Source organism: Ranitomeya variabilis, chromosome 2 (assembly GCF_051348905.1).
Source record: "Ranitomeya variabilis isolate aRanVar5 chromosome 2, aRanVar5.hap1, whole genome shotgun sequence".
NCBI lineage: Eukaryota > Metazoa > Chordata > Amphibia > Anura > Dendrobatidae > Ranitomeya > Ranitomeya variabilis.
The window spans coordinates 19068404-19212582 of NC_135233.1; the positions used below are offsets into that span (position 1 = coordinate 19068404).

Genomic DNA, 144179 nt, shown 5'->3' on the forward strand with positions numbered 1-144179 from the left:
AGATGCCCCAAATTTTTGCATGGTGGAGTCAGTAGGTGTCACGGAGGCACGAGTTGGGGCGATAGTTGTATATTCAATAGCTCATTGGCAGAAATGAGTAAACTGAGTTGTAAAAAATCGAATTTATTATAAATTCCCTGAAAGAATTGGATTCTCGGTGATTTGAATTTTCTGGCGAAATCCCTACCTAAATATGATAATCAGAAAACACAAATCCTTTCTCATTGGTAAAGGGTACGATAACTCGAAGAAGAGCTCCTGCATCGCTGGTGTCTAGTCTGGTCCATTGTCCGTTCAGTTTCTGCCTGATCTATTTCTATATTTGTTGCCTGTGTAAGACTTTGGTCTATTCCGGTCCCCTTCCTCCTGCCTTGCTACTTTGCCTTCAGGGACTTGACCTATTCCATCTCCTGACTTCTCTCCAGCCTTACCTACTGGATCCATGCCTGGAACTAATACCTCTTCTATACTGACCCATGGCTCATCCTGACCACACATCAGTCCTGTACCTTGTTATCTCTGCAATCTCCTCCTCCTGCTGGTAACTACTTTTAGCATTGAACCTCACTTTATCCAAAGCCAAACTGTCTGCAGCCAAAAAATTCCAACACAGAAGCCACATGCTCCATAATATACGGTAAGGGGCTGAGCCCTACTTGTAATTGCAGCTGACAGGAAAAGGGAGTAAGCAGAGATAAATAAATCTTTTGACATTTTAATTCGCCTGCTAAAGTCAATTTTTAACCAAAAATTTGATTCACCACAAATCGAAAGTCTGGCAAAGCTCCAATTGTCCTAAAGAGACGTGTGTAACACTCTGAAGTCTCCTAGGACTGAATCTATCCCATTTTGAGTTCTTTTATGCAATTGCAGAAATGGTGACTAGAGTTGAGCGAATATGTTCGGTTTCAGTCGCCGAATCTGAATTTGCCATATTCGTGCCATATTGTTACCCTATTTGTGCCGAATGTACGTTTATCGTTCGGTTCCGAACATATTTGGTAATTTCCACATTGTAGGGATTTCACTGACTCAGGTGCGACGGCTGACACGTAGGAGGCAGGTTCCAACAAAAGTTCAAAGGTTTATTACCTCATAAACCACATGGCAAAAATAACAGCAAACAAAATAGCCTTTAGTTCAGGAAAAGAAAAACAGCGTGTCCAGTCCTTCAGGCTCAGTCCTATAGCCTTAACACACTCAGGAGGGTTTCACCTCCACACATATCCCCCCTGTGTTAAGCATTAGCCTGTCTTATATAAAGCTAACCACACCCAGTAACCCATCACATGATTAGCCATGTGGTCTGACATCACCACAGGTCCTGAACACACATATATATACATGGTTATATACAACAAAGAAATAGTCCGGGCTACATTACAGCAACAAGGCACTTATGTGGCACATACCTCCCATCGACTACACACCCTTTAGCCATGCTACATACCTCCCCCCTCTGCCTAAAGCCGTGGGGCTTGGCACTTTTCCCCACTAAACAAGGGATTCTTGATAGGGCATCCGCATTACCGTGCAGCTTTCCGGCCCTATGTTCCACATGGAAACTGAAGTCCTGCAGGGCTAAGAACCAACGGGTGACCCTAGCATTTCTACCCTTTGTTTCCCTCATCCATCTTAGTGGGGCATGGTCAGATATCAGTCTGAATTTACGACCCAGCAGATAGTACCGTAACGTGTCCACCGCCCACTTTATGGCCAAACACTCTTTTTCCACGACTGAGTAGTTCTTCTCAGATGAGGACAGCTTTCTACTCAGATAGAGCACAGGATGCTCCTCCCCATGTAGCTCTTGGGAAAGAACTGCTCCTACCCCAACATCTGAGGCATCTGTCTGAAGAATAAATTCTTTATTAAAGTCTGGAGCCATCAGAACGGGCTGCTTACATAGAGCCCCTTTCAACTCTTGGAAGGCTGAATCTGTCTCTTCGGACCATTTAACCATCAACGATTTTGTCCCCTTTAACAGATCAGTCAGAGGCGCAGCCACTGTGGCGAAGTTCGGGATGAACCTTCTGTAATATCCCACGATTCCCAGAAAGGCTTTAACTTGCTTCTTGGAGAGTGGTTTCGGCCATGTTTGGATTGCCTCCACTTTCCTGATTTGGGGCTTTATTTCTCCACGACCCACTATATAGCCTAGGTATTTAGCTTCTTCCTTACCCAAGGCACACTTCTTCGGGTTTATTGTAAACCCCGCCTCTCTTAGAGCATCAAACACCACTTGGACTTTCTCCAGATGACTCTCCCAGTCCGGGCTAAAGATGACGATATCATCTAGGTACGCAGCAGCGTAGGGCCTATGGGGTGCAAGGACTCTATCCATAGCCCTCTGGAAGGTCGCCGGAGCTCCCTGTAGGCCAAACGGCATCCGGACATACTGGAAGCATCCATCAGGTGTCGAAAAGGCCGTCTTCTCCTTGGCTTCCTGTGCCATGGGGATCTGCCAATACCCCTTTGTCAAGTCCAAGGTGGATATATATCTGGCGTGCCCAAGCCTTTCGATGAGCTCATCATCGCGGGGCATGGGATAAGCGTCAAACTTGGAGACCTCATTCAACTTCCGATAGTCGTTGCAAAACCTCCATTCTCCATCAGGTTTTGGGACCAGGACAATTGGGCTCGACCAACCGCTCTTGGATTCCTCGATGACTCCAAGCTTCAACATACGCTCCACTTCCTTGGAGATAACTTCTCGACGAGCCTCAGGAATACGATAGGGCTTCACGTTCACCCGCACATGTGGCTCTGTTAGGACCTCGTGCTCTTTGACCTTCGTGTGTCCTGGCAACTCTGAAAACAGGTCCCTGTTTTTCTGGAGTAACTCCCGGCACTGCTGTTTCTGGGACTTCGATAGCGTCTCCGCTATAGTAACCGCTCCAACCTCACCTTCTGGGTTGCTTAACAATGATGGAGATACTGTCGGCTCTCTATCTTGCCACGGCTTGATAAGGTTGACATGGTATACTTGGAATGGTTTCCGTCTTCCTGGTTGGTGAATTTTATAATTTACTTCACCAAGTTTCTCGACAACCTCATATGGCCCTTGCCATTTGGCCAAGAACTTGCTCTCCACCGTCGGAGCTAACACAAGAACTCGGTCTCCCGGATTGAACTGCCTCACTCTTGCAGATCGGTTGTAGACTCTGGCCTGAGCTTCTTGTGCCTGGAGTAGGTGTTCTTTTACAATAGGCATCACCTTTGCAATCCTCTGGTGCATCAGGGCCACATGCTCAATGACGCTTCTGTGGGGCGTGACTTCGGCTTCCCAGGTTTCCTTGGCTATATCCAGGAGTCCTCGCGGATGTCGGCCATATAGAAGCTCAAACGGTGAGAATCCTGTGGAGGCCTGTGGAACTTCACGAATGGAAAACATCAGGTAGGGTAAGAGACAATCCCAGTCTCTACCATCTTTCTCTATAGCTTTTCTCAGCATGCTCTTCAGTGTCTTGTTAAATCTCTCAACAAGGCCATCTGACTGGGGATGGTACACCGAGGTCCTCAACTGGGAGATTTTCAGGGCTTTGCACAACTCCCTCATCACTTTGCTCATGAAAGGTGTCCCCTGGTCAGGCAGGATCTCCTTCGGCAGACCTGTCCGGGAAAAGACATGGACCAACTCGCGGGCTATACTCTTCGAGGAGGAATTTCTCAGAGGAATTGCCTCAGGATAGCGTGTGGCATAGTCCAGGATGACTAATATATACTGATGGCCCCGGGCTGATTTAACTAAGGGACCGACCAAGTCCATGGCAATTCTCTCGAACGGCACCTCAATAATGGGCAGGGGCACAAGGGGGTTCCGGAAATGAGGAGTGGGAGCAGTTAGCTGACATGTAGGGCAGGACCTGCAGTAGTTCACTATTTCTCGGTGACACCCAGGCCAATAGAACCTCTGCACAACCCGTTCCTGGGTTTTTTCCACCCCTAGGTGTCCACCCAAGATGTGTGAATGGGCCATGTCCAACACCTTCCGTCTATATGGACCCAGCACTAACAACTGTTCTACCAACTCCTCCCTTATTTTCGTGACCCGGTACAACAACTCCCCCCTCATCAGAAAATGGGGAAATCTTGTGTCTGCCCCTGGCTCCTGTACCACCCCGTCAATAACTGTGACATTATTAAAGGCTTCCCTCAGAGTGGGGTCCCTATGTTGGGCAGTCCCAAAATTTTCACCGGTGACCTCTAACTCCAGAATGTCAGATGCAGGGGATACTTCCTCCTCATCCCCAACCAGCACACAAAAAGGAAACCTGTCTGTCTCTGGGTGTGATGACACCCTTCCAGGGTTCACTGGTTCCCTACACTTGCTAGGGAGCTCAGAACCTTTTCCCCACAAATCCCAAAACAGACAGAAATCCCGGCCAATAATTATAGGGTGCAACAAGTCCTGCACGACGCGGACTATGTGGGACTCAGTGCCACATGCCGTTTCAATGTCCACCCTGGCCAAAGGGTAGTCCTTGGCATCACCATGTATGCACCACACGCCGACCTTCTTTCCCGGGAGCAGGTGGAGAGGGAAAGTGGCCCTCACCAGGGTCACTAAGCTCCCTGAGTCTAACAGCGCCGTTGCTACTCGACCGTTCACCCTTACGGGACACGCTTGAGGTCCCTCATTGGGCGGAGAGTTCACACTGCAGGCTGGATACGCATAGTATGAACAACGGCGTCCCATGCTGCAGTCCATCTGCTCAGTGGTCTGGGAACAACGGGCAGCTATATGTCCTGGCCCATGGCACCTCCAGCAAATAATATCACCCGTAGGGACCTTGGGCACCACCTCCCCCACCCTTTGTGACCTTGGACGCGCCACCCCTTTTTGGGACTCAGCAGCTTTCTGGGACCCCCAGTACGGCACGGGCTGCCTCCCAAAGGAGCCTTCCATCCCTTGGTATCTCTCGACCAGTCCGATCAGTTCGTCGGCATTCTGGGGATCACCCTGGGCAACCCAAGTCTGTATGGACCTCGGGAGGGAATGCACAAACCGATCCATCATCACTCGTTCCACCATCTGTGCAGGTGTACATGACTCTGGCTGCAGCCATTTCTGGACCAGGTGCAACAGATCAAACATTTGAGAGCGAGGCGGTTTTTCCCGGTGATAGGCCCAGCTGTGAACTCGCTGTGCTCCGACAGTCAGTGTCACCCCCAAACGTGCGAGAATCTCGACTTTCAATTTGTGATACTCTTTGGCATCCTGCAAGGTCAAATCATAGTACGCCTTCTGGGGCTCTCCCGTCAGGTATGGCACCAGTACCTCTGCCCACTGCTCTGGCGGGAGTTTTTCCCTCTCAGCGACCCTCTCAAATACCGTCAGGAAGGCCTCAACATCATCCCCGTGTGTCATTTTCTGTAATGCGCGTCTTACCGTCTTCCGGACGTGGGTGTCATCAGCCAGACCTGGGGTTGGGGCACTCGTCTTGCCCTGGATGGCGGTTGCCAGAAGCTGCATCTGCTCCCGTTGCTCCTGCTGGCTCTGTTGCATCTGCTGCCGTTGCTCCTGCTGGCTCTGCCGTTGCTCCTGCTGGCTCTGTTGTATCTGCTGCTGGCTCTGTTGTATCTGCTGCATCAACAGCCTGTTGGTCTCTTGCTGCCGTTGCTCCTGCTGTGACTGCAACTGGACCAAGTGTTTCAGCAGGTCCTCCATTTTCCCCGGCTGGCTTACAACAGACTTGACCCAGGACATTCAACATAGACTTTTGTCTCCGCTGGGAACGCTGCCCGCATTCTCCACCAATTGTAGGGATTTCACTCACTCAGGTGCGACGGCTGAAACGTAGGAGGCAGGTTCCAACAAAAGTTCAAAGGTTTATTACCTCATAAACCACATGGCAAAAATAACAGCAAACAAAATAGCCTTTAGTTCAGGAAAAGAAAAACAGCGCGTCCAGTCCTTCAGGCTCAGTCCTATAGCCTTAACACACTCAGGAGGATTTCACCTCCACACATATCCCCCCTGTGTTAAGCATTAGCCTGTCTTATATAAAGCTAACCACACCCAGTAACCCATCACATGATTAGCCATGTGGTCTGACATCACCACAGGTCCTGAACACACATATATACATGGTTATATACAACAAAGAAATAGTCCGGGCTACATTACAGCAACAAGGCACTTATGTAGCACATACCTCCCATCGACTACACACCCTTTAGCCATGCTACAACACCCATTGATTCTAATGACGTTCGGCTCTGTTCAACGAAAATTGCAAAAACAATATTTGCCGCCATTCGAATTCAGAACCAAATCCGAACAAATTCGCTCAGCTCCAGTGGTGACCAACAGCTGATTTAACCACAGACTTTTTATGATTTTTTAAATGGCAATTTATCCAAAAATTATCCCTTTTTGTGAGCAGATGGATTCCATGATAGTATCAATGCACAGGTGATGTACAGGAAAGATATATTTTTTTGACAAGTGATGGTCCAAAAATTATCCCTTTTTGTGAGCAGATGAATTCCATGATGATATTAATGCACAGGTGATGTACAAGAAAGACATCTTTTTTTTGGCAAGTGATGGTCCAAAAATTATCCCTGTTTGGGAAGAAGCACCAAGCAATAGCATTTTAATATGCATTAGTGCAGTGTGTATATATGTGTGTATATACTGTATGTCAGATTAGATTAATATATTAACAATTGTGCATAAACTAAAAACAGTAGTTTGTAACACGCACACTTTGTCTGGCAGACATTAAATTAGATGAATAGATTTTTCTTTTAGCAATATTGGCATGCGTCTGCATGAAGAATGAAAAAAGCAGTGTAATTGAACTGCAGCAGCAGCCCCATAATCACTGTGATCAATCACTACTGCTGGTCTTCCTTTCTGTCTCTCTCTTTTCCTATACTAGTCTTCCCTGCATCAATCTTCTTTGCTTCTGCTGTTGTACAATGTTCCCTATCTGTGTAATTTCTACCAGTAGATGGCTCTAGTATTACAGTGTATTAAACGATTGCTGTTTCCTTTCCACAGCGCTCCGCAAGGTCAACCTGGGAATTACAAGTGAAATTGCTATTTGGGCAAAACATTACTTGAAAAGATATGATGATTAAAAAGCAAGAATTGGCTAAATGCTAAATACTAATCATTTCTGTCCTTCCATGTGTTACTCTGTTCTGGTTTATCATGCTTGAAAAATGTGAAATATGGAGAGAAATATTTTAGCTGGGCTCACACATTGAGATTGTTGAGAATACTAAAATTACTTCCAGAGAGCACTCCTAGGGTCATAAGAAATAAGCAGTTAGTGTTTCCAGGACATGACATCCACAAACAGAATAATCCACAAAAAAAGAAGAGACAGCATTTGATACAAAATTTCTGTAATTGCTGCTCTGGGGGAGTTAAGGTCTTGGAAAGCCCATTGTCACCTTAACATAATAAAAAGAGGTGTTTTATAGCCCAATCCCCATTGTGGTCTTCACTAGGCCATTTTCAGCACCTGGTAAAGATGGCACCTGTAGTTTATATCCCAGTCACCGGTGTGGTCTTCACTAGGCCATCTTCCGCACCTGGTAAGGATGGCACCTGTATTTTATATCCCAGTCACCGGTGTGGTCTTCACTAGGCCATCTTCAGCACCTGGTAAGGATGGCACCTGTATTTTATAGCCCAGTCACCGGTGTGGTCTTCACTAGGCCATCTTCAGCACCTGGTAAGGATGGCACCTGTATTTTATAGCCCAGTCACCGGTGTGGTCTTCACTAGGCCATATTCAGCACCTGGTAAAGATGGCACCTGTATTTTATAGCCCAGGCACCGGTGTGGTCTTCACTAGGCCATCTTCAGCACCTGGTAAAGATGGCACCTGTATTTTATAGCCCAGTCACCGGTGTGGTCTTCACTAGGCCATATTCAGCACCTGGTAAAGATGGCACCTGTATTTTATAGCCCAGTCACTGGTGTGGTCTTCACTAGGCCATCTTCAGCACCTGGTAAGGATGGCACCTGTATTTTATAGCCCAGTCACCGGTGTGGTCTTCACTAGGCCATATTCAGCACCTGGTAAAGATGGCACCTGTGTTTTATAGCCCAATCCCCATTGTGGTCTTCACTGGGCCATCTTCAGTACCTGGTAAAGATGGCAACTGTGTTTTTAGCCCAGCCACCAGTGTGGTCTTCACTGGGCCATCTTTAGCACCTGCTAAATACAGCATCTGTGTTTTTAACCCCAGTCCCCATTGTGGTCTTCACTGGGCCATCTTCAGCACCTCGTAAAGACGACACCTGTGTTTTTTAGCCCAGCCACCTGTGTGGTCTTCACTGGGCCATCTTTAGCACCTGGCAAAAAAGCGGCATCTGTGTTTTTAAGCCCAGTCCCCATTGTGGTCTTCACTGGGCCATCTTTAGCACCTGGTAAATATGACATCTGTGTTTTTGAGCCTTGTCACTGGTGTTGTTGCAGCGCCCCAGAGTCCTGGTCGTTGCAGTAACGTCTCTCTGCCGCTAAGGGGAGTGATGTTGCGTCTGATTGCACTAAAGGAGTTCACCTGATCAGGTAACACTCACACTACACTTCACACTCCGGCCACCAGGGGGAGTGGTTCTATTTAGTAGGCCACTCCTCACACTCTGGTAAAACTGGGGGTTGGACAGGAAGACAGAGAGAAGTAACTGGGAAGTGCGAGAGAGAGGACCTGTCAGGGATGGGATCCTGGCAGACTCCTAAGAGAACAACGCAACAAGTGAGCAAAGGGAATTCAGTAAGGAGACAATAGGACCAGAAGGAGTCGTGCTGAAAGATCGAGGCAACATCCTTCTGAGGCGCAAACAGTCGGTGGACGGAACGCTGAGAAAGTAAGAGACTTTAAGCAATACTTCAAACCACGGCAGGACAGCCAATTATAGGTTGGCTGTCTCACTTAAACACCTAAGCAGACAACGGAGGCAGCTGTGGGAGAGGGGCGACTCTAGAGTCCCGGAAGAACTCCAGGCCTACCCCGTCATACGGGTGCGTCCCAGCCATATCATCTGGGGGACGGAGAGAATGAACATCAGAGACAGACAGAATAAGTTGTGAGGACTATCCCGGGGTGCTCAGCAGGGAAGGACTACAACACATAGGCGCTAGCAGGTAGACGCTGATTCTCACCTGTCAAGGGGAACTCCTAATGTGCCTTTGGACCGGCCGGTTTCAGACAGCCCGGTTAACAGTGTTCTGGATTAGCTAACTCGAAGCCTTCAGTAAAGAGGTAAAGAGACTGCAACCTGGTGTCCTCGTTATTGCTGCAACCTGCACCGCACCACCACAACATCATCACCATTCCCTCACACCTATCATTGTACGCCCCTCAGCAGGGTCACGGACCGGGTCTAGCCACCGTGACAACCCCAGAACAGAGACTCAGAGGCCCGGTACCGGGTACCCCTCGGCCCTGCGACAGTGGGGGCGCTGCAATTTTGGCGTCACGAACAGGATCTACTTAAGCCTGAAGAATCAGGTCATGTGTGCCTTGGAACTGTGCTTTATTGTACTTGGACTGTGACTTATTGCAAAGACTGTGCACTGCCATTTGCCGCCAAAAACCGCCGCCATTACAGCGCTGAGGAGAGCGCAGGAGAAGAAGAGGGGCGTGGAAGTGGGCGGAACCAGTCAAAAAAGAAGCGCGGAACGAGAAAGCGCGGTAAAGTGCCAGCCCCAGAAGAGGAACCCCGACCTCCAGCAGGTTAGTGGGAGGAAGGGACAGCCATGTCCGAGTCGGGAGGAGCGGAGGCGGCGGTCGCAGCCGTGGACACGGGGGCAGCTCCGGTCCCCGCAGCGGACGTAGCCGCGGCCCTAGTACCACCACCAAGTGCCGCAGAACCTGCTGCCCCCATCAGCCAGTCAGACACTGCCGCTACCACAAAGGCCATAATGCCCTTCTCTATGCCGTACCTGCCCGGAGCGGCCTGGCTCCCACGATACTCTGGGGAGTCGCATACGTTCACTGACTTTAAAGAAGGGATCTGCAGCCTGCTTGAGTTCTATCCCCTGACAGAGCCTCAGAAGGTTCATATGATAATCGGCCAACTCTTTGGGGCGGCTTTGAGAGAAGTGAAGTCCTGGCCCGCCGCGGATAAGGAAACTGCACAGCAGGTTTTTGCAAAGCTTAAAGCCACCTTCGATACCCGTACTGCTACAGAAATTAAATTGACTTTCTATGGATGCAAACAGAGACCGCAGGATAGCTTACGGGACTATGCCCTTAATCTCCAGGAGGCGCTGCGGGCCATTAAGCAGAGTGACCCCGACAGCATGCAGGATGAGGATAAACTCCTGAAGGAGCGGTTCATTGAGGGGCTCCTGTGCAGTCACCAACGGGGCCAATTGCACATCCTGGCCATGCAAAATCCAGACTTGACTTTTGCGCAATTTAAGGATAAAGCTATCCAGGCATTGCAGGAGCGGCAGCCCAGCCATGCAGCGCCTCCCAGGCGTCCCGCTCTCACATACCACCAGGAGGTGGCGTCGGATGTCCCATTCGCCGCCGAGGCCGATGCCCAGAGCCTAGAGGACGACTCCCCTGCAGGACTCCGCCTCCAGATGCAGGAGCTGACCAAGAGCGTTGCTGCCCTGGCCCGGACGGTCCAGTCCCTACAGGAGGCCCCCAAGGAGAAGATCCAGCTGGCCTCCAGACCAGAAGATGTCCCCTGGATGCGACAGAGGAGGACTCCACCGACCAGAGGCCGGGACAGCGATCGCTTCCATCAGGACGGACGACCCATCTGCCGCCGCTGTCACCAGGTGGGCCACCTTGCAAGGTACTGTCCTTTAAACGAGCAACCCCTGGGGCAAAGGGCCAACCCCCAGGAGTAGGACGACCAGGCCCGCAGCATTGGAGAGCCAAATACGTTGGAGGGCGACCAGTTCTTCCTGTTGTGGTCGACGGTATCCCCCTGAACGCTCTGCTGGACACCGGTTCTCAGGTGACAACTATGCCTTACGTGCTTTATAAACGGTATTGGGAGGACACCGATATTACTCGTGGCCCCGATGACGATTTCACCATCATAGCCAGTAATGGTCAGCCGTTGCCACAAGTGGGATATAAAGAGGCCACCATCAAAGTGGGGCGGGTGGAATTGAAAGCCCAGGGGATTGTAATTGTTGATATTGACCGTCGAGAATGTAATCCCATGATGACTATCGGTACTAATGTTATAGAAAATTGTCTTGCAGAAGTTATTGTTCTGTTGCAACAGGTAGCAGAAACCGCTGGCCACAGTGAACAACGCGCCCTGCAAAAAGAAATCAGAGCTCTGATGCAAAGACAGCAGGTAGAGCTGACTGGTGGTGAGATTGGTCATGTCACTGTGATTGATTCAAACCCCATCGCGATACCCCCCAGGAGTGAGATGTTAATATGGTGTCGGGCAGCCATAGGCCTCAGGGGAAAGGACTACCAGGCCCTGGTAGAACCCATCTATTCAGACAATAGACCCACGCTCCTAACAGCCAGGGGGGTGATCGACGTCCGCCAGGGGAGGGTGCCAGTACTGTTGTGAATTTGGATTCTGGGCTCCCCCGGTGGCTACTGGTGGAATTGAACTTGTGACATCATCTTCCCTGTTCACCTGTTCTGATTAGATCTGGGTGTCGCTATATAACCTGGCTTCTCTGTTAGATGCTTGCCGGTCAACAATGTTATCAGAAGCCTCTCTGTGCTTGTTCCTGCTCCCAGACATCTACTAGATAAGTTGGACATTCGTCCATGTTTTGTTTTGTATTTTGGTTCCAGTTCACAGCTGCAGTTTCGTTTCTGTGTCTGGAAAGCTCTTGTTGATCAGGAATTGCCACTCTGGTATTATGAGTTAATGCCAGAGTCCTAAAGTAATTTCTGGATGTGTTTTGTTAGGGTTTTCTACTGACCATGAAAGTATGCTTTCTGTCTTCTGCTATCTAGAAAGCGGACCTCAAATTTGCTAAAACTATTTTCCTGCTGCGTTTGTTATTTCTTCTAAAATCACCGCCAATATATGTGGGGGGCCTCTGTCTCCTTTTTTTTGGGCATTTCTCTAGAGGTGAGTCAGGTCTTATATTTCCCTCTGCTAGCATTATTTAGTTCTCCGGCCGGCGCTGGGCATATAGGGATAAAAAGTAGGACATGCTACCTGGCTACTTCTAGATGATGCGGTAGGTTTAGTTCATGGTCAGTATAGTTACATCTTCCAAGAGCTTGTTCCTATAGAGGCTTATGCTAGTTCTCTGGCCATGGAGATCATGACAGTTTGACCGGCCCACTAAAGGGTTAAAATCCTTGGCTGAGAAAGGAGAGAAATAAGAAGTCTGCTGAGAGTTTTTTTTTTTTTTTTTTTTTTTTTCTCTGTGCTCTTAATTGGATCACTTGCCAGTCTGTCTATGCTGCAGTCTTTCTTTTTTTTCTCTCTCCTTATAATCTTTGAATGGCTTTGTGTTCACCTGTTAATAATGGATCTTCAGAGTGTAACTGCAGGTTTGAATAATCTCACCACGAAAGTACAAAATTTGCAAGATTTTATTATTCATGCTCCGGTATCTGAGCCGAGAATTCCTTTGCCGGAATTCTTCTCAGGGAATAGATCTAGCTTTCAGAATTTTAGAAATAATTGTAAGCTATTTTTGTCCCTGAAATCTCGTTCTGCTGGAGACCCTGCACAGCAGGTTGGGATTGTGATTTCCTTGCTCCGGGGCGACCCTCAAGACTGGGCTTTTGCATTGGCACCAGGGGATCCTGCGTTGCGCAATGTGGATGCGTTTTTTTTGGCCTTGGGCTTGCTGTATGAGGAACCTCATTTGGAACTTCAGGCAGAAAAAACTTTGATGTCCCTATCGCAGGGGCAAGATGAAGCTGAAATTTACTGCCAAAGATTCCGTAAATGGTCTGTGCTTACTCAGTGGAATGAGTGTGCCTTGGCGGCTACTTTCAGAGAGGGTCTCTCTGATGCCATTAAGGATGTTATGGTGGGGTTCCCTGTGCCTGCGGGTCTGAATGAGTCCATGACAATGGCCATTCAGATCGATAGGCGTCTGCGGGAGCGCAAACCAGTGCACCATCTGGCGGTGTCCACTGAGAAGACGCCAGAAAGCATGCAGTGTGATAGAATTCTGTCCAGAAGCGAGCGGCAGAATTTTAGACGGAAAAATGGGTTGTGTTTCTATTGTGGGGATTCTACTCATGTTATATCAGCATGCTCTAAGCGTACTAAAAAGCTTGATAAATCCGTTTCCATTGGCACTTTACAGTCTAAATTTATTTTGTCTGTGACCCTGATTTGCTCTTTGTCATCTATTACTACTGACGCCTATATCGACTCTGGCGCCGCTTTGAGTCTTATGGATTGGTCCTTTGCCAATCGTTGTGGGTATGATTTAGAGCCTTTGGAAACTCTTATTCCTCTGAAGGGGATTGACTCCACCCCATTGGCTAATAATAAACCACAATACTGGACACAAGTGACTATGTGTATTAATCCGGATCACCAGGAGACTATTCGTTTTCTGGTGCTGTATAATCTACATGATGATTTGGTGCTGGGATTGCCATGGCTGCAGTCTCACAACCCAGTCCTTGACTGGAGAGCTATGTCTGTGTTGAGCTGGGGATGTAAGGGGGCTCATGGGGATGTACCTTTGGTGTCCATTTCATCATCTATTCCCTCTGAAATCCCTGAGTTCCTGTCTGATTATCGTGACGTCTTTGAAGAACCCAAGCTGGGTTCACTACCTCCGCACCGTGAGTGCGATTGTGCTATAGATTTAATTCCGGGTAGTAAATACCCAAAGGGTCGTTTATTTAATCTGTCTGTGCCTGAACATACTGCTATGCGAGAATATATAAAGGAGTCCTTGGAAAAGGGACATATTCGTCCATCGTCATCTCCCTTAGGAGCCGGTTTTTTCTTTGTGTCAAAAAAAGACGGCTCTTTGAGACCATGTATTGATTATCGGCTTTTGAATAAAATCACGGTTAAATATCAATACCCATTGCCGTTGCTGACTGATTTGTTTGCTCGCATAAAGGGGGCCAAGTGGTTCTCTAAGATTGATCTCCGTGGGGCGTATAATTTGGTGCGGATCAGGCAGGGGGATGAGTGGAAAACCGCATTTAATACGCCCGAGGGCCACTTTGAGTATTTGGTGATGCCTTTTGGTCTTTCTAATGCCCCTTCAGTCTTTCAGTCCTTTATGCATGATATTTTCCGCGATTTTTTGGATAAATTTATGATAGTGTATCTGGATGATATTCTGATTTTTTCGGATGACTGGGACTCTCATGTCCGGCAAGTTAAGAGGGTTTTTCAGGTTTTGCGGTCTAATTCTCTGTGTGTCAAGGGTTCTAAGTGCGTTTTTGGGGTTCAGAGAATTTCCTTTTTGGGATATATTTTTTCTCCCTCTTCCATTGAGATGGATCCTGTCAAGGTTCAAGCTATTTGTGATTGGACGCAGCCCTCTTCTCTTAAAAGTCTTCAGAAATTTTTGGGCTTTGCCAACTTTTATCGTCGATTTATTTCTGGTTTTTCGGATGTCGTTAAGCCATTGACCGATTTGACTAGACAGGGTGCTGATGTTGCTAATTGGTCCCCTGATGCTGTGGAGGCCTTTCAGGAGCTTAAGCGCTGTTTTTCTTCTGCCCCTGTGTTGCGTCAGCCTGATGTGACTCTTCCTTTTCAGGTTGAGGTCGACGCTTCTGAGATCGGAGCTGGGGCAGTGTTGTCGCAGAAAAGTTCTGACTGCGCCGTGATGAGGCCTTGTGCCTTCTTTTCCCGTAAATTTTCGCCCGCTGAGCGGAATTATGATGTTGGGAATCGGGAGCTTTTGGCCATGAAGTGGGCGTTTGAGGAGTGGCGCCATTGGCTCGAGGGGGCCAGACATCAGGTGGTGGTATTGACTGACCACAAAAATTTGATTTATCTTGAGACCGCCAGGCGCCTGAATCCTAGACAGGCGCGCTGGTCATTATTTTTTTCTCGGTTTAATTTTGTGGTATCGTACCTACCAGGTTCTAAGAATGTTAAGGCGGATGCCCTTTCTAGGAGTTTTGAGCCTGATTCACCTGGCAACTCTGACCCCACAGGTATTCTTAAGGAGGGAGTTATCTTGTCAGCCGTTTCTCCAGACCTGCGGCGGGCCTTGCAGGAGTTTCAGGCGGATAGACCGGATCGTTGTCCGCCTGATAGGCTGTTTGTTCCTGATGATTGGACCAGTAAAGTCATCTCTGAGGTGCATTCTTCTGCGTTGGCAGGTCATCCTGGAATTTTTGGTACCAGGGATTTGGTGGCAAGATCCTTCTGGTGGCCTTCCCTGTCACGAGATGTGCGAGGCTTTGTGCAGTCTTGTGACGTTTGTGCTCGGGCCAAGCCTTGTTGTTCTCGGGCTAGTGGATTATTGTTGCCCTTGCCTATTCCTAAGAGGCCTTGGACACACATCTCGATGGATTTTATTTCAGATCTGCCTGTTTCTCAGAAGATGTCTGTCATCTGGGTGGTGTGTGACCGTTTTTCTAAGATGGTTCATTTGGTTCCCCTGCCCAAATTGCCTTCTTCTTCCGAGTTGGTGCCTCTGTTTTTTCAAAATGTTGTTCGTTTGCATGGTATTCCTGAGAATATCGTTTCTGACAGAGGAACCCAATTTGTGTCTAGATTTTGGCGGGCATTTTGTGCTAGGATGGGCATAGATTTGTCTTTTTCGTCTGCTTTTCACCCTCAGACTAATGGCCAGACCGAGCGGACTAATCAGACCCTGGAGACATATCTGAGGTGTTTTGTGTCTGCTGACCAGGATGATTGGGTTGCTTTTTTGCCATTGGCGGAGTTCGCCCTCAATAATCGGGCCAGCTCTGCCACCTTGGTTTCCCCGTTTTTCTGTAATTCGGGGTTCCATCCTCGATTTTCCTCCGGTCAGATGGAATCCTCGGATTGTCCTGGAGTGGATGCGGTGGTGGAGAGATTGCATCATATCTGGGGGCAGGTGATGGACAATTTAAAGTTGTCCCAGGAGAAGACTCAGCTTTTTGCCAACCGTCACCGTCGTGTTGGTCCTCGGCTTTGTGTTGGAGATTTGGTGTGGTTGTCTTCTCGTTTTGTCCCTATGAGGGTCTCATCTCCTAAGTTTAAGCCTCGGTTCATCGGTCCGTATAAAATATTGGAGATTCTTAACCCTGTTTCCTTCCGTTTGGACCTCCCTGCATCCTTTTCTATTCATAACGTTTTTCATCGGTCGTTATTGCGCAGGTATGAGGCACCGGTTGTGCCTTCCGTTGAGCCTCCTGCTCCGGTGTTGGTTGAGGGTGAGTTGGAGTACGTTGTGGAAAAAATCCTAGACTCCCGTGTTTCCAGACGGAGACTCCAGTATCTGGTCAAGTGGAAGGGATATGGCCAGGAGGATAATTCTTGGGTCACTGCATCTGATGTTCATGCCTCTGATCTGGTTCGTGCCTTTCATAGGGCCCATCCTGATCGCCCTGGTGGTTCTGGTGAGGGTTCGGTGCCCCCTCCTTGAGGGGGGGGTACTGTTGTGAATTTGGATTCTGGGCTCCCCCGGTGGCTACTGGTGGAATTGAACTTGTGACATCATCTTCCCTGTTCACCTGTTCTGATTAGATCTGGGTGTCGCTATATAACCTGGCTTCTCTGTTAGATGCTTGCCGGTCAACAATGTTATCAGAAGCCTCTCTGTGCTTGTTCCTGCTCCCAGACATCTACTAGATAAGTTGGACATTCGTCCATGTTTTGTTTTGTATTTTGGTTCCAGTTCACAGCTGCAGTTTCGTTTCTGTGTCTGGAAAGCTCTTGTTGATCAGGAATTGCCACTCTGGTATTATGAGTTAATGCCAGAGTCCTAAAGTAATTTCTGGATGTGTTTTGTTAGGGTTTTCTACTGACCATGAAAGTATGCTTTCTGTCTTCTGCTATCTAGAAAGCGGACCTCAAATTTGCTAAAACTATTTTCCTGCTGCGTTTGTTATTTCTTCTAAAATCACCGCCAATATATGTGGGGGGCCTCTGTCTCCTTTTTTTTGGGCATTTCTCTAGAGGTGAGTCAGGTCTTATATTTCCCTCTGCTAGCATTATTTAGTTCTCCGGCCGGCGCTGGGCATATAGGGATAAAAAGTAGGACATGCTACCTGGCTACTTCTAGATGATGCGGTAGGTTTAGTTCATGGTCAGTATAGTTACATCTTCCAAGAGCTTGTTCCTATAGAGGCTTATGCTAGTTCTCTGGCCATGGAGATCATGACACAGTACGTGTCCTTAATTGCGGGGAGGAAGAGGTCCATCTCACCAAGTATGCCACGCTCGCCAAACTGTTCACCGTCAATAATAGTGTGATACAGACACCTGGACCCTTGGCCCCATCTAATCTGGCGGGGGACAACGGTTCTGCAGGGCCCTCGAAAGATTGGTGTCGGGAATTGCATGTGGGTACTGACTCCACCCCATCCCATCAGAAACAGGGGGCCTAAAGGGTGGTTCACGAGTACGAGCGGGTATTTAGCAAACGCCCCTTAGATTTTGGACAGGTGAAAGGGATCCAACACCATATCCCCACGGGAGATCACCGGCCCATAAAAGAGAGATACCGCCCTGTACCCCCAGCTTATTACCAGTGTGCTAAGGACATGTTGCGAGAAATGAAGGAGGCTGGGGTAGTGAGAGACAGTTGTAGCCCCTGGGCAGCTCCGTTAGTCCTTGTTAAAAAGAAAGATGGCACAATGAGGATGTGCGTTGATTACAGGCAGTTGAATCGCATTACACATAAGGACGCATACCCACTGCCCAGGATAGAGGAGTCTCTGGCTGCCCTACAGTCTGCTAACTATTTCTCTACCTTAGATCTCACCAGTGGGTATTGGCAGGTTCCCGTGGCAGAGGCGGACAAAGAGAAGACGGCCTTCACGACACCGATGGGCCTCTGCGAGTTCAACTACATGCCCTTCGGATTGTGCAATGCCCTGGGGACGTTCCAGAGAATGATGGAGTGCTGTCTGGGGCACAAGAACTTTGAGACCGTACTGCTGTATTTGGATGATGTCATTGTCTTCTCTAAGACCTACGAAGACCATCTGAAACACCTGGCTGAGGTGTTTGAAGCCCTGTCCAACTTTGGCTTAAAGGTGAAACCGTCCAAATGTCATCTGCTGAAACCCAAAGTGCAGTACCTGGGCCATGTGGTGAGTGCTGAAGGAGTGGCCCCAGACCCCGACAAGGTCACGGTGATCCAGGACTGGCCGAAGCCCAGCAACCTCCGCGAAGTCCGGCAGTTCCTCGGGCTGGTAGGCTACTACCGGAGGTTCATTAAGGACTTCACCAAGAAGGCAGCGCCCTTGCAAGACCTGTTGGTGGGCCAATCAAAGAAGACCAAGGGGAAGAACACCCCATTTGATTGGAACGAGGGGCTGGAAGGATCCTTCACTTGCTTGAAGTCGGCACTGACGGGAGAAGAGGTACTGGCCTACCCTGAATACGACCAACCGTTTGTGCTGTACACGGATGCCAGCAATGTAGGCTTGGGAGCCGTGCTGTCCCAGGTCCAGAAGGGCAAGGAGAGGGTAATCGCTTACGCCAGCAGGAAACTTCGTCCCACAGAAAGGAACCCTGACAACTACAGCTCCTTTAAGCTGGAATTCCTTGCCATCGTCTGGGCAGTGACAGAGAGGTTCAAACACTACCTGGCCTCAGCGAAATTCACCGTCTTCACGGATAACAATCTGCTAACGCATCTGGATACCGCCAAACTCGGGGCCTTGGAACAGCGGTGGATGGCCCGGCTGTCCAACTACGACTTCACCATCAAGTACCGGACAGGACGCAAGAATGCAAATGCCGATGCCTTGTCTCGAATGCCCAATTTGCCAGAAACAGGGGAAGACCCGGAGGCACTTGAAGAGGTGAAGCTGCCTGCATTCCATCGCCCCAAAGCCACTCAGAACTCCCATCATGTGAGGAACAGGCACAAGAACCAACCGGATGCCACGCTGAATCCCCTGCCCCATCACGGATGGGCGGAAACTCAGGATGGTGACCCCGCGGTCCGTCGGGTGAAAGAGTTCTTGACGCAGGCAGGGTTGCATCCCGGCCTGGATGATCTACTGGAGACCCAACAGCTGTGGAAGGGGAGAAGCAAACTGTTTATCCATGACGGCAAGCTGTGCCGGAGGAGCATCGACCCACGTACTGATGAATTGGTGTGGCAGATAGTGGTGCCAAGGCGAGATGCGCCCATCGTTCTGGGAGCCTACCACGATGGAGCTGGACACTTCGGATGGAGGAAGCTAGAGAGGCTACTCCGAGGGAGGTTCTATTGGATTGGCATGAAGAGAGCCATTGAGAAGTGGTGTCGAGAGTGCGGTCCATGTAGCCTACGCAGGAGGGACCGTGGCAGCGAGCGGGCTCCCTTGCAGCCTATCATCACCAGGCGGCCGCTCGAACTGGTCGCGCTGGATCATGTGAAGCTGACACCTAGCCGGTCAGGCTATATTTATGCTCTTACTATTGTAGATCACTACTCCAGATTTTTGGTGGTTGTGCCTGTCAAGGATCTAACGGCCAGGACTGCCGCCAAGGCCTTCCAGCAGTACTTTTGTAGGCCCCATGGCTACCCGGAGAAGGTACTGACCGATCAGGGACCAGCATTCGAAGCAGAAGTGTTCCAAGAGTTCTGCCAACTGTACAGGTGTAAGAAGATCAGAACCACACCGTACCATCCTCAAACCAATGGGATGTGCGAAAAGATGAACCAAGTGGTGATCGACTTATTGAAGACCTTGCCCGTAGAGGAACGGAACCTGTGGCCGACAAAGTTGCCTGACTTGGTGGATATATACAATCACATCCCAGCAAATTCTACCAGCTGCACTCCAGCGTACCTGATGCGAGGAAGTTCTAGCCAGTTACCCGTTGATCTGGACATGGGGGTCCTAGTCCCCGAAGATACCTCGTCGGATGCAGATTGGGATGCAGAAAGGCAGCGAAGGAAGGTACCGCAAAGTACAGGAGTGCGTGGAAAGAAGTCTCGGCCAGGCTCGGCAGAAACAAGAAAGGGACTACAACCAGCACGCTCCTGCGATTCCCCTGTCACCTGGTGAGCAAGTACTCAAACGAAAGAGGAGACTACACAAGCTCGATGACCAATGGGAAGCGGAACCATATACCATCCTGCCATCCGATTTCGACAACACGAAGGTCTGTCTCATCAGCAAGGACAGAGGGGAGATCTCGACGGTGATATCCAGGGACCACCTTAAAGCCTGCCCTGATAAGCTGAGAGCGAAGGAAATGGATCCAGGAACCTCCCCACCTGTAGAAAAGGAGAAGATGATCCACACTGTCCTTGGTGACTTTCCCCAGTCCTGGACTCAGATAAATCAGGCCATCGTGGTACCTGTTCTTACGTTTCCCCAGCCGGACCCACCAGAAGCAATGGTGGCACCAGATCATCTGGTCCCGCAGCATCAACAAGCCCTACCTGAAGATGCTGTGCCGACCGTTGAAATGGCAAATCCTCCCTCTGCTATCGGCGAGCCTGCCGTACCCACTGTTGGAAGCAGCAGCCCTGAGAGCTCTAGCCTGCCAGTGCTACCCAGACTCACTAGAAGTGTAGCTAGAAGGCAGTGCACTACACCAGCAGTAGCAAGCATAGTGGGCCCTGTTAGGCCAGTAGCAACCCCTGCGCTGCGAAGGTCTACGCGCAGCACTCAGAATCAAACTCCCCTCCGCTACAAAACTTGGAGGTATTAATGAGGGCTGCTATTTAGTTGAAAAATGTTTGTGTGCATATCTTTTGTTACAGGTTTTAAAATGGACAATAGAGTAATGGACAGTGAATTGCTCTAAAAACTTCTAAAAGGGGACCCCTTTGTTTACCCGGGGTCCCCGCAGTTTCAACCACTGAACTGAGAGTCATAAACTGTGCATGACCTAACCTTTGCAACGTTCAAGAGTCCTCACCTCCCATAAAGGGAAGCACTATTATGTTTAATTGTTTATGATGTTTCAAAATTTTGTGTGTTTTCTGTTAACATGTATTGTTGTTCTTATTTTCCCAGTCCGGGAGTACTGGATTTAACCGGGGGGGAGTGCAGCGCCCCAGAGTCCTGGTCGTTGCAGTAACGTCGCTCTGCCGCTAAGGGGAGTGATGTTGCATCTGATTGCACTAAAGGAGTTCACCTGATCAGGTAACACTCACACTACACTTCACACTCCGGCCACCAGGGGGAGTGGTTCTATTTAGTAGGCCACTCCTCACACTCTGGTAAAACTGGGGGGTTGGACAACAAGACAGAGAGAAGTAACTGGGAAGTGCGAGAGAGAGAACCTGTCAGGGATGGGATCCTGGCAGACTCCTAAGAGAACAACGCAACAAGTGAGCAAAGGGAATACAGTAAGGAGACAATAGTACCAGAAGGAGTCGTGCTGAAAGATCGAGGCAACATCCTTCTGAGGCGCAAACAGTCGGTGGCCGGAACGCCGAGAAAGTAAGAGACTTTAACCCCTTCCCGACCTTTGACGCCACGTAGGCGTCATGAAAACCCGTGCCAATCCGACCCATGACGCCTATGTGGCGTCATGGAAAGATCGCATCCCTGCAGATCGGGTGAAAGGGTTAACTCCATTTTCACCCGATCTGCAGAGACAGGGGGAGTGGTACTTCAGCCCAGGGGGGGGTGGCTTCACCCCCCCGTGGCTACGATCGCTCTGATTGGCTGTTGAAAGTGAAACAGCCAATCAGAGCGATTTGTAATATTTCACCTATGAAAATGGTGAAATATTACAATCCAGCCATGGCCGATGCTGCAATAGCATCTGCCATGGCTGGAGACCCCGATCTGCCCCCCACCCCACCGATCGCCCACTCAGTCGTCCTTTCTGCCCCGATCTCCTGTCCGCTCCCCTCCTCCCTCCTGTCTGCTCCCCCGGTCCTCTTGTCCGCTCCCCCGGTCCTCCGACCCCCCCCCCCCATGTTCTGATCCCACCCCCCCATACTTACCTAGCTTCGATGTCCCTCCCGGTGTCCGGCCGTCTTCTCCATGGGCGCCGCCATCTTGGAAAATGGAGGGCGCATGCACAGTGCGCCCGCCGAATCTGCCAGCCGGCAGATTCATTACAAGTACATTTTGATCGCTGTGGTAGGTTCTATCGCAGCGATCAAAATAAAAAAATAATAAACACCCCCCCTTTATCACCCCCATAGGTAGGGACAATAATAAAATAAAGAAAATATTTTTTTTTCTTTTTCCACTAGGGTTAGGGTTAGAACTAGGGTTAGAACTAGGGGTAGGGTTAGGGTTAGGGGTAGGGTTAGGGTTACGGGTAGGGTTAGGGTTAGGGGTAGGGTTATGGCATGTGCACACAGTGCGGATTTGGATCAGGATCGGCCACGGATCCGCAGCGGATCCGCAGCGGATCGGCCGCGGATCCGCAGCGGATCGGTCGCGGATCCGCAGCGGATCGGCCGCGGATCCGCAGCGGATCGGCCGCGGATCCGCAGCGGATCGGCCGCGGATCCGCAGCGGATTGGCCGCGGATCCGCAGCGGATCGGCCGCTGCGAATTCGAAGCAGTTTTCCATCAGGTTTACAGTACCATGTACACCTATGGAAAACCAAATCCGCTGTGCCCATGGTGCGGAAAATTCCGTGCAGAAACGCTGCGTTGTATTTTCCGCAGCATGTCAATTCTTTGTGCGGATTCCGCAGCGTTTTACACCTGTTCCTCAATAGGAATCCGCAGGTGAAATCCGCACAAAAAAACACTGGAAATCTGCTGTAAATCCGCAGGTAAAACGCAGTGCCTTTTACCTGCAGATTTTTCAAAAATCGTGCGGAAAAATCTCACACGAATCCGCAACGTGGGCACATAGCCTTAGGGTTAGGGTTGGAATTAGAGTTAGGGTTGGAATTAGGGCTAGGGTTTGAAATAGGGTTAAGATTAGGCTTGTGGTTAGGGTTACGGATAGGGTTAGGGGTGTGTTGGGGTTACAGTTGTGGTTAGGGTTGGGATTAGGGTTACGGTTGGGATTAGGGTTAGGATTAGGGTTAGGGTTGGAATTAGGGTTACGGGTGTGTTGCGGTTAGGGTTGTGGTTAGGGGTGTGTTGGGGTTAGGGTTGTGATTAGGGTTATGGCTACAGTTGGGATTAGGATTAGGGGTGTGTTGGGGTTAGTGTTGAAGTTAGAATTGAGGGGTTTCCACTGTTTAGGCACATCAGGGGTCTCCAAACGCAACATGGCGCCACCATTGATTCCAGCCAATCTTGCGTTCAAAAAGTCAAATGGTGCTCCCACCCTTCCAAGCCCCGACGTGCGCCCAAACAGTGGTTTACCCCCACATTTGGGGTACCAGCGTACTCAGGACAAACTGGGCAACAACTGTTGGAGTCCAATTTCTCCTGTTACCCTTGCAAAAATAAAAAATTACTTGCTAAAACATAATTTTTGAGGAAAGAACAATTATTTTTTATTTTCACGGCTCTGCGTTATAAACTTCTGTGAAGCAATTGGGGGTTGAAAGTGCTCACCACACATCTAGATAAGTTCCTTCGGCGGTCTAGTTTCCAAAATGGGGTCACTTGTGGGGTGTTTCTACTGTTTAGGCACATCAGGGGCTCTGCAAATGCAATGTGACGCCCGCAGACCATTCCATCAAAGTCTGCATTTCAAATGTCACTACTTCCCTTCCGAGCCCTGACGTGTGCCCAAACAGTGGTTTACCCCCACATATGGGGTATCAGCGTACTCACAACAAACTGGGCAACAAATATTGGGGTCCAAATTCTCCTGTTACCCTTGTGAAAATAAAAAATTGCTTGCTAAAACATCTTTTTTGAGGAAAGAAAAATGATTTTTTATTTTCACGGCTCTGCGTTGTAAACTTCTGTGAAGCACTTGGGGGTTGAACGTGCTCACCACACATCTAGATAAGTTCCTTAGGGGGTCTAGTTTCCAAAATGGAGTCACTTGTGGGGAGTTCCTACTGTTTAGGCACATCAGGGCCTCTGCAAACGCAACCTGATGCCCGCAGAGCATTCCATCAAAGTCTGCATTTCAAAACGTCACTACTTCCCTTCCGAACCCCGACGTGTGCCAAAACAGTGGTTTACCCCCACATATGGGGTATCAGCGTACTCAGGAGAAACTGGACAACAACTTTTGGGGTCCAATTTCTCCTGTTACCCTTGGGAAAATAAAAAATTGTGGGCTAAAAAATCATTTTTGAGAAAAGAAAAATTATTTTTTATTTTCATGGCTCTGCGTTATAAACTTCTGTGAAGCACTTGGGGGTTCAAAGTGCTCACCACACATCTAGATTAGTTCCTTGGGAGGTCTAGTTTCCAAAATGGGGTCACTTGTGCGGGAGCTCCAATGTTTAGGCACACAGGGGCTCTCCAAACGCGACATGGTGTCCGCTAACGATTGGAGCTAATTTTCCATTCAAAAAGTCAAATGGCACGCCTCCCCTTCCGAGCCTTGCCGTGCACCCAAACAGTGGTTTACCCCCACATATGAGGTATCGGCATACTCAGGAGAAATTGCCCAACAAATTTTAGGATCCATTTTATCCTGTTGCCCATGTGAAAATGAAAGAATTGAGGCTAAAAGAAATTTTGTGTGAAAAAAAAGTACTTTTTCATTTTTGCGGATCAATTTGTGAAGCACCTGGGGGTTTAAAGTGCTCAGTATGCCTCTAGATGAGTTCCTTGGGGGGTCTAGTTTCCAAAATGGGGTCACTTGTGGAGGAGCTCCAATGTTTAGGCACACAGGGGCTTTCCAAACGCGACATGGTGTCCGCTAACGATGGAGATAATTTTCCATTCAAAAATTCAAATGGCGCTCCTTCCCTTCCGAGCCCTGCCGTGTGCCCAAACAGTGGTTTACCCCCACATGTGAGGTATTGGTGTACTCAGGAGAAATTGCCCAACAAAATTTAGGATCCATTTTATCCTGTTGCCCATGTGAAAATGAAAAAATTGAGGCTAAAATAATTTTTTTGTGAAAAAAAAGTACTTTTTCATTTTTACGGATCAATTTGTGAAGCACCTGGGGGTTTAAAGTGCTCACTATGCTTCTAGATAAGTTCCTTGGGAGGTCTAGTTTCCAAAATGGTGTCACTTGTGGGGGAGCTCCAATGTTTAGGCACACGGGGGCTCTCCAAACGCGACATGGTGTCCGCTAAAGATTGGAGCCAATTTTTCATTCAAAAAGTCAAATGGCGCTCCTTCCCTTCCGAGCCCTGCCGTGCGCCCAAACAGTGGTTTACCCCCACATATGAGGTATCAGCGTACTCAGGACAAATTGGACAACAACGTCCGTGGTCCAGTTTCTCCTTTTACCCTTGGGAAAATAAAAAAATTGTTGCTAAAAGATCATTTTTGTGACTAAAAAGTTATATGTTCATTTTTTACTTCCATGTTGCTTCTGCTGCTGTGAAACACCTGAAGGGTTAATAAACTTCTTGAATGTGGTTTTGAGCACCTTGAGGGGTGCAGTTTTTAGAATGGTGTCACTTTGGGGTATTTTCAGCCATATAGAACCCTCAAAATGACTTCAAATGTGAGATGGTCCCTAAAAAAAATGGTTTTGTAAATTTTGTTGTAAAAATGAGAAATCACTGGTCAAATTTTAACCCTTATAACTTCCTAGCAAAAAAAAAAATTGTTTCCAAAATTGTGCTGATGTAAAGTAGACATGTGGGAAACGTTATTTATTAACTATTGTGTGTCACATAACTCTCTGGTTTAACAGAATAAAAATTCAAAATGTGAAAATTGCGAAATTTTCAAAATTTTCGCCAAATTTCCGTTTTTTTCACAAATAAACTCAAAAATTATCGACCTAAATTTACCACTAACATGAAGCCCAATATGTCACGAAAAAACATTCTCAGAATCGCTAGGATCCGTTGAAGCGTTCCTGAGTTATTACCTCATAAAAGGACACTGGTCAGAATTGCAAAAAACGGCCAGGTCATTAAGGCCAAAATAGGCTGGGTCATGAAGAGGTTAAGCAATACTTCAAACCACGGCAGGACAGCCAATTATAGGTTGGCTGTCTCACTTAAACACCTAAGCAGACAACGGAGGCAGCTGTGGGAGAGGGGCGACACTAGGGTCCCGGAAGAACTCCAGGCCTACCCCGTCATACGGGTGCGTCCCAGCCATATCATCTGGGGGACGGAGAGAATGAACATCAGAGACAGACAGAATAAGTTGTGAGGACTATCCCGGGGTGCTCAGCAGGGAAGGACTACAACACATAGGCGCTAGCAGGTAGACGCTGATTCTCACCTGTCAAGGGGAACTCCTAATGTGCCTTTGGACCGGCCGGTCTCAGTCAGCCCGGTTAACAGTGTTCTGGATTGGCTAACTCGAAGCCTTCAGTAAAGAGGTAAAGAGACTGCAACCTGGTGTCCTCGTTATTGCTGCAACCTGCACCGCACCACCACAACATCATCACCATTCCCTCACACCTATCATTGGGCGCCCCTCGGCAGGGTCACGGCCCGGGTCTAGCCACCGTGACAACCCCAGAACAGAGACTCAGAGGCCCGGTACCGGGTACCCCTCGGCCCTGCGACAGTGGGGGCGCTACATTGTCTTCACTGGGCCATCTTCAGCACCTGGTAAAGACGGCACTTCTGTTTTTTAGCCCAGCCACCAGTGTGGTATTTACTGGGCCATATTCAGTGCTTTCCAGCACTTGGCATATTTGTTGACTAGGCTGTGACATCACAACACACTGCATGCGACATCATAGTGTCATGGCCTAGTCAGTGCAGGAGATGAACAAGATGCTGGATGCCAGTAGAAGCTAAAAATGCAGTGTGCTGGACCACACTGAAGATGGCCCAATGCATTAATTGAACCAAAGAAAATGATAGGACCAGAGCTGCTCAGTGCAAGTGACAACCGGGTGAGTTTTACGTTTATTTCTCACTGTACATCTATTACACTCGAGTTTGAAGAGACCCCAGAACATAATTGTACACATACTGGACATCTGAGTCACATCAAATACATTTGATGCCAATCAAAATTCCTGGCCAGATTCAATTTTTGGTCAGATTTCCTCTTGATTTATTGTGACAATTTCAAGGTCTTACATTGAGATAGCTGAAAGTACAGATGGACATTATGAAGAGGTCCTCTTCTAGATGACAGAGCGGGGGGCTATTTCCAGTGGACGGAGCAGCCAACAGGGAGCCAGACCTGCTGTGATCAAGTGATCAATGAAGCCTATTAATACTGTATATCATCCAGACTTTATTGTAAACCCAAATCTACATTATCGTTTGTTCTACCTTTAAACTTTTCTTCTCGCTTTATGTTGTAATTATGGAATAAAGCGTAGCGGCATTAACCGCTGATCTCCGCAGTAAAATTTACATTAATTATATAATATCTGCAATTACAGTTTAATTGCTTTTAATTATATAAATTGACTGCCGGGATTATTCCACCGCATATGACGTTGGAGACGAGCAAGGATAATACAGGATAGGGAATACCAACTTATACCATATACTATTCTTAAAAAGTAAAATCCTCTTTTTGCGCCGCCTGAGTAAAGAGAGAGAGGGAGAATGGCGCGAGAACAAGAGAGGATTTTCGACAATGTTACATGAGACATGTTCAGGAGCTTTACATCACTTTGACATGCAGTGGCTCTTTGTTAATCTCACTATCTGCTTCAAACACCTGAGCTCTCAAGAGAAAACCCATTCACTTCACCAGAATAGATTTTAAAGGAAGTAAGATCTTTTTTTTTTTTTTCATTTTCGGCTACTGTACCCAAAGCAACCATTCTAATCTACGGCCTCGTCCTTTGTGGGGAAACCAATGAGTCAAAGTGTGACGGATACTTTGTAGACTTGTCAGCTCATCTGCTCATACCTGGAGCCTAGATAAATACTGAATTTGCTGGGCTGCCTCAAACTGCTCAACGTTTCAGAGGAAATTTGCAATTCGGTTTGTCTTTTTTCAACAGACGCGTCTTTCCCCTGGATCCATGTAGAGTTTTATCCTCTCACGGCCTTTGATTCATGCCTGACTGCCATGTCTATCTCCGAAAAAGGCTGCTCCTCTCTATATGCCAAATTTACATAATCCTTTGCTGCTGTAATCTAGCAGAGAATAGTTACATCTGAACTCGGTGTAGGAAGCAGAACTACAAACGTAGCGTTCTCCGGCTTCAATGCCCGTCCTGCCTGACGACTCCTGGCTGGAGCGTTACAGAAAGTCTCCTCCGCTGCCTCAAGGAAAGTATAAGCAACTAGGAGTCCGATGGACGATGGTGACAAAAGACAGGAACAGTCATCCTTAGGGCCATCAAATATCACAAATGTAATAAGGCTCGTCCAATACTTCCAGCTTTTAAATCAAAGCGTTCTAGATCAGCAGTGGTTCTAGATCACTTCCAAGTGGGCAGTGAATTATTGACCGCTGTTCCTCAGGGAATTGAAGGGACATTCCCAACATTAAAGGCTATCTCTTCAGGAGCGGACACAGTCAGGAGAGGTCCCTACGTGGAAGAACAATAGTTGGCCCCTTTGCAGTACAACAGCTCATAATAATGCAGAATTCCTACTGCTTTAGAAGTAGTATTGACCCCCTTACCTTATGGACCTTCAGGTTGCACCAGTAGTAGGTCTGCACCTTTCACCTATCCAAAAGATATTAGATCAGTGAGAGTCTAACCTTTGGGACCACACAGATACTGAGTACAGGGTCCTGAAATGGCCCATGGGAATGCCGCAAAAAGCTGAGTGCTGCACTTGGCTATCTCCAGAAGTCCTACATAGCATGAATGTTATGGCAGCAATATGGCATTTCAGTGCCCTGTTTTTGGAATATATGGGAGTCCCAAAGATCTATCTGCTGGATAGCTGACAACAGTTATCGTTGGCTTTTATCCCAGGTCATATTGCAAGGCTCGTTAAAGGGTCGTTTGTGAATCATCATAGAATCCTAGAATGGTAGAGTTGCAAGGGACTTCCTGGGTCATCGTGTCCAACCTCCTTCTCAATGCAGGAGTCACTAAACCATCCCAGACAGATGTCTGTCCAGCATCTGTTTAAACACTTCTATTGAAAGAGAACTCACCACCTCTCGTGGCCGCCTGTTCCACTCATTGATCACCCTCACTGTCTAAAAGTTTTTTTCTAATATCTAATCCTGTATCTTCTCCTTTTCAGTTTCATCCCATTGCTTCTCGTGTTTCCATGTTCAAATGAGAATAATGATCCCTCTACAATGTTACAGCCCTTGAGATATTTGTAGATGGTTATTAAGTCTTCTCTAAGTCTTCTCTTTTGCAAGCTAAACATTCTCAGATCCTCTAACCATTCTTCATAGGACATTATTTGCAGACCGGTCACCATTTCGGTTGTAGGATCGCTGCTTCCAACAGGTGGCGCTATAGGATTAAAGTCCTCTTCCTCTCTAAAGACCTATGCAAATTGCCTCTGCTGAAAAAAAGAGGACTTAACTCTATAGCGCCACCTATTGGAAGTAGCGATCCTACAAGTCACAATCAACCCTTTAACGAGTCGTGCAATATGACTTAGGATAAAAGCCAAATCAGTATCTCAATTCGCAGACACGGTGTTTTACACAATTTACATATAACAGTTAACGTTGGGACTAAGCCGATAAAGATGACCTTTACAAATTTTGACTTTATAAACTGCACATAGTAGCAGGAAAGGAGCTAAAAACATTTTTTTTCTTGTTTTTTTTCTCCACTCCGTTGTGCAGCTACAGGGCACTGGAATGACTGGCACCCAATATGTTTATTCTCTTATTCAGATGGGAGTGTCATCTATTTATCTATCTATCTATCTATCAGATCACTGGGCGTCTACTTTCAACTCTATGATGCTGTCCAATTGTTAAAAGGCAGCATCGTAGGGAGGGAAAAGTAGATGCCCAAAGAGGTGGCCAAAATGAAATGCCCATAAGGTCCAAACTGTGAGTGAGAGTTACCCGTCCTCGGACCACAGCTGCTCCCCTGATGCTCCTCACACTTCCCACTGCTCCGACTCTGTGATGCTGCTGCCCGTTTCCTCTTCCAGAGCTGTACTAACAGGAAATGTTCTGTGAAAGGTTCTCATTGAACTGCTAGAAATGTAAACACTATCTCCTATACCTCCCAGTGACCTGTAGTTAAGGACTATGGTCACTGGTGTCCAATGGTCAAGTATCCCCCATTTCTGTTGACCTACTGTATGTGTTTGGACGCTTTCTATAACTTAGAAGTAATTCTTTTTTACATTCATTATCTTCGGACAGCTATATACTTGTTTTTATGCAGCCATGGATTTGCCATAAATGGGATCACCAAGGTGAAGGACTTCAGCGTCTCCCTTTCCAGACATTGTCTCTATTTACAATTGCCTGTGTTCCCCATTACTTGTAAGGTAGTGATGCAATTATTTACCGTTTGCTTTGCATTCAGCTTCTTACTGAATCTGAAGTATCTGCTGCCCAGCATGTGAAACATGATCCCTGCAAAGATAAGGATGGAAGAGAAAAGTCAGGGAGATAAAAGGAATATAAAATAGGGATGGGGAGAGGGGATGATTACATGATCAGAGTATGTGACACTACACAAACAGGTGCATGGCCATGAGACTACACGCTTTTCAAAGATTCTAGTTATCTGTGTCCAATGGTTTAATACTCCAAAAGCTGAGGGCTGTGGTTGCTTTGTCCACTGTTTTACGGTCCTAGTCCCTGTTACTCCATGATATAGTATATTCAGTCTTACTAGTGCTGTAGGATCCAAGCATCTGGTGGTCAGTAGTTAGGGACTGTTGTGTTTAGCTTCCAGTGCCCAACGTCTGCAATCTATGATGATGACCAATAGTTAGAGGGGTTGTCCACTGCTCACACTTCTTCTTCCAACACTGGTCAGAGGGAAGTAAGAGCACAGCGGCACAGGTGAAGGTAAGCATATACTGTATATATTTTTTTTATATTAGAGGGGGCACTACTTCATTTAAAAAGGGTTTGTTCAGGTAGTGGACAGCCCCTTTAAGATTTTTTTTGTCTCTGGTGTTCAGTGACTTTAAGGATTTAGTCACTGGTACATTTATTGTCTTTACTGCCCTATTTAGTGGATTTGGCCATAGATAAGATCTTTTCAATGCAGTCTTAAGGTACCGTCACATTAAGCGACGCTGCAGCGATAGCGACAGCGATGCCGATCGCTGCAGCGTCGCTGTTTGATCGCTGGGGAGCTGTCACACAGACCGCTCTCCAGCGACCAACGATGCCGAGGTCCCCGGGTAACCAGGTAACTTCAAAGTGATTTCCCAGGAGGTCTTGGGGTGTCCAATGTTTAGAGTCTCAGTCATTTAGTATCATAATTTCTGGTGATCAGAATTTTATTGTTACCGGCGTGTGAGAACTAGTGTTTTAATGTCCCAAAGCCTTGTTTGCAGTATTTTATTGACCCCAGTGACTATTGCTCAAGGGGCTAGTGAATCAGTGCCTGTGTCTAGTGTTTTAGTATCCTAGTCCCTGTCTTCCAATGAATTTGTTCCCTACAAGTTCAAAGCTTCCATTTTTTTATATAGTGAAATATTCCACAGTGCCTTCCAGTAATGTTATCATCTCGCTGCTGTGGCCGATGGGGCTGAATCACGCCCTATTTAAACTCCTAGCATACCTCTGAGAATTGCAAGATATTGTGTCTGGATTGCCACCTGGACACTTGTGTTTTTCATGTTATGTATCCTAATCTCGTACCCTAACTAAATCTGCCCCTATAATCCACTCTAATAACATTGGCCCATCAGACTAAACTGTCTGATCACCCTGGCTAGACCTAAGACTATATTGTCTCCTCATTCTGTCTTTGATTTTCTCCAGTTATTGATCCAGTTGTGTTAGGCTACTGTTCCCAAGGCTCGCTCATCCAGCCATCAGCCCCTCTGTGGATACAACCCAGAGGGCCCCATTTTAAGTCCACATCCATGTATAGGGGGATAAAGGTTGAAGGCCAAGATTCCAATGGGATCTGGTAGATGGAGTGACTGGAGCCAAGTCTGTCCGAAGAAGCCTTTCTGGGCTGACATCTTACCACGATTTTCTGGTTGTGTACAGACTCAAGAAACAATGTAAGGTGTCTAGTACCAGACTGGAAATTAAGTGCCCTGGGATTGAATGGCTGTAGGACACTGGAGACACCCAACCTAAACTTCTGCCTTTTCTTGTTCGTGAATCTCTGACAGATACATTAACACATATCTCCTGGCTATCTACCCTAGCAGAGTATATATCATGTGGAGCCAATTGTGGACCCCCTAAACCATCCTGAAGCAGATTGACAGATCTTTAAAGAGAGCATTTCCAGTTCTACAGAAATCTTGCATTACATGGTCCTCCATACATTTCTGTGGGTGCCATGCCATACTCATCTATTGCTCTGAACCCCTAGTGGGTCCTCATTTAAATTACATCAAACATGTAATAGACTTCTTGTATTGCACTTGGTTTGGCCCATTTTTACCTGTCACATGAGAGGGTTCTTCAGTTTATGGCTCAGCATTGTTCTCCAGGATACTCGGCTTTGATGAATGGCTAATTGCCACGTACATCACCCATGAATACAAACCTGTCCAGGTGCGGAGTGAGGGGCCCATGTGTTGGCCTTTGATATATTGATCTCCGATGTTGCACGTAGGCAGCTGGCTCATTATCCGCCATCTCCTTGCACTTCTGAGGCTGACACCATGGTAGTTAAAATGTTCTACCGATTACACTTCTTCTTTTTTATCTCCTCTGTCGTACAATTAGCAGAATTTAAGGGATGTCTCGTTCCCCACTTCATTCATAAAACCTCTGTACTAATTACATTGTAGCTGTCGTTCTCGCTATATTAAAGTCTTAAAGACGACACAGATACATCAGAGGGGACTCTGCTGGCAGAGGATTCCAGATCAGACTCAAAATAAAGGCGATACAGCTGTGCCTCCTTGATGAAGGCGTTTTATGAGACGCGCTCAGTATATTCTTCATGCTTCTTGGAATATCTTGTATTTTGTATGCATGGGTGAAGCTGCAATTATCGGGATTGTAATTCTGGCATGTTCCAATATTAGACAGGAATCATTACATGATTTATTAATGACAATATGTAATCACATTGTGATCTGCAAAGTGCAAAAATATGTTATAAACAGCAGGATGTTACTTACACGGTAGAACTCCAACAGGAAGAACTCACAAGTATAATACCCTGCGACAACATGTTACAGTTCATGGAACTGAGTTATTCTGAAAAACAAATGACTTATTGTAACGGGCTGTGTCACGGGTTCCTTCTCCGGTATCACACAATCAACAGAGCAAGAGAATAGTGAACAATCCCGAGACCTTTATTTAGGCAAAACACGAAAGGTCCATATATACGATCCATCACACAAAGGATTAAATATTCCAGAACACGAATGCAGTTCAGTTTACAGAATAAAAATCCAACAATCCAGCACAGAGGATAACAGTCCATATTCCCTTCTTTCTCTCTGACATTCTGTGTTCACCTCATTCCACACAAGACTGATCTCTGTGTCTCACCTCCCTGATATTTTAAGGGTACTGTCACACAGTGGCACTTTGATCGCTACGACGGTACGATCTGTGACGTTCCAGGGATATCCATACGATATCGCTGTGTCTGACACACAGCAGCAATCAGGGACCCCGCTGAGAATCGTACGTCGTAGCAGATCGTTTGGAACTTTCTTTCGTCGCTGGATCTCCCGCTGTCATCGCTGGATCGTTGTGTGTGACAGCGATCCAGCGATGCATTCGCTTGTAACCAGGGTAAACATCGGGTTACTAAGCGCAGGGCCGCGCTTAGTAACCCGATGTTTACCGTGGTTACCAGCGTAAAAGTACAAAAAAAAAAAAACGTACATACTCACATTCCAGTGTCCTTCAGGTCCCTTGCCGTCTGCTTCCCGCTCTGACTGACTGCCGGCCGGAAAGTTAGCAGAGCACAGCGGTGACGTCACCGCTGTGATCTGCTTTCACTTTACGGCGGCACTCAGTCAGAGCGGGAAGCAGACGGCAAGGGACCTGAAGGACACCGGAATGTGAGTATGTACGGTTTGTTTGTTTTTTACTTTTACGCTGGTAACCAGGGTAAACATCGGGTTACTAAGCGCGGCCCTGCACTTAGTAACCCGATGTTTACCCTGGTTACCCGGGGACTTCGGCATTGTTGGTCGCTGGAGAGCGGTCTGTGTGACAGCTCTCCAGCGACCACACAACGACTTTCCAACGATCACGGCCAGGTCGTATCGTTGGAAAGTTGCAGAGTGTGACAGTACCCTAAGTCTCCCTCCTCATTCACAGGCCAGGAGGGGGAAGGTCTCATTGTTTCAATGAGCTAGGTCAACATGTCATTAGCATATTAGCAAACAACATTATTCACTGACCCTGTGGAGAGATAACAATACAGAACTGTGGGGAGAATATCAGATGGCAAATAACAACTCATCCTACAAGATACAGTACAGGTACCGTTACACTAAACGACTTACCAACGATCACGACCAGCGATACGACCTGGCCGTGATCGTTGGTTAGTCGATGTATGGTCGCTGGGGAGCGACCAACGATCAGGGGAAGGACTTCGGCATCGTTGAAACTGTCTTCAACGATGCCGAAGTCCCTCTGCAGCACCCGGGTAACCAGGGTAAACATCGGGTTACTAAGTGCAGGGCCGCGCTTAGTAACCCGATATTTACCCTGGTTACCATTGTAAAAGTAAAAAAAAACACACACTACATACTCACATTCTGATGTCTGTCACGTCCCCCGCCGGCGTCCACAGGGTTAAAACTGCTGTCGGCAGGAGCGTTTGCTAATGCTGCGCTGCTGCCGAGAGCTTCCCTGCACTGGATGTGTCAGTGGCTCGCCGACAGTAACAGTGGTGACGTCACCGCTGTGCTCTGCTTTACGGCCGGCGCTGACACAGTCATTGCAGGAAGCTCTCGGCAGCAGCGCAGCATTAGCAAGCGCTCCTGCCAAAAGCAGTTTTAACCCTGTGGACGCCGGGGGACGTGACAGACATCAGAATGTGAGTATGTAGTGTTTTTTTTTTAACTTTTACAATAGTAACCAGGGTAAATATCGGGTTACTAAGCGCGGCCCTGCGCTTAGTAACCCGATGTTTACCCTGGTTACAAGTGAACACATCGCTGGAACGGCGTTACACACACCGATCCAGCGATGACAGCGGGTGATCAGCGACGAAATAAAGTTCTGGACTTCTAGCTCTGACCAGCGATATCACAGCGGGATCCAGATCGCTGCTGCGTGTCAAACACAACGAGATCGCTATCCAGGACGCTGCAACGTCACGGATCGCTGTCATTCTCGTTGAAAAGTTGCTCAGTGTCAAGGTACCTTAACACCGTGATAATCAGTAAAATAGAAATATACACAAAAATGATACCCACATAGCATATCACACCATCACAGCCTCTCCCCCCTCATAATAAGTGAGCACGCCATTAGGTCTACACAGACCACTGGCCTGCTCACTTTAGTCCACTTTGCTCCACTGTTTATAGTTCTTTGTACAGTGGCGGGGGTGGCAATAATCATGTGCACTTGTCCATAAACTCCCAGGTCCTGGCTTTATGGTCATTAGTATTGAGCATTCCGATACCGCAAGTATCGGGTATCGGCCGATACTTGCGGGTATCGGAATTCCGATACCGAGATCCGATACTTTTGTGGTATCGGGAATCGGTATCGGGATTAATATGAATGTGTAAAAGAAAGAATTAAAATAAAAAATAGGGATATACTCACCTCTCCGACGCAGCCTGGACTTTACCGCCGTAACCGGGAGCCGTTGTACCTAAAAATTCGCGCTTGAAGGGCCTTAGATGACGTCACGGAGCTCTGATTGGTCCGTAGCGGTCGTGTGACCTCTACGGACCAATCACAAAGCAGTGACGTCACCTAAGGTCTTTCAAGCGCTTGAAAGACCTTAGGTGACGTCACTGCTTTGTGATTGGTCGCGTAGCGGTCACGCGACCGCTACGCGACCAATCAGAAGCTGCGGACGTCTTCTAAGGTATTTCAAGCGCTTGAAAGACCTTAGGTGATGTCACGGCTTTGTGATTGGTCGCGTAGCGGTCACGCGACCGCTACGGACCAATCAGAGCGCCATGACCTCATCTAAGGCCCTTCAAGCGCGCATTCTTAGGTACAACGGCTCCCGGTTACGGCGGTAAAGTCCAGGCTGCGTCGGAGGGTGAGTATATCCCTATTTTTTATTTTAATTCTTACTTTTACACATTGATATGGATCCCAGGGCCTGAAGGAGAGTTTCCTCTCCTTCAGACCCTGGGAACCATACAGGATACCGTCCGATACTTGGTGTCCCATTGACTTGTATTGGTATCGGGTATCGGTATCGGTATCGGATTAGATCCGATACTTTGCCGGTATCGGCCGATACTTTCCGATACCGATACTTTCAAGTATCGGACGGTATCGCTCAACACTAATGGTCATACCAGGCTTTTTGACTGGACTGGGCCGTTCGCTGATGTTCATTAGCCAAGGTAGCTATCTGGGCGAGACAGTCTCTGAACTCTAGAACGTAGGGAATGATGGGTGTTATGGTATCTGCGATATCTCCCTCCGATTGTTCTTTCAGAAGAGTGAGAGGCCCACGGACCTTCTGCTCCCACAAAATGACTTTGCAACTCCCCAATGTCATTTCCAAGGAGGATATCTGCAGGAAGTCCTCCCATAACGCCAATCCAACACAGTTTTTCTCCAAAACTGAAATCCAAACGTACCAAAGCTGTATATATTTGCGGACACCCCCCGCCAGGACAATGGGAATTCCCGGGCCCTGGTAAATTGCCTAGGGTCGAACCACATGGGGGTCAGCGATAGTCAGGAATGCCCCTGTGTCTCTAAATCCTGACACTTTGTATCCATCAATTAAGACATCCTGCAGGTGGCAATGCTGTTGCTGTGTATTTCTGATGGACAAAGGCCGGAGTCCGTATACTCCAGGAGGGGTATCTATGGTGCCGTGGTCGGTGGTCCACTCTGGTGGGGGTGGTGGTTCCTCTTCATCAGGCAGGATGGAGTGCACAAGATGCACTGGACGAGGTGGGGCTGCATGGGGCTCCCTCCGAATCCTTGAGGGACAGCCAAACTGCAAATGTCCAGGTTGCCCACACCCATAACATCTCCTCTCTGTGATACCCCAAGGTCGTGGTCGGAACTGTTGGGGCCCAGGATTGTGAGCTGTGATTGTCATCGGCCTGCGACTGGGTGGAGGGGCAGATATAATCGGAGGGGGACAGGGCACAGGCGAAGGCCGTGGTTCATTGTCCAGAAGCCTCCTCCATTGCGGTCGGATAGTAAGGGCTTCATCGGCCAGGGCTGCAGCTCTATCCACGGTGCACGGCGTGCGCTCCCGGACCCATTCCCATACCTCTGCGGGGCACTTGGCAAGAAATTGTTCTATAAGGAACGCCTGTATAACATCTTCCACAGTAAAGGCATTTTCTGCTTCCAGGCATCTCCGACATGCCTGGGACATCTTATGGTCATACATCCTAAACGATCCCCCCGTAGTGCAGGGAGGTCTCGGAACTTGGCCCTATATGAGTCTGGGGTGATAGCATGGTAATCCAGGATAGTCTGCTTTACAATGTTATAATCCCGGTTCCGCTGGGAGTCAATGGTTCGGTAAGCCTCCATCAGTCTACCGTTCAGGAGTCCCACTAACAAACATATCCAGCCAGAGTGGGGCACCTCCATCACAGCACACTGCTGCTCAAAGTCCTTGAAGAACCCCTCCACATCTCCGGAAGCCTCATCAAATGGCTTAAACTCTGTCCGGGTGATCCGTACAGGCTCCCGGATCGTTGGGTTTACATTCCACATTACATTGTACTCCTGAGAGATGCCTGGGCCCAGAACCGCCATCTCTTCTTCGTACTACACCACCCACTGGCTTTTTGTGGTGGGGGACCTCATCTCCAGTGCTCGTCCTTCAGACATATGGGAGTAGGTAGTCTGGCTAGCACCCACCAGTAGATCGATTAAGGCCTCTTTAGTCAGTCCCTGGTAGTTCAGGCCCAGGTTTCTGGCTCTCTCCTGTAAACTGGATACAGTCCAATTTCTGTACTCACTCTGTGTGTGGTTCTCCATTAGGTTACGCTCTGTTGATCCCGCTGCTTACCACCAGTTGTCACGGGGTCCTTCTCCGGTATTCATAAAACCTCTGTACTAATTACATTGTAGCTGTCGTTCTCGCTATATTAAAGTCTTAAAGATGACACAGATACATCAGAGGGGACTCTGCTGGCAGAGGATTCCAGATCAGACTAAAAATAAAGGTGATACAGCTGTGCCTCCTTGATGAAGGTGTTTTATGAGACGCGCTCAGTATATTCTTCATGCTTCTTGGAATATCTTGTATTTTGTATGCATGGGTGAAGCTGCAATTATCGGGATTGTAATTCTGGCATGTTCCAATATTAGACAGGAATCATTACATGATTTACTAATATGAATACCAAACCACCTTGGATAGGAGATCACCAGAAAAAACCAATGAATACGGGAATAATAAAAAATAGGCCTTTATTTATAAGATTGGCAACAGATACGTACAATGATAAAATGTTTTTATATAAAATACATTAAAAGGTATATATACCTTACTAACGAGGTCAGGGAGAAAAAATACTCAATAAAATAGCCCCCAGTGTGCTATATCATTTTGCGCTGTGCACATCATAAAGTGCAGAGGTACCAATAAAAAGTGATAATAATATCAAAAAGACGTGATGCTAAAATTTTGTGCAAAAATAGAAATAGAAATAAATTCACTTTTTTAACGCTGTGCAAAGTAGTGCAATTTAAAGTGCATAATAGCCAAGGAAAAATCCAATGAAATAAGGTGCCCACAAGTGTATGCCTAAATCCAGGCCAAACAATGGGTAACCAATTGCTCATATAAGACAGCACAGCAATATAAAATGAATATAAAATATATTTAGTATATACCTGGGGGAGATCAATACCTGGACCTACGTGCGCCCGACGCGCGTTTCGAATGTTTATCTTCGTCAGGGGGTGAGCAAGAGAATAGTGAACAATTCCAAGACCTTTATTTAGGCAAAACACGAAAGGTCCATATATACGATCCATCACACAAAAGATTAAATATTCCAGAACACGAATGCAGTTCAGTTTACAGAATAAAAGTCCAACAATCCAGCACAGAGGATAACAGTCCATATTCCCTTCTTTCTCTCTGACATTCTGTGTTCACCTCATTCCACACAAGACTGATCTCTGTGTCTCACCTCCCTGATATTTTAAGTCTCCCTCCTCATTCACAGGTCAGGAGGGGGAAGGTCTCATTGCTTCAACAAGCTAGGTCAACATGTCATTAGCACATTAGCAAACAACATTATTCACTGACCCTGTGGAGAGATAACAATACAGAACTGTGGGGAGAATATAAGATGGCAAATAACAACTCATCCTACAAGATACAGTAAAACTGTGATAATCAGTAAAATAGAAATTTACACAAAAATGATACCCACATAGCATATCACACCATCACAGGCTGAGTGGTGGAACCACTGAGCCATGGATCGAGGGGAGCCTGGAGGGGTGTGACTAGGCAAACATATGACTCTTTGCTAGAGCCCCTGATGGTGGGGTGATGGTGGGGTTAGACTTGGCTCCAGATGGACCCTTCAGGTGCTACTCCAGGATGGACTTTGGGCGCACAACAGCTGACCACCAAAGGGATGCAGGCAGGTATTGGTAGTCACAGCTGATATGCAGGCAGGTGCTGGTGGGCATGGCTGATATGCAGGCAGGTGCTGGCTAGCACGGCTGATATGCAGGCTATCTGATTGAGACCCCATAATCAATACAGGGTCAAAGTAAAGGCCCCGTCTCACATAGCGAGATCGCTAGCGAGATCGCTGCTGAGTCACTAGTTTTGTGACGCAACAGCGACCTCCATAGCGATCTCGCTATGTGTGACACGTACCAGCGATCAGGCCCCTGCTGCGAGATCGCTGGTCGTGTCGGAATGGCCTGGACCTTTTTTTGGTCGTTGAGGCCCCGCTGACATCGCTGAATCGGTGTGTGTGACACCGATCCAGCGATGTCTTCACTGGTAACCAGGGTAAACATCGGGTTACTAAGCGCAGGGCCGCGCTTAGTAACCCGATGTTTACCCTGGTTACCAGCGTAAATGTAAAGAAAAACAAACAGTACATACTCGCCTTTCGGTGTCCAGGTCCCTTGCCGTCTGCTTCCTGCTCTCACTGACTGCCGGCCGTACACTGAGAAGTGAGAGCGCAGCGGTGACGTCACCGCTGCGCTCTGCTCTCACTGTACGGCCGGATCTCAGTCAGAGCAGGAAGCAGACGGCAAGGGACCTGGACACCGAAAGGCGAGTATGTACTGTTTGTTTTTTTTGGTAACCAGGGTAAACATCGGGTTACTAAGCGCGGCCCTGCGCTTAGTAACCCGATGTTTACCCTGGTTACCCGGGTGCTGCAGGGGGACTTCGGCATCGTTGAAGACAGTTTCAACGATGCCGAAGTCGTTCCCCTGATCGTTGGTCGCTGGAGAGAGCGGTCTGTGTGACAGCTCCCCAGCGACCACACAGCGACTTACCAACGATCACGGCCAGGTCGTATCGCTGGTCGTGATCGTTGGTAAATCGCTTAGTGAGACGGGGCCTTTAGACGTCTTTTCTCTATACAAAAACAAATCCTGCTCCAGCTGGGGAGAATGACTTAAGGATAAATCCTCTGGCTAGATTCTCTTTGATATACTCGGACATGGCTTGGGTCTCAGCATTGGATAGGGGGTAATAATGGCCTCGTGGAGTAGAAGTGTCAGGAAGGAGGTCTATAGGACAGTCTAATGTTAGCATTTCCGCCTACTTTTTAACAGTGTATGTCCAATAAGCAGGAGGCAAGCAAGGTAAATTAGATTGAGTAGCCGGAGGTCGAGCAGGGCGGATGGCAACTAGACATCTCTCGTGACATGCTTGATCCCAACATAGTACTTCACCAGATCTCCAATCCAAGACAGGCTCGTTTTTTCACAGCTATGGAAGACCTAGGAGCAGAGGATGAGACAAACCTGATAGCACATGAGGAATCTTCTTTAAGTGCAGCATTCCTATCGGAAGTTCCACTGGCTCGGAAACTAAGAGGACGGTCTCGGATAGAGGTCTCTCATCCATGAACGATACCACCAAAAGATTCTCCAGACATTGGATGTGGATCTGATACTGCTCCACAACAGCCTGTGGTATGAAATTTCCTACAGAACCAGAGTCCAGATCGACCAATTTATTGAAATGCATGTTGCCGCAGGAAAGATACTGACATAGTCAAGAGAGGAGAGGAGTATTACTCACCGAGGGTAGCCTCTCCAACAGACCTTAGGCTTTGGAATTTCCCAGTTTTTCAGGACAGGAAAAGATTAAATGATCGGGAATGCCACAATAGAAACACCTCCCCTCGGCAGGACGGCCCTCCTGACCAAGCTTGGACAGCTTCACCCGTGCTATCTGCGTTGATTCAGAGGAGAGTTTCAAAACTGAGGTCGGCAGCATGATCGGCCTTTGAGGCAATGTGCACACTTTGCGGATTTTGCTGCGGATCCGCAGCGGATTTGACCGCTGCGGATCCGCAGCAGTTTCCCATGAGTTTACAGTACAATGTAAATCTATGGGAAACAAAAAACGCTGTGCACATGCTGCGGAAAAAAACATGTGGAAACGCAGCGGATTACATTCCGCAGCATGTCACTTCTTTTCTGCGGATTTTCACCTGCTCCAATAGGAAAGTGCAGATGAAAATCCGCAGAAGAAACCGCAGTAAAAACCGTGATAAATCCGCAGTAAAAACCGCAACGGGTTTTCACTGCGGATTTTGGAATTCCGCTGCGGAAAAATCCGCAGTGGAATCCGCAAAGTGTGCACATAGCCTGAAAGCTAGGAGCTAAGTGCACAGATCTTCCCTGCCTTGGAGTGCTCTTTAAACCTGATGTCGATACGGGTAGCCAAGGACAACAGGTCATCAAACAAGGTGGGAATATCATGGCCAGCCAACTCGTCCTTAATTCTTCCAGAAAGACCCAGAAGGCGGCCACCAGCGCCTCATTATTCAAGGCAAGTTTAGTGGACAGTGTCTGGAAATGGACAGCATACTGACCCACTTCTCAGGTTACCCTGGTGTAACTTGAGAAGGGAAAATGCTGCAGAGGAAACACTGCCAGGCTCATCAAAGACATTGCAGAAGGCTTCTAAGTAGGTATTGAGGTTGGAGACAAGATCTCCTCACTCCCAAAGAGGATAGAGTCATGCCAGAGCTTCGCTGGTGAGATGGGACATGATGAAAGCAACTTTGGTCCAATCTGAAGTGAAACAGTGTGCCAAGAGTTAAAAATGCAGCGTGCATTGGTTGATGAACCCTCAACATAGAGCAGGTTAATTGTCATATCGTGGTAGAGATGACAGACGAGGTCTGGAAACAGGAACATAACAGCCCGGCTGCAGAGATACGGCCGAGGTTGCCACAGCTTGGGGCAGAGCGGATGCAGTTACAGATGTCATTGTGTCCAGGCGGATGGTAACTGTGCACAGATAATAGAAGATCTTGTCCTGCTGGACTTTCTGGAGGGAAACTTCCTGGTACAGGTCAGAGATGGAAGATGATTAAGAGCCAACAGATTCCATGTCATGAACAAACTGAAATGGACTGGGGGGAGGAACTACTGTGCCTTGGAGACCCTGGAGTGACTAACCGAACACCTGACTCTTTGCTAGAGCCCCTGATGGTGTGGGTTAGACTTGGCTCTGGATAGACACCAGCATGGCAGCTGACAAAGGGTCAGGAAGATGTAACAACAGGTGCAGGCAGATTTGGCAGGTACAGGTAGGCACAACTGATATGCAGGCAGGCAGGTAGGTGCTGGCGGGCACGGTTGACGTACAGACAGACAGGTGTTGGCAGACACGGCTGAAATGCAGGCAGGTGCTGGTGGGCAAGGCTGATATGCTGGCAGGTGTTGGTAGGCACAGCTGATATGCAGGCAGGCTAGTGTTGGTGGGCACGGATGGAATGCAGGACAATATGGCAAGTATAGGCAGACAAGTACAGGACAGGTGAACTTAACAGTAGGTACAGGAGACCTGAGAATTATCAAGCGCGCAGACTGTTGACATAATCATTGCTCAGGCACCTCCAAACAGGTGCAGGTGCCTTAAATAATGTGTCTGCCAGTCATTGCCTGGGGACACTTTAGGATGGTGTGCTGTACTTTTAAAAGACTGGCAGCGTACGGGCGCTCTAAGCACAGTGCCCGGGCATCTGTGAGCAGTGCGCAGACCCCAGGCAGCCGAGGAACAAGGAGGAGGTGCAGGACATATGTCGCGGTGGTGACTGAGTCAGCATCCCTGCCGTGGAAGGGAGCAATTGTGCAGGGATGCCGACCCTACACTTATCTTGTACTAATAATGAATTATATGGTATAGTTTACTTCAGAGCTCCATTTACTATTCAGCTGGTGGAATCACTTTGTATATACAGTACTTATCCTGTACTGATCCTGAGTTACAATCCATATTATACTCCGGAGCTGCACTCACTATTCTGCTGGTGCAGTCACTGTGTACATACATTACATTACTGATCCTGAGTTACCTCCTGTATTATACCCCAGAGCTGCTCTCACTATTCTGCTGGTGCAGTCACTGTGTACATACATTACATTACTGATCCTGAGTTACATCCTGTATTATACTCCAGAGCTGCACTCACTATTCTGCTGGTGGAGTCACTTGAACATACATTACATTACTGATCCTGTAATGATCCTGAATTAAATCCTGTATTGTACCCCAGAGCTGCACTCACTATTCTGCTGGTGCAGTCACTGTGTACATACATTACATTACTGATCCTGAGTTACATCCTGTAGATCTTTTATTATAAAAATGAAAAACATAACAACAATAATAGCAGAAAACATAACAAAAATATTAGCCAGAAAATAATCCGTATACTGAACACTGGTCCAGCCGCTCATTCTCTCCTCCCACACATATTATACAGTATATACAGAATAACTACTTTGACCTTCTGGTCCGGTCACCAAACAAAATAATAATAACAAATAAAATAAACAATGGAAAACAAAGACTATATACAGGAACTTTTTTTTTTTTTTTTTTAAAGTTTTAAATAAAATAACTACAAATTAAACAAATATATACAATACTACAAGCTATCCTCCATTCCCAACCCCCCGCACTGACCTGAGAGCTGGTCCTGCGTCTCATGCCTCAGTCCATGTCCAACGTCCATAGGCCAGATCAGGCAGTGCCAGTTTTTCCCCCAAACAACCCAGTGTCCCATAGTCCCACAAGATAATCCCACCTCCCCCCTTTTCCCACCACCCAACCTAACACCTACACCCAAATCTATATCCCCATATACAATATATACATTATATACAGCAGCACACACCACAATAATTACAAAACACGAAGCCCAAGTTCGGCGCCTGCAGCCCTACATCACTGTATAATGATCAAACAAAACAAAAATCTACAGTGTCAGCAGCAGCCCACCACCAGGAAAGGAGATGACCAGACTAGGGCACACTAAAAAAAAAGCCCCTCCAGAGGAGCGCGGCCCTCCGTGCGCCCAGTCGCCCATACTCCAGAGAGCGCACCTTCACCAGGTCACCGAGTATGGTCCTAAACACATCGTCCACTGGGAGGATTTTTCGTTGCGTCGATACTAAGCACCGTGCGTTCCACGTGTGATACCTAACCACTGCGCTAACTAGAAATAAGGTGCAGCGGTCCCGACCACCCAGGTCTCCGAATGCTCCATAGGCCCATTCCGCATAGGAGAGACCGGCCAGCCGAGACCAGCCAATGAAGGCGCCCACCCTGTTGTACACCTCTGTGTTGAAGGGACAATGAAGCAGGAAGTGGTCCATGCTTTCCAGCAAGGTACCACAATGCTCCCGAGGACAATTCCTGTCCTCAGAGCTCCTACACTTCAGATTGTCCCTCACACACAGTTTCCCATGGAAGCAGCGCCAAGCCAAGTCCCAAAACTTCGAGGGGATCCTGATAGAATTCAAAAGATGCAAACCCACCCCAAGATCCCGACTTGGGCAGTCCCTGAGCGCCAGAGGCCTCTGGAAATGGGTCAACAGAACCCTACTGTCAAGTAGTTTCCTTGGCAGAGTCCTGATCTCCCACATTCCCAGACCCCACCGACGAATTACCTTCAGAACCAAGGTAGCGTAAGCCGGAAGATGTCCATGCGGTGTGCGAAGATCCTTCACTTGCCCTCCTGTCTCCCATTCCTGGAAGAAAGGCTGAAACCATCCCCTACAGGAGAATACCCACGGAGGAGCCCTCTCTTTCCAGAGGTTTGCGATATTGATCTTAATGAAGGTATCCACAAGGAATACCACAGGGTTGACCATACCCAACCCTCCTAGTCTCCTCGTACGGTAAGTAACCTCCCTCTTGACCAGGTTCAGTCTATTCCCCCATAACAGTTGGAAGAACAAACTGTAGACCCGAGTCCAGAGAGATTCCGGCAAGATGCACACACTGCCCAGATAAATCAGTAAAGGGAGCAGGTAAGTTTTGCTCAGGTTTACCCTTTCCCTTAGGGTCAAAGACCAACCCTTCCATTGGTTCACCTTCTGAGTGGCGATCTCTAGCCTGCTGTCCCAATTTTGTTTGGGGTAATCCCCCTGGCCAAATTCGATGCCAAGGACTTTTGCAGAGACTTTGGGTCCTGGAAGGGTGTCCGGGAGATCAAAACCAGGATCTCCTCCTCCCAGCCAGAGACTCTCACACTTATCCCGGTTGATCTTGGACCCGGATGCCTCCGAGTAGCGATCTACCTCTGACATCAGCCACCCTGCCTCCTCGTGAGAGGAAGCAAACACAGTGACATCATCGGCATACGCCACCACCCTCAGAGTGGCTTCCGGTGCTGCCTGATCCATCCCGATCCCGGCCAACGGTCCACGCTCCACCCTCCTAAGAAGAGGGTCAATCGCAAACACGTACAGCAGCGGGCTCAAGGGACAACCCTGGCGAACACCGGACCCAACCTCAAAAGAGCTACCAATCCAACCATTCACAAGCGGGAAACTCTCTGCCCCACTGTACAAGGTCTTAAGCCAATCAACAAACCCCCCCGGCAGGCCATATCTCAGAAGGACGGACCAGAGGTACTCGTGATTAACCCGATCAAACGCTTTTGCCTGGTCCAGTGACAGCATGTACCCCTTCCAGTGACCAGCCCTACCCTGCTCCACTGCCTCTCGGACACAGAGCACAGCACTAAATGTGCTGCGGCCTGGAACAGAGCAATGCTGGGCCCCCGAAAGGAGTCGGGGTGCAAATTTCACCAGCCGATTAAACAGCACCTTTGCTAGAACCTTCCTGTCTGCATTGAGAAGCGCTATGGGACGCCAATTCTCAATGCAAGACGGGTCCTTACCCTTTGACAAGATGATCAGAGCAGACCTCCTCATTGACTTCGGCAGAGTGCCCGAGGAAAGACACTCATTGAATACCTCAGTCAAGAGGGGAACCAAAACGTCCTTAAAGGTCTTATAGAATTCAGATGTTAAGCCATCTGGACCAGGCGATTTTTTGGGAGCAAGCCCTTCAATCGCCAACTGAACTTCCTCTTCCCTGATCATTTCTGTCAAAACGTCAAGAGAGGGGTCTACCCCTGGTTCGGGGACAGCTTCTGCCAGGAAAGCCGACATCTCATCCCAATCAAGATCCCTCTTCCCCAAGAGGTGCGAGTAGAAGGATCTGACAACCTCCAGGATCCCTGATCTGGATCGCCTCAGGGACCCCGTAGTGTCGACCAGTCCTGTAACCACTTTACTATTCACTGACATCTTGCAGTTTCTGTAAGGGTCGGGCGAGCGGTACTTCCCGTAATCCCTCTCAAAAACCAAAGATGCATGTCTATCGTACTGACACCTCATAAGCAAAGATTTCACTCTGGAGATCTCCTCGCGGCTACCTCCAGTTGAGACAAGATGCTCGAGTTTCCTCCTCAGACCCTGATACAGGCGGTACCTGCTCAGACTCCTGAGGCTCGAGAGCTGGCGGAAGAATCTCGCCACCCTTTCCTTGAACATCTCCCACCACTCTGACCTACTACTACAAAGATCCAGTAAGGGTACCTGGCTCTGAAGAAAATCCTCAAAGGACTGTCTTATCTCCGCTTCTTCCAAGAGAGACGAATTGAGCCTCCAAAAGCCTCTTCCCATCCGGAGGGTCTCTGTAACATTCAGAGAAAACAAAATTAAACAGTGGTCGGAGAACTCCACCTCAACAACAGACACTGCTGAAGAGACAGCTTCCTCCTTTAAATAAAACCTATCTATTCTGGACCTACAGTTACCTGTTATGGTTCTCAATGGCAAGAGAACATAGCCCAGCAAACATGAGTACTAGCTCTTGGAAGGATGGAAACTAAACTGACCATAAACTAAACCTGCCGCACAACTAACAGTAGCCGGGTAGCGTTGCCTACGTTTTTATCCCTAGACGCCCAGCGCCGGCCGGAGGACTAACTAATCCTGGCAGAGGAAAATATAGTCCTGGCTCACCTCTAGAGAAATTTCCCCGATAGGCTGACAGAGGCCCCCACATATATTGGCGGTGATTTAAGATGAAATGACAAACGTAGTATGAAAATAGGTTTAGCAAAATTGAGGTCCGCTTACTAGATAGCAGGAAGACAGAAAGGGCACTTTCATGGTCAGCTGAAAACCCTATCAAAATACCATCCTGAAATTACTTTAAGACTCTAGTATTAACTCATAACATCAGAGTGGCAATTTCAGATCACAAGAGCTTTCCAGACACAGAAACGAAACTACAGCTGTGAACTGGAACAAAATGCAAAAACAAACGAGGACAAAAGTCCAACTTAGCTGGGAGTTGTCTAGTAGCAGGAACATGCACAGAAAGGCTTCTGATTACAATGTTGACCGGCATGGAAGTGACAGAGGAGCAAGGTAAAATAGCGACTCCCACATCCTGATGGAAACAGGTGAACAGAGGGGATGATGAACACCAGTTCAATTCCACCAGTGGCCACCGGGGGAGCCCAAAATCCAATTTCACAACAGTACCCCCCCCTCAAGGAGGGGGCACCGAACCCTCACCAGAACCACCAGGGCGATCAGGATGAGCCCTATGAAAGGCACGGACCAGATCGGAGGCATGAACATCAGAGGCAGTCACCCAAGAATTATCCTCCTGACCGTATCCCTTCCATTTGACCAGATACTGGAGTTTCCGTCTGGAAACACGGGAGTCCAAGATTTTTTCCACAACGTACTCCAACTCGCCCTCAACCAACACCGGAGCAGGAGGCTCAACGGAAGGCACAACCGGTACCTCATACCTGCGCAACAATGACCGATGAAAAACATTATGAATAGAAAAAGATGCAGGGAGGTCCAAACGGAAGGACACAGGGTTAAGAATCTCCAATATCTTGTACGGGCCGATGAACCGAGGCTTAAACTTAGGAGAAGAAACCCTCATAGGGACAAAACGAGAAGACAACCACACCAAGTCCCCAACACAAAGCCGAGGACCAACCCGACGCCGGCGGTTGGCAAAAAGCTGAGTCTTCTCCTGGGACAACTTCAAATTGTCCACTACCTGCCCCCAAATCTGATGCAACCTCTCCACCACAGCATCCACTCCAGGACAATCCGAAGATTCCACCTGACCAGAAGAAAATCGAGGATGAAACCCCGAATTACAGAAAAAAGGAGACACCAAGGTGGCAGAGCTGGCCCGATTATTGAGGGCAAACTCCGCTAAAGGCAAAAAAGCAACCCAATCATCCTGATCTGCAGACACAAAACACCTCAAATATGTCTCCAAGGTCTGATTCGTCCGCTCGGTCTGGCCATTTGTCTGAGGATGGAAAGCAGACGAGAAAGACAAATCTATGCCCATCCTAGCACAGAATGCTCGCCAAAATCTAGACACGAATTGGGTTCCTCTGTCAGAAACGATATTCTCCGGAATACCATGCAAACGGACCACATTTTGAAAAAACAGAGGAACCAACTCGGAAGAAGAAGGCAACTTAGGCAGGGGAACCAAATGGACCATCTTAGAGAAACGGTCACACACCACCCAGATGACAGACATCTTCTGAGAAACAGGAAGATCCGAAATAAAATCCATCGAGATGTGCGTCCAGGGCCTCTTCGGGATAGGCAAGGGCAACAACAATCCACTAGCCCGAGAACAACAAGGCTTGGCCCGAGCACAAACGTCACAAGACTGCACAAAGCCTCGCACATCTCGAGACAGGGAAGGCCACCATAAGGACCTTGCCACCAAATCCCTGGTACCAAAGATTCCAGGATGACCTGTCAACGCAGAAGAATGAACCTCAGAAATGACTTTACTGGTCCAATCATCAGGAACAAACAGTCTACCAGGTGGGCAACGATCAGGTCTATCCGCCTGAAACTCCTGCAAGGCCCGCCGCAGGTCTGGAGAAACGGCAGACAATATCACTTCATCCTTAAGGATACCTGTAGGTTCAGAGTTACCAGGGGAGTCAGGCTCAAAACTCCTAGAAAGGGCATCCGCCTTAACATTCTTAGAACCCGGCAGGTAGGACACCACAAAATTAAACCGAGAGAAAAACAACGACCAGCGCGCCTGTCTAGGATTCAGGCGTCTGGCGGACTCAAGATAAATTAGATTTTTGTGGTCAGTCAATACCACCACCTGATGTCTAGCCCCCTCAAGCCAATGACGCCACTCCTCAAAAGCCCACTTCATGGCCAAAAGCTCCCGATTCCCAACATCATAATTCCGCTCGGCGGGCGAAAATTTACGCGAGAAAAAGGCACAAGGTCTCATCACGGAACAATCGGAACTTCTCTGCGACAAAACTGCCCCAGCTCCGATTTCAGAAGCGTCGACCTCAACCTGAAAAGGAAGAGCAACATCAGGCTGACGCAACACAGGGGCGGAAGAAAAGCGGCGCTTAAGCTCCCGAAAGGCCTCCACAGCAGCAGGGGACCAATCAGCAACATCAGCACCCTTCTTAGTCAAATCAGTCAATGGTTTAACAACATCAGAAAAACCAGCAATAAATCGACGATAAAAGTTAGCAAAGCCCAAAAATTTCTGAAGACTCTTAAGAGAAGAGGGTTGCGTCCAATCACAAATAGCCTGAACCTTGACAGGATCCATCTCGATGGAAGAGGGGGAAAAAATATATCCCAAAAAGGAAATCTTTTGAACCCCAAAAACGCACTTAGAACCCTTCACACACAAGGAATTAGACCGCAAAACCTGAAAAACCCTCCTGACCTGCTGGACATGAGAGTCCCAGTCATCCGAAAAAATCAAAATATCATCCAGATACACAATCATAAATTTATCCAAATAATCACGGAAAATGTCATGCATAAAGGACTGAAAGACTGAAGGGGCATTTGAAAGACCAAAAGGCATCACCAAATACTCAAAGTGGCCCTCGGGCGTATTAAATGCGGTCTTCCACTCATCCCCCTGCTTAATTCGCACCAAATTATACGCCCCACGGAGATCTATCTTAGAGAACCACTTGGCCCCCTTTATGCGAGCAAACAAATCAGTCAGCAGTGGCAACGGATATTGATATTTAACCGTGATTTTATTCAAAAGCCGATAATCAATACACGGTCTCAAAGAGCCATCTTTCTTAGCCACAAAGAAAAAACCGGCTCCTAAGGGAGATGACGAAGGACGAATATGTCCCTTTTCCAGGGACTCCTTTATATATTCTCGCATAGCAGCATGTTCAGGCACAGACAGATTAAATAAACGACCCTTAGGGTATTTACTACCCGGAATCAAATCTATGGCACAATCGCACTCCCGGTGCGGAGGTAATGAACCAAGCTTAGGTTCTTCAAAAACGTCACGATATTCAGTCAAGAATTCAGGAATCTCAGAGGGAATAGATGATGAAATGGAAACCACAGGTACGTCCCCATGCGTCCCCTTACATCCCCAGCTTAACACAGACATAGCTTTCCAGTCAAGGACTGGGTTATGAGATTGCAGCCATGGCAATCCAAGCACCAACACATCATGTAGGTTATACAGCACAAGAAAGCGAATAATCTCCTGATGATCCGGATTAATCCGCATAGTTACTTGTGTCCAGTATTGTGGTTTATTACTAGCCAATGGGGTGGAGTCAATCCCCTTCAGGGGTATAGGAGTTTCAAGAGGCTCCAAATCATACCCACAGCGTTTGGCAAAGGACCAATCCATAAGACTCAAAGCGGCGCCAGAGTCGACATAGGCATCCGCGGTAATAGATGATAAAGAACAAATCAGGGTCACAGATAGAATAAACTTAGACTGTAAAGTGCCAATTGAAACAGACTTATCAAGCTTCTTAGTACGCTTAGAGCATGCTGATATAACATGAGTTGAATCACCGCAATAGAAGCACAACCCATTTTTTCGTCTTAAATTCTGCCGTTCACTTCTGGACAGAATTCTATCACATTGCATATTCTCTGGCGTCTTCTCAGTAGACACCGCCAAATGGTGCACAGGTTTGCGCTCCCGCAGACGCCTATCGATCTGGATAGCCATTGTCATGGACTCATCCAGACCCGCAGGCACAGGGAACCCCACCATAACATCCTTAATGGCATCAGAGAGACCCTCTCTGAAATTCGCCGCCAGGGCGCACTCATTCCACTGAGTAAGCACAGCCCATTTACGGAATTTCTGGCAGTATATTTCAGCTTCGTCTTGCCCCTGAGATAGGGACATCAAGGCCTTTTCCGCCTGAAGCTCTAACTGAGGTTCCTCATAAAGCAACCCCAAGGCCAGAAAAAACGCATCCACATTGAGCAACGCAGGATCCCCTGGAGCCAATGCAAAAGCCCAATCCTGAGGGTCGCCCCGGAGCAAGGAAATCACAATCCTGACCTGCTGAGCAGGATCTCCAGCAGAGCGAGATTTCAGGGACAAAAACAACTTGCAATTATTTTTGAAATTTTGAAAGCAAGATCTATTCCCCGAGAAAAATTCAGGCAAAGGAATTCTAGGTTCAGATATAGGAACATGAACAACAAAATCTTGTAAATTTTGAACTTTCGTGGTGAGATTATTCAAACCTGCCGCTAAACTCTGAATATCCATTTTAAACAGGTGAACACAGAGCCATTCCAGGATTAGAAGGAGAGAGAGAGAGAGAAAGGCTGCAATATAGGCAGACTTGCAAGAGATTCAATTACAAGCACACTCAGAACTGAAGGGAAGGGAAAAAAAAAAAATAAAAAAAAAAATCTTCAGCAGACTTCTCTTTTCTCTCCTTTCTCTGTCAATTAATTTAACCCTTTTTGGGCCGGTCAAACTGTTATGGTTCTCAATGGCAAGAGAACATAGCCCAGCAAACATGAGTACTAGCTCTTGGAAGGATGGAAACTAAACTGACCATGAACTAAACCTGCCGCACAACTAACAGTAGCCGGGTAGCGTTGCCTACGTTTTTATCCCTAGACGCCCAGCGCCGGCCGGAGGACTAACTAATCCTGGCAGAGGAAAATATAGTCCTGGCTCACCTCTAGAGAAATTTCCCCGATAGGCTGACAGAGGCCCCCACATATATTGGCGGTGATTTAAGATGAAATGACAAACGTAGTATGAAAATAGGTTTAGCAAAATTGAGGTCCGCTTACTAGATAGCAGGAAGACAGAAAGGGCACTTTCATGGTCAGCTGAAAACCCTATCAAAATACCATCCTGAAATTACTTTAAGACTCTAGTATTAACTCATAACATCAGAGTGGCAATTTCAGATCACAAGAGCTTTCCAGACACAGAAACGAAACTACAGCTGTGAACTGGAACAAAATGCAAAAACAAACGAGGACAAAAGTCCAACTTAGCTGGGAGTTGTCTAGTAGCAGGAACATGCACAGAAAGGCTTCTGATTACAATGTTGACCGGCATGGAAGTGACAGAGGAGCAAGGTAAAATAGCGACTCCCACATCCTGATGGAAACAGGTGAACAGAGGGGATGATGAACACCAGTTCAATTCCACCAGTGGCCACCGGGGGAGCCCAAAATCCAATTTCACAACAGTTACTTCTATGATAGGTGAACCCCTCGTGGCCTGGGGTGTGCCGAATGTGGACATCCACCAGGCGAGCCTCACTAGCTATACTATTAAGGGCGACGCTATCATAAGTCAGCTTGTCTCTGGAACCTCCTCTATCTCGGGGCCTCATGACAGCATTGAAGTCCCCTCCAAAGACAACCTGCCGACTTGTAAAAAGGTAGGGCTTGATCCTCATAAAGAGACACTTCCGGTCCCACTTAGATTGGGGACCATAGATGTTAATGAGCCGGAGCTCTTGTCCCTTCATGAGGACATCTAAGATCAGGCACCTCCCCATTTCTAACTCAATAACCCGTCGGCATTCCACCGGTGCGGTAAAAAGGACCGCCACTCCGCTATACGGCTCGGCCGCAAGAGACCAATAGGAGGGCCCGAGTCTCCACTCCCTCTTAGCTTTAAACACATCTGCCATGTTTGGCAGCCTGGTCTCTTGCAAAAAGAAAATGTCAGCTTCAACCCGGCTGAGAAAATCAAAGGCCGCAAATCTAGCTGTATTTGACTTTATGCTGGCGACATTAATGGACGCCAGCGTCAACGGAGTGGGTTCCGCCATCATTGGTGATTGAGTTAGATGGCTTTCTTTTTCCCACTCCCCTTATCCTCTGCCTCAGAGGAGGAATCCTTCCCCCTCTTTAATGACATGGAGGTATCCATTTCCACGCGTTTTTTATTTTTTTCGTCCTCGTCTCCGGACTCTGGGCCAGTCCCTCCCTCCAAGGATCTTACGTTCCCAGAAGGAGGAGACTCGGCACCCCCTGTGAGCCCCGCCGAAGCCAGAACCTCACCCTCAGCTTCCTCCTCAGAGGAAGAGATGTTTTCAAGGGCTTGGAACCGGTTAGAAAGACCAACCAGAGGGGAGTCGGTTTTTCCTTCCTTAGGTACCTTGGTCAGAGTGAGAGAAGATTTTTTATCTCCCTTCTTTCTCTTCTTTTTGGTGCCGAGCTTACGCTTGTCCTCTAGCCACTGCCTATTATCCTCATCCATACTTTCATAATGGGAGGACTCTGAGGCAGTGGCACTCTCCTCCCTGTGGATCCTCCTGACCTCCTCATCCAACTCATCATCCCTTGGGGCCTCAGCAGCAAGACTGGCATCCAGGACAGGGGCCGCCCCAGTAGCCCGAGGCTCGCCCAGCTCCCTATCCTGTCTGCGCTTGTCTAGACGCCTTAGCTGGGCAGGCGTCTTTTTATTGCTTTTCTTCCTTGGCCCCTCAGCTCCCTCACCCTTGCTAGTCCCTTCCCCAGCAGAATCAGCCTCACGGCTTTCTCCCACCGGGGTCACGACTGCGTTAGCGAAGGAGCGAGGACAACGGCTGAATGGGTGACCTAACTCACCACACAGGTGGCACCTAATCTCCACACAAGATGCAGCAAGATGGCCGACATCCCCACACAATGCACACTTCTGCACAGTGCAGTTTGCGCTGAAGTGTGTGGGGTCGCCGCACTTGTGACAGAGCTTCGGTTGCCCCTGGTAGAAGACCAGGATACGATCCCTACCCAGGAAGGCAGATGATGGTATGTGGGCAACCGTACCACCTGAACGCTTAAGTTTTACCATAAACGTCCAGGCCCCTGACCAGATACCAAACTCGTCACGGTTTTTCTTTGGCATCTCCACTACCTCTCCATACCGGCCAAGCCACGTCATGATGTCATAACAAGAAAGCGACTCGTTACATGTCATCACGGTCACTTTCTTGACTTGATTTTGGCGAGACACCGCCTGAACGGCAAAGTCTCGCCAGCCGGGCTCATTTTTTGCCAACTCATAGTTCGACCAGAAAAGTTCAAGCCCCTCTGGCCGAACAAAGCTGACATCAAACTCAGGTGTGGAATAGGGATGTATCAAGGCGTAGATGTCAATCGCCTTGAAGCCCATCCTCAGCAGGAGCTCCACAACCTTCGACCTTGGAGGACACGCATCACTGCCCCTCCACCGAAGACGGACCACATTCCTACGCACACTACCCGGCCCGGCTGTTGGGAGGGACCACACTGTATCCCCCCCTCTTTGCTCTCGGAAGGCCCCGAGGCCATGCCTCTCTATCCAGAAGGATAGATCAACCTCTCGACCCTCTACCATTAGTGATCTCTCTCCCTTCTTTAGAGCCTCCAGGAGACGCCGTTGCAACATGCCGTCCCCAGAGCCCAGAGACGAGGAGGACGCCCTATTTCCCCCAGAGGTGACAGCGGCATAACTCCTGACAGGTGCTGCCACCACCGGGGGGGCAACCGGACCAGTGACCACATCCACACCAACAGTATCACCATTACCCACCTCCATAACCTCCTCACCCTCCACCAAACCAGCAACCACACCACTAGACAAAGAGTTTTCCTCATCCATACCCACCACCACATTCACTCCTGCTGGACCAGTGACAACAGGGGGTGACATTTTGGCCTCCGCATCATCAGGCACAAGGGGCTGAGTCTCCTCCACAGAACTGGAGGTGACCTCACCCCTGGTTTTATGTGTGCCCTCCGCATCATCAGTTGATATTTTCCGCTGCTTCATGGTTGCTACCAGGCGCCGCTGATCTTTCGCTGTTGTGAGGCACCGCTGATCCTTAGCATCAGGATCTTGTTGACCAGCAGCGCCAACACAGAACAGGACTTTGGTGGGAGGACCGGAACGCCCAGCCCCGGTAACCCCCTCACACTGCCGCCGCTTCTCAACTAAGTGATCAGCGGCAACAGCATTCAGGGGCACCGAGGCTACCGGAGCTGCCCCTGACACCGGGCTGCTCCCCCCTCCCACTGGGGAGCGCACCACAGTATCGTGGCCTGATTTTTCGCCCGCCGCCGGGCCGCCCTCACTGTCCAGCCTCTCGGCTGATGCACCTGCTGCTACGTCCCCGCTACTACAAGCAGAAACGGAGCTCTGCGCCTCACTACATTGCTTTGTAGTCTCCCCGCGCCTTTGCACCGGATCCACAGCAGAACCCGGGCTGGGCTGGGCAACGGGGCTTATACAGCGAGCTGACCCTGCAGCCGACTCAGGGGGTACAGGGAGGGGGGCATATACATAGCTTACCGCTTCCTGCAGCTTAGGTTTGATCTTCTTCACCTTTTTTTTCCGGCCCCCAGGTGCCTCCTCTGGCAAATCATCACCAAGATGGAAGTTCTGAAGGCACACTGGGGACTCCAGGAGCTTGATCTCGGCCATTAGTGCCCCTCCCTGGCCGATGTCACTGTCCTCCCCAGAGCCAGCAGAACTGCGACGAGATGTCATTGTCGCCTGTCCAGCAGGGAGCTCGCTGCACGTGGCCTGTGAGTGACTAAGCAGGCTGCCAGGTGGGGCTTTCTGCTGGTCATCATCCTCCTCCTCATCATCATCATCCACCTGGCACACAGGCTGCAGCCCCATCTGCCTTTGCTCTCTGCTATCAGCCATTTCTCTGAATCGATCTTCATTAATAAGTTTTTCCTTAAATGGTCCACTTTTTTCTCTGATGAAAGCTTTTCTGACTTCAAGCTCATTGATGTCATCCTTCAGTCTCCTTACCTCTGCCTGGAGCTGATTCTTCCTCGGTTTGGAGGAACCTGCAGCTTTGTTGCTTGTGCAGCGCAGCTCCTCTCGGAGCCTCGTGATGGTCTTGCTTGCGTCTTCATACTCACGGAGGTGGCTCATGACCCGGGAGGCATAGGTGGACACAGACTCCCGGGGGCTCTGCAGCGCCCAACCCTCTTCAGTGAGGTCGGCTTCACCTCCGTGAGCACTCAGCTTTCCTCCAGAAGGACCGCCATCTTGCACACTAGCAGGCTTCTCCTCCATGGAAGCCTTGCGGCTTCTCTGGGTCTCTGCAGACCTGGGGGGAGTAGGAGCCACATTGCTGCGACTCCTGGTGGAGCGTCTCACCCCCGAATCCTCTGATGTGCAGGCTGGTTGCTGGTTCCTTCTGCCCCCCGCCAGCCTGGTCCGGGAAGCAGAAGCCTGGGACTTGGCTCCTTCACTCATCCCAGGAAACCCACTCCCTCCCTGGGTAAGAGAGAGAGCAGGTCCCCGGGTGGAGAGGTGGTGGTTCTCAGGAGCTCAGGAGCACACTGCAGGTTCAGCAGCGACCGCACCCACAATCAGCACAGTGAGTAGCAGCTGAGCAGAGCTGCACCCACTATCCTGCTGGTGCAGTCACTGTGCACATACATTACATTAGTGATCCTGAGTTACATCCTGTATTATACCCCAGAGCTGCACTCACTATTCTGCTGGTGCAGTCACTGTGTACATACATTACATTAGTGATCCTGAGTTACATCCTGTATTATACTCCAGAGCTGCACTCACTATTCTGCTGGTGCAGTCACTGTGTACATACATTACATTACTGATCCTGAGTTACATCCTGTATTATACTCCAGAGCTGCACTCACTATTCTGCTGGTGCAGTCACTGTGTACATACATTACAATATCTTGGTGTATTCAGATCTTAATTTCTAATTCCTTTGTGTCAATCAATGTAAGTGATAAATAAACCCCCCATTTTGCTACAGTAAACATGAGGGGTTGGGGGGGTGAAAACCATTTCTATGCAGGCAGTGCACATATATTTATATGCATCCTCAGTATTGAATTGGACTTACCTCATTTTCTCTTTTCATATCTTGCTGTTACAATGCTACATTACAGATAATTGCCCCGTTCTAGTTATAGATTTCCTCGTGCCCCGCAGTAAAGAAACAATGTGCGGAATGTATATTCAAATCAGATCTTATCATGTATAGATGAGAAGGAAATTGCTCTCCTCTCTGCTGAGCATCAATATTTATACACTGTAAACCGCTTGTTTCTGAATATGTCGGGGGTTTTTTTATTCTTAAATTGTGATGTTTCATCTCATTCTTCCTATAGAACAAAAGAAGCCGCTTTCTGTACATTAAAGACCTGAAGTGCGTCCTTTCATGTTGTTATTTCTTCAGGGCAAGGGCAATTTCTATGTATAGAATAAATTGGTTGGAAATCAAGATTTACATTTATATATTCATGAAAGTTACAAAATTATAAGATGTCATAATAATATCGAGGGTCTATGGAAACTCAGCTCAAGGTTTACACACACAATGTTTTTGTTTGAGGAATTAGAATTAGATAGTATAGAAAGGGGATGGAAAACGGAGAGAAGTTAGATGAGTAAATATGATATTTTCAGAACATTTCCTAAAACTATGGGTGTTAAAAAGTAACCTGTTTGGGGTAGCGCATTCCAGAGAGCTGGTGCAGCACGAGAGAAATCTTACAGAAGGGAGTGGGAGAGTCATATTACGGAGGATGTCATTTCTGTATTATTGGCAGACTGAAGAGTACAGGTAAAGTGGAAGAGAGATGGGAGAGGAGACTAGATGTAAGGAGGCGCAGCACGGTGCAGAAACTTGTGGGGGAAAGTGTGAATGTCTTGCAGCTTGGTTTGAGCGAGTCCAGAAAAGTGATGGCTGGCAAACTGCTAATTTGTTAGATTTAAAAGCAACAGCTTTACCTGGTGTCACTATCTCCGCACATCTCCTCGCCCAGTCCTCACAGCTCGAGGCCAGTCTTCTGTCACAGAAGGTCTTCGGTCTTCTTCAAAGTTCTCAGCTAGTCTCCAGTGTTGACTACACCTTTATTATCAGGGTTTGATGCACAGTGATGACACAGGGCCTAGATATGTCAGTGCCGGAGACTTGATGAGTCTTGTGAAGAAGACCAAAGGCCTGCTATGACTGAAGACTGGACCACAACGATGAGGACCGGGCAGAAGAAGGTCTGCACGGAGAAGGTCAAGGCCTGGGAAAAGTGAGTAGAAGTCTTAGCCTTTTTGAGTCACGTAAATTAATGGTTGTCCAGTAATGATGGGCGAACGCATGGATGTTTGGGTCCGGCGGGTCGGCTGAGCATCTAAAAAAAAGTTTGGTTCGAATACAAGAACGGTTCCTGAACCTGAACCCCATTCAGATGAATGGGGGCTCAAACATCCGTTGTTTGCCATGCTGTCATCTGCATGACACCGGCGGTAAGATCATTACTGATGGTTAGAGCACTGCGGTTATCACGCTGTCATATGACAGCATGAGTCAGCATCTGTGACTGGCGGTAAAAACATTACCGCTGGTCACAGGTATTGGTTTAAGGTACCGTCACACTAAACGATATCGCTAGCGATCCGTGACGTTGCAGCGTCCTTGCTAGCGATATTGTTTAGTTTGACACGCAGCAGCGATCAGGATCCTGCTGTGATGTCGCTGGTCGCTGAATAAAGTCCAGAACTTTATTTGGTCGTCCGATCGCCGTGTATCGTTGTGTTTGACACCAAAAGCAACGATACCAGCGATGTTTTACACTGGTAACCAGGGTAAACATCAGGTTACTAAGCGCAGGGCCGCGCTTAGTAACCCGATGTTTACCCTGGTTACCAGCGTAAAAGTAAAAAAAACAAACAGTACATGCTCACCTGCACGTCCCCCAGCGTCTGCTTCCTGCTCTGACTGAGATCCGGCCCTAAAGTGAAAGTGAAAGCACAGCGGTGACGTCACCGCTCTGCTGTTAGGGCCGGAGCTCAGTCAGTGTCAGGAAGCAGACGCTGGGGGACGCGCAGGTGAGCATGTACTGTTTGTTTTTTTTACTTTTACGCTGGTAACCAGGGTAAACATCGGGTTACTAAGCGCGGCCCTGCGCTTAGCAACCCGATGTTTACCCTGGTTACCCGGGGACCTCGGCATCGTTGGTCGCTGGAGAGCGGTCTGTGTGACAGCTCTCCAGCGATCAAACAGCGACGCTGCAGCGATCGGCATCGTTGTCGCTATCGCTGCAGCGTCGCTTAATGTGACGGTACCTTTATGAGAGAGAAATACTCACATTGGCATACGCCTGCTGTTGCTGATAACAGCGAGAGCAGGCACCGCTGATGGGAGTATTTGTCAGCCGGCACCTGTGCTTTAAATAAATGCAAAAAAGAGTGATGTGGGGGTCTCTTCTATTTTTCATAACCAACACAAGCAAAACTGACAGCTACAGGCTGTAACCCTCATTGCTGGTTATCAATAACAGAGGGATCACACGCCATTATTTTAAATTATTTAAATGCATAATTCTGGCACTTTCCCTGACTCTTCCCACTTGTTCTGGTGTGGTGGCAAGTGAGGTAATGGTTGTGGGGTTGAAGTCAGATATTTTATGGCTGCTGACATCAAGCCCAGAGATTAATAATGGGAAGGGGTCTATAAGACGTCCCTATTACTAGCCCCATAGCAAAATTGTAAAAAAAACACAGCCAGAATAAAATTCTTTAATTGAAATAATGACACAGACTTTTTTTTTTAAAATGAAAATAAAAAAGCAAGTTATACTTACCTTTACAGCTAATTCATTGAAGCCCATGTCACCTGCGCTAGGCAGAAAATAATAAACAACCATTTATGCCTAATCTGCCGATGCCCATGTCACCTGTAGAAGAAAAAAATAATAAAACAAGCATATCACTCACCTGTCCTACGTGAAGATAATCCATATCTTTCCCACGAATATCAGAATGATTTAGATAGTGGACACATCAGTAATATGACCGCTATCCTCGACAGCTGGCTCACACTGAGACAGGAGCATAATAACACACATGCAGTGAGTAGTGCAGAACTGTTGTGAGAAAAGTCACCAAACTAATAGATTCCCCTTTTCTGGGGCGGCTGCAGGATGCTATTTTTAGGCTGGAGGGGAGCCAATATACATGGCCACTTACCAGTCTGAGAATACCAGCCCCGAGCTGTCTGCTTTAGCTTGGCTGGTTGTCAAAAATGGGGAGACCCCACACGTTTTTTTTTAAATTATTTATTTAAATTGTCTCATCAGCCGATGCCTGTGACCAGCGGTAACCTTTTTACTCCTGGTCACAGCTGTTGGATCACGCTGTCATCTGACAGCATGGGAACCGCAGCAGTAATGACCTTACCGCCAATCAAAGCAAGCATTTTCTACACTGTCACGCAGACGACAGCATGGCAAACAATGGATATTCGGGAACCCAAACAGTAACACTGACTTGCTGGAGAAGTTGGTGTTCAGGGTCCGTGCACAGACACTAGGTGTTCGGTACGGCCCCCGAACTATTCTGTTTGGGTTCGCCCGTCTCTATTGTCCAACTGCCGTTTTGTTGGATTAGCATGAAAAGAAATGAAAAAATATTTGGATCATGTGAGTATGAAAGTTTTATCAAAATTCAAGCTCTATTGACTCCGAATTTACTAATAGGGTATATGAAAATAGGTTTTCTAAAAGTGCTCTATGTAGTGCACAGTCCTCTTAAAGGGGTTGTTTTGAAAAATTAGTCCAATTAGCCGATCACAATGTCAAGTGTAGTACCACTACTGCATAACCTCTGCTCAATATCTCCCCTTCCCATCATAAAATAAGAAAAACTGCATACTAGGGCAGCATGGTGGCTCAGTGGTTAGCACTGGGTTCAAATCCCACCAAGGACAACATCTGCAAGGAGTTTGTATGCTCTCCCCATGTTTGCGTGGGTTTCCTCTGGGTTCTCCGGATTCCTCCCACACTCCAAAAACTGTTATGGAATCCAGATTGTGAGCCCCATTGGGGACAGTGATGATAATATCTATAAAGCGCTATGGAATTAGTGGTACTATATAAGTGAGTAAAATAAATGAATAAAAATAAATAAATACCCTCAGACTTATATCGTTCCCCCAATCACAGTACTGTGTCATGGGACCACTGCAGCCAATCAGCAGCTGTAGCCCGCTCTGATAACAAGTGAAGACCAGACCATCAGTGGACACACCGCTGTGATTGGAGGAAAAGCGCTCGTTCGGGAGTTGAGTATGTAGTGTTTATAGCTTATGATTGACAGTTGGCAGTGGAGCATTGAAGAATGGGTTATTTAGTAATGGACAAGTCCATTAATGGCGTCCATACAAAATAATGCCTGACCAGGTCAAATATGTCAAAGCTCATGTAACACGAGCAATGTTTGCAGTCACCTGGCAGTTCCAAAATGGCTGCCATGAAAAGGGTTGGCACAAGCTACTCTGTTTTCCAGAGCCTATGGGTTGGCCTGGTCTTCACCCTTTAACCCCAATATAAGGATCTGGACTTACACAGGCGTTCTTGGGTAAGGGTTACAGAGTCAGCTGCTGTTAGGTTGTGTAAGCTGGCAAGAAGGGTGGTCAAAGCCAAAAGGTCATGTCAGAAGCAAAGATGTAAGGAAAGCAGGTGGCCAGAAGTCAAGCCAAGGTCAAGACCAAGTCAAGCCCAAGAGTAACCAGAATAACAAACAGGAGTGCAGCAGTATACACCAGGTCAGCAAAACTATTGACTGCCAGTGAAGTCAGAGTGTCTTCCTCACCCAGAGCTCTCAGGAAGGGGTAATCAAGACCTACACCAAAGATAGCCCCATTATAAAGTGGCACCAAAAGTCCCAGGAAAAAAATAGGGCTGGTGCAGTCATGTGTCACAAGCAACAAAGGTCGCTGCTGCCCAGAGACCAAAGCAGAACCAGACGAGGCACAAATGGGTCCAAATGTTACAGTTGAGTCTATTAGACCATAAACTGCTCTTTTTCTTATCGACTCTTCCCCTTGGCTTATAGAAGTAAGTCAGTCTGGAGCAAAGGACCTTGTAAAGAAGTCCATGTCCAAGATAGGACTCTAATGGGGTGGTGCCTAATGGGTTAATTTTGGGTAAACCTTTTTTTTTGTCTTTCAAGGATTTCGTCAAGAAGCTCCTAATCCATTTGGGAGACGGGTTCTGCTCTTTTGTCTCACTAAGGCAGATGACCTTTGCCAGTCACCAGACACATCTATACATCTTCACCATTGTGATCAATTCGGAGTGTTGATCTGTTAATAAAAAGGACCCGAGGAAGTGATTCTCCCGTCCCGGGTGGAGGGGTCACTGCTGAGGTTTACATATTATTTACAGCTAAAGTTCACAGATGGTGGCGCTCCGATGACATCATCGATCTGACATTTCTAAACATCAATTAGCTGAACGTCTCTGTAAATTATGACCTTTACTGGGATCCATTTACCGAGCGGTTCAGGGTCTTCATTCTTCACAGACGACGAAAAACTATTTTTTTTTTTCAATTAGACAAAAAAAAAAAAATAGAAAAAAAACAATGTTTATGCAGAAAATATCCTGAAATAAAGCTCAGAGACTTCTAAGTCTATCAATTTACTATATTTAGCAATGGAAAAATGTATTTCTTATTCTGATAAGTTTAATTTTTTAAAAAAGTTTTGAAATGAGAACAAACTCCGACGTCAGACTTTATTATTTTTTTTCTAAGTAAAAACTGGATACATTTTGTATTTAATATTGGCTTCGAATACCTGTGAAAATTTAATAAATTTAATCACATTGTGAAGTTTTATATTCACTTCCAGCAATTCCTAAATAAATTATTAATTCCTTGGATTTTCATTTTAAGCCTCATAATCGTTTTTTTTAGAGATATGAATACACATGAGATTCAATAATTCTCAAAGTCATGTGATCACTTTGAGGCGAAAGAAATTAGAGCAGAGTATATGTATGTAGATAAAAGATAGATAATAGATAAATAGATAATAGATAGATAATAGATAGATGATAGATAGATAATATATATAGATAAATGATAGAAAATAGACAGATAATAGAGAGATAGATAATAGATATATAGATAATAGATAGATAATAGAGAGATAGATAGATAATAGATAGATAATAGATAGATAATAGAGAGATAGATAGATAATAGATAGATAATAGATATATAATAGAGAGATAGATAGATAGATAGATAGATAGATAGATAGATAGATAGATAGATAGATAGATAGATAATAGATAGCTGGTAGGTAGGTAGATAGATAGATTATAGATAGATGATAGATAGAAGATAGATAGATAGATAGATAGATAGATAGATAGATAGATAGATAGATAGATAGATAGATCACTCCCTCCAGAAGTTCATTGTGGATCTCTGAATGATCCAATGTTGTCCTAAATGCCTAATGATGATAAATATAATCCGCCTGTGTGTAATCAAGTCTCCGTATAAATGCACCTGCTCTGTGATAGTCTCAAGGTTCTGTTTGAAGCACAGAGAGCATCATGAAGACCAAGGAACACAACAGGCAGGTCCGTGATACTGTTGTGGAGAAGTTTAAAGCTGGATTTGGATACAAAATGATTTCCAAAACTTTAAACATCCCAAGGAGCAGTGTGCAAGCGATCATATTGAAATGGAGGGAGCATCATACCACTGCAAATCTACCAAGACCCGGCCGTCCCTCTAAACTGTCATCTCAAACAAGGAGAAGACTGATCAGAGATGCAGCCAAGAGGCCCATGATCACTCTGGATGAACTGCCGAGATCTACAGCTGAGGTGGGACAGTCTGTCCATAGGACAACAATCAGTCGTACACTGCACAAATCTGGCCTTTATGGAAGAGCGGCAAGAAGAAAGCCATTTCTCAAAGATATCCATAAAAAGTGTCGTTTAAAGTTTGCAACAAGCCACCTGGGAGACACCAAACATGTGGAAGAAGGTGCTCTGGTCAGATGAAACCAAAATTGAACTTTTTGGCAACAATGGCAAACGAAATGTTTGGTGTAAAGGCAACACAGCTCATCACCCTGAACACACCATCCCCACTGCCAAATATAGTGGTAGCATCATGGTTTGGGCCTGCTTTTCTTCATCAGAGACAGGGAAGATGATTAAAATTGATGGGAAGATGGATGGAGCCAAATACAGGACCATTCTTGAAGAAAACCTGTTGGAGTCTGCAAAAGACCTGAGACTGGGACGGAGATTTGTCTTCCAACAAGACAATGATCCCAAACATAAAGCAAAATCTACAATGGAATGATTCACAAATAAACGTATCCAGGTGTTAGAATGGCCAAGTCAGAGTCCAGACCTCAATCCAATCGAGAATCTGTGGAAACAGGCGAAAACTGCTGTTCACAAACGATCTCCATCAAACCTCACTGAGCCCGAGCTGTTTGCCAAGGAAGAATGGGCGAGAATTTCAGTCTCTCCATGTACAAAACTGATAGAGACAAACCCCAAGAGACTTGTAATCGCAGCAAAAGGGGCCGCAACAAAGTATTAAGTTACAGGGGCCGAATAATATTACAAGCCCACTTTTCAGTTTTTGAATTTCCACAAAAATTTAAAATAACCAATAAATTTCGTTCAACTTCACAATTGTGTTCCACTTGTTGTTGATTCTTCACCAAAAATTTACATTTGGTATCTTTATGTTTGAAGCATGATATGTGGGAAAAGGCTGGAAAGGTCCAGGGGGCCGAATACTTTTGCAAGGCACTGTAGATAGATAGATACTAGATAGATAGATAGATAGATAGATAGATAGATAGATAGATAGATAGATAGATAGATAGATAGAATTCCAAGACAGAGGCAGCACTCCATGTCTGGGTGACGTTTCGGCTACAAATGAGCCTTTCTCAAGCCTTTGTAGTCGAAACATCGCCCAGACATGTGGGTTGATTAAAATCCTGCACATTTTCCCACTGAAACAATGGAGTGCTGCCTCTTTCTTGGAATTCTATGAAGTTTGGATAATCATTGGACAGATTGTCTAGGGGCCTTGCACCCGAAGATAAGTATTATACTGTGCTGTTCCTTTTTTGTTTCTAGATAGATAATAGATAAAAGATAGATAGATGATAGATATACAGAATTTCGTACCCATAACCTGTAATATTATATTTATCAAGGAAAGTATCCATTTGTTTCTCTGCAGGAAGTTGAGGTGAGCATGTACATTTCTACAGGAAGTGGCGTCTGGTCTTTGTCTACAAAATGTGGTGCTAGGTCTTTGTCTCTAAGGGAAGTGAGGTGGTCCCTTGTCTTTCTGCAGGAAGTCGGAGCTGGTCTCTGTCACTTTGCTCCTGCTCTCTTTTCTGTCAAACTATAAACATAACATAGTGTCAGGAACAATGCACTGTGGGAAGTGTGGGAAGTTCCATCAGAATGCTCATGAAGATGAACTACTCACTTAGGCCTGGTTCACATCAGCGTTTCAGTCCTTAAGCTCCGCCTACTTCCGCATGCGTCCTGCATACCTATCTTTAACATTGTGTACGCCGGGCCGTGCGTTGTATGAGGATGCATTCACGTGCGTTGTTTTGAAGTGCCCTCTGAACACAACATGTTGCATTTTCTTGTGTTCGGAGGGCATGTCATGCGCATACAACATATGTCCTTGCGTACACAATGTTAAAGGTAGGGACGCAGGACGCATGTGGAAGTAGGCGGAGCTTAAGGAAAAAAGTCTGCAGCACCATGCTGCGGACTGAACCACTGATGTGAACCTAGCCTAAAAAAAGAGGGAATGACACGATGCAGAACTTGAGAATCAGAACAGTACCTGAACATTTGCAACTGGTCAGTGTTACAAGAACTGCTATAACCTGTGTGGGGGTATGGAGGCAGGACAGGCTTTTCTACAGTTGTTATGTGAAACAGCAGGTATGCTTTAAATTGAATCTATAAGATTTTTTTTTGCTACATAATCTAAAGACAGCATGAGGTAAGGGCTAAGATATAGATTTTAGCAATGTGTCTCTTATTAGGCTGAGGGCTGTTATTTAACTACAGTGAATGTTTAATCACCAGAATATCACTGTCTGGACCACAGGGCATGTGAGCCCTTGTCTGACCACGCCCCCTCCTGTGATAAGTAGCTCACTGTCAATAAACAATGTGCACAGAAAGCTGTGGTGTTGGCGGGGTCAGCTTTCTGAGCTCCGCTGCATGATACATCTAAGACCTCTGATTGTGTCACAACTGTTGTGAATTTTGCTTTTTGCTCCCTCTAGTGGTTACTAGTTTTTTGACTCTGGTTTTTCTGTCATTCCTTTTATCCGCACCTGGGTCGTTAGTTAGGGGTGTTGCTATATAAGCTCCCTGGACCTTCAGTTCAATGCCTGGCAACGTAGTTATCAGAGCTAGTCTGCTGTGCTCTTGTCTACTGATCCTGGTTCCAGTTATATCAGCTAAGTCTGCCTTTTGCTTTTTGCTATTTGTTTTGGTTTTGTATTTTTGTCCAGCTTGTTCCATATCTATATCCTGACCTTTGCTGGAAGCTCTAGGGGGCTGGTGTTCTCCCCCCGGACCGTTAGACGGTTCGGGGGTTCTTGAATTTCCAGTGTGGATTTTGATAGGGTTTTTGTTGACCATATAAGTTACCTTTCTTTATTCTGCTATCAGTAAGCGGGCCTCTCTGTGCTAAACCTGGTTCATTTCTGTGTTTGTCATTTCCTCTTACCTCACCGTCATTATTTGTGGGGGGCTTCTATCCAGCTTTGGGGTCCCCTTCTCTGGAGGCAAGAAAGGTCTTTGTTTTCCTCTACTAGGGGTAGCTAGATTCTCCGGCTGGCGCGTGTCATCTAGAATCAACGTAGGAATGATCCCCGGCTACTTCTAGTGTTGGCGTTAGGAGTAGATATATGGTCAACCCAGTTACCACTGCCCTATGAGCTGGATTTTTGTATTCTGCAGACTTCCACGTTCCTCTGAGACCCTCGCCATTGGGGTCATAACAGTTTGCCAGGCCTGTATTAAATGTTTAATGCATTGCAGAAGAGGGATTATAAGAAAGAAGATTCTGAGTTTTTTTTTTCTTCTTCCCCTTTACCTCAGAGTGGCTATGCTTGCTGCAGACATGAATGTCCAGACCTTGATTACAAGTGTGGACCAGCTGGCTACTCGTGTGCAGGGCATACAAGACTATGTTATCAGAAATCCTATGTCAGAACCTAAAATACCGATTCCTGAACTGTTTTCCGGAGACAGGTTTAAGTTTAGGAATTTCGTGAATAATTGTAAATTGTTTTTGTCCCTGAGACCCTGTTCATCTGGAGATTCTGCTCAGCAAGTAAAAATTGTTATTTCGTTCTTACGGGGCGGCCCTCAGGATTGGGCTTTTTCGCTGGCGCCAGGAGATCCGGCATTGGCTGATCTTGATGCGTTTTTTCTGGCGCTCGGTTTACTTTATGAGGAACCCAATCTTGAGATTCAGGCAGAAAAGGCCTTGCTGGCTATGTCTCAGGGGCAGGACGAGGCTGAAGTGTATTGCCAAAAATTTCGGAAATGGTCCGTGCTGACACATTGGAACGAGTGTGCACTGGCCGCTAATTTTAGAAATGGCCTTTCTGAAGCCATTAAGAATGTTATGGTGGGTTTTCCCATTCCCACAGGTCTGAATGATACTATGGCACTGGCTATTCAAATTGACCGGCGGTTGCGGGAGCGCAAAACCGCAAATTCCCTCATGGTGTTGTCTGAACAGACACCTGATTTAATGCAATGTGATAGAATCCTGACTAGAAATGAGCGGAAAATTCATAGACGCCGGAATGGCTTGTGCTACTACTGTGGTGGTTCTACACATGTTATCTCAGCATGCTCTAAACGTATAGCTAAGGTTGTTAGTCCTGTCACCGTTGGTAATTTGCAACCTAAATTTATTCTGTCTGTAACTTTGATTTGCTCACTGTCATCTTATCCTGTCATGGCGTTTGTAGATTCAGGTGCTGCCCTGAGTCTCATGGATCTCTCATTTGCTAAGCGCTGTGGTTTTACTCTTGAACCATTAGAAAATCCTATTCCTCTTAGGGGTATTGATGCTACGCCATTGGCAGCAAATAAACCGCAGTATTGGACACAGGTTACCATGTGCATGACTCCTGAGCACCGCGAGGTGATACGTTTCCTGGTTTTACATAATGATGATGATCATGCATGATTTGGTTGTTTTAGGGCTGCCATGGTTACAGACCCATAATCCAGTCCTGGACTGGAAGGCTATGTCAGTCTCAAGTTGGGGCTGTCGTGGTATTCATGAGGATTCCCTGCCTGTGTCTATTGCTTCTTCTACGCCTTCGGAAGTTCCGGAGTATTTGTCTGATTATCAGGATGTCTTCAGTGAGTCTGAGTCCAGTGCACTGCCTCCTCATAGGGACTGTGACTGTGCTATAGATTTGATCCCAGGCAGTAAATTTCCTAAGGGAAGACTGTTTAATCTGTCGGTACCTGAACATACCGCTATGCGTTCATATATCAAGGAGTCTCTGGAGAAAGGACATATTCGTCCGTCTTCTTCCCCTCTTGGTGCGGGATTCTTTTTTGTGGCAAAAAAGGACGGATCTTTGAGACCTTGTATTGATTATCGGCTTTTAAATAAGATCACTGTCAAATTTCAGTATCCTTTACCGCTGTTGTCTGACTTGTTTGCCCGGATTAAGGGTGCCAAGTGGTTCACCAAGATAGACCTTCGTGGTGCGTACAACCTTGTGCGCATTAAGCAAGGTGATGAATGGAAAACCGCATTCAATACGCCCGAAGGTCATTTTGAGTACTTGGTGATGCCTTTTGGGCTCTCCAATGCGCCTTCAGTTTTTCAGTCCTTTATGCATGACATTTTCCGGAAGTATCTGGATAAATTTTTGATTGTTTATCTGGATGATATTTTGGTTTTTTCTGATAATTGGGATTCGCATGTGGAGCAGGTCAGGTTGGTCTTTAAAATTTTGCGTGAAAATTCTTTGTTTGTCAAGGGCTCAAAGTGTCTCTTTGGTGTACAGAAGGTTCCCTTTTTGGGGTTCATTTTTTCCCCTTCTGCTGTGGAGATGGACCCAGTCAAGGTCCGAGCTATTCTTGATTGGACTCAGCCCTCGTCAGTTAAGAGTCTTCAGAAGTTCTTGGGCTTCGCTAACTTCTACCGTCGTTTTATCGCTAATTTTTCTAGCATTGTGAAACCTTTGACGGATATGACCAAGAAGGGCTCCGATGTAGCTAACTGGGCTCCTGCTGCCGTGGAGGCTTTCCAGGAGTTGAAACGCCGGTTTACTTCGGCGCCTGTTTTGTGCCAGCCTGACGTCTCACTTCCCTTTCAGGTTGAGGTGGATGCTTCGGAGATTGGGGCAGGGGCCGTTTTGTCGCAGAGAGGCCCTGGTTGCTCTGTTATGAAACCTTGTGCCTTTTTCTCTAGGAAGTTTTCGCCTGCCGAGCGAAATTATGATGTGGGCAATCGGGAGTTGTTGGCCATGAAATGGGCATTTGAGGAGTGGCGTCATTGGCTCGAGGGTGCTAAGCATCGTGTGGTGGTCTTGACTGATCACAAAAATCTGATGTATCTCGAGTCTGCTAAACGCCTTAATCCGAGACAGGCCCGCTGGTCATTGTTTTTCTCCCGCTTTGATTTTGTTGTCTCGTATTTACCAGGTTCAAAGAATGTGAAGGCCGATGCTCTTTCTAGGAGCTTTGTGCCTGATGCTCCTGGAGTCGCTGATCCTGTTGGTATTCTTAAAGATGGAGTTATCTTGTCAGCTATTTCTCCGGATCTGCGACGTGTGTTGCAGAGATTTCAGGCTGATAGGCCTGAGTCTTGTCCACCTGACAGACTGTTTGTCCCGGATAAGTGGACCAGCAGAGTCATTTCCGAGGTTCATTCCTCGGTGTTGGCAGGTCACCCGGGAATTTTTGGCACCAGAGATCTGGTGGCCAGGTCCTTTTGGTGGCCTTCCTTGTCAAGGGATGTGCGGTCATTTGTGCAGTCCTGTGGGACTTGTGCTCGAGCTAAGCCTTGCTGTTCTCGTGCCAGCGGTTTGCTCTTGCCCTTGCCTGTCCCGAAGAGACCTTGGACACATATCTCCATGGATTTCATTTCTGATCTTCCGCTATCTCAGGGCATGTCCGTTATCTGGGTGATATGTGATCGCTTCTCCAAGATGGTCCATTTGGTTCCTTTGCCTAAGCTGCCTTCCTCTTCCGATCTGGTTCCTGTGTTTTTCCAGAACGTGGTTCGTTTGCACGGCATCCTTGAGAATATTGTGTCAGACAGAGGATCCCAGTTCGTTTCCAGGTTCTGGCGATCCTTTTGTAGTAGGATGGGCATTGATTTGTCGTTTTCGTCTGCTTTCCATCCTCAGACTAATGGACAGACGGAGCGAACCAATCAGACTTTGGAGGCTTATTTGAGGTGTTTTGTCTCTGCTGATCAGGACGATTGGGTGACATTCTTGCCGTTGGCTGAGTTTGCCCTTAACAATCGGGCTAGTTCCGCCACCTTGGTTTCGCCTTTTTTCTGTAACTCTGGTTTCCATCCTCGCTTTTCTTCGGGTCATGTGGAGCCTTCTGACTGTCCTGGGGTGGATTCTGTGGTGGATAGGTTGCAGCAGATCTGGAATCATGTGGTGGACAACTTGAAGTTGTCACAGGAGAAGGCTCAGCGCTTTGCCAACCGCCGCCGCGGTGTGGGTCCCCGACTACGCGTTGGGGATTTGGTATGGCTTTCTTCCCGCTTTGTTCCTATGAAGGTCTCCTCTCCCAAATTTAAACCTCGTTTTATTGGGCCTTACAAGATATTGGAAATCCTTAATCCTGTATCTTTTCGTCTGGATCTTCCTGTGTCGTTTGCTATTCACAATGTATTTCATAGGTCCTTGTTGCGGCGGTACATTGTGCCTGTAGTTCCTTCTGCTGAGCCTCCTGCTCCGGTGTTGGTTGAGGGCGAGTTGGAGTACGTGGTGGAGAAGATCTTGGATTCTCGCCTCTCCAGGCGGAGGCTTCAGTACCTGGTCAAGTGGAAGGGCTATGGTCAGGAGGATAATTCCTGGGTGGTCGCCTCTGATGTTCATGCGGCCGATTTAGTTCGTGCCTTTCATGCCGCTCATCCTGATCGCCCTGGTGGTCGTGGTGAGGGTTCGGTGACCCCTCACTAAGGGGGGGGTACTGTTGTGAATTTTGCTTTTTGCTCCCTCTAGTGGTTACTAGTTTTTTGACTCTGGTTTTTCTGTCATTCCTTTTATCCGCACCTGGGTCGTTAGTTAGGGGTGTTGCTATATAAGCTCCCTGGACCTTCAGTTCAATGCCTGGCAACGTAGTTATCAGAGCTAGTCTGCTGTGCTCTTGTCTACTGATCCTGGTTCCAGTTATATCAGCTAAGTCTGCCTTTTGCTTTTTGCTATTTGTTTTGGTTTTGTATTTTTGTCCAGCTTGTTCCATATCTATATCCTGACCTTTGCTGGAAGCTCTAGGGGGCTGGTGTTCTCCCCCCGGACCGTTAGACGGTTCGGGGGTTCTTGAATTTCCAGTGTGGATTTTGATAGGGTTTTTGTTGACCATATAAGTTACCTTTCTTTATTCTGCTATCAGTAAGCGGGCCTCTCTGTGCTAAACCTGGTTCATATCTGTGTTTGTCATTTCCTCTTACCTCACCGTCATTATTTGTGGGGGGCTTCTATCCAGCTTTGGGGTCCCCTTCTCTGGAGGCAAGAAAGGTCTTTGTTTTCCTCTACTAGGGGTAGCTAGATTCTCCGGCTGGCGCGTGTCATCTAGAATCAACGTAGGAATGATCCCCGGCTACTTCTAGTGTTGGCGTTAGGAGTAGATATATGGTCAACCCAGTTACCACTGCCCTATGAGCTGGATTTTTGTATTCTGCAGACTTCCACGTTCCTCTGAGACCCTCGCCATTGGGGTCATAACACACAACTGCTGCACCCAGTAAACTAAGTGATACATCATTGGAATCAGGGTCTCTTTTCCTACATTATGCTACTGTCAGATGAGGTAGCAAAAACTTGCTGATGGATTCCCTCTAAGATATATCAGTCCTGCTATTACTTTCTGTCTAAATTAATCTGCTGGACCTGGAGCTCACTCATCTATCTACAAAGAATATTGTATAAAAAGAAAGTAAGCAGCTCACCCGGGCTCCTGGCGTCCTGAAGCATGGAACTCAAATGACCACTTGCAGTAAAATTTGAAAAAAAGAAGAAAAGGGGTTCGAGCGTCTTCAAAATGCAAAAGATTTATCTGAACCTTGAAAAGATTCCATAATCAGGATAGACATGGCAACGCGTTTCCAGCGCACGACCTGCGTTCTGTTTCAGAGCTGTGATAAAGAGCAAAGGTTCCATGTCTATCCTGATTACAGAATCTTTTCAATATTCAGATAAATCTTTTGCATTTTTGAAGAAGCTCGAAGCCCTTTTCTTTTTTTTTTCATATCTACAGAGAACACAATTTTAAAAATTAAATTTTGGCATTTTTGATCATTTTTAGCTAAAAAGAAAAAACATCCAGGCACATAAGGATCCAGACTGAACTGAAAGTCTGCACTTTGTGACGATTCCCCTGTATTCCCCACTCAGTTGGGCAGTCATTTTGTCATTTGTAGACTAGACTCTCCTGCGCTTCTCATCTACTGAAAGAAGCCACGTGCCTTTAGTCAGTACATGACTGTGTAACAAGGTGGCACAGGGTGGTAGCCATGACCAAGTCCCTTTAAAGTAACAGTCCACAAAACCCCTGGCCCTTGCACATAGAACAGACAGATACGGTCTCCAGGCAATTATCTTTTCGTCACAGTCACTGCGGTCACTGGTGAAGAGGGTCCTGGGAAACACTCTGGCATGGTTTTAATCCAACAGGGAAAATGTTTTAATGAAGATGCAATGAACAAGATATAACTTCCTGCACTTTCCCTACCAAAGTTCACCGCAGCATCAATGGCAGCAATAGCAGCAGTTCGAAACCCGGTATCTGGACGCTTATAGTCTGAACTGGGAGCCGGAACTTCCTGCTACTTTTGGGGCTGTTAGCCCAACCTCCATCCTTTAACCTTTTACTGACCCTATTCTAACATTGCACCGTCAGCAGAGGCAATGCACAGGAGATGTACAATGCATTACACATTGCATACGACAATAGACACTATACAAAGGAAACATGACATTAACATACAGGTAAGTAGAAAGGAACCTGCTGGTGGTCGCATGAGTTCCGTGTAAAGGAGGGGTAGAGTAAGTGAGGGTCCACCTCCTTACACCTGCAAGTATGCAAACCGCCCAGTCAAGGCGATCAGGCGAATACAGGGGAATAGTGACCGAGTACGAATCTCCCATTGCCAGAGCTCAGCACTCTGCCATCATGTAGAGCGACTGGAAACCTTTTGTTTGAGCCTGGACAACCCCTTTAAGGGATGAGCTGACAGCACGTAAATTCATTGCAGTATACTGTATAATTTGCCTATTTGGGGGCTGCGGTCAGAGGAGTGGGAGATAACTGGTATAAGTAGACGGTATTATGCTCTCCCAGAACGCATCTTCTACTTGTCTCCGGGGTTTGTATTATTCTAATATCCGATGATCAGATAATCTGCTCTTTTCAAAGACAATTTCTATTTCCGGGCAGATAGTGGAAGGCGCATCCTGGCAAGGTGTTAAATTCAGTAGTCGTTTCATCGCTGTGAACTTTGTTATAAAGGAACGTTAGGCTGAATGAACTCATGAAATGTTGTGCCGGCGTAATCTGTTCTTACCACACCTGCTTAAGCACTACACATGGAAGTGGGAACAAAAGAGGCCACCGGTGCCGGAGAGTATCAGGCGGAAAAGCTTCAAGCAGAAACAACAGAGGTCGATTAGGAATTACTTTTGTTTAAAAGAAGTAACAAGAGACTCACCAAAAAAGGATCCTGCCAAAAGCAAAAGTTGTCATTATTAGACATCCTGGAAGGTATGAGAAGTTCGGAAAACACCTCCAACAGCAGAATCCCGAATTATTGAGAGACGTCACATCAAAGGCAGAAATTAGATGGAGCTGATTGACACCACCACATTCCTAAGTATCCAGGACAGGAGGTCTTGTTGTCCCATCTCATTTTCATGACTAAAGTCCATTTTCCATTCATTTACTGCAGATCAGCTCGGTAATCTTCGAAGAAGTGAATGGAGAGAGCCACACATGCATAGACATCTTTTCATCCCTGGTAGACCTGGTTCTCAAGATACAGACAAGTGTCAAAGGTGGGATCCGAAATCACAGGATAAGTCCCAAATAAATGAGATGGAAATATAAGTGGGAATTTTACTTGCAATACTATGTCTGACCATAAGGAGTGCTGCTTGGGAAATAGATGGTTGGGCACAGAGAGCTCTTTTGTGAAATGAGAAAAGCGCTATAATTCAGTTCTTCATTTTAGATTAGTCAAAGAAACAAGTCATTAGAATTGTGTGCTTAAAATGCCAAAAATGTCAAAGGTGCTGAGTCTCAGAAAGGAAAGAACTATGGTAGAAAAGAAGCCTCTGTCACTCCAGCTCTATTACCTGCCCAGCACTGCGGCTTCATACATCAATGATGGCTCCTATGCCTGAAGACACACAAAATAGAAGCTGTCATTTAAGCAGGAGGAGGCAGTGCTGGTGGTAGAATAGAGCTGGAGTGACAGAGGCTTCAGATCTACCATAGCACTTGTTTGCATGTAAAGTCAAATGATGATTTCTCAGTAATGGAGGAACAGACTGACCATGTAAAAGTATTGCTGGACTTGTGTTTGACAGAGCTACATGCACATACAGTTTGAGGATGAAATCCTGCTGACAGACTCCATTTAATAGGGCTAATCCTAAGCTTTTCCATACAGAACCCATGGGAAATAAGTAGCATGCTAGACATTAGTGCAGCAACTTTTTTTTCTGGAAGTGCAGCAGAAAGCAAGCAGAAATATTTTGAGGCATGTAAATATGTAAGTAGGGTCACAAAAACCTCATTACATGTATATAAACCCATACTGGACCACTGGAAGTACTGACTCCATATGATGGAGAATGATGGCTAGTGTCAGACTGAAGAACATTGGGCCCACCAGAGGATTTGATCCTGAAAGCCCACCTATCTCCCCCACTCAAGAGGCCAATAGCAGCTGCAAGGTTTGCACTATGAACTCTCCAGAAGGAGAAGTCAGGGCCCACCGGAGGATTCTCCAGTTCTCTGGTGGGCCAGTCCAACCCTGATAATGGCAATTGTCATGCTGTTGACTTGCACTGGTTGTAAGCGTCACCCTACTCACTGTGGTCACCGCTCTCCTTTCCCCAGTAAGGTGCTGTCTCGCTGAGCTGCCTCTTGAAGCATTTCCAACACTGTTGCATCCTCCTAATGCTGGTTAGTCTCCACCTGGCTTTAACGGCATGGCTACACTCTGCAGGAACTTAACTGTATCCTGCAGAGATTAACTTCCCTGGCCTATCCCCAAGCAGAAGAGGATTTATCAGGCGGCTCCTCTCCCCAGTCTTCCCCTGATCTAAGGTTTTAGTTTCCTGTAAGGTGCTCTCTCTTTTTGTCTCTACTGTTTTCTGACCTGGTTAGCCTACTTGTTTATCCTGAGCTCTCTGCTCCTGACCTTGGCTACGTAGATTGAATCTGTGTTGCCTGCCCTGTCACCGGATTCTCTGGCCACGTCTTTGCCAATGTCCACCTGTACCTCGTACCTGTGTCTCTGACCCTCCGGTAAGCTGCTGTAGATCCAGGGACTACCCTGGAGTGGTGCCTGGTGTCTATCGGTGGCCATGCCTATCCTCACCACCAGAGGTGTTAGTAAATACCAAATAGTCACTTAGTTATGCCCGGCCGGTGGCGCAGTGGGTCCACACCCACCAGCGTATCTCTGTAGTGTTTGTTAATTGGGGCCATCATGTTGTGGTACAGGAATGCTTTAGTTTTGTAGCGTGGAGCAGTAGGGATTCCTCTCAGCCATACAGGAGTTATGTTGTTCTGCTGTAGTCAAGAAGTTTAAATAATTATTGTGCTTGTATAATTGAGACAATTAATGCTATATTGATCCAAGCCTGTTACTTCTCATCGCACGTTGTGGTAGTTGCTCTAGAGCGGGCAGCATCATAAATATTCCTCAAATGGAACCAAAAGCTGGCACCGGGCGTGTAACATCCACCTTCAGAGGGGCTTCATAGTCTGAGAGCTATTGAAATGCTGTCACCGTGACAAATGTCTGGTGTCCCAGGGAAAGTTGTTTGACTTTGTTTTCACATTGCCAGAAAGCCGATGTGTATGAAGCGGTTCATAATTCAGCGCGAGGCTCGCCGGACGCCACTCTGGAAATTGATTCCTGTTCTGAGCCAGATAATCAGCAGCGATTATCTGATTGGTAGAAACTCGCCCATTATTGGGAAAAAAAAAGTTAACAATTATTTATCTCCTGTTTTTCTCAGATTTAGATGTTCAGAATTACTTTTTTCTAAATGGGAAATTTATTTTTTAAAAACAAGTTGGAAAAATGGAAGAATCTAAAAAGTATCCATTATAAAAAAAAGAAAACTGTGACCACAAACATCATGGAGGTCACAGTGCACCAAAAATTTTGGCAAAAAATGGACTTTTCATGACGAAACCTTAAATACATGGGATCACAATGATGTGGGTGTAGTTTGGAAGTATTAGGTTTATGAATAATCTATTGTAGTGATGGATATACTGTATACTCATTTAATTTATTCATTAAATTGTTGCATAGGTTGAAAAAAGTCCTAGATCCATCAAGTTCTCCCTTTCTCCACCAATTGTTCATTTTGTCACTAATTTAGCTATAACCCGCAATGTTATGATTTCAGTTATTCATTAAATAATGTTTGACTTTATCTTTTATTTATATATTTTTTACTTACAGATTTTTTTAAATTTTACAGAATAAAACTTTGTTTCAAGTTTCGCTTTAGCTTCCGTAATTAGAAGCAGCACAAGTCCCTGGATGGGAGCTGAATGCAGAACACTGCAGAAGACTGGAGCAGTGGAGAAATATAGAAGAGGATTATTGCAAAAGTATACATAACTATTAAAGGAGATTAATAAAATAGACGACATGGAGAAAAGTATGTGCCCCCTCCACATCCACCTGCAGAAGCTTTTCTGACCTCGATCTACACCCATAGACATTAATATGGAGTCGCCCCTCTGCACTCGCCCACTTTTCTAGGAAGGATTTCTACAAGATTTTGGAGGTGTCTGCGGGGATTTTTGCCCCTTTACCCAGAGGACCATTTGTGGGGTCAGACCTTGATGTTGGGGGAGGCCGGATGTTGGATGAGGCTGATGTGAGGGCTTTATGCGGCTGCTCATGTTCCCCCACGTCTGTATGGACCTTGTGCACTGGACACAGTCATGGGGGGCAGATAAGGGTCTGCCCCAAACTGTTCCCACAAAGCTGAAGCTACAATTGTCCTCAATGTCTTGTGGGATCACATCTAAACATATTTTTTAAATGTTAGATCCATTGATGTTTTAGTTATCAAATAGTCCGGACAATCCCTTTAAGAACCCTGAGAATATTGACATCTCCATGAAGTCACATCTGTGCCTTCTCATCTCTTCTCCCATTTCCATCTCTTCCAGATTCGCAAATGAAAGTTTCCTTCAGTTGTTTACCCCGAATCGCAATTAATTATTAATGCAGTGAGAAGACACCAGTAATTACGCTTCATTATCAATCCGCACGGAGCCGTCGCCCGCATCTGCCTCCTCTGACTGTAAATATTTTGGAGAGAATCTACAGCCGGGTCTCCACTCCTCCATTTTTAAGGCTGAAATTGCTGCGAGCTGCAGGTGTTGATTCCGCGCGGCTCGTCTGCCCCGTCGTTGCCCTGTATTATCACAGCTGGAAATAGGATACGATCTGCATAGGGAATGAATCTCTCCTCTGTGTCGGGAAACTTAACATTTCAGGGGAAGAAATTCTTTCTAAAAAGAGCAAAATTATAGTTTTATACCAAGTATGAAATCCAGGGGGCGCTGCAGACGGAGTCAGAGACGATTCAGGGCAGTGATTGGCTCTATAATTATAAGCCCTCGAGATACGAGATGAAACCACGAAAGGGGCCAAAAATACATCAACTATTCCGGATAATGATAAAGTATATGCGATGCAAGGAGGTAGAGAGAAAAATGGAAAGCAAGCGGTTAATGAGTCACTCTGGGCAGCCACTTCCCATATGGTTATTAGGACCATAACGGGGTTAATTGAGGAGTGTCTCTGTTGAGCACTATCACAGTGTCTCTGATCAGCACTATCACAGTGTTTCTGTTGAGTACTATCACAGTGTCTGGTCAGCACTATCACAGTGTCTCTGGTGAGCACCATCACAGTGTCTCTGGTGAGCACCATCACAGTGTCTCTGTTGAGCACTATCACATTGTCTCTGATCAGCACTATCACAGTGTATCTGATCAGCACTATCACAGTATCTGGTCAGCACTATCACAGTGTCTCTGGTCAGCACTATCACAGTGTCTGGTCAGCACTATCACAGTGTCTCTGGTCAGCACTATCACAGTGTCTCTGGCCAGCACTATCACAGTGTCTCTGTGGAACACTATCACAGTGTCTCTGTTGAGCACTTTCACAGTGTCTGGTCAGCACTATCACAGTGTCTGGTCAGCGCTATCACAGTATCTGGTCAGCACTATCACAGTGTCTCTGGTCAGCACTATCACAGTGTCTGGTCAGCACTATCACAGTGTCTCTGGTCAGCACTATCACAGTGTCTGGTCAGCACTATCACAGTGTCTCTGGTCAGCACTATCACAGTGTCTCTGGCCAGCACTATCACAGTGTCTCTGTGGAACACTATCACAGTGTCTCTGTTGAGCACTTTCACAGTGTCTGGTCAGCACTATCACAGTGTCTGGTCAGCGCTATCACAGTATCTGGTCAGCACTATCACAGTATCTCTGGTCAGCACTATCACAGTGTCTCTGTTGAGTACTATCACAGTGTCTGGTCAGCACTATCACAGTGTCTCTGGTCAGCACTATCACAGTGTCTCTGGTGAGCACCATCACAGTGTCTGGTCAGCGCTATCACAGTATCTGGTCAGCACTATCACAGTATCTCTGGTCAGCACTATCACAGTGTCTCTGTTGAGTACTATCACAGTGTCTGGTCAGCACTATCACAGTGTCTCTGGTCAGCACTATCACAGTGTCTCTGATCAGCACTATCACAGTGTATCTGATCAGCACTATCAGAGTATCTGGTCAGCACTATCACAGTGTCTCTGGTCAGCACTATCACAGTGTCTGGTCAGCACTATCACAGTGTCTCTGGTCAGCACTATCACAGTGTGTCTGGCCAGCACTATCACAGTGTCTCTGTGGAACACTATCACAGTGTCTCTGTTGAGCACTTTCACAGTGTCTGGTCAGCACTATCACAGTGTCTGGTCAGCGCTATCACAGTATCTGGTCAGCACTATCACAGTATCTCTGGTCAGCACTATCACAGTGTCTCTGTTGAGTACTATCACAGTGTCTGGTCAGCACTATCACAGTGTCTCTGGTCAGCACTATCACAGTGTCTCTGGTGAGCACCATCACAGTGTCTCTGTTGAGCACTATCACAGTGTCTCTGATCAGCACTATCACAGTGTATCTGATCAGCACTATCACAGTATCTGGTCAGCACTATCACAGTGTCTCTGGTCAGCACTATCACAGTGTCTGGTCAGCGCTATCACAGTATCTGATCAGCACTATTACAGTGTGTCTAGTCAGCACTATCACAGTGTCTCTGGTGAGCACTATCACAGTGTCTCTGGTGAGCACAATTACAGGAGCTCTGTTTCTTGCATTTCTCTCCAGCCGGCCCTAATACATGGTTATTTTGATTGACACATGGACTTTGGTCAGCGCTATGACAGGGGCACTGTGGTTTGCACTATCACACAGACATTGTTTCTTCCCTATTACATGATCATTTTCAATTCCAGGGACACTTTAATTATCACTATTACAGACCCGCCTGCCGACACTGTTATGGGGGAACTTGGACAGCACTTTCTAGGGGGAGGGGAGTCTGTTCAGCAATATAACAGAGCCTCTAAGGTTCGCACCGTTACATGGACTCTTTGGCCTGCAGTGTCACAGGGTCATTACTTTGCCTCTTGCTTTTTTATGTATGACTTTCTTCCCCAATGGATAACGTCACATTCACTTTTTACCAATCTCTATAATTGCTCCAATTCCACCAGAAAATAGAATCAAGATGAATTATAAAATGAGATTTCAGACATTTTCTCCCCTAAGGTATCACGGGGTCATCTTGATCTGGACACATTTTGATAGCCTTTCTTGATCGTGCAGAAATGCGCAGTCTAATGAGATATTTTATGCCACATGAACCGATGATTTCTCCTACAGAATACCTGCCTGTAAATTATTCATTCTACAAAAAATGCAGCGCGGAACCAATCTCCATGCAGAAGACTCTGGCTCTGAGCAGAGCAGGTGCCCGTAGGCTTCCTTCATCTGTTACAAATACAAATATCACATTGTGAAGATAATCCGACCAGAGGAGGCTTCAAACAAAAGAAGATCTGGGCAGCGGATAGCAGTAACTATGCTTCAGTCTACTGTCAGGATGCAATGCTGGATACTGAGATACCGGCCGCACGACATTAGCCTGACACAACAAATGACATCTCGGGAACTCAGACCGACTCTGAATTAATGAAGATTGAAGATCAGAGACAACATTGAAGGGTAGAAGAGCTGACAAGTCCATAGCAGGATAACTAGAGGGCTACAGCAGTCCAATATTGATAGGTGCACCGATAGGTTTCCAACCCTTTAAAATATAAAGAAAAAATGGAATTTGGCGATTTATTCAGTCCAAGAATTGTGTATAAGGCAGTGCTGCTGATGCGTGCTCTGATAGTACATCAGAGATGGAGGATGATGAGGAGCAAGAGGAGGTGCAGGAACTGGTGTAGGAAGTGGAGGAAACCCTGATAGAAGTGGGACCATCAATGTTCGGTGTTGGGAGCACATGTGCCTTGCCAGGTTGGGACTAGGCCCTGGCCTCGACAGTGTTCACACAGTGTGCCGTCAGTGAAATGTAGCATCCCTGGCCACAAGCGCTTGTCCACGTGTTGGTCTTTAAGTAGACAATTCCATTAACCGCGTCGGTAAGGACTCAGGTGATGTTCCTGGACATGTGCAGGTACAAGGCGAGTAAAATAGTGGTGGCTGGGGACCGAGTACTGCAGGGCCAAATTTGTACACCTGTAACAGGCCAATTTTGTTTTTTATTTCAACCAATGAAATTTCACACAAAGCAGGTTCTGCAGTATATACAGTATTACAATAGACAATTTCAGGAACAAAAATATTTTGTGAACTGTACCAGGCTGAGCGGATTTCAAAAATTTTAACCCACTGTAATTTTACACGAGCCACGTTAAACTGTATAGATGCATAATTGAATCCATAAAAATCTTTGGAAGGGTTTTTTGAAGTTTTGTATACCACCATAATATAACAAGAATCGCATTACGCTGTATGGATGACTAATGGAATACATATTAAATTTTGCAACTTTTTTAACATTTTATATAGAACTGTTATCTAAAAAGAACAGCATTAAACTGTATGGATGAATGATTGAATCCATTAAATTTTTTGGAAGAGTTTTTTTTTAGATTAATATACCACCCTAATTTAACAAGAACCGTATCAAACTGTATGGAAGATTAATTGTGTTGATAAAAAAATTTTGAACTTTTTTTGGAGTGTTTTATAACACCGAAATTTAACACAAAGCACGTAATACTGTATGAATGAGTAATTGAATCCAGAGACATTTTTCAATGCTTTTTTGAAGTCTTTGGAGTCCTAATTCTCTATGAATTACTAATTGAATACAGACATATTTTTCAAAGCTTTTTTTAGAGTCTTATGTACCATCGAATTGTACCCTGAGCACGTAATAGTATATGGATGAGTACTTGAATACAGAAAAATGTTTCAACTTTTTTTGGATTAGCATATAACACCAAACTGTACCACAGCACACGTAATTGTATATGGATGAGCAATTGAATAGAAAAACATTTTTAAATGCTTTTTGGGAGTGTTATATGCAACTGAAATGTACCACAGAGCTCGTAATGGTATATGGATGAGTAATTGAATACAGAAAAATGTTTCAAGGCTTTTTTGGAGAGTTATGTAACACCAAAATGTACCACAAAGCATGTAATACTCTATGGTCGAGTAATTCAATACAGAAACATTTTTGAACACTTTTTTGGCGTGCTATATAACACAGAAATGTACCACAAAGCCCAAAATACTCTATGGATGACAATATAGTCAAATTTTTTAACCCCAAAAATAAAAATGTGGTCAACTGCCATAGCTATACATTTAGCAGCGGTGCAAAGCCCTAACTCCTGCCTAGAGACTGTATGCAGCCACTCTCCCTGCACCTGCAAATCTCTCTCCCTCCCTAGGCCTAAAGCAGAATGTAGAGAGCCATTAATAGCACAAATCTTTATTAATTACAAGATAAAAAAAAATATTTAAAAATAAGATAAATGCAGAGTGACCAGTAGGGGGGTATGATCAATACATCCTGTGAAAAAGATGTTGTATATATACAATACATAATACCGAAGATGTAAAATAAATGAATTAAATTATATGCAAAGGTGATAACCACACGTACAAAGAATGTGGCCGAGGAACAGAGATTTGATCCTGAACAGATTTGAACAAACAAAGTTACATATATAAGATGGAGGTATAAACTATTACTGATGTTCAAAAGCTGTCAGGATAAGAACAGCCCTGTGTACAGCTGTGCAGCTTACAGGTCTATAGACCAAATTGTATTATATTACACAAGTTAAGTAACTGATTGGTACAGTAATTGTCACAGAGCTGTGCAATGGCATCAGTGTGCCACCGAGCCTGGTGGCGCCTGTCCTTATATAACCCCTGATGATGTCACACAGCCAGCCAATCACAGTAGTGCCACTAGCAAGATGGCTAGGACATTACAGTGACTCACAGGCAGTCCCCGAATGCTTATTTGCTGTGTAACAGGTGCCCACCATGGTGGGGATTCAAGCTTGAAATCGAGCACCGGCAAAGGACTGGTGAGTTTAAAGAAGGGAGGAATGTAGGGAGATGGATAGGAGAGACGGGAGTGAGTAACTCTAAGTGAACACCGCCATCTGCTGGAGAAAACTGAAAGTAAAAAAGAAAGAGTTATGTTAGCAGGAACCAAGAAGGAAGTACATGGTCCCTAGGGGAAGAGTTTAAAGGGCCACATCAGGTCAGGTGACACCTGTGTTGCAGTGACTAAATATAAAAGGCCTGGCCAGGCCTAGAAGAAGAGTTGTCTCCAAGGGAAGTGACAGTAGGTCCTGCTGCAGCTTCAGCAGCTTTGACAGTTTTGGTCGCAGATGGTTGGACCAGCAATGCCCAGACTCAGATGACAAGGGTCAAGCACCGAAGACCCAAACGACAACAGTCAAGGCTGCTGACCCAGACAACGCCGGTCAACAGCTGAGGTTCAGCCCCCATTAATACAGACCAAGGAGACACTCAGTGGTGGTCAGGCACCAAAGAAGCCCTGAGGATACCCGGCCAGAGACCCGAGCCTGGGCCGAATGGCAAGGTGGAGACATGTGGGATTGGCCGTTCATTTCAGCAGAGACTTATAGTGCTGGGTGAGGGCAGGGAAGAGACTTCAGATGAGATGGGGTCCAGCTGATGCTAAAGTGGGCCAGAAAGCATTATAAGACTTTGTCAGGACCCAGAAAGTTACAAGGGGGCCCTAGAGATTGTTCCTGCTAAATACGGCATTTATTGTCTTCCCGGTTAAACAAAGGCTTGATTGTAGACCCCGAACTGATCTTCAGGACATATCGCTTATAATGTACTAATCATTATATCTCTGTGCATGTAATTGACTGTAAATGATACTGAGAATATTGTTTTTGTGCGATTTATCTGTGATAATAATATTTCCCTTATTTAACCCTGTTAAGTGAATAAAGTAGAAGTAGATTGTTGATCCTGTCTGTTGTCTCCTCTGTGGCATTCTGATCACCTGCATTAATATGGCATGGGAGAGTTCCTCGTGGGCCACCACCTAACCGGTGAAGATTGATGCATATGATCAACCCATGTGTTTAGCTTTATGAGTCAGTCGGGACTGTGGGAAGAATGAGTTTGGTGGAGAATAAGTGCAATGAAGAGTGTTGGACTTTACATGGAAGGGAGTTGTAGTTAACTGTTGTAGAGGGGTGTGGAGAATCCCTTTTGAGCCTTTAGGGACTACCATAGAGAACAAAACCACAAATGGGAATAGCTCACAAAAAAACAAACCCACAAGTCTTGGTATGACCTCCAGCATCTTCCAGCACCAAACAGAAGTGTTCAACTCCAAGCACAATTCAAGTTTAACAGAATTCACAAGCTACGTTGCAACTCCAACACACAGACTGCTCAGCTTTCCTAGCTGACCAATGCAACCTTTACTCAGAGAAAAACCCTGGCTTGTCCCTCTCCCTGCTATAGCTCACATTTTTGGCTGGTCACTCACTAGCTTCAACACACTGCACTCTGCTCAACAACATCCATTAGACTGACAGAAGGGGAACTCATTTCCTGGCTCTTAGTCAAAATTAGCCTTGTGTATCTAATTAACACCTGCTTGGCTAGGATTTAACCCAGTCCTACCTAGCTTTGCTTTAAAGGTATAATGTATTTTATGGCCCATGTGACATCCTGGGATTAAGTACTAGCCACCCATATCAGGTATAAATAGCATCACATCTCCTTTAAATAACGCATTCTTTGCCTCTTTCTCCATTTTGGGTATTGCATGACTCACCTGACAATTCTTATTGTACGAAACTCCAAATTCAGATTTATTCTCTCCGCAATTTGTTTTCCCACATCAAATTTGCTAAACTGTATCAAGATCACTTTGGGGAATTTCTGTATTTAATCGCGTCACTCAGAACGACGAATACGCAACTTTTATGAGACGATTAGCAAACAGCTCTGGGTGCAACCGGAGCACACAGGGTTTTGTGCCCAATACTGTGTTATTACAAGCACTTTACGAGCGATGCTCTTGAGCGGCGGCTCTTATGTGCTCCGCTGATAAAAGTGTTTTCCAGAGGAATGACTAATAGTAAAGGATCGCCTCATAGCATCAATTCAGATTTCACTGGTGTATCCAGTTCATTTATCAGCCGTCCCTGGCCGTATGTATAATTCATCATTTTGCTTAATCCATAAGTGAAATCAGGAAAACGTCTGGTAGCGCAAAATGTTGCAAATAGCAATGAAGTGCAAAAAAATATTCCTGATCCTTAATGATAATTGCTCCTTTATGGAAGAAGCGGTGTGAAAAAGTTGCAAAATTTGATGCAAATATTTTGCAACTTTTTCTCTTACTGCACTTGTCAGCCATATTTTCTCTTTTAAAAACGAGAGAAGGTAAAAGTCTTAAACTTACTGTAATTTACACCAGGGCAATTTGGATATTATTCCTGAAATTTGAAAGAAAGTCAGCTTTAAAAGTGGAGCAAATACTAAAGCCACTAAAAAGGAGCAAATTTCTCCAGAAAACTGGAGAAACAGCAATGATGAATCGGGACCTTTGACTTTTTTTAAAAAAAAAAAACAGTAGCAGAGGTGTTTGGAAGAGGGAGAGTTCGGGAGCGAAACTTGAAGAAAACTAAAAAAAAAGATCTTACAAAAAAAGAATATAATAATTACTAGATAGATTGCTAATATTCTGCCGTATGGACCACAGGATATTCAGTAAAGATTTGGTAAATATGGGAGCTCCTTATTTATCTCGCAACAGAGGGTTCCTCGTCCTGAAATTCATGGCTCCCGTTACACACCAGTGCCGGGTCCAGGCTCTGCTCCCTTCACTCCAGTCCGCTAAACTCTCTTTTTCTCCGTATCGATCATTGCCAGTAGCCCGGCGTGCTCCTATATAATCATCTACCTTGTCTTATATAAGGCCTACCAACAGACACACCTGTGTCTTGGTAGTAAGACTTCTAGTTTATCTGTGCACTGCAGCCTGCTCAGTACCTGTTTGCAGTCTGCAGGACCAGTGCTACCTGTCTACAGACTCCAGGACCACTGCTATCTGTCTGCAGTCTCCAGGACCAGTGCTACCAGTCTGTGGATTCCAGGACCACTGCTATCTGTCTGCAGTCTACAGGATCAGTGTGTCGCGACGTGACTGTCACGATGTGACTGACCCGGTATAAGACAACCCAACAGTAGGTCTGTCACGAACAGCACAACACACAAGGGAACACCGGGGACACAATTACAACGGTGGGCCCTGATGATAGGGACTGGGGGAATGGGCACCTCCTGCACTGGCCTGCAGATGTGCCCTGATCTTGCTACCGTCCCTACACGGGTTCTTTCAACCCATCGCCGACCAGGATACCTAGTCCCTCACTTGCCCTGCACCTATCCCTAAGTAGGGAACTGGCAGATGAGAGCACTGGTCCCACCGCTGCACTAATACAACACGGGGTAAGGAAATACAGACAAGGTAAAGGTAAAACACTTAGGTTAATGCTGCAAGACACTGCACAGCAGGAAGAAACACCAGATTCACTGGACACAGCAGTAGAACAACAGTTCCCAGCAAGCTCCTACTCCCAGCTTGGTCGCTGAAGAATGAACTAACACCGAAAGTCAGCTGATGAACCAGGTGACCTCTTAAAGGATGGAGGGAGTGGTCACCACAAGCATCAGCTGACCCAGCAGCAATGCAATAACACCAGCGGCCACCGGGGGAGAAAACTACATTAACCCTCGATGACCAGAAAGGAAAAAAGGTTTTAAACTGAGGCAAACCAGATCTGCCACAAATCCAAAATTGGATCGTGACAGTACCCCCCTTTCAATGAGGGGCCTCTGGACCCTCAACACTGGACCTCACCAGTAAACAACCTACAGTGAGAACGCCTCAATTCACCACCAGAGTTCACCTCCTCAATCACCTGACCCTCAGGTTTACGGTAGACACAGCACGATGGATATGGCACCGTGGGCGGCACAAATCTCCAGAGCGCCGACCTGTGGAATGAGTTGTGTATGGGCATTACTGAGGGTAACTCCAACTGGTAATTCTTCAGACTGACAATGGCTGACACCCGATAAGGCCCGATTACTAGTGTTGAGCATTCCGATACCGCAAGTATCGGGTATCGGCCGATACTTGCGGGTATCGGAATTCCGATACCGAGATCCGATACTTTTGTGGTATCGGGTATCGGTATCGAAACAACATTAATGTGTAAAACAAAGAATTAAAATAAAAAATATTGCTATACTCACCTCTCCGACGCAGCCTGGACCTTACCGAGGGAACCGGGAGCCTTCTTTGCTTAAAATGTGCGCTTTTACTTCCTTCCGTGACGTAACGGCTTGTGATTGGTCGCGTGCCGCCCATGTGGCCGCGACGCGACCAATCACAGCAAGCCGTGATGTAATTTTCAGGTCCTCAATGCCTAATTCTAGGCATTCAGGATTTTAAAATTACGTTCCGGCTTGTGATTGGTCGCGTCGCGGTCACATGGGCGACGCGACCAATCACAAGCCGTGACGTCACGGGAGGCAGGAAACGCGCGCATTTTTAAAATTACGTCACGGCTTGTGATTGGTTGCGTGCCGCCCATGTGACCGCGACGCGACCAATCACAGCAAGCCGTGACGTAATTTCAGGTCCTGATGCCTATTTCTGCATTCAGGACCTGAAATTACGTCACGGCTTGCTGTGATTGGTCGCGTCGCGGTCACATGGGCGGCACGCAACCAATCACAAGCCGGAACGTAATTTTAAAATCCTGAATGCCTAGAATTAGGCATTGAGGACCTGAAAATTACGTCACGGCTTGCTGTGATTGGTCGCGTCGCGGCCACATGGGCGGCACGCGACCAATCACAAGCCGTGACGTCACGGAAGGAAGTAAAAGCGCGCATTTTAAGCAAAGAAGTCTCCCGGTTCCCTCGGTAAGGTCCAGGCTGCGTCGGAGAGGTGAGTATAGCAATATTTTTTATTTTAATTCTTTACTTTACACATTAATATGGATCCCAGGGCCTGAAGGAGAGTTTCCTCTCCTTCAGACCCTGGGAACCATCAGGGATACCGTCCGATACTTGAGTCCCATTGACTTGTATTGGTATCGGGTATCGGTATCGGATTAGATCCAATACTTTGCCGGTATCGGCCGATACTTTCCGATACCGATACTTTCAAGTATCGGACGGTATCGCTCAACACTACTGATTACCCTTGAACTCCAGATTCCAGTTCCACACTTCCACCTGATATTTTTGGTGGACACTCATACGTAATCATTCACACACAGGTCCGGACCTGAACGTTTATTTTCACGCATGCGACTGCCACAAGATGGTGAACTTTTTACAGAACCGACGACCGAGGCGTCCCCCTGTGTAGCCAAACTCACTCCCCCACTATGCATCGAGGGAACCACCACCCTCCTCTGACCCCTCCTCCTAAGAGGTCTCTGACATACTGGATTTGAATGTTGTGAGGGTAGAGTCTTGCCCCTACTCCCTTCAAGCACCTCTACTGCCCCCACTGGAGAAGAAGGGGTAGGTTGTAAAAAGACGGCAGAGATCGTAGTTCCCGGACAACAGTCATCACACGACTGACCCCAGCTGACTACTTCTCTGGACCGCCAGTCTATGACCGGATTGTGTCTTTTCAACCAAGGGAGACCTAAGACCATGGGAGTTGGTATGCCCTCCAAGATGTAGCATGACAGGAACTCTTCATGACAAGCCCCTATACGCAGATGTATATTGTCTACGACTTGGGTAATGCTCCCCTGCCTGAGCAGGGCAGAGCCAATGGCCTGAACGCTTAAGGGACTCGCTAGCGTCCTACTCATCAGGCCATGGGTCTGGACAAAATGAGCATCCACCAAATTGACTCCTGCACCACTGTCCACAAGAACGGGAACATTCTCAGTTACCCCACCAACAACCACCTCAGCAGGTAAGGTACACTGAGACGAGAAAATGGAGGAAATATACACTCCCTGGTCGCTTCCTTCCACACAACCATGGGGACGCGGCTTTTTAGATGGAACAGGAATTTTGGCGCGAGCTGGGCAGACATTGATAAAATGACCAGTCTGCCCACAGTAAAAACATGCCCCCACACCACGGCGAACCCCAGACAACCCGGTTTGGAAACCAACTCCTCCCACCTGCATGGGTTCGTCTGCCTGGACAGGTGTGCCCTCCTCCCTAGCAAGGACTACAGAGGGCACATTTGGTGTATGCCTCTCCCTCAAGCATCTATCCACCCGGATGGCAAGGGACATGGCGGCCTCCAACGACTTGGGAGCGGCGTACTGTACCAGAGTATCTTGCAACCTAGGGGACAGACCCTGCACAAAATGACACCTAAGGGCCGGGTCATTCCACTGTGTGTCAGTGGCCCACCTCCTGAACTCTGAACAGTACTCCATCCGGCCGACCCCCCTGCTTGATCTTACGGAGTCAGGATTCCGCCAGGGAGACGCCATCTGGATCACCATACACCAGCGCCAGAGCCGTAAAAAACTCGTCCACGGACCATAGGGATGGTGAATTGGTTGGCAGGGAGAAGGCCCAGGATTGGGGATCACCTTTAAGAAGGGAAATGATGATTCCCACCCGTTGTTCCTCACTCCCTGATGAACGAGGGCGCAGCCTGAAGTATAACTTGCAGGCTTCCTTAAAAACCAAAAATGTATCTCTCCCTCCAGAGAACCTGTCCGGGAGAGATATCTTGGGTTCTGGTAGAGCCTGAACCTGAGCCAAGACCCAGAACCCCAATAATTGCGGCAGCTTCTGCACCACCTCACCACGCAGATCCTTAAGCTCAGTGGTGAGAGTCTGGAGCAGTTGGGCAAAGGCTTGAATTTGAGCCATGGCTCACCAGAAAAAATGAGACGGTCGGTGTTAATGTCGCGACGTGACTGTCACGATGTGACTGACCCGGTATAAGACAACCCAACAGTAGGCCTGTCACGAACAGCACAACACACAAGGGAACACCGGGGACACAATTACAACGGTGGGCCCTGACGATAGGGACTGGGGGAATGGGCACCTCCTGCACTGGCCTGCAGATGTGCCCTGATCTTGCTACCGTCCCTATACGGTTCTTTCAACCCGTCGCCGACCAGGATACCTAGTCCCTCACTTGCCCTGCACCTATTCCTAAGTAGGGAACTGGCAGATGAGAGCACTGGTCCCACCGCTGCACTAATACAACACGGGGTAAGGAAATACAGACAAGGTAAAGGTAAAACACTTAGCTTAATGCTGCAAGACACCGCACAGCAGGAAGAAACACCAGATTCACTGGACACAGCAGTAGAACAACAGTTCCCAGCAAGCTCCTTCTCCCAGCTTGGTCGCTTTAGAATGAACTAACACCGACAGTCAGCTGATGAACCAGGTGACCATTTAAAGGATGGAAGGAGTGGTCACCACAAGCATCAGCTGACCCAGCAGCAATGCAATAACACCAGCGGCCACCGGGGGAGAAACCTACATTAACCCTCGATGACCAGAAAGGAAAAAAGGTTTTAAACTGAGGCAAACCAGATCTGCCACAAATCCAAAATTGGATCATGACACAGTGCTACCAGTCTGTGGACTCCAGGACCACTGCTATCTGTCTGCAGTCTACAGGACCAGTGGTACCAGTTTGTGGACTCCAGGACCACTGCTATCTGTCTCCAGAACCAGTGCTACCAGTCTGTGGACTCCAGGACCACTGCTATCTGTCTGCAGTCTCCAGGATCAATGCTTCCTGTCTACGGATTCCAGTTCCTCTGCTACACTGATGCCCGTGGCAGATGTGTTCACCACTTCACCAGGTGAGCCTGCCTAACAATATGAAAGATTTAAAAAATATATATTTTATCAAAATGGACAGTTTGTAACATAATCCTAGTTAGCAAGCCAGTCATCTCTCGAGAAGATCATCATACATAGTGGTCCTCTAACTATTTTGTATGTAGGTCTTCTGGCTCTTTAACATGTAGGTTTTCCAGCCCTTTTAAATGTAGGTCCTCTGGTCCGTTTACATGTAGGTCCTCTGGCTCTTTTACATGATAGTTCTCAAGCACTTTTTACATGAGGGTCTTCCAGCCTTTTTACAAGTCCTCTGGCCCTTTCACTTGAGGGTCCTCTGGCTTATTTACATGTATGTCCTTTAGCCTTTTATATGTAGTTCTGCTGGCCCTTTTGCATGTAGGTCCATGGTCCTTTTACATATATGTCCTCCTACCCTTTTACATGTGGGTCATATACTTATTCATGTATGTCCTCAGGCTCTTTTTACATGTAGGCCCTTCAGCCCTTTTAAATGAGGTTCCTCAGGTCCTTTTACATGAGGGTCCTCTGGCTATTTTTTTTTAAGTGTAAATTTTTATTGAAATTGTATAGTTTAACATTTGGACACAATCCAAACAAACAATTACATTCAGGAACATCATAGATAAAACAATAAAAAGAGGATTAAAGAAGATTCAAGGACAAAATAATGTGAGGTGAAATAAAGGGAAGTATTCCTTCTAGTGGCGGAAAATCAAGCTGTAAAATGAAACATTAAATACTAGTGTTCAGATATGAATAAGAACCATTATTGTTAGCACCACTGTTAGCCAGCTCCATCATTCAATATTTTAACAGAAGAAAATTATATTTGATGTAATACACATGGACCTCACATAAAAAGACAAGACTTCACAGATAAAGGGGAGGGGAAGATGCAGGTTCCAAAAGAGGCGAGAGGAGGTAAGAAAAACCTAACCATTTCTCTGAGCCCAGTAATAGTCCCAAGAGGCCCAAACAGAGTGGAATCCATCCACTCTCGCTCCCAACAAAGCCGTCATATACTCCATCCTACGAATGTCCGCTATTCTATTCAGTAAGTGCTGAGGAGGAGGAGAGGTCTGCTTCCAGTGAAGTGCTACCAGATACCTTGCCGATATAAGGATATGTAACAACAACTTGGCTGAATTTTTCCCCATCCCTTTAGTAGAGACATTTAACAAATATGTAACGGGATCAAGCTCAACCTCCACATAGAGAACCCTGCTAATTAGGGTAATTCTCTCACTTCATCCCCAAAACCCATGAACAAGACCAGAAGATATGGCACTGAGTGCCTACCTCAGAGCCATAGTGCCAGCACAAGTTTGAGAGTTGAGCGTTCAATCTGTGGAGGAGATCAAGGGTGTGATACCAGAACATCAATATCTTGTACTGACTTTCCTTATACAGAGTGCAAATGGAGGATTTGGCTGCTTTTTCCCAACTGGTCTGCCAACACTGGGATGACAACCCCCTCCCCAGAATAGGCTCCCTTCTGCTCACGTAGAGATGTTTTAGTTGTTGGCCTCCATGGAGATAATTTAGAATCTTATATATTTATGAAATTGTTAATTTGGTCGACGGACCCCTTTTGCAAATCCTCTCTTAATGTGTCGGCAAAGACACCTTCGGTAGGCCATAGAGTGAAGAAGCAAGATGCTTAATCTGCAGATACTGGACAAAATCTTTTTTATAAATGGCAAATCTGGACTTGATATCGTCAAACGGAAGAAGCTCCAGAGTGTCAACCAGATCTGAAAATCTGAATAATCCCGCAGATATCCACGGGTGAACCATTACAGAACCCATACTATTTGGTAGCAGAGGTTGATATTTGAAGGAAATCATTGGCGAATTAGGGGAGGCCAAACTGAACTTCTGCATACATGAAAGCCAGACCTCCCTCGTAAACTGCATAGGGCCCAGCAAAGACATTGACATTTTTGTGGACTTAATTGCCCACAGTAATGAATTCAGATGGATTGGGGCCAGCCATAGTTTTTCTATTTCTGTCCATTTATTATATGCCCATTTTGAAGCCCACAAAGGAATCCTATGTAAATGAGCTCAGTAATAATTAATAATGTCAGGGATGGAAAGGCCCCCTTGTGATCTATGAGACGAGGACATTTCTATGGAGATCCGGTGACACTTACCATTCCAAATGAACTTCATTATGGCCGTCTGTAAGGACTTAAGTTCACTCATGGGAACCTTGACCGGTAAAGTTTCAAAGTAATAAAGTAGCTTGGGAAGGAGAGATATTTTTATTGAAGTTATACGGCCTATTAATGAAAGCGAGAGTGGCTTCCACCTGTCCATCAGTTTCCTCAGTTCACTCAGAAGGGACGGAAAATTGCAAAGGTATAGATTGCTATAAGAAGAAGACAAGTTAACCCCTAAGCACTTGATAGCCTCAGACTTCCATCGAAATTTAAAGTTTAACTTTAAATGGTCCAATACATCAGGAGGAATATTTAATGGTAGGGCTTATGTTTTAGAAGTATTCAATTTATGCCCCGATAGATCCCCATACTTTTTTAAATCTTCCATAAGATTAGGTAATGTCATACGGAGCTTAGTTAGGGTTAAGAGGACGTCATCTGCAAACAAAGAAATCTTATATACATTGTTGTTAACCTCAACTCTTGATATATTAGGGTTTTGTTGCCACCACCGCCAATCATTGCCGCCAGTGGTTCTATGCACAATAGAGGCGATAGGCGGCATCCCTGACGTGTGCCGTTTGAGATACTAAATGAGGGGGAGGTATGGGATGGTAGTTTGATTGAGGACGAAGGGGAATTGTATAGTGCTCTTATGGCTGTCAAGAAAGAACCCAAAATACCAATAATCTTCAAAGTCTCAATCAAGAAGGACCAATTTAAGTGGTCAAATGCCTTTAGACTTAATATGAGAGACTATAAATTATTTTTATGGTGTTATCCCCCCCGCCTGTCGATTAGGGACAAAACCCACCTGATCCTTATTGACAAAATTGGGGTAGCCAGCAGTTAAGCCTATTGGCCAGTATACAAGTGAATATTTCCAGATTAGCGATAGTGCAATGGGACAATAGTTTGAACAATCTAAGGGATCTTTTCAGCCTTTGGAAGGAGGTTAAATAAGAATATGATAGCATGTCCGGAATGGGAGAGTCCTCCAAAAAGGAGTTAAAAATATTGACCATATGGGGAGTATAAAAGTTTTATAATACAGATACGTCAACCCACCCGGCCCAGGAGATTTGCCCTAAGGAAGATCTTTCAGGATGTCCACAATCTCCTCTCAAGTCACCGGTTAGTTAAGAGTCAATAAAGCCTCGGGGGGGAGAACTGGAAGGTTTAAATTTGATTAAAAAATTTGCGATATGATGTCTCTGTTAGCCCTATTTGAGGGAAGAGTATCTGGTAGACTATACAATCTATGATAGAAATCATAGAATAAGTTCGAGATTTCTGTTTGGTTGTAATGAATCGTACCGTCTACCCCCTTAAGGGCCTGAGGATGTGAGGTCAAAGCCGTTTTTTTCAGTAGCCTATATACACCAATAGTGTGTGGGCTTTATTAACTTTTTTTGCAGTATTTTTGTTATGTATAATCGCTTCTCCTTGCGGAGATCGACATGCTAAGCATGCCGAGATGAGGAGACTTAAAGCAGCAATGCTACCTCTGGGTAATATGCTAATTATGCATATTGTCTCTTCAGAGAGGAAGAGAGCTAGAACTCTAGTGCCATCTTTGCACTGACGAGGGGCAGTACCCCGAAACACAGTGTCTGCAAATTGAGTTTCTGGTTTGGCTATTATCCTAAGTCATGTGACAAAGCTCGTTAAAGGGTCAACATTGACTTGTAGGATTGCTATCTTCCAATAGGTGGCACTAGAGTTCTAGCTCTCTTCCTCTCTGGAGACAATTTGCATGTCTTGTATAAAGAAGACATTTTTAAGCTTTACACATAGAGAGAACTTTTAAACTATTTCTAATCCCCACAAATCAGTGAGATGGTCCAATAAGGTCTTTCAGATAGTTGGGTCCTTAATTAAGAACTCATTCAAGTGCCAATGACAAGCCCTAGTGAACGGTTGCGTGGATTTGAGGTTCAGCACAACAGGAGCGTGATCAGACCAGATTGGAAGATCTTTCAGGATGGTCAATAAGGACCTGAGGAGTCACCTTTTTTGCAAAGTAATGTGAGGCAAATCTGGAAATAACTGAATTGCGGTGTCCAGATACAATATCTCTCTCTGGGACCTGGCTTTTTACATGATATGTTCCTTAATTTCAAAATCATGGAGGCAAAAGATTATGTCTCGTGGGTAAGGTGATGACCCCTTAGGCTGTAGGGCCCGAAGAGCTCAATCAAATTTAATAGGCGTTGAGGCTGAATCTCCCAGAATGGAATTAAAAATATCCTGTAGAATTAATTTAGTGTTTTCCTCCTCACTAGACTCTGGGACTCTTCTCACCCTAATGTCACATCTCCTGCCCCTATTATCCAGATCTTCCAGTTGAACCTGAAACTCTCTAACAGTTTTCTGCTGTGAAATAGATGCCTGATGTAATTCAGACATATGGGATCTGGTGAGATCGTGTTCCCCCTCCAAAGAATCAATCCGGCCAGACAAAAGCTGCAGGTCTTGTCGCACACAGGCTATCTCAGATCTGCATGTATCTTTGACCTCTGCTATTAAAGATTTAAAATCATCTTTTGAAGGAAAGCGTGAGAGAAACTTCACCCACAGTGGCGGAGGGTGATATCCCAAGTGGCCCTCTTCCTCCTCAGAGGTCTCCCCTGTATAGTCACTTCAATCCCCCCTCTGAGTGATTTTAGACGATAGCTTAGGGGGGCCTTTCTGGGAAAACGTTTCCCTCACTTCCCCATCCTGTCTGCTCCTATTTATGGGGGTCTTCATAACTCTGGGGAAAAGCAAGGGCTCTGAGACATGCAGAGGGAGGGGGAGAGATGTCCTCCATCTTCATCTTGTGGTAATCCGCCATCTTGTGAAGCACATTATCCAGGGGAGATCTATGTCTCCAGCTCACCACAAGACTGCTGCTGCTGCGGGACACCTCCCATGTGAGCATACTCCTTACCCCCTCCAGGTTCAGGATCAGTTGGAGAATGCCCTGGGTACAAATCACCCTGACCTCAAGTAACCGCAACTTTCACCTGCCGTCCGGCCACCTCCCCCTCACGGCAAGATGGCGCCCGGGCTGACACGCCGCTCTGCTCTCAGAAGGAAAGTATCCAGAGGGGTCGAAGAGATGGCTGAAACTGCTCCTGACAGCGCAGGAGTCTATGCTCTCCTGGGACTCATCGGATACGCAGGAAGAATTGCTGATGCAGGTATTGTAACTTATGCAATGATGGAGGAGAGAGCGTCTACAGACGCTCCTCTCCCATCATTCCCCGCTCTGCCTCTGACACTGCGGGTGCGCGATGACGTCATATCATCGCGCACCTGCTGTGTCCCGGGCAGACTGCAGCTGCTGAGACAGGAGCAGGAACCAGGAAGCAACGCTGGGCACGAGGAGAGGTGAGGAGAGTTTTTTTTTTTTCTGGACTGTGGGGCCATTCTCGGAGGAGGTGAGGGGAGGAAGAGAAGAGATGTGGGCTGTATATAGTTATCTGTGGGCTGTGCTCTGTGCTGTATACTGCTGTGGGCTGTATATAGTTCTCTGTGGGCTGTGCTCTGTGCTGTATACTGCTGTGGGCTGTATATAGTTCTCTGTGGGCTGTGCTCTGTGCTGTATACTACTGTGGGCTGTATATAGCTCTCTGTGGGCTGTGCTCTGTGCTGTATACTACTGTGGGCTGTATATAGTTCTCTGTGGGCTGTGCTCTGTGCTGTATACTGCTGTGGGCTGTATATAGCTCTCTGTGGGCTGTGCTCTGTGCTGTATACTGCTGTGGGCTGTATATAGTTCTCTGTGGGCTGTGCTCTGTGCTGTATACTGCTGTGGGCTGTATATAGTTCTCTGTGGGCTGTGCTCTGTGCTGTATACTGCTGTGGGCTGTATATAGTTCTCTGTGGGCTGTGCTCTGTGCTGTATACTACTGTGTGCTCTGTGCTATATATAGTTCTCTGTGGGCTGTGCTCTGTGCTGTATACTGCTGTGGGCTGTATATAGCTCTCTGTGGGCTGTGCTCTGTGCTGTATACTACTGTGTGCTCTGTGCTATATATAGTTCTCTGTGGGCTGTGCTCTGTGCTGTATACTGCTGTGGGCTGTATATAGTTATCTGTGGGCTGTGCTCTGTGCTGTATACTACTGTGTGCTCTGTGCTATATATAGTTCTCTGTGGGCTGTGCTCTGTGCTGTATACTGCTGTGGGCTGTATATAGTTCTCTGTGGGCTGTGCTCTGTGCTGTATACTGCTGTGGGCTGTATATAGTTCTCTGTGGGCTGTGCTCTGTGCTGTATACTGCTGTGGGCTGTATATAGTTCTCTGTGGGCTGTGCTCTGTGCTGTATACTGCTGTGGGCTGTATATAGTTCTCTGTGGGCTGTGCTCTGTGCTGTATACTGCTGTGGGCTGTATATAGTTCTCTGTGGGCTGTGCTCTGTGCTGTATACTACTGTGTGCTCTGTGCTATATATAGTTCTCTGTGGGCTGTGCTCTGTGCTGTATACTGCTGTGGGCTGTATATAGCTCTCTGGGCTGTGCTCTGTGCTGTATACTACTGTGTGCTCTGTGCTATATATAGTTCTCTGTGGGCTGTGCTCTGTGCTGTATACTGCTGTGGGCTGTATATAGTTCTCTGTGGGCTGTGCTCTGTGCTGTATACTGCTGTGGGCTGTATATAGTTCTCTGTGGGCTGTGCTCTGTGCTGTATACTACTGTGGGCTGTATATAGTTCTCTGTGGGCTGTGCTCTGTGCTGTATACTACTGTGGGCTGTATATAGCTCTCTGTGGGCTGTGCTCTGTGCTGTATACTACTGTGTGCTCTGTGCTATATATAGTTCTCTGTGGGCTGTGCTCTGTGCTGTATACTGCTGTGGGCTGTATATAGTTCTCTGTGGGCTGTGCTCTGTGCTGTATACTGCTGTGGGCTGTATATAGTTCTCTGTGGGCTGTGCTCTGTGCTGTATACTACTGTGGGCTGTATATAGTTCTCTGTGGGCTGTGCTCTGTGCTGTATACTGCTGTGGGCTGTATATAGCTCTCTGTGGGCTGTGCTCTGTGCTGTATACTACTGTGGGCTGTATATAGCTCTCTGTGGGCTGTGCTCTGTGCTGTATACTACTGTGTGCTCTGTGCTATATATAGTTCTCTGTGGGCTGTGCTCTGTGCTGTATACTGCTGTGGGCTGTATATAGTACTCTGTGGGCTGTGCTCTGTGCTGTATACTACTGTGGGCTGTATATAGTTCTCTGTGGGCTGTGCTCTGTGCTGTATACTACTGTGGGCTGTATATAGTACTCTGTGGGCTGTGCTCTGTGCTGTATACTACTGTGGGCTGTATATAGCTCTCTGTGGGCTGTGCTCTGTGCTGTATACTGCTGTGTGCTCTGTGCTATATATAGTACTCTGGGCTGTGCTCTGTGCTGTATACTACTGTGTGCTATATATAGTTCTCTGGGCTGTGCTCTGTGCTGTATACTACTGTGGGCTGTATATAGTACTCTGTGGGCTGTGCTCTGTGCTGTATACTACTGTGGGCTGTATATAGCTCTCTGTGGGCTGTGCTCTGTGCTGTATACTACTGTGGGCTGTATATAGCTCTCTGTGGGCTGTGCTCTGTGCTGTATACTGCTGTGTGCTCTGTGCTATATATAGTACTCTGGGCTGTGCTCTGTGCTGTATACTACTGTGTGCTATATATAGTTCTCTGGGCTGTGCTCTGTGCTGTATACTACTGTGGGCTGTATATAGTACTCTGTGGGCTGTGCTCTGTGCTGTATACTACTGTGGGCTGTATATAGCTCTCTGTGGGCTGTGCTCTGTGCTGTATACTACTGTGGGCTGTATATAGTACTCTGTGGGCTGTGCTCTGTGCTGTATACTACTGTGTGCTCTGTGCTATATATAGTACTCTGTGGGCTGTGCTCTGTGCTGTATACTACTGTGTGCTATATATAGTTCTCTGGGCTGTGCTCTGTGCTGTATACTACTGTGGGCTGTATATAGTACTCTGTGGGCTGTGCTCTGTGCTGTATACTACTGTGGGCTGTATATAGTACTCTGTGGGCTGTGCTCTGTGCTGTATACTGCTGTGGGCTGTATATAGCTCTCTGTGGGCTGTGCTCTGTGCTGTATACTACTGTGGGCTGTATATAGTACTCTATGGGCTGTGCTCTGTGCTGTATACTACTGTGGGCTGTATATAGTACTCTGTGGGCTGTGCTCTGTGCTGTATACTACTGTGGGCTGTATATAGTTATCTGTGGGCTGTGCTCTGTGCTGTATGCTACTGTGGGCTGTATATAGTTCTCTGTGGGCTGTGCTCTGTGCTGTATATAGTTCTCTGTGGGCTGTGCTCTGTGCTGTATACTACTGTGGGCTGTATATAGTTCTCTGTGGGCTGTGCTCTGTGCTGTATACTACTGTGGGCTGTATATAGTTCTCTGTGGGCTGTGCTCTGTGCTGTATACTACTGTGTGCTGTATATAGTTCTCTGTGGGCTGTGCTGTATATAGTACTCTGTGGGCTGTGCTGTATATAGTACTCTGTGGGCTGTGCTGTATATAGTACTCTGTGGGCTGTGCTGTATATAGTACTCTGTGGGCTGTGCTGTGTATAGTACTCTGTGGGCTGTGCTGTATATAGTACTCTGTGGGCTGTGCTGTATATAGTTCTCTCTGGGCTGTGCTGTATATAGTACTCTCTGGGCTGTGCTGTATATAGTACTCTCTGGGCTGTGCTTTATATAGTACTCTGGGCTGTGCTGTATATAGTACTCTGGGCTGTGCTTTATATAGTTCTCTGTGGGCTGTGCTGTATATAGTTCTCTGTGGGCTGTGCTGTATATAGTTCTCTGTGGGCTGTGCTGTATATATTACTTTGTGGGCTGTGCTGTATATATTACTTTGTGGGCTGTGCTGTATATATTACTCTGTGGGCTGTGCTGTATACTACTGTGTGGACTGTGCTGTATACTACTGTGTGGTCTGTGCTGTATACTACTGTGTGGTCTGTGTTATCTACTACGCGAGCTGTGCTATAGTATGCAGGCTGTGCTGTATACTATGCGGTTTGTGCTATATAATATGCGGGCTTTGCTATATACTATGGGGAGTATATTATATTCTATGGGGGAGGCCATGTTATGTACTATGTGGCTGTGCTATATACTATTGTGGGGGTATATTATATTATATTCTATGGGGGAGGCTGCGTTATATACTATGGGGGGCTGCATTATATTCTATGGGGGGCTACATTATATATTATGGGGAGGTGGGCTGTATTATATTCTATGGGGGTTAGATACTCTGGGGTGGCTGCATTATACTCTGTGGGGTGGCTGCATTATACTCTGGGGTGGCTGCATTATACTCTGGGGTGGCTGCATTATACTCTGGGGTGGCTGCATTATACTCTGGGGTGGCTGCATTATACTATATGTGGGCTGCATTATACTGTATCGAGGACTATGGGGAATACGTTATACTATATGAAGAACTATGGGGTGCATTATACTATGGGAAGTGAATTGTACTACATGGATGACTGTGGCGGTGCATTATACTATATGGAGCACTATGAGGATTGTATTATGCTATATGGAGGACTATGAGGATTGTATTATGCTATATGGAGGACTATGAGGAGTGTATTATACTATGTGGAGGACTGAGCAGTGTATTTTAATATATGGAGGACTATAGGGAGTGTATTATACTATATGGAGGACTATGGAGCACATTATAATATATGGAGGACTATGGGGTGTATTTTACTAAACAAGTAAAATGCTGCATATTCGGATTGTTTTTGCTGGAACAAAAAGCCTTGTTGTCAGCAGCACATTGCCAGTGTAAACTGTAGATGTGCTGCTGAAAACATGATACTGTATGGGGATCTGTTAGTGATCTATTAGTGATCGTTCTGTCTCATCATTATTCCTCAGCTGGTGGAAAGAGGCCGGGAAACAAGCGTTGAACAACTTCAGTATTGTCGATCAAACTCGTTTAGCGGCCTGAACTCAGCGCACGTAAATACAACAGAAAGGCTTCTGTGTGATGTGCAATATGTTAGCATTTGGGGCCCCATTTTAAACTTTACCTAGGGCCCCACTTTGCCTAAAACCGGCCCTGCCTACAAGTGTACAAAGATATTATACAGTCACCATGTGACAAGTGGGCCTGTGTAACTTCAAATGCCAGGGCTGAATTTTAGTCCCAGTCCGGCCCTGATTGTAAGCCAGTTTAACGAAGAGCCTGGCGGGAGCTCTGTAGCTGCATGTCTACTCAGGCCAGCATCCGGACATGCCCCCCCACCGGCTCTTTTACAAGTAGAGCCTTTGGCCCTTTTATATGAAGGTCCTCTGATTCTTTTAAATGCGGGTCCTTGGTCCCTGTTACATGTGGGTCCTCGGTCCCTTTTACATGTAGGGTCTCCACCCCTTATATATATATATATATATATATATATATATATATATATATATATATATATATATATATATATATATATATATATACACACAGTACAGACCAAAAGTTTGGGCACAATTTCTCATTTAAAGATTTTTCTGTATTTTCATGACTATGAAAACTGTACATTCACACTGAAGGCATCACAATTCTGAATTAACACATGTGGAATTACATACTTAACAAAAAAGTGTGAAACAGCTGAAATTATGTCTTATATTCTAGGTTCTTCAAAGTAGCCACCTTTTGCTTTGATGACTGCTTTGCACACTCTTGGCATTCTCTTGATGAGCTTCAAGAGGTAGTCACTGGGAATGGTTTTCCAACAATCTTGAAGGAGTTCCCAGAGATGCTTAGCACTTGTTGGCCCTTTTGCCTTCACTCTGCGGTCCAGCTCACCCCAAACCATCTCGATTGGGTTCAGGTCTGGTGACAGTGGAGGCAAAGTCATCTGGCGTAGCACCCCATCACTCTCCTTCTTGGTCAAATAGCCCTTACACAGCCTGGAGGTGTGTTTGGGAACATTGTCCTGTTGAAAAATAAATGATGGTCCAACTAAACGCAAACCGGATGGAATAGCATGCCGCTGCACGATGCTGTAGTAGCCATGCTGGTTCAGTATGCCTTCAATTTTGAATAAATCCCCAACAGTGTCACCAGCAAAGCACCCCCACACCATCACACCTCCTCCTCCATGCTTCACGGTGGGAACCAGGCATGTAGAGTCCATCCGTTCACCTTTTCTGTGTCGCACAAAGACACGGTGGTTGGAACCAAAGATCTCACATTTGGACTCATCAGACCAATGCACAGATTTCCACTGGTCTAATGTCCATTCCTTGTGTTCTTTAGCCCAAACAAGTCCCTTCTGCTTGTTGCCTGTCCTTAGCAGTGGTTTCCTAGCAGCTATTTTACCATGAAGGCCTGCTGCACAAAGTCTCCTCTTAACAGTTGTTGTAGAGTTGTGTCTGCTGCTAGAACTCTGTGTGACATTGACCTGGTCTCTAATCTGAGCTGCTGTTAACCTGTGATTTCTGAGGCTGGTGACTCAGATAAACTTATCCTCAGAAGCAGAGGTGACTCTTGGTCTTCCTTTCCTGGGGCGGTCCTCATGTGAGCCAGTTTCTTTGTAGCGCTTGATGGTTTTTGCCACTGCACTTGGAGACACTTTCAAAGTTTTCCCAATTTTTCGAACTGACTGACATTCATTTCATAGTCATGAAAATACAGAAAAATCTTTAAATGACAAGGTGTGTCCAAACTTTTGGTCTGTACTGTATATATATATATATATTATATATATATATCCTCAGGCTCTTTTACATGAGGGTCCATTTGTCCTTTTACATGCGGGCTCTCTGGCTTTTACATGTAGGTCCTCTGGCTCTGACCCTTTTACATGAGAGTCCTCAAGCCCTATTTATATGTAGGTCTTCTGGCCCATTTTAGATGTAGGTCCTCAAGCCCTATTTTACATGGGGGTCTTCTAGCCTTTTCACATGTTAGTCCTGTGGCCCATTTAGATGAGGATCCTCTGGCTCATTTACATGTAGGTTCTCTGGCTTTTTACATGTAAAGGTACCTTCACACGAAGCGACGCTGCAGCGATAGCGACAACGATGTCGATCGCTGCAGCGTCGCTGTTTGGTCGCTGGAGAGCTGTCACACAGACCGCTCTCCAGCGATCAACTATGCCGAGGTCCCCTGGTAACCAGGGTAAACATCGGGTAACTAAGCGCAGGGCCGCGCTTAGTAACCCGATGTTTACCCTGGTTACCAGCGTAAAATCTAAAAAAAACAAACAGCACATACTTACATTCACGTCCCCCTGCGTCCACTTCCTGACTGACTGAGCGCCGTACAGTGAGAGCAGAGCGGTGACGTCACCGCTGTGCTGCTTTCACTTTCACTTTGCGGCGCTGAGTCAGAGGAGGAAGCAGACTGCAGGGGACGCAATGTGAGTATGTGCTGTTTGTTTTTTTTACATTTTACGCTAGTAACCAGGGTAAACATCGGGTAACTAAGCGCGGCCCTGCGCTTAGTAACCCGATGTTTACCCTGGTTACCAGTGTAAAATATCGCTGGTATCGTTGCTTTTGCTTTCAAACACAACGATACACAGCGATCGGACGACCAAATAAAGTTCTGGACTTTATTCAGCGACCAGCGACATCACAGCAGGATCCTGATCGCTGCTGCGTGTCAAACGAAACGATATCGCTAGCGAGGACGCTGCAACGTCACGGATTGCTAGCGATATCGTTATAATGTCGTTTCGTGTGAAGGTACCTTAAGTATTCTGGCTCTTTACATGGAGGTTTTCTGTCCCTTTCATATGTAGGTCCTCAGGCCATTTTATATGCAGGTCCTCAGGTCATTTTATATGTAGGTCCTCTGGCTATTTTGCATGTAGGTCCTCTGGCTCTTTTATATGTAGGGACGTACCCTAATTAGTGCTGACTTCACGCATCAAACGAAGACCGATCAGATGGTTATTGAAAGTGGTAACTCCAATTTTTCCATTCTACTGAAAATAGTGATTTGGACATGGTTTTAGCATTCAACTTTGACCATCCATAAAGTTGGAAGTTACGACAGACAATATAGCTGCACTTCCTGTTGTCATTTTTGTCATAGCAACAGGAAAATCTCTAGAAAACACAGACCTGGCAACTTTCAGGGAATGGCTAGAAGAAAAAAAGAGGATACCTACCAAATACCAGTTCCACCAAAATCTTTGGGATTTTATCTATTCTTGAAGGCTTCATGTGCCCGAGGGTCTCAGAGGTAGAGACAGAGTTATCGAGAGGGCAGAGAAAGGGTTTGAAGCCCATTGGTCCATTTGTGAATCCACCTCACCACTTGAGCCTACAAAAGGGTGTGGTGCTTCAGATTTCCTTTATGGACAACGTGTTTAGGGTGTGAGTTATGGCGTGTGCTGCTAGATGTAATTCTTCAAATTAAGTAATTCTGTCTCCGGTCCTAGATACAATCATTGTTGCTTCCTCTGTTGTATAGTTTTGAAAATTGTATATAGCAGCACAGGCATATTGTGATTAGACGTCATGTTAAATACTGGATATGAATCTGCAGACTTTCCCGCCTACAGGGGAGGGGACGTTGAAGAATGGATCCTCAGCACCGGCCTATTAGATATATTGATTAATCTTTTATTTTATGATTAAAGTTTTGGAAGGAAATCATAAGAGCAACAAATGATATTTTTTGCCGGGATCCGGTGGAGCGCAGTTTTCCTCAGCACAGATAACATTGTCGGCTCAGCCATCTGCTGTGATTTAAATTACGGTTGAGGAGCTAAGAATTTGACTAAGATGACAGTGACAAATGTGAGTCATCATACGTGCTGCATCCAACCTTCTATATCATCAGGACGCGACATGGCAGCTTGGTTTCCTGGGTGTCGGTAGAATAAAAAATGACTGCTCACATCAAAGATTCAAAGCTGAAGAACAACTAGACGGCGAGTGGGAAAATGGCCGGGAGAACATTTACATCAGGTGAAAAGAGGATGTTGTGCTTATCCTCAGTGTTAGTTCAGACTGTGGAGAATTGCCCAATAACCAGTGATGGCCACGGCGATAACACTCATCACAATCAGAGCTGTAATAGGATCCTCCAGTTACTATTTATAATCATCTGTCTGTGGGATTGGTGAAACTAGTAGATCAATGGGGTTTCGAACACTGAGACCCCACTAATCATCAGAATGAACGACTGTACTAGAGATTTAATGGATGGGGGTATACAGTGCAATGTTCTTCCCAGAAAACGCTTTAGGCTGTTATGCACCTATCTTGTCTTCAGGGCTGAGCTCTGTTTCCTTTTCCTATGGCCGTCACCCCTTTCTATGCATCACATCTGTTCTTACAAGTGGCCAGTAATTCCTCAGTGACAGCAAATCCCAAGGAGTTTTAAGGGTTAATTAAATAAACTTCTGTGTCTGTGCATTGAGAATGTAATGTGTTCAGTAGACATTTGTTTGGAGATCGCCACCATTCTGTTCCTTCTGCTGCAATTATCTCCTCAAACTCCAGTGATTTCCATCATTTGCCTCTGCTGCCGTTTAGTCCATTGCTTGCTATAAGCATCACAAACTACTATTAGAGTATGTTCACATTACTTGCATCTGCTGCGAGTCAACCCATTGCTTGCTACAAGCATCATGAACTGTTGTTAAAGACTATTGTTATTACATTACAATCTGATGTTGATTTTATAATGTGCATCTACTATGGTTAAGACATCTAAAAAGCTTGTATAATGTTCTCCATATAATGAGAAAGTGTCCTTACCTTATTGTGAAGGATGCCATTCCAAAACTGATAACCAACAGGGAATTCATGGGACAAAAAAAAGAGGATAGACACATCCAAAATGGAATATAATTAATATTTACATGCTTAGGGTTAAACCTGACTCTGACATGTTTCTAGCACTAAATGTGCCAGAAACGTGTCATTGTCGTGTTGCTTATCCTCCTTCTCTTGCTACACGGTTGACCCATCATTTGCCTTAAGTATGATAAACTGTTACTACACTCTATTTACATTACTTTGAAACCTGATATGAAATTTGCTACCTACACCGCTGCGCTGCTCCAGACCTGCCAATTTCCACTTCATCTGCCTCCTACTTCAGGCTTCAGGTGTCTGCCTTGCTTTTCCAATTCCTCCCTGTTCCACATTAAACATGGTTCTCCACTGCTTTAACATTGCTGAACGATTCTTAGAATAGGTCATAAATGTCATCCACCACCACACCGATCAGCTGTTCCTGGTGTCAGCAAAAGATTATCGAGCTGCACAGCACTGCTCCATGGTCAGAATAGTGGCACAGCTGGGTACTGCACATCCGCCCACTATTTATTTGAATAGGGGGCTTATTTGCTTTACCCGGTTGCCACTATAGAGTTGACATAGCTGTCCTGTGCAGTTCTGTGACTTAGAAGTTTCATCCGCCGCCAACAGCAGGAACATCTGATCTGTGGGGATTCCCGTTATTCAACCCCATCAAACATTGATGACCTATCCCAAGGATAGGTCATAAATGTTAAGGTAGTGGACAACCTCTTCTGCAGAGGTGTCAAACTGCATTCCTCGAGGGCCGCCAACAGGTCATTTTTTCAGGATTTCCTTAGCATTCCACAAGGTGCTGGAATCATTCTGTGCAGGTGATTAAATTATCACCTGTGCAATACAAGGAAATCCTGAAAACATGACCTGTTGGCGGCCCTCGAGGAATGCAGTTTGACACCTCTGCTCTACTGTGCCAACATCCTGAGTCCACGTGTGAATCCACCTCACCACTTGAGCCTAAAGCCTCCATCCCTCTACTCCAAAGCAGGCGTTATTCTCCCCACTGATCTTATATATCCAGCTTCATCTAATGTAGCATTCACGTATTATATACCTTCGGCTTCATCCACATCAATATAAGGCAGCTTCCCTGTGGACATTCAAGGGAACAAGGGAAAAATTCCCAGACTGGTTAATTTGAGACCAAATAAGTGTGTAATGTCACATAAACAATAGTGTACATATGACAAATGCAGATGAATTAAACAGTGCATATCGGTAAAATACTTTAGTGTAAATAATTAGCACTTGACGAGTATTGTAATACCCATAGTTCGGGCATTACACAAGCCTTTCTGGTCTGTCGCTAACTTACTCATGTCCGTCCTTGCATCACATGTGAATCATCTGCAGGTTGATGGCACCAGATCCCTCTCTTATGAGCTCCTCTCTGCCCGTTATCGGCTTTGTTCACACCTCCACAGCAGTGTCAGGCTTTTGCACATCCTCTTGTTGGCTAAAGGCTCAAAAACATGCATTCACTTTCCCAACCATTGTACTGGAAGCAGCGTGTGTAGATCCGCAGTCTGGGCAGCCTACTGTAGGACCTCTCAAGGGGCACAGTTCGTACCTGTAATACGCCATACATATATTACCCTTATACAATGGATGAAATATGGAGCAATAGTTGATTTCCAGACTATAAACGCAATATATAGGTACATTGAGTAGTAATCTTGCCCGGCACAAAAGCAACGACTATGAGAATAGAAAGAACACAAATGACGACTTGGAGATAAGAGGGGATTGTAGTAGAGGGCTAGGAAGGGTCTGTGCATATTGGTAATCGGGGGGTGACTGGGGGACACAACGACCCAGACGACTAAGACCATTGCTGCTTCAGACAGTGAAATAAAATCATCTCAGTCCAAGACCAAGAGTGTAAGAAAGTTCTTCCAAGGCTCCTTATTTCTCTCCATTCCTTGCATTGTGTTAAATGCTGTTCATTGTTTAGGAAACGCAGGATTTAATGGCTTCCATTATCCTAGCGTGTGAGCGGGGTCTCTGGCTCATGTGGCTTCTCTGAGTCACTCGCAGTATTTATAATAACACATGTAATTAACAAATCAGTCTTAACGCCATCAGAAGCAATCACACTCTTACAGAAGTGACGGTCCGCGCTGCCAGACATTAACTGTTTGGATGTAATTATTGCAAATAATCGCGAAGACTCAACTTCTAGAAATTCCATTGTGTAGGACGGGCCGCAAAAAAAACCCAACCCTGGTTCTTGCTTAAGGAAACAATCGTCCCGCTCAGTATTGGTGTATTGCTGGAGGACGTCAATGTGTTCTGTCAATTATCGCTCCCGGCTATGGAGCCGCGCTTCATCCGACATGATGTACTGTTACTGGAGTTGAGCGGATCTTCTTTCTTCTTCATTCCGGGGCTCGACAAGTTGGAGAAAAATCACTTCTTTGCATAAAATAACATGATAGGACCCCCATATTATACAATTACTATACAAAATAAAGCCAATATTTCAGTAATCACGAGGGAGAATCTGAATAATGTGTTTGGGGAAACGACTCTTGGTATTGGGTTATGGGTTGATATCTTAGTCACTCATTGCATGCAGACACTTTTACCTATTTATTGCTGCTGGTGTAGCAGATTGCTTGCTTGATAAAGACTTGATTGGGGTTGAAACGTTGCTCTTTTTACACAATGGAGGAATAAAGAAGTGATTTTTTTTCCAACCTCTTGAGCTCTGTCACCGTATTTCAATACACTAGGTACCATGACATCTCATGGGGCACAATGATCCGCACGTGGTCCCATCAATAATGTACTTTGCCCCATGAGAGAACAGGTATTGTAGGACCTAATGAATGGAAGACCTAGCCACTCCAACAGATAGAAGAGGATAGAAGACAGAATAGACAAGGACTGGTTCAGGGAGAGCCGAAGATTGGGGAGTATGAGATATTTTATTTTACCCCTTCCCGGCCTACTGTAATCCAGCAAATGGCTGCTGGCCTGCAGCAAATCACAAAAAAATTGGATTTGGCTCAATACTATTTTTTTGGGGAAAATTTTTGGCAAATTCATATAATTTTAGTCATCGCTGATTGTAATCGTATAATATCCAATGGCCTATTACTATACACCACACCACATGTGATTTGCACTATGGCGCACTGTGTACACGGTTTACGGAGCTGCGCTTTTCTCGCTTTGTGCACATTTGGGAGCAGCAAACAGCTAATCATTGAAGGTTTTTGGCGCCCACCAATCTGATATTGATGTCCATCCTACAGCGTCTTGACTGCAAGCGTCTCCGTTCAGCCCTCTCTGATCATTTTTGAGCCATGTAAATACATAACGCAGCAAACACGGAGGATTTAGGTTTTCTCCGATTGCTGAGCTTGGTGTTATTACTCTGATTATTTACTTTTGACATTTAATGAAATCCTAGAAGTGAGCGGCACAATAACCGTCGCTGTAATTCGCCGGCCCTGGACTGCTCGCTACGGCGATTATTCCTCCCTAATTACAAAGTGACAGTGTTATCGATTCTGATCATATTTAATGCACGGAGGCCGCGTAATGAAGCGAGAGGGGCTCAATTTACCTTGTATTCCACCAATAAAGATACAGAACAATCATCTCCAACCTGATGAATGTGCGGATGGACGAAGGAGCGCAGAACGCAAACACTGCAGAATTCACGTGCAAGATGCCTGTGTATGACTCTGCAAGTCTCTATATACCAATTTTTGCATTAAGTACCTTCATTTCCAGGCTACTCTATAAATCAGTAATGCAGTTTGCGCGTCACGTAGTCTTTTGAAGACATCTTGGTGCACACAGTGTCTGCTGTGCTCTTGTGTATATATTACGGTCACAGCAGTGAACAGCTGTTCACATTTGCTTCATTCTGTCTGCAGGTGCTGGTCCGGTTTCTTTCTCTATACCTGTCGTGACAAAGTCACTGGCAAAATCCTGAAGGGGAGATACGTTTCACGGAAGCTATTTGCTTCAGTGGTTTGAAACTTTGCTCCAATACATTATGTGTTGAGAGGGGTTAATCATAAATTTCAAGGACTGGGTTTTTGTGGACAACCATAGAGCAGGTGGGAGGTTTTCCACTTTGTCTCCACCCCAGGGTTTGGTCTGGGGTTTAAATAGTCGGCCTTCTGAGGCATTCATTGTTCAGTGTGTCTGGAGAGAGTAACTCCAGAGAAGTGTTCATGTGTGTGCTAACCTGAACCATGTGTTTTTTGCCAGCCCTGAGCAGGCGGACCCCCGCTACCACAAGGACTGTGCTTTGTGTTACCACTTTGTTTTGTTTTCTTGCTTTTGCCCAAAGGGCCGTGTTTATTTTTACTTCACCATGGTTTATGCCGCATATGGATCGCCCCCACAGAAAGGGAAATGGGGTAATCGGCACTGGGTCCTTCGGTTCGGTAGGGATGTCACGGTGGCCCGACCCGGTCTGTGGCCCTTTTGAGGGGCATCCAATGAAAGAGTTTTTATGGTTTTGGGAAAGGTCTATTGTCTGTACAAGTCCCCTCTATAAGTTGTAAAGCGCTGCGGAATATGTTGGCGCTATATAAATAAAAATTATTATTATTATTATTATAAAGGGGTAGTTCATGATGCCACCTGTGGTATTTGGTCAGGGTGACGACATTGCTTAGGAATCCACTGGGGTGATGCGATGGCAGCTAGATGGTATACCTTCCCACAGGTGAAGTGTATTCCCAGGGCTTCCCAGAAGTGTAGGTGGTGATGGTGGACGATGTAAGGAGCAGAGAATAACGAGGACACAAGGTTGCAGTCTCTTTACCTTTACTGGAGGCTTCAGCATCCACAGTCCAGGGTACAGACCACAGGGTAGGCAGAGTCCGGCCGGTCTGAAGGCAAATCCAGAGTCCCCTTATCTAGGTGGAAATCAGTAGCCTTCCTTCTAGCGCCTGTGTGTTGTAGTACCTCCCTGCTGAGCTTCTCGGTAAGGTCCTCACAACTCTTGTAGATGTTCTAGATGTTATTTCTTCCTCTCTGTCCCCCAGATGGTGTGGATAGGACAAACCCGTATGACTGATGGCCTGAGGCTTGTTTATAGGGACCCTAGAGATGCCCCGACCCCCACAAGTTGCCACCGTGTCTTCTTAGGTATTAAGGTCGGGCAGCCAACTTGGAATTGACTGTCCTGCCGGTCTCTGGAGCAAGGCTTGGAGACTGTTGCTCCCTCGGTGTTCCGGCCACCGGCTACGTGCCTCAGAAGGAGGCAGCCTATTACAGGGCAGAACTCCTCCCGGTGTTTTCTCCTTGTGCTGTGACTTCGTTTCTCACCCTCTACAACACAATTCTCTTCGTGTCCTTTCTTAGGATGCTGCCGCACGTGGGGCAGGTGCAGCTCCATGTCTTTCTGTCTTGCTAGGCCTCTGTCAGGATCCCACCCCTGACAGGGACCCCCTGTCTGCAGCTCCGATGTTCCTCCTTTCTCCCTGTCTGCCTGACAGGTGTTGCCTGGGCAAAGCCCAGTCAGCTTCTCCCTAACTTTCTGTCCAGCCCACCAGTTTTACCCTTCTGTGAGGAGAGCCCTAGTAGATAGGAGCAAGGCTCCCTCTGGTGGTCTGGAGTGTGAAGTGCAGTGTATGGTTTGTGATACCTGGTAGGAAGATCTCCTTTATTGCAATCAGACATAATATCACTCCCCCTGGTGGAAGAATTACATCTCTGCAACGACCAGGACTCTGGGGCACTGCACTCCCCCCCCCCCCCCCCCCCCCCCCGTTAAATCCAGTACTCCCGGACTGGGAAAAGAAAACAATTACAGGTTAACAAAAGACATGCAAAATTTTTGGAATGCTATAAAACAAATTAATATAACAGTGCTTCCCTTTATGGGAGGTGAGAACACTTGAACATTGCAAAGCAAGAGCATATTTAGATTGCCAGCTTACTTCTGTAGATGACCAATAACAGATACACTTACTAACTATGAAATACTATTACCCGTACAGGTATACTATCTATTAACTACTAAGTGCAATTTCAAAACAATAAATTAACATTTTCTTTGTTCAAGCATAAAACCGTTATTCTTCTCTAAGTGCAAAGTCTTTTAAAGGGAACCTGTCACCCCGTTTTTTCAGTATGAGATAAAAATACCATTAAATAGGGCCTGAGTTGTGCTGGACAATAGTGTATTTTGTGTACCCTGATTCCCCACCTATGCTGCCAAAATACCTTGCCAAAGTCGCCATTTTCGCCTGTCAATCAAGGTGGTCTGGTCAAATGGGCGTGGTGAAATCGCTTCTTCTCCCCCAGATCTTGCTTATCTTTCCGTTGGTGGCGTAGTGGTTTGCGCATGGCCAACAGTGGAATGCACTGCGCAGCTGAAGAAAAAGCGCGATCTGCGCTATTCACCGCTTTATCGCTGGCGGCGGCCATCTTCCTGAGGCCGCGCGTGTGCAAATGGAGCGCTCTGCTGCCCGGGGCTTCAGGAAAATGGCCGCGGGATGCCGCGTGTGCGCAGATGGAGATCGCGGCGGCCATTTTCCTGAAGCCGATATGCGAACTCGGCGGTGGTGGAGTGGACCCGATTGTTGTAGGTCCAGACTAATTCTGGCAGATAGTCTGGCCAACACGCCTTCTTATCCTCCTCCAACGTTTTCAGCATTTGGAGTAAGGTTCTGTTGAAGCGTTCACAAGCTCCGTTGCCTTGAGGGTGGTAAGGGGTGGTCCGGGACCGCTCGATGCCATACATGCGATACAATTCTTCCATCACCTTGCCTTGGAAACATGCGCCTTGGTCGGAGTGGATGCGCTTTGAGCACCCATACACCCGGATGAAGTCTTGACAGATGGCTCGCGCCGCCGATTCCGCAGTCTGATCTCTAGTCGGAGTGACTACTGCGAACTTAGAGAAATGATCGGTCATCACCAAACAGTATTGCAGCCCCCGGGCTGAGTGTCCCACGAGGAGATAGTCAATCATCAAGACTTCTAGCGGTTCCTTAGTTTGTATGGTCTGGATGGGTGCCCTCTGTTCAGTACTCTTAATGAGGTCACATACTCGACATTGCCGGCAAACCTCTTCCACCACAAGCTCCAACCGGGTGCAATACACATACCACTGTAACCATTGGTAGGTCTTTGTGGGGCCGAAGTGTGCTCCGAATTCGTGGGCTTCTTTAGCTACTTCTTGAGCCATTCTTCCTGGGATGACCACTTGCCACCTTACTTCCATATCTTTTGGCTGTTGCCTCTTACGATATAGCACTGACTCTCGCACTTCCAGTCTATCCCACTGGTGCAACACACTCCTCATTTCAGAGTCCAGATCATCTCTCTTTTGTTTGCCAGTCTTCTGCTTTTGCATTACCCACCATTTCATCTGTCTCAGCCCTTCGTCTTCATCCTGAACGTGTCCCCATTCCTCATTGGTTCTCCCCAGGGACCGGGGTAATGCGCAGGCCTCCCTTCTTGGCTGGGCCGCAACCATTGGGGGCTTAAACTTATTAAACTCTGGGGTTTCCTCCTCTTCGAGTTGCTCATCAAGATCCCCCACTGGAGTCTCCACAGGCACTCTTGACAGCCCATCAGCATTTGCGTTTTCGGTAGCAGAGCGATAACGGATGGTAAAGTCGAACTTGGCTAGGCGAGCCATCCACCGTTGTTCTAAGGCCCCCAATTTAGCATTCTCAAGGTGGGCCAGGGGATTATTGTCTGTTTGAACTTGAATCTTGGTACCTGTCAGGAAGCCTGCAAACTTTTCTGTCATGGCCCACACCAGGGCCAGGAGCTCTAACCGGAAGGAGCTGTAATTGTGAGGGTTTCTTTTGCTCTCTCGCAGGGACCTGCTGGCATACCCGATGACTCTCTCATGTCCATCCTGTATCTGAGAAAGTACTGCACCGAGTCCATGAAGGCTACCATCTGTGTACAACAGGAACGGTTGATCGAAGTCTGCGTAGGCCAAAATCGGGGCTGAGGTAAGGGCATTCTTTATAGCCTGGAAGGCCTCGTCTTGTCCCTGTGCCCAAGGTATGCGCTGGGTCTTCGGCACTCCAGCGGTCCCCCTCAGCAACTCATTGAGAGGACCTGCCACCTTCGCGAAGTCTTTAACAAACTGGCGGTAGTACCCAGCGAGTCCCAGGAAGGCCTGGAGTTCTCTCACTGTTCGAGGGACTGGCCACTTCTGGATAGCAGCCACTTTTTCTTGCGAGGGTAGAACTCCATCTTGTGACACTATGTGGCCTAGGTACTCGATCTCTCTCTTGAAGAGGTGGCACTTCTTTGGCTTCACCTTTAGGTTATGGGCCCGCAGTCTTCCGAGTACCTGTCCAAGCCGAGCAAGGTGTTCCTCGATTGAGGCTGAAAACACAATGATGTCATCCAGATAGATCAGGGTAGCCTCAAAATTTAAGTCTCCCAAACACTTTTCCATCAGCCGTTGAAAGGTGCCTGGAGCATTGGAGAGCCCGAAGGGCATCCGGTTAAACTCGAACAGCCCCATAGGGAGGATGAAGGTGGTTTTCTCTCTGTCTTTCTCTGCCACGGCTACTTGCCAGTATCCGCTTGCTAGGTCCAGGGTGGAGAAGTACTTGGCTTTCCCCAACACTGTCAAGGATTCCTCGATGCGGGGCAACGGATACGAGTCTCGAACAGTGCAGGCATTGAGTTTCCTGTAATCTACACAGAACCGGATGGTCCCATCCATTTTCTTGACGAGCACCACTGGGGCTGCCCAAGGGCTCTGACTACTCTGCACCACTCCTGAATCCAGCATCTGCCTCAGTAATGTTTTCACCTCTTGATACATCTTGGGAGGGATCTGCCGATATCGTTCTTGAATTGGACGAGCTTCCCCAGTCGGTATCTCATGCGTGATGGCTTCAGTACAGCCAAAATCTTCAGCGTGACGGGCGAATGCAGCCTGATTTTCCAACAGCACAGTTTCTATTGCTTGCACATGCTCAGGGCCCATAGCCTTCACATCCACTTCCATTTGATCAAGGATGACCCGTCCACTCCACTCCGGGGATGGTGTCTCTTCGCCCCCCGCAGCAACTGCTAGGGTCCACCCCATGCCTTCTTTCGGTGATAAAGACATCTCCTTCTGACTCACCACTTCACCCTTATGTAGGTACACCAGGGCCAGATCTGTCCCTCGTGGCAAGGTGACCTCCCTGGGGCCCACATTCAAATCTCTTATGGGGACATGTCCTCGCTGGACCACAGCTATCGTACGAGCTATCATGACTTCTTGGTCCACTCCTACCACAGGCTGAGCAACCACTTCCAACCCATCAAGGTTGCGGTGAGTCCCCACTGGAAGGTATACTATAGTTTCTCGCTCGGGAGGTAGGATTACAGGTTCTTTACCAGGAGCCCTGATGACCCCTACCGTCTGATAAGATGGCACACTCTTCTGCATCCCACAGACGTGGATCAGTCGTTGAAGGGCTTCTTGAGTAGTCTTATGTAGCGCCCCCACTGCCGCAGGGCCGAGGGGTACCCGGTACCGGGCCTCTGAGTCTCTGCTCTGGGGTTGTCACGGTGGCTAGACCCGGTCCGTGACCCTGCTGAGGGGCGTACAATGAAAGTGGTGGTATGGTGAAGTGCCGGTCGCAGTAAATAACGAGGACACCAGGTTGCAGTCTCTTTACCTCTTTACTGAAGGCTTCAGGATCCTCAGTCCGGAATACGGTCAACCGGGCTGCGCAAGTCCGGCCGGTCCGATGGCACCTCCAGAGTTCCCTTTGCAGGTGGAAATCTGTGCCTACCTTCTAGCGCTTGTGTGTTGTGGTCCTCCCCTGCTGTGCTTACGGGATAGTCCCCACAACTGTTGTGTCTGTTTCTCGTGTTCCCTCACAACTCGATTCTGATGTTCTTCTTCGTCCCCCAGATGATATGGCTAGGATGCACCCGTATGACGGGTAGGCTCGGAGCTCTTCCTGGACCCTAGAGTCGCCCTTCTCCTGTTGTTGCCCCCCTATGTCTTCCTAGGTGAATTGAGTGAGACAGCCCGCCTATAACTGACTGTCCTGCCATAGGTTTGAAGTTAGTTATGTAAACCGAAAAAGAAATGGGCAACAAAGCTAAGAATAACAATTTTATTGAAAGATCATTAAAACAATACATAAATACACAGATAAATATATAAATAAAACCGATGCAAGTAGAAAAACAAATGCAAGTAGAAAAACAAAAGGCAACACTAGTGCCACGTACGGAAATAACAAGATAGCCAGCAGAGCAGGTTGGTATGTACTAGTCCCACAGAAGTGTACAAACAATGCAAAGATGAGCTTATATAGGCCTAAAATATTAGTGGTGACAAAACCAACCGGACATATAATGAAAAATAATGCATAGAATAGCTAACTAATAAAAAAAGCAGATGCGGGGAGTCACTGAGTATGCATACGAATCAAATAAATAGAATGCCTGATGCACAAAGTAATACGGCAAAACAACCTATAACGCCATGCTGTCCTCAGCACACTGATGCACATATACAGAACCTCACTTCTTGTCCTTTCTTAGGGCACCGCCGCGATCAGGTGCAGGCGCGGTCCCGTAACGTTCTCTCAGTTCGCTAGGTCTCTGTCAGGATCCCACCCCTGACAAGGACCCCCCTGAGTCTCTCCCCGCAACACCCTCTGCCACAGGATGTTGCCTGTTCGATTCCCAGTCAGCTTCTCACTAACTTCCTATACAACCCCCAGTTTTACCAGACTGTGAGGAGTGGCCTAATACATAGCACCCTTAGCTCCCCCTGGAGGCCAGACTGTGAAGTGTATTGGTGTCTGTGATACCTGGTCAGGTGAACTCCTTCAGTGCCATCAGACGTACCATAGCCCCCTTAGCGGCGGAGCATCAGTACTGCAACGACCAGGACTCTGGGGCGCTGCACTCCCCCCCGGTTAAATCCAGTACTCCTGGACTGGGAAGAAAACAACAATACATGTCAGCAAAAAGACATACAATTTTAGAAATGCAGTAACAATAAGCAAATTTGAACAGAGCTTCCCTTTATGGGAGGTAAGGACACTTGAACGTTACAAACATGGTTAAATACTTTAAATAACATACTAGAAATAACTTTTCTTACCCAACCGGGTATTCTACTAAGTGCAAATTTCTGAACAATAATTTAACATTGCCTTTAAGGACATACACACTGAATCCACTAAAGACCTTCTTATAAAACACTATAAGGCTAATCAACTTTTTCTTCATTTTCCATCTTTACATCTGCAGGACCGCCTGTCTACTCGCCCAGGCCTACTGCCTCTCGTTCTATTACAGGACCGCCCCTTTCTGCCCAGGCCTACTGCCTTTCTGCTGCTATACACAGTATAGAACGTATCATCCATCTCTCAGTTCAAGATCACTGAGCCATCTCTGTATGGCTCCTAGGAGGACTCACTGACTAACCCCGTCTGGGTTCACTTCCTGTCCTCATTTTCTAACACATTATTAAACATTCCTTACAATTAACTAGCTTACTACATATAACTTTTACATATCAGCATTATTACTTCTTCTTTTAAAGCATCATCATTCTCTAAGTGCTATCGATGAACGTTCCCTTTAAGAGGGGACCAAGTCTCTATGAGGTAGTGCAACTTCTCAAGCTGCAAGTCCGTACGCAGCAAGGACTCTGATGCTGTTTCCAGGAACAGTTTCTTCGCAAAGAGTCCTTTCTTTTGTAAAACCAGTAGAGGGCACCTTTAAGAAGGTGCAAACTATTTACAAGGAGTTTGTAATCATGCAGTGTTCATGATCCAGCAGTTCTTTCAACAATGATAAAACAGGAGACAAAAGCAAGAAGCAGAAGAAGGGATCCCGGGTAAACAAAGGGATCCCTTTAAGAGTTAACCCTGATCGGGTTGTAGCAGCACGAAGACAAACAGTTAACTATTTACATTCCATAAGGCATCTAGAGCTTCATAGTAAGTTGCAAGACATCAGCCGATAGTGGACACCACTTGACCGTTCAGGCTTCGGCCCCTGGTCTGCGGCTGATGTAGCGTCAGTGTCAATGGTTGGTCTCTCGGGTGCAGTCAGGTCACCCGGTGTCTGGATTCGAAGGCTAACCCTGGCTGCAAGCTCGGTAGCCGCAACAAGGCGTACAGTGGCGATAGTAACAAGATCTGTCAAGTCCGGATCAGTCATGGTCGGGGCAACAGGTGACACCCCCTCAGGCCCACATCGTTGGATGTTCCGAGCGCACAATCCTTGCGCACTCCAGTGGCGGGTGTAGGTCACCTGATCCCCCCTTTGCAGTAGTGGGTCACCATATTGGTTGCGGCAGGAAGTCTTCACGTTGTAACTGGTAACGAAGACGTCAGTCGGTAGTCCCGATTCCTGTATGGAGCCCCAACCCCGTTTTGGGTGAAAGTCCAGCACAGTTCCCCGCTTTACCACGTCTTTCCTGCCGCGCGCAGGCTTCGGGCGTTGTACTTTTGGCGCATTAGTTTGTTCTGTGTCTTTCCGGTTTTTCCAATGTAGGATCAGGCATTGTTTATATTGTTCCCAAGTGAGCACAGCAAGGGTGAGGCCTTCCTCCCGAGCTCCATCCGGCCCGATCCAGGGGGTGTCCCACTGGAGGATCACCCCGTCTGAGCTCACGTCTATGGGTTCTCCCATCTTGGTCGGTAGAGGAGGTACCAGCTTCCCCATTGTGTCGGGGGTGAGGATTGTTATGACCCCAATGGCGAGGGTCTCAGAGGAACGTGGAAGTCTGCAGAATACAAAAATCCAGCTCATAGGGCAGTGGTAACTGGGTTGACCATATATCTACTCCTAACGCCAACACTAGAAGTAGCCGGGGATCATTCCTACGTTGATTCTAGATGACACGCGCCAGCCGGAGAATCTAGCTACCCCTAGTAGAGGAAAACAAAGACCTTTCTTGCCTCCAGAGAAGGGGACCCCAAAGCTGGATAGAAGCCCCCCACAAATAATGACGGTGAGGTAAGAGGAAATGACAAACACAGAAATGAACCAGGTTTAGCACAGAGAGGCCCGCTTACTGATAGCAGAATAAAGAAAGGTAACTTATATGGTCAACAAAAACCCTATCAAAATCCACACTGGAAATTCAAGAACCCCCGAACCGTCTAACGGTCCGGGGGGAGAACACCAGCCCCCTAGAGCTTCCAGCAAAGGTCAGGATATAGATTTGGAACAAGCTGGACAAAAATACAAAACCAAAACAAATAGCAAAAAGCAAAAGGCAGACTTAGCTGATATAACTGGAACCAGGATCAGTAGACAAGAGCACAGCAGACTAGCTCTGATAACTACGTTGCCAGGCATTGAACTGAAGGTCCAGGGAGCTAATATAGCAACACCCCTAACTAACGACCCAGGTGCGGATAAAAGGAATGACAGAAAAACCAGAGTCAAAAAACTAGTAACCACTAGAGGGAGCAAAAAGCAAATTCACAACAGTACCCCCCCCTTAGTGAGGGGTCACCGAACCCTCACCACGACCACCAGGGCGATCAGGATGAGCGGCATGAAAGGCACGAACTAAATCGGCCGCATGAACATCAGAGGCGACCACCCAGGAATTATCCTCCTGACCATAGCCCTTCCACTTGACCAGGTACTGAAGCCTCCGCCTGGAGAGGCGAGAATCCAAGATCTTCTCCACCACGTACTCCAACTCGCCCTCAACCAACACCGGAGCAGGAGGCTCCGCAGAAGGAACTACAGGCACAATGTACCGCCGCAACAAGGACCTATGAAATACATTGTGAATAGCAAACGACACAGGAAGATCCAGACGAAAAGATACAGGATTAAGGATTTCCAATATCTTGTAAGGCCCAATAAAACGAGGTTTAAATTTGGGAGAGGAGACCTTCATAGGAACAAAGCGGGAAGAAAGCCACACCAAATCCCCAACGCGTAGTCGGGGACCCACACCGCGGCGGCGGTTGGCAAAGCGCTGAGCCTTCTCCTGTGACAACTTCAAGTTGTCCACCACATGATTCCAGATCTGCTGCAACCTATCCACCACAGAATCCACCCCAGGACAGTCAGAAGGCTCCACATGACCCGAAGAAAAGCGAGGATGGAAACCAGAGTTGCAGAAAAAAGGCGAAACCAAGGTGGCGGAACTAGCCCGATTATTAAGGGCAAACTCAGCCAACGGCAAGAATGTCACCCAATCGTCCTGATCAGCAGAGACAAAACACCTCAAATAAGCCTCCAAAGTCTGATTGGTTCGCTCCGTCTGTCCATTAGTCTGAGGATGGAAAGCAGACGAAAACGACAAATCAATGCCCATCCTACTACAAAAGGATCGCCAGAACCTGGAAACGAACTGGGATCCTCTGTCTGACACAATATTCTCAGGGATGCCGTGCAAACGAACCACGTTCTGGAAAAACACAGGAACCAGATCGGAAGAGGAAGGCAGCTTAGGCAAAGGAACCAAATGGACCATCTTGGAGAAGCGATCACATATCACCCAGATAACGGACATGCCCTGAGATAGCGGAAGATCAGAAATGAAATCCATGGAGATATGTGTCCAAGGTCTCTTCGGGACAGGCAAGGGCAAGAGCAAACCGCTGGCACGAGAACAGCAAGGCTTAGCTCGAGCACAAGTCCCACAGGACTGCACAAATGACCGCACATCCCTTGACAAGGAAGGCCACCAAAAGGACCTGGCCACCAGATCTCTGGTGCCAAAAATTCCCGGGTGACCTGCCAACACCGAGGAATGAACCTCGGAAATGACTCTGCTGGTCCACTTATCCGGGACAAACAGTCTGTCAGGTGGACAAGACTCAGGCCTATCAGCCTGAAATCTCTGCAACACACGTCGCAGATCCGGAGAAATAGCTGACAAGATAACTCCATCTTTAAGAATACCAACAGGATCAGCGACTCCAGGAGCATCAGGCACAAAGCTCCTAGAAAGAGCATCGGCCTTCACATTCTTTGAACCTGGTAAATACGAGACAACAAAATCAAAGCGGGAGAAAAACAATGACCAGCGGGCCTGTCTCGGATTAAGGCGTTTAGCAGACTCGAGATACATCAGATTTTTGTGATCAGTCAAGACCACCACACGATGCTTAGCACCCTCGAGCCAATGACGCCACTCCTCAAATGCCCATTTCATGGCCAACAACTCCCGATTGCCCACATCATAATTTCGCTCGGCAGGCGAAAATTTCCTAGAGAAAAAGGCACAAGGCTTCATAACAGAGCAACCAGGGCCTCTCTGCGACAAAACGGCCCCTGCCCCAATCTCCGAAGCATCCACCTCAACCTGAAAGGGAAGTGAGACGTCAGGCTGGCACAAAACAGGCGCCGAAGTAAACCGGCGTTTCAACTCCTGGAAAGCCTCCACGGCAGCAGGAGCCCAGTTAGCTACATCGGAGCCCTTCTTGGTCATATCCGTCAAAGGTTTCACAATGCTAGAAAAATTAGCGATAAAATGACGGTAGAAGTTAGCGAAGCCCAAGAACTTCTGAAGACTCTTAACTGACGAGGGCTGAGTCCAATCAAGAATAGCTCGGACCTTGACTGGGTCCATCTCCACAGCAGAAGGGGAAAAAATGAACCCCAAAAAGGTGACCTTCTGTACACCAAAGAGACACTTTGAGCCCTTGACAAACAAAGAATTTTCACGCAAAATTTTAAAGACCAACCTGACCTGCTCCACATGCGAATCCCAATTATCAGAAAAAACCAAAATATCATCCAGATAAACAATCAAAAATTTATCCAGATACTTCCGGAAAATGTCATGCATAAAGGACTGAAAAACTGAAGGCGCATTGGAGAGCCCAAAAGGCATCACCAAGTACTCAAAATGACCTTCGGGCGTATTGAATGCGGTTTTCCATTCATCACCTTGCTTAATGCGCACAAGGTTGTACGCACCACGAAGGTCTATCTTGGTGAACCACTTGGCACCCTTAATCCGGGCAAACAAGTCAGACAACAGCGGTAAAGGATACTGAAATTTGACAGTGATCTTATTTAAAAGCCGATAATCAATACAAGGTCTCAAAGATCCGTCCTTTTTTGCCACAAAAAAGAATCCCGCACCAAGAGGGGAAGAAGACGGACGAATATGTCCTTTTTCCAGAGACTCCTTGATATATGAACGCATAGCGGTATGTTCAGGTACCGACAGATTAAACAGTCTTCCCTTAGGAAATTTACTGCCTGGGATCAAATCTATAGCACAGTCACAGTCCCTATGAGGAGGCAGTGCACTGGACTCAGACTCACTGAAGACATCCTGATAATCAGACAAATACTCCGGAACTTCCGAAGGCGTAGAAGAAGCAATAGACACAGGCAGGGAATCCTCATGAATACCACGACAGCCCCAACTTGAGACTGACATAGCCTTCCAGTCCAGGACTGGATTATGGGTCTGTAACCATGGCAGCCCTAAAACGACCAAATCATGCATTTTATGTAAAACCAGGAAACGTATCACCTCGCGGTGTTCAGGAGTCATGCACATGGTAACCTGAGTCCAATACTGCGGTTTATTTGCTGCCAATGGTGTAGCATCAATACCCCTAAGAGGAATAGGATTTTCTAATGGTTCAAGAGTAAATCCACAGCGCTTAGCAAATGAGAGATCCATGAGACTCAGGGCAGCACCTGAATCTACAAACGCCATGACAGGATAAGATGACAGTGAGCAAATCAAAGTTACAGACAGAATAAATTTAGGTTGCAAATTACCAACGGTGACAGGACTAACAACCTTAGCTATACGTTTAGAGCATGCTGAGATAACATGTGTAGAATCACCACAGTAGTAGCACAAGCCATTCCGGCGTCTATGAATTTTCCGCTCATTTCTAGTCAGGATTCTATCACATTGCATTAAATCAGGTGTCTGTTCAGACAACACCATGAGGGAATTTGCGGTTTTTCTATCACATTGCACCGAATTAGGTGTCTGTTCAGACAACACCATGAGGGAATTTGCGGTTTTGCGCTCCCGCAACCGCCGGTCAATTTGAATAGCCAGTGCCATAGTATCATTCAGACCTGTGGGAATGGGAAAACCCACCATAACATTCTTAATGGCTTCAGAAAGACCATTTCTAAAATTAGCGGCCAGTGCACACTCGTTCCAATGTGTCAGCACGGACCATTTCCGAAATTTTTGGCAATACACTTCAGCCTCGTCCTGCCCCTGAGACATAGACAGCAAGGCCTTTTCTGCCTGAATCTCAAGATTGGGTTCCTCATAAAGTAAACCGAGCGCCAGAAAAAACGCATCAAGATCAGCCAATGCCGGATCTCCTGGCGCCAGCGAAAAAGCCCAATCCTGAGGGTCGCCCCGTAAGAACGAAATAACAATTTTTACTTGCTGAGCAGAATCTCCTGATGAACAGGGTCTCAGGGACAAAAACAATTTACAATTATTCACGAAATTCCTAAACTTAAACCTGTCTCCGGAAAACAGTTCAGGAATCGGTATTTTAGGTTCTGACCTAGGATTTCTGATAACATAGTCTTGTATGCCCTGCACACGAGTAGCCAGCTGGTCCACACTTGTAATCAAGGTCTGGACATTCATGTCTGCAGCAAGCATAGCCACTCTGAGGTAAAGGGGAAGGAGAAAAAAAAAAAACTCAGAATCTTCTTTCTTATAATCCCTCTTCTGCAATGCATTAAACATTTAATACTGGCCTGGCAAACTGTTATGACCCCAATGGCGAGGGTCTCAGAGGAACGTGGAAGTCTGCAGAATACAAAAATCCAGCTCATAGGGCAGTGGTAACTGGGTTGACCATATATCTACTCCTAACGCCAACACTAGAAGTAGCCGGGGATCATTCCTACGTTGATTCTAGATGACACGCGCCAGCCGGAGAATCTAGCTACCCCTAGTAGAGGAAAACAAAGACCTTTCTTGCCTCCAGAGAAGGGGACCCCAAAGCTGGATAGAAGCCCCCCACAAATAATGACGGTGAGGTAAGAGGAAATGACAAACACAGAAATGAACCAGGTTTAGCACAGAGAGGCCCGCTTACTGATAGCAGAATAAAGAAAGGTAACTTATATGGTCAACAAAAACCCTATCAAAATCCACACTGGAAATTCAAGAACCCCCGAACCGTCTAACGGTCCGGGGGGAGAACACCAGCCCCCTAGAGCTTCCAGCAAAGGTCAGGATATAGATTTGGAACAAGCTGGATAAAAATACAAAACCAAAACAAATAGCAAAAAGCAAAAGGCAGACTTAGCTGATATAACTGGAACCAGGATCAGTAGACAAGAGCACAGCAGACTAGCTCTGATAACTACGTTGCCAGGCATTGAACTGAAGGTCCAGGGAGCTAATATAGCAACACCCCTAACTAACGACCCAGGTGCGGATAAAAGGAATGACAGAAAAACCAGAGTCAAAAAACTAGTAACCACTAGAGGGAGCAAAAAGCAAATTCACAACAGAGGATCACCCGCTCCACCGAGAAGAAACGGTTATTGTTGGGGTGAGGAGCGGTCGCGGGAGCGGTCAGGAGAGCAGGATCAGTCGGGGGAGCAGAATCGGCCGGGGGAGTAGGGGCGCCTTCCATACCTGTGCCTGATGTGATTCCACCGATGTCGATCCGTTCCGCTGACAAGCACACTGGAATCGGCTGCAGCCCGGACCGCGGCTCCTCCAAGTCGGCCTCCCAATGTGGCTCTGCTCTCCATGGTTCCGTGGTCGGGATAGGTAGGCTCGGCTCCTCCGCCGGCGGCTCCAAGAAGTTCAGATCCTTCCGCTGCGGTGGAAGCGGATCCGCCTCTGGCGGGTGAGGGCAAGCCGGGATCACTTCGTCGTCGCTCGGGCACTTGCTGATCATCATCGCTGTCCGGCATTCGGCGGCAACGCATGCACCTGGCTCCGCCATTTCTCCGGGGTTGAGCTCCCTCCTCACCTCATTCCCACCGTTGCAAATCAGGGGGCCGTTCTCCTCCGCTGCTGGGCAGGTCGTCATCTCGCAGCCAAAGTTGGAGGGGGCGGTCGCTGCTTTTGGCGCCGCTTTGGTAGTCTCCTCCCATGGCACGCCCTTCTTCTCCCCCTGCGCTCCCTGTGGCGCTGCAATGGCGGCGGGTTTTGGCGGGAACCTTTGGCGGCAAGTGGCAATACACAGTCTTTGCAATAAGTCACAGTCCAAGCACAACAAATCACTGTTCCAAGGCACACATGACCTGATTCTTCAGGCTTAAGTAGATCCTGTTCGTGACGCCAAGTTTGTAGCGCCCCCACTGCCGCAGGGCCGAGGGGTACCCGGTACCGGGCCTCTGAGTCTCTGCTCTGGGGTTGTCACGGTGGCTAGACCCGGTCCATGACCCTGCTGAGGGGCGTACAATGAAAGTGGTGGTATGGTGAAGTGCCGGTCGCAGTAAATAACGAGGACACCAGGTTGTAGTCTCTTTACTGAAGGCTTCAGGATCCTCAGTCCAGAATACGGTCAACCGGGCTGCGCAAGTCCGGCCGGTCCGATGGCACCTCCAGAGTTCCCTTTGCAGGTGGAAATCTGTGCCTACCTTCTAGCGCTTGTGTGTTGTGGTCCTCCCCTGCTGTGCTTACGGGATAGTCCCCACAACTGTTGTGTCTGTTTCTCGTGTTCCCTCACAACTCGATTCTGATGTTCTTCTTCGTCCCCCAGATAATATGGCTAGGACGCACCCGTATGACGGGTAGGCTCGGAGCTCTTCCTGGACCCTAGAGTCGCCCTTCTCCTGTTGTTGCCCCCCTATGTCTTCCTAGGTGAATTGAGTGAGACAGCCCGCCTATAACTGACTGTCCTGCCGTAAGTTTGAAGTTAGGCCTGGAGCTCTATACTTCCTCGGCTTTCCGGCCACCGGTTGCGCGCCTCAGTAGGATGTTGCCTCGTCTTACAGCACGACTCCTACTGGTGTTTCTCCTTGTTGCATTGATCTCGTTTCTCACTCAGCACAATAAACCTCGCTTCTTGTCCTTTCTTAGGGCACCGCCGCGATCAGGTGCAGGCGCGGTCCCGTAACGTTCTCTCAGTTCGCTAGGTCTCTGTCAGGATCCCACCCCTGACAAGGACCCCCCTGAGTCTCTCCCCGCAACACCCTCTGCCACAGGATGTTGCCTGTTGGATTCCCAGTCAGCTTCTCACTAACTTCCTATCCAACCCCCAGTTTTACCAGACTGTGAGGAGTGGCCTAATTCATAGCACCCTTAGCTCCCCCTGGAGGCCAGACTGTGAAGTGTATTGGTGTCTGTGATACCTGGTCAGGTGAACTCCTTTAGTGCCATCAGACGTACCATAGCCGCCCTTAGAGGCGGAGCATCAGTACTGCAACGACCAGGACTCTGGGGCGCTGCACTTATATGTAGTAGCCTTCTTCCAATATCCAGGTCCCCGTTTGGTAAACATAATCTGATCGAGCTCACGTAGGATATTCATTCCCAGTACTACAGGCACATCTTCCTTGATAGGCTCAGGGACTAGCAGGATCCCTTTTCTCCCAACTTCTTGCCCACAGATTCGAATATTCATCCACACGACCCCTGTGACCGGGATCGGTTGTTGGTTAGCAGCAAACAACCGGATCAATGTCTCTTTTTCTGGCTTGGCCAGGTCCTGGAAATGCTGCTTGAAGTACGCTTCTGGCATCGTTGTCACTTGTGACCCGGTATCTATCAGGCAATCCACTAGAACTCCTTCGAATTCAGCACGTAGGATGGGGCTCCCAGCAATCTAGTGTTCGTTATGATATGGAGCGGCCTCTCTCCTCGCCTCCCCCGCAGAGTGCCGCACTACTGCAGGGGTTGGTAGTTTAACGGCGGCTTCCGCTGCCCTTGAGTATAGTTCCGACAGTCTCTGGCAAGGTGCCCCTGTCCTCCACATTCCCAGCATTGGATGCCTCCTCCTCGCCGGGGGGTTCTTCGAGCCTGTCCTCGTGCCTCCGATGCCTGACGGGAGGGGGCTTGCTCCTACTGATCCCTTTTCGGTCGGGCTGAAAAATGGTTGCATGAGTACGGTGGGTCAGACTGTTGTAGTTCCCCCACTCTTCGCTCCACCTGGGTCAGTTTCTCTTGCACGTTGACAAGGGACCAGTGCAAGTCTTGCACCACGTGGACTAGCACCTCCTGATGGTTTGGGTCCCCTCTGGTATTGGCGCCCTGGACACGCATCTTCCCAGACTCATAGCTCTCTTCTTCACTTCGGGCCACTGTTTCCACCAGGATTTGACAAAACGTAAGAGCCGGATCTGCCCGGACCCGTTCTGACAGTGCTCGCCTCAAGGATCTGCTGTGCAGTCCCAGAATGAATTGCTCCCGGAGTATCCGGTCTTTAGAGCCCATGCCGCCAAATCCATCCGCCTCCTTTCTCTGCACCTCTGCTAACACTTCTTGCAGTGCTGTTGCATACTGAGAAATTCCTTCTTCTTCTCGCTGCAGCCTAGAGAAAAATTTGGCGCGAAGGTGTCCTGCGCTAGCAGTCTCGCCGTAGATCTCTTCCAGGAACTTCACTAGCTCCTTCAGGGTACTGCAGGTGAGTTCTGGTTGTAGGCAGATGTTTCTACGGGCTTCTCCCTCTAGGGCAGTTAACGCAATGTCCACTTTAAGGTCTGGGCTGATGTTATAAATCTTCAGGGTGCTTTGCAACTGGGACACCCAGTCGGACAGCAGCATATTCTTGCCGTCAAACTTTGGTAGCACACTAAATATGGTGCCCATAGGGAGTGTCCTTGCAGGGTTTCCACCAATGCCCACAGCATCTCCATTAACAGCATTCCCGCCATTGCTGTCTGCTGCCTCCATCTTGGTGACAGTACCCTGCTCGCAGCGCCACTTGAAGCGATGGTCGGGGGACCACCACGGTGCAGGAAGACTACTGTACACAAGATGAGGTGCAAACAACCAAGGGTAGATTTATTGGGAGGCAAGGAATGAAGTGGGTGAGGAAGATGCAAAAAGGGGTATGCAATGGCAAGAGACACTTTACAAGAGTTATAAACTTTATCTTGTCCGCAACATAGCACGGTGCTCCAACTGTTACAGACTCAGAATATGTCTCACAAGAAAATTTAAACAATAAACAAATAACGATACTACTCTACATATAACCTCCCTGGCCTTTACTAAGCAGGCCACACGGCTTCCGTGTACTGACTACTGAAGCCTACACTAGGCCCTAACAGGTGCACCAAACAGGAACAGACTCACGGTGATGTTGGGGACTCAGGTCCAGTCCCAGGGGGGCCCCCAGCAGTCTATACGGTGGTGCGCACGGCTTTCTGTCAGCTCTGTGAAGCATGGTCTTTTCCTTACTTCTGGATCCTAGGGATGCTCCTGGAAACTGTAAATCCCTTTCTCAGTATCTTCGTGGCTTCACAAACTAGCACAAAACAGCCACCTTTGCTGTACTGTACACACAGTTCCGGCTCAACTCCTTCCCTCATTCTAGGGCAGTTCATCTTCACAGCCTAGAGCAGGTGGAAGCAGGACATTCCATCACACCAGACAAGGGGGTGCTGTCTCTTAAAGTGGCAGCGTGTTACTGTCCATAACAGCACCACCCTCTTACACTTTAGCCACATCAGTGGTAGTAGTTGTGACGGTACATGTAGTGGTCCTGATGGTGGTACATGTCTGGGTAACAGTTGTGGTCTTGGTGATAGCAGTAGTCTGGACACAAGGTGGTGCCGTTGCCACAGGAAACAATTTAGCTGGAGTTTTTGTAGGAGGTGCCACAATGTCTCTCTTTTTGTGCACATTTAAGGCAAATCAGCCCTTTTCACCGAAATGTCTGGTGTAAGTAATGGTGTCTCCTGGGTAAAGGTCTCGATCTGGGTGGCCTTCCCAGAGGTGGGACTCCACATCCCTCCTGTTCACAAAGACCTCAGCATACAGTCCTTGCTTCTTGATGAAGCCCCAACGCCCTCGGAGTTTGAAGGCTATGACTGTACCCTGCTTACGCGGGGCCTGGTGGGTGGTGCAGTCCTTGCGGGCCTTGGCCTTTACTGCTAGGTCGCGTTGGTCGTGGGCCTGGCGTTGGGCCTGGTGTCTCTCCTCCTTCTCCTCCCACTTACGGGTGAGTTGGGCCTGGTAGTCCTCCCAACTTAGGACTTCTACCATCTCTCCTTTATGTTGTTCTGCCCCGGGGAACCCCATGAAGTCTGGCCCGGGATTCACCCAGCGGTACATAGTCTGCTCCGTGTATACCTCACCCGGCAGGGTGGTGGGCGCAATTGGGGCCTTCAGAAAGTGTTCCATGCCCATGGCCTGGTCCCTGCAGGCGGTGGGTACCGCGAGGAGGTGGCGCTGCGATGGGGCCTATCAGTAGTCCCTCTGTCTCTGGGGCAGGGTCGGCGTGCTTACCGGCCGCAGCGATGTCCTCCATGACGGCTCGCTCCGCCGGCGTCGTCGTCCACGGTGGTTCTGGCAACGGTGTCGACAGCGGTTCCCGTAGCGGTGCAGGGGGCGGTGTCGGTAGCGATGCCAGCGGGTCCTTCACAGCCTTTTACTAGGCACTGCTCCTAATAGCCAGATTCCTACTCCACACTGATGAGGGGCAAACACCCCGAAACAGCTGTCTGTGGATGGATACCATGCTTGGCATAGGTGGTTTTCCTGTATTGGATGTTTTCCTTTATTGGATGCTGCCCTTCCCGTGGTTGTCCCTTCCCGGGGAAAGGTCTGGCTATTCACTGCTTGCGTTGAGAAACACGTGATGGTGTCTCCGCAGCTATCCTACATGCATTTGCATATTTCCCATAAGGGATGGGGGCAGTGTTCTGGATCACTGCGTTGAGAAACACGTGATGGTGTCTCCGTGGTGTTGGATAATTTGGTCTCCCCGAGGCCAATCATCTGTTCCTTCACAGCCTTTTACTAGGCACTGCTCCTAATAGCCAGATTCCTACTCCACACTGATGAGGGGCAAACACCCCAAAACAGCTGTCTGTGGATGGATACCATGCTTGGCATAGGTGGTTTTCCTGTATTGGATGTTTTCCTTTATTGGATGCTGCCCTTCCCGTGGTTGTTCCTTCTCGGGGAAAGGTCTGGCTATTCACTGCTTGCGTTGAGAAACACGTGATGGTGTCTCCGCAGCTATCCTACATGTCCTCCACGTGGCTGGCCTCTTCTTGGTCCTTTTCCCGCTCTCTTCTTCTGGGACAGTTTCGTTTCTGTTGTCTCCGCGCGCCATTGAGGATCAGGAGGCGGATCTCGGCTGCTGACGGACACGTCCTCAAGGTACAGAGATATTTAGACTGGGCGGCCATAATTCTTCGCGCTTCTCAGTTCGTTCACGCCCACAACTCCACGCCCTTCTTCTCCTGGCGGCAATTTTGGCAGGAATTTTGGCGGCAAATGGCAATACACAGTCTTTAAGCAAATCACAGTTCGAATACAGTTCTGGCACAATTCTTAGGCGCACATGACCCGATTCTTCAGGCTTAAGTAGATCCTGTTCGTGACGCCAAAAATGGATCGCCCCCACAGTAAGGGCAATGGGGTACTCAGCACCGGGTACTTCGGTTCGGTAGGGATCTCACGGTGGCCCGACCCGGTCTGTGGCCCTTTTGAGGGGTATCCAATGAAAGAAAGAGTTTTTATGGTTTTGGGAAAGGTCTTTAAAGGGGTAGTTCGTGATGCCACCTGTGGTATTCGATCAGGGTGACCGACGCTGCTTAGGGGTCCGCTGGGGTGATGTGATGGCAGCTAGATGGTATACCTTCCCACAAGTGAAGTGTATCCCCAGGGCTTCCCAGAAGTGTAGGTGGTGATGGTGGACGATGTAAGGCGCAGAGAATAATGAGGACACAAGGTTGCAGTCTCTTTACCTTTACTGGAGGCTTCAGTGCAGCGCCCCAGAGTCTGGTCGTTGCAGTAACGTCGCTCTTCCACCAGGGGGAGTGATGGTACGTCTGATTGCACTAAAAGAGTCCACCTTGCAGGTATCACAGACACACATTACACTTCACACTCCGGCCGCCAGGGGGAGCAAAAGGTCCTATCTATTAGGCCACTCCTCACACATGGGTAAAACTGGGGGTTGGATAGGAAGTTAGACAGAAAGTAGCTGGGGAGAGTTAGAGAGAGGACCTGTCAGGGGTGGGATCCTGACAGCGGCCTAGCACAGACAGATCGTTACGGAGCCATGCCTGTGCCTTATAGCGGCAGACTCCTAAGAAAGGACACGAAGTGAAGCATATTGTGGAGAAGTGAGAAATGGGATCACAGCACAAAGGAGATAGAACCAGAAGGAGTCGTGCCTCAAGATCAGCAACATCCTTCTGAGGCGCGTAGCCGGCGGCCGGAATGCCGAGGAAGTAAGAGACTCTAAACATTACTTTGAACTAAGGCCGGGCAGTTAACTTTAGGTTGGCTGTCTCACCTTTACACCTAATGAAGACAACGGAGGCAATTGTGGGAGAGGGGCGTCTCTAGGGTCCCTATAAAATAACTCCAGGCCTATCCCGTCATACGGGTGCGTCCTATCCATATCATCTGGGGGACGGAGAAAAAGAACAGAAACATACACGACAGTTGTGAGGACTATCCCGTGGTGCTCAGCAGGGAGGTACTACAACACACAGGCGCTGGTAGGAAGGCAACTGATTTCCACCTGCAAAGGGAACTCTGGATGTGCCTTCGGACCGGCCGGTCTCAGCCAGCCCTGTTAGCAGTGGTCTGGACTGCTGATGCTGAAGCCTTCAGTAAAGAGGTAAAGAGACTGCAACCCTGTGTCCTCATTATTTACTGCGACCTACACCGTCACCTACATCTTTAATTGGGCGCACCTTAGCAGGGCCACGGACCGGGTCAGGCCACCGTGACATCCCCAGAACAGAGAGACCTGGTACCGAGTACCCCGTTGCCCTGTGTTTGGGGGCCGCTCCATCAGCATCCACAGTCCAGGGTACAGACCACAGGATAGGCAGAGTCCGGCCGGTCTGAAGGCAAATCCAGAGTCCCCTTATCCAGGTGGAAATCAGTAGCCTTCCTTCTAGCGCCTTTGTGTTGTAGTACCTCCCTGCTGAGCTTCTCGGTAAGGTCCTCACAACTCTTGTAGATGTTCTAGATGTTATTTCTTCCTCTCTGTCCCCCAGATGGTGTGGATAGGACAAACCCATATGACTGATGGCCTGAGGCTTGTTTATAGGGACCCTAGAGATGCCCCGACCCCCACAAGTTGCCACCGTGTCTTCTTAGGTATTAAGGTCGGGCAGCCAACTTGGAATTGACTGTCCTGCCGGTCTCTGGAGCAAGGCTTGGAGACTGTTGTTCCCTCGGTGTTCCGGCCACCGGCTACGTGCCTCAGAAGGAGGCAGCCTATTACAGGGAAGAACTCCTTCTGGTGTTATATCCTTGTGCTTTGACTTCGTGTCTCACCCTCTACAACACAATTCTCTTCGTGTCCTTTCTTAGGATGCTGCCGCACGTGGGGCAGGCGCAGCTCCGTGTCTTTCTGTCTTGCTAGGCTTCTCTCAGGATCCCACCCCTGACAGGGACCCTCTGTCTGCACTCTGCAGGTCCGATGTTCCTCCTTTCCCCCTGTCTGCCTGACAGGTGTTGCCTGGGCAAAGCCCAGTCAGCTTCTCCCTAACTTTCTATCCAGCCCACCAGTTTTACCCTTCTGTGAGGAGAGCCCTAGTAGATAGGAGCAAAGCTCCTCCTGGTGGTCTGGAGTGTGAAGTGTGGTGTATGGTTTGTGATACCTGGTAGGAAGATCTCCTTTATTGCCATCAGACGTAATATCACTCTCCCTGGTGGAAGAATGACATCACTGCAACGACCAGGACTCTGGGGCGCTGCACATACATAATAAACCAGTGGAGATCTTAGAGAGACAGTGTTCCGGTGTCTACCTCCATGTACATTGACCCGATCGACCACACTGTGTATAACTCTGTATATAACACTACACGTCTCTGTACATCTCTTTACACCTCTGGATAACTCTGTTTCTGTACACCTAAGTGTGTCTCCGGTTGTCTCTGTTGTTACTCTACATTCTGTAGTAGTCTCTTTTCTCTCAGGTTTACGCAACCGTATATTTTCCTTCCAAGAAAAATGATCTGACTGTGATAATCACATTCTGATCAGAGTGGGATACATTTTTCTCAGATGTGGAGAATTAAAAATAAAAAATTTCTCGATCTTCTCCATTCATGAAGGTCAAAATACACACACATGTTATTTGAGTGCAGTCTGATGCTTTCCACAGACCCATAGACATGTATTGGCGATTGCCATCTGATTATCGGAAACAAATTGACATGAGCACGGCCTCCTACAATAACATTGGTCTGAGTGTGATCCAGTGCTTTAGAGGACTGGGGCTACGATCGTCTGCTTGAGTCCTCAGCATTGTTTGCCGGTTATGTTTCCCGTTGACTTGTTTGTGGCATTGTTGGGTGTGCTCACAAGAGTGTATTCTGTACTTGATACTGAATATTTCATGTTTTCTGGGTTTATTTATTACTTTACTGTGGGATGGACTCAGAAATGATAATTGGATTTGCTGTTCTTCAGTGGTTGGCATCGACGATTTTCTCTTTGGGTCAATGGCCTTCGTTGTGCACAACCGGGAAAGAGCGGCCTCTGATGTCATTCCCGGACGGAGGTGGATTGGTAGTTTAGGGCACCCACCATAATGGAGCCCTTTTGGGCTATGAGAGAATGCAGTAACCTGCTCCCATCATGACGGTGCTGCCATAAAGATACCCTGGTTTTATGCCTAAAGGTATAGGGAACTTTCCATATTCAGGGCCTTTTTTTGCCTATGAGAGCAAAAGAGTGAAGGCGCTGTCCACTGGTGATCACAGACAGGAGGGGCCCCTGTGCAAGAACAGTACATGGGCCCTTTGCAACCAAATATCTCCTCATAATGCACAATTGCTCCTGCTTTGGAGCTGGATGTGGCCCCCTGACCTCATTGGCCTCTTGGCTCCAGCGCAGGATGCACCAATGTTATCTCCGGCCCTGGTGCCGCACTGTGATTTTGTTATTGGCAAAGTCAGATGGGAAATGTTTGAGGCACAAACTACTATCGCTAGGACCACTACTACACTATACTCCGGCTTTTCAGCTTCCATAATTTATATGACAACACTGAACTGCCAAGACATAAGGGAAGAAGCAATGAAAGATAAAACACTATACTATAAGCTGCCGGCAAAAAAAAAAAAGAATGATTGTCAAGGATCACGTCCTCCTCACTCCTCAGTCTGTATCTGTGCATATGACTACAAGACCGTGTTATACCTCCATTATAAGCTGGAGGTAAATACATTAAGTGGACCAAAACAGTAAGTTACATGCAGCCATACATCACCAGGCACAATGTCGAGCATTGAATGGAATGGTGTAAAGCCGCCACCACTGGACTCTGGAGGAGACGTGTTCTGTGCAGAGACGGATCGCACTTCTTTATCTGCGTCTGATGGAGGAGTCTGGGTTTGGTGATTGCAGGAGGACGTTATCCTCTCATTGCATTGTGCCCCCTGTACAGATGGTGGAGGAGGATAATGCTGTGGGTTGTTATCGGGGGACGGCCTCGGACCCTCAGCTCCGGTGATGAGAATTCTTAATCTTCAGTAGAGGACATTGAGGACAACTGTAGCTTCAGCTTTGTGGGAACAGCTTGGGGAAGACCCTTATTTGTCCCCCATGACTGTGCCCAGTGCACAAGGTGCATAGGGACATGGGGGGAACATAAACGGCCGCACAGAACCCCATACCGATATGGAGGGGGGAACATGAGCGGCCGCACAGAGCCCCATACAGACATGGAGGAGAGAACATGAGCGGCCGCACAGAGCCCCATACAGACATGGAGGGGAGAACATGAGTGGCCGCACAGAGCCCCAAACAGACATGGAGGAGAGAACATGAGCGGCCGCACAGAGCCCGATACAGACATGGAGAAGAGAACATGAGCGGCCGCACAGAGCTCCATACAGACATGGAGGAGAGAACATGAGAAGCCACACAGAGCCTCATACAGACATGGAGGAGAGAACATGAGCGGCCACACAGAGCCCCATACAGACATGGAGGAGAGAACATGAGCGGCCGCACAGAGCCCCATACAGACATGGAGGAGAGAACATGAGCGGCCACACAGAGCCCCATACAGACATGGAGGGGAGAACATGAGCGGCTGCACAGAGCCCCATACAGACATGGAGGGGAGAACATAAGCGGTCGCACAGAGCCCCATACAGACATGGAGGAGAGAACATGAGCGGCCACACAGAGCCCCATACAGACATGGAGGGGAGAACATGAGCGGCTGCACAGAGCCCCATACAGACATGGAGGCGAGAACATGAGCGGCCACACAGAGCCCCATACAGACATGGAGGGGAGAACATGAGCGGCTGCACAGAGCCCCATACAGACATGGAGGGGAGAACATGAGCGGCTGCACAGAGCCCCATACAGACATGGAGGGGATAACATGAGTGGCCGCACAGAGCCCCAAACAGACATGGAGGGGAGAACATGAGCGGCCACACAGAGCCCCATACAGACATGGAGGAGAGAACATGAGTGGCCGCACACAGCCCCATACAGACATGGAGGAGAGAACATGAGCGGCCGCACAGAGCCCCATACAGACATGGAGGGGAGAACATGAGCGGCCGCACAGAGCCTCATACAGACATGGAGGAGAGAACATGAGCGACCGTACAGAGCCCCATACAGACATGGAGGAGAGAACATGAGCGGCCGCACAGAGCCCCATACAGACATGGAGGGAGAACATGGGCGGCCGCACAGAGCCCCATGTGTTGTGAACTCTATTTTTAGGCTCCCTCTAGTGGTCACAAGCGGTACTGTGTAGTGTTGTCTTTCTGCAGGTTGCTGCATCAGCTGGTTCGTTATCCTTGGTTGGTTTCCTATTTAGCTCACCTGGATACTCAGTTCCTTGCCTGCTATCAATGTATTCAGTGCTCTTCAGATTCCTTGTGACTACCTTGCTCCCAGTCTCTCCAAGACAAGCTAAGTTTTTGTTTGTTCATTTTTTGATTATCAGCATTCATCATGTTTCTTGTCCAGCTTGCTAAAATGTGATCTCCTTGCTTGCTGGTTGCTCTAGGGGACTGAGTTTCTCCCCCCACACCGTTAGTTGGTGCGGGGGTTCTTGAAATCTCAGTGTGGATATTTTGTAAGGGTTTTTTACTGACCGCACAGACCCCTTTTCTATTTTCTGCTATCTAGTATTAGTGGGCCTCATTTGCTGAATCTGTTTTCACCCCTGTGTATGTGCCTTCCTCTTACCTCACCGTTATTACATGTTGGGGGCTTCTATATCTTTGGGGATTATTTCTCTGGAGGCAAGAGAGGTCTTTCTTTCTCTCTAGGGGTAGTTAGTTCCTCAGGCTGGCTCGAGACGTCTAGGATTTTTAGGCACGTTCACCGGCTACCTCTAGTGTGTTTGGATAGGTTCAGTTTTGCGGTTAGTTCAGTTTATCACCTCCCTAGAGCTTGTCCTATGTTTGTTACTTAGCTGGAGCAATTTGTGATCCTCAACCACTAAGGATCATAACAGTATAGCAGGCCAAAAAGTGTTTAATGCATCGCAGAAGTGGGATAAAAAGAAGACCTGAGTACATTTTTTTTTCCTCCCGCTTCTCCTTTGCTGCAGTCTGTTTAGCTTCTTTCATCCCCTTGAACTCTGGGTGGTTTTGAGCTCAGCTGCAGACATGAATATTCAGACTCTGACTTCTAGTGTGGATCATCTTACTGCACGGGTGCAAAGTATTCAGGATTTTGTTATTCATAGCCCTATGTCAGAACCAAAGATACCTGAGTTGTTTTCTGGAGATAGATCTAGGTTTATGAATTTTAAGAATAATTGTAAGTTATTTCTATCTCTGAGACCTCGTTCCTCTGGTGATTCCGCTCAGCAAGTTAAAATTGTTATCTCCTTGTTGCGTGGCGACCCTCAAGATTGGGCCTTCTCTCTGGCGCCAGGAGATCCTGCATTGCTTAATGTAGATGCATTTTTTCTGGCTCTTGGACTGCTTTATGAGGAGCCTAATCTTGAGAATCAGGCAGAAAAAGCGTTGCTGGCTATTTCTCAAGGTCAGGATGGAGCAGAGGTGTATTGTCAAAAGTTTCGGAAATGGTCGGTGCTTACTCAATGGAATGAGTGTGCCCTGGCTGCAAATTTCAGAGAAGGTCTTTCTGAAGCCATTAAGAATGTTATGGTGAGGTTTCCCACCCCTACAAGTCTGAGTGATTCTATGGCTTTAGGTTGATCGGCGTTTGCGGGAGCGCAAATCTGCTCATCCTTTGGCGGTATTTTCTGAACAGAGACCTGAGTCTATGCAATGTGACCGAACTCTGACCAGAATTGAGCGACAAAGTCATAGACGTCAAAATGGGTTGTGCTTTTACTGTGGTGATTCTACTCATGTTATCTCAGCATGCTCTAAACGCTTAAAGAAAATCGCTAAACCTGTCACCATTGGTACTATACAGCCTAAATTTATTTTGTCTGTTACTTTGATTTGTTCTTTGTCGTCTTACCCGGTTATGGCTTTTGTGGATTCGGGTGCTGCCCTGAATCTGATGGATTTGTCGTTTGCCAGGCGCTGTGGTTTTGTCCTGGAGCCTTTGGAATTTCCTATTCCTCTGAGGGGAATTGATGCTACGCCATTGGCTGAGAATAAGCCTCAGTATTGGACGCAAATGACCATGTGCATGACTCCCGTACATTAGGAGGTGATTCGCTTTCTAGTTTTGCATAATTTGCATGATGTTGTCGTTTTGGGTCTGCCATGGCTGCAGGCTCATAATCCAGTTTTAGATTGGAAAGCTATGTCTGTGTCAAGTTGGGGTTGTCAGGGAATTCATGGCGATACTCCGTTGGTGTCTATTGCTTCTTCCACTCCTTCTGAGGTCCCTGAGTTTTTGTCTGACTACCAGGATGTATTTGATGAGCCCAGGTCCAGTGCCCTGCCCCCTCATAGGGATTGTGACTGTGCTATAAATTTAATTCCTGGTAGTAAATTCCCTCAGGGACGACTTTTTAATTTGTCTATACCAGAGCATGCCGCGATGCGGAGTTATATAAAGGAGTCTTTGGAGAAGGGACATATTCACCCATCCTCTTCCCCTCTTGGTGCAGGATTTTTTTTTGTGGCCAAGAAGGACGGTTCTTTGAGACCTTGTATAGATTATCGTCTTCTGAATAAAATCACAGTCAAATTTCAGTATCCTCTGCCATTATTGTCTGATTTGTTTGCTCGGATTAAGGGTGCCAGTTGGTTCACCAAGATAGATCTCCGTGGTGCGTATAACCTGGTGCGCATTAAGCAGGGAGATGAATGGAAAACAGCATTTAATATGCCCGAAGGCCATTTTGAGTACTTGGTGATGCCTTTTGGACTCTCTAATGCTCCTTCTGTGTTTCAGTCCTTCATGCATGACATCTTCCGAGAATATCTGGATGCATTTATGATTGTTTATCTGGATGACATTTTGGTCTTTTCTGATGATTGGGAGTCCCATGTGAAGCAGGTCAGGATGGTGTTTCAGGTCCTGCGTGCTAATGCTTTATTTGTGAAGGGCTCAAAATGCCTCTTCGGAGTACAGAAGGTCTCCTTTTTGGGTTTTATTTTTTCCCCTTCTACTTTGGAGATGGACCCAGTCAAGGTCCAGGCTATTCATGACTGGACTCAGCCCACGTCTGTTAAGAGTCTTCAGAAGTTCTTGGGTTTTGCTAATTTTTACCGTCGTTTCATCGCTAATTTTTCTAGCGTGGTTAAACCTTTGACGGATTTGACCAAGAAGGGTTCTGATGTGACTAATTGGTCTCCTGCGGCCGTGGAGGCCTTTCGGGAGCTGAAGCACCGGTTTTCTTCAGCTCCAGTCTTATGTCAGCCAGATGTCTCTCTCCCCTTCCAGGTCGAGGTTGATGCTTCTGAGATTGGAGCAGGGGCTGTTTTGTCGCAGAGAAGCTCTGATGGCTCTGTGATGAAGCCATGTGCTTTCTTTTCAAGAAAATTTTCGCCTGCCGAGCGGAATTATGATGTTGGTAATCGGGAGTTGTTGGCTATGAAGTGGGCATTTGAGGAGTGGCGACATTGGCTCGAGAGAGCTACACATCGTGTGGTGGTCTTGACTGATCACAAAAATCTGATTTACCTCGAGTCTGCCAAGCGCCTGAATCCTAGACAGGCTCATTGGTCGTTGTTTTTCTCCCGTTTCAACTTTGTGGTCTCATACCTGCCTGGTTCGAAGAACGTGAAGGCTGATGCACTTTCTAGGAGTTTTGTGCCTGACTCTCCGGGAGTTTCTGAGCCGGCTGGTATTCTCAGAGAGGGAGTGATTTTGTCTGCAATTTCCCCAGATTTGCGACGAGTGCTGCAGAAATTTCAGGCGGATAGACGTGACCGTTGTCCACCAGAGAGATTGTTTGTTCCGGATAGATGGACCAGCAGAGTTATTTCCGAGGTTCATTCTTCGGTGTTGGCGGGTCATCCTGGGATTTTTGGTACCAGAGATTTGGTGGCTAGGTCCTTCTGGTGGCCTTCCTTGTCGCGGGATGTGCGTTCCTTTGTGAAGTCTTGTGGGATTTGTGCTCGGGCTAAGCCTTGCTGTTCTCGTGCCAGCGGTTTGCTTTTGCCTTTGCCTGTCCCGAAAAGGCCTTGGACGCACATTTCCATGGATTTTATTTCGGATCTTCCAGTATCTCAGAAAATGTCTGTCATCTGGTTGGTGTGTGATCGTTTTTCCAAGATGGTCCATTTGGTGCCCTTGCCTAAGTTGCCTTCCTCCTCCGATTTGGTTCCTCTATTTTTTCAGAATGTGGTTCGCTTGCACGGCATTCCTGAAAATATTGTGTCTGATAGAGGATCCCAGTTTGTGTCCAGGTTTTGGCGGACTTTTTGTGCTAAGATGGGCATTGATTTGTCTTTTTCGTCGGCCTTCCATCCTCAGACGAATGGCCAAACCGAGCGAACTAGTCAGACGTTGGAAACTTATTTGAGATGTTTTGTTTCTGCTGATCAGGATGATTGGGTGACTTTTTTGCCATTGGCCGAGTTTGCCCTTAATAATCGGGCTAGTTCTGCTACTTTGGTTTCGCCTTTTTTCTGCAATTCTGGTTTCCATCCTCGTTTTTCCTCGGGTCAGGTTGAGTCTTCCGACTGTCCTGGGGTGGATTCTGTGGTGGATAGGTTGCAGCAGATTTGGAACCATGTGGTGGACAATTTGAGGTTGTCACAGGAGAAGGCTCAGCGCTTTGCCAACCGCCGCTGCGGTGTGGGTCCCCGACTTTGTGTTGGGGATTTGGTGTGGCTGTCTTCTCGGTATGTTCCTATGAAGGTCTCCTCTCCTAAATTCAAGCCTCGCTTCATCGGTCCTTATAAGATCTTGGAAATCCTTAACCCGGTGTCTTTTCGTTTGGATCTCCCAGCATCGTTTGCCATTCATAATGTGTTCCATAGGTCTTTGTTGCGGAGGTATGTGGTACCTGTGGTTCCTTTTGTTGAGCCTCCTGCTCCGGTGCTGGTCGAGGGCGAATTGGAGTACGTGGTGGAGAAGATTTTGGATTCTCGTATCTCTAGACGGAGGCTTCAGTATTTGGTTAAGTGGAAGGGCTATGGTCAGGAGGATAATTCCTGGGTTGTCGCCTCTGATGTTCATGCGGCCGATTTGGTTCGTGCCTTCCACGCGGCTCGTCCTGATCGCCCTGGGGGTCTTGATGAGGGTTCGGTGACCCCTCCTCAAGGGGGGGTACTGTTGTGAACTCTATTTTTAGGCTCCCTCTAGTGGTCACAAGCGGTACTGTGTAGTGTTGTCTTTCTGCAGGTTGCTGCATCAGCTGGTTCGTTATCCTTGGTTGGTTTCCTATTTAGCTCACTTGGATACTCAGTTCCTTGCCTGCTATCAATGTATTCAGTGCTCTTCAGTTTCCTTGTGACTACCTTGCTCCCAGTCTCTCCAAGACAAGCTAAGTTTTTGTTTGTTCATTTTTTGATTATCAGCATTCATCATGTTTCTTGTCCAGCTTGCTAAAATGTGATCTCCTTGCTTGCTGGTTGCTCTAGGGGACTGAGTTTCTCCCCCCACACCGTTAGTTGGTGCGGGGGTTCTTGAAATCTCAGTGTGGATATTTTGTAAGGGTTTTTTACTGACCGCACAGACCCCTTTTCTATTTTCTGCTATCTAGTATTAGTGGGCCTCATTTGCTGAATCTGTTTTCACCCCTGTGTATGTGCCTTCCTCTTACCTCACCGTTATTACATGTTGGGGGCTTCTATATCTTTGGGGATTATTTCTCTGGAGGCAAGAGAGGTCTTTCTTTCTCTCTAGGGGTAGTTAGTTACTCAGGCTGGCTCGAGACGTCTAGGATTTTTAGGCACGTTCACCTGCTACCTCTAGTGTGTTTGGATAGGTTCAGTTTTGCGGTTAGTTCAGTTTACCACCTCCCTAGAGCTTGTCCTATGTTTGTTACTTAGCTGGAGTAATTTGTGATCCTCAACCACTAAGGATCATAACTCCCATGCAGACATGGAGGAGAACATGAGCGGCCGCACAGAGCCCCATACAGACATGGAGGGAAGAACATGAGCGGCCGCACAGAGCCCCATACAGACATGGAGGAGAGAACATGAGCGGCCGCACAGAGCCCCATACAGACACGGAGGAGAGAACATGAGCGGCCGCACAGAGCCCCATAAAGACATGGAGAGGAGAACATGAGTGGCCGCACAGAGCCCCATACAGACATGGAGGAGATAACATGGGCGGCCACACAGAGCCCAATACAGACATGGGGGGAGAACATGAGCGGCCGCACAGAGCCCCATACAGACATGGAGGAGAGAACATGAGCGGCCGCACAGAGCCCCATACACACATGGAGAAGAGAACATGAGCAGCCGCACAGAGCGCCATACAGACATGGAGGGAGAACTGTTGTGAATTCCGTTCTCGGGCTCCCTCCTGTGGTCATGAGTGGTACTGTGTGAGTTCTGTTCTTGGGCTCCCTCTGGTGGCCTTTAGCGATATGGCTGGTCTGTAGCTGGGCTCAGCTGCATCATTTCCTGCTTGGCTGGCTCCTATTTAACTCACCTGGACCGTCACTAGTTGCCTGCTGTTGTTGTATTCAGTAATGGTTCTGATCTCTCCTGGACCTTCCTTGTGACCTGTCTCCTCTTGGAGAAGCTAAGTCTTGCTTCTTCATTTTGCTCATTATTTTCTTGAAAACGTTTCTCAGTATATAATGAGTTCAGTCCAGCTTGCTTTAATGTGATTTTTCGCTTGCTGGTAGCTCTGGGGTGCAAGAGTGCGCCCCTCACATCATGAGTCGGTGTGGGGGTTCTTGTACTCTCTGCGTGGATTGTTTTTGATAGTTTTTTATTGACCGCACAGACCCCTTGCTATCTTCTATCTATCTTGTGTTAGCGGGCCTCATTTGCTTAACCTGTTTCATTTCTACGTTTGTATTTTCCCCTTAACTCACCGTTATGATTTGTGGGGGGCTCTCTATTACTATGGGGTTATTTCTCTGAGGCAAGTGAGGTCTTTGCTTTCTCTCTAGGGGTAGCCAGTTTCTCAGGCCGTGAAGAGGCGTCTAGGATTTCAGGTAACGCTCCACGGCTGCCTTTAGTGTGTATGGATAGGATCAGGGTTGCGGTCAGTATAGCTCCCACATTCCCAGAGCTTGTCCTAATATTCTGGTTCACCTGTCCGGTCAGTTCTGTGATCCTTCCACCGGATCATAACAGAGAACATGAGCGGCCGCACAGAGCCCCATAAAGACATGGAGAGGAGAACATGAGTGGCCGCACAGAGCCACAGAGCGCCATACAGACATGGAAGGAGAACATGAGCGGCCGCACAGAGCCCCATACAGACATGGAGGAGAGAACATGAGCGGCCGCACAGAGCCCCATACAGACATGGAGGGGAGAACATGAGCGGCCGCACAGAGCCCCATACAGACATGGAGGAGAGAACATGAGCGGCCGCACAGAGCCCCATACAGACATGGAGGGGGAGAACATGAGCGGCCGCATAGAGCCCCATACAGACATGGAGGAGAGAACATGAGCGGCCGCACAGAGCCCCATACAGACATGGAGGGGAGAACATGAGCGGCCGCACAGAGCCCCATACAGACATGGAGGGAGAACATGAGCAGCCGCACAGAGCCCCATACAGACATGGAGGAGAGAACATGAGCGGCCGCACAGAGCCCCATACAGACATGGAGGGGAGAACATGAGCGGCCGCACAGAGCCCCATACAGACATGGAGGGGAGAACATGAGCGGCCGCACAGAGCCCCATACAGACATGGAGGAGAGAACATGAGCGGCCGCACAGAGCCCCATACAGACATGGAGGGGAGAACATGAGCGGCCGCACAGAGCCCCATACAGACATGGAG

General features: G+C 47.3%; 1 long non-coding RNA gene across 1 annotated transcript; it reads left to right on the forward strand.

Moving 5' to 3' along the window:
• Nucleotides 1-26773: 26773 nt before the first annotated feature.
• On the forward strand, nt 26774-77947 carry LOC143809028 (uncharacterized). The gene is made up of 3 exons (XR_013222032.1): nt 26774-26902; nt 75005-75110; nt 77784-77947. It is a non-coding gene; the product is annotated as an uncharacterized LOC143809028 (long non-coding RNA).
• Nucleotides 77948-144179: the final 66232 nt, after the last annotated feature.